The sequence below is a fragment of the Taurulus bubalis genome, assembly GCF_910589615.1.
Source record: "Taurulus bubalis genome assembly, chromosome: 21".
In the NCBI taxonomy this organism is placed as follows: domain Eukaryota; kingdom Metazoa; phylum Chordata; class Actinopteri; order Perciformes; family Cottidae; genus Taurulus; species Taurulus bubalis.
The window spans coordinates 5,019,684-5,163,862 of record NC_136609.1 but is presented as its reverse complement, the minus strand read 5'-3'; the positions used below and the strand labels follow the sequence as shown (position 1 = coordinate 5,163,862).

Here is a 144,179-nt window from a genome sequence, read left to right as displayed (position 1 = left end):
GATTCTATGATTTTCTGCATTTAATGCATCATAGAATACCAGACATTCAAGTTGTACTCTAGTGTAAGAGTACCTGATGCTCTCATCACGTTTTACTGCTTTAAGTTGCATTTCCAACTTTTATGCCCCGAAAAGACGTTTCAGCCTCAACAGAGTCCAAAAGTGCATTTTGTTGTCGAACACTTAGATTCTATGATTTCCTGCATTTAATGCATCATAGAATACCAGACATTCATGTTTCATTATAATATAAGAGTACCTGATGCTCTCATCACGTTTTTCTGCTTTAAGTTGCATTTCCAACTTGTATGCTCCGAAAAGACGTCTCAGCCTCAACAGAGTCCAAAAGTGCATTTTGTTGTCGAACACTTAGATTCTATGATTTCCTGCATTTAATGCATCATAGAATACCAGACATTCATGTTTCATTATAATATAAGAGTACCTGATGCTCTCATCACGTTTTACTGCTTTAAGTTGCATTTCCAACTTTTATGCCCCGAAAAGACGTTTCAGCCTCAACAGAGTCCAAAAGTGCATTTTGTTGTCGAACACTTAGATTCTATGATTTCCTGCATTTAATGCATCATAGAATACCAGACATTCATGTTTCATTATAATATAAGAGTACCTGATGCTCTCATCACGTTTTTCTGCTTTAAGTTGCATTTCCAACTTTTATGCTCCGAAAAGACGTCTCAGCCTCAACAGAGTCCAAAAGTGCATTTTGTTGTCGAACACTTAGATTCTATGATTTCCTGCATTTAATGCATCATAGAATACCAGACATTCAAGTTGTGCTCTAGTGTAAGAGTACCTGATGCTCTCATCACGTTTCACTGCTTTAAGTTGCATTTCCAACTTCTATGCTCCGAAAAGACGTTTCAGCCTCAACAGAGTCCAAAAGTGTATTTTGTTATCGAACACTTAGATTCTATGATTTCCTGCAATCAATGCATCATGTATGTTTTTCTGAAATCAAGTAAACTATGTATTTCCAAAAACATCCACTTTCGGCACTTTCCATGCATCTTGAAATGCATCTTGAAATGCATCTTAAGTCAATACAGTGATGAAAGCATCAGGTATTCGGACTATATAATGAAAGATTTTTGTTCATAATATAGCATACAATTATATGTATGTTTTTCTGAAACAAGTTATTGCAAGAAATCAAATAAATTCGGCACTTTCCAGCCTGTACACTTCTTATTCGAGCAATGCAAGATGGAAATGCATCTTAAGTCAATAAAGTGATGAAATCATCAGGTATTCGTACTATATAATAAAACGTTTTTGTTCATGCAATTGTATGTATGTTTTTCTGAAATCAAGTAAACTATGTATTTCCAAAAACATCCACTTTCGGCACTTTCCAGCCTGTACACGTCGTTTCGAGCATAAACGGTGGAAATGCGTCTTAAGTCAATAAAGTGATGAAAGCATCAGGTATTCGTACCATATAATGAAAGATTTTTTGTTCATAATTTAGCATGCAATTTTGTATGTATGTTTTTCTGAAACAGGTTATTGCAAGAAATCAAAAGTAAACTATGTATTTTAAAGAAAATCCAATTTCGGCACCATCCCAGCCTGTGCACGTCTTTTCGAGCATACAAGATGGAAATGCATCTTAAGGTAATAAAGTGATGAAAGCATCAGGTATTTGTACTACATAATGACACGTTTTTATTCATAATATAGCGTGCTCTCCAGCCTGTACTTTAAGGACAGGTAAATGGAACGCAAACAATATTTATCAGTAGTAAAGCGTAAAATGACATAATGTCCTACATAAATGTTCTACTACAGTTATCTTTGAAGAAACACTGATTTTTAAGAAGTATAATGCATCAATAGTGTATGCAAACAGGAAGATTGTTGTGATTCTACACTTTATTACTGTGACACCATTGATTACTGACACATACCGGGTGTGGTAGGACAGCGACTCCGGGTGGAAAGGAACACGACAGGAAGCACTTTGAGGAAATAAATCTGTCATGGGACAAGGGAAAGCATATATGAGATGGGACACAGGTGTAGGACATGAACAAGTAGGAGACACATTAGAGGTATGGGAGTGACTAAGGGCAGGTAAATGGAATGCAAACAATATTCAATAGCGTAACAGCAGTAAAGCGTACAATTACATAATGTCCTACATCAATGTTCTACAGCAGTTATCTTTGAAGAAGCGCTGATTTTTAAGAAGTATACTGCATCAATAGTGTATGCAAACAGTAATCAATGGTGTCACAGTAATAAAGTGTATAATGACAACAATATTCCTGACACATACCGGGTGTGGTTGGACAGCGACTCCGGGTGGAAAGGAACATGACAGGAAACCCTTTGAGGAAATAAATCTGGCATGGGACAAGGGAAAGCATATATGAGATGGGACACAGGTGTAGGGCATGAACAAGCAGGAGACACATTAGAGGTATGGGAGTGACCAAGGGCAGGTAAATGGAATGCAAACAATATTCAATAGTGTAACAGCAGTAAAGCGTAAAATGACATAATGTCCTACATCAATGTTCTACTACAGTTATCTTTGAAGAAACGCTGATTTTTAAGATGTACTTTGACACAGCAGTTTTACACTGAAAAGTTTAACTGTGATTGTAAATACACCAACACGGGCAAGACATTGGTAGTAATTACTCTTGGCTTTGTTGAAATAACTCTGGAAGAGTTCATATACTTGACAATGCATATTTAACACTGGAGAATTTACTGAGAAAATGTGGAACTTTCCAACGAATTTCCTGAAAACATGTTAAAGCTCAAATGCCTCGGCACCTGCCTGGTGAAAAACCTGGTAGTGTTTAAAAACAAGACACGCCCCTAAGAGGCTAATTGGTCGATATCTCCTTAACAAAATGAGACATCCAAGAAATTTCAATGCAGCATTGATGATCCAGTGCCATTGATGATACTTACCAAGTTTGGTATGAAAAGGACCAAGGTTTAGGAATAAACTACAATAATGTGTTTTTCACAAAATCCAAGATGGCGGAAAATATTCATAGGCGGACTTTATGGGTCTGAGAGGCTTTTTTGTAGAGCAGGTGGAGACGGACATGTGTGAATTTTTTCAAGTCAAAAAAACATTCTGGGCGAGGGGCGTCACCGGTCCAACTTGTAGGGGGCGCTAGAGAGTCATTTTTTGGAACTTTTTTCCCCGGCTTTAATAGATCTCTATTTTCACCAGACCTGACAAGTGTTCCAAATTTGGTGAGTTTTTGAATATGACAAGTCCCCCAAAAAGGCGCCCAATGTTAATAATAAGAACTCTTTGTATTTCAATAGGGTCCTCTCGGGACTGACTCTGTCAGTCGCTCGGACCCTAAAGAATACCAGCAATTTCAATAGTCGGACTGACTACGTCAGTCGCTCGGACCCTAATAATAAGAACCCTTTGTATTTCAATAGGGTCCTACTCGGACTGACTACGTCAGTCACTCGGACCCTAATAACAATCCTTTGTATTTCAATAGGGTCCTCTCGGGACTGACTCTGTCAGTCGCTCGGACCCTAATAAACGTCATTAAATACATCTGTATCAATTAACAAAGACACAAGTAAATGTAACTTCATGTATACTTGTATACTGCCATCTGCTGGTAGAAAGGTGAACCTGTACTCTGGTCTCCTCAGAGGCTCTGTTCTGTGTTCAAGAAACGGCACAATGAGGTGGAAATATAGATATGATGCTTACAGCAACAACTCTACACACACAAATGAGTTTGATTAAACTATATAACGAACTGTGTTGCATTAAACAATGCAACGATCAATTGAACAGTTGATTCGTGCTGTGTACGTAATATATACATGGATATTAAACTGCCTGTAGTCACGACTGTTGCATACATATCCAGGTTTATTGATTTATATTGATTAATTAATGTTCTTCAAACGTTACCTTTCTACGTGTTTGCATCATAGAAGACTGTAAATAAGAATATTTTGTCCATGCTTTTATTTTGACATGAAAAGAACCGGCTCGTATTGCGAGTTTTTTTTTTTTTTTTAACCAGGTGGTGAATAAGAAAACAGATCTAATATATAACTTGAGTTTAATCTGTGATCGTCTTCACTCTGGTATGAAACTCCAGTGATCAGTCCACTCAGCTGCAGCATCCAATAGGCTCGTTCGTTATAGCTGCGCCTCGCCTGGAATCCAGACGAGCGCAGGCGGCCGCAGCAGGAGGCGTTGACAAAAAACTGCAATCAAGTCGGACAGTTTTCAGCTGTCAGCTGTGTATACGCAGGAAGTCACAGAAAAAAGTAATTCCTGTTTGTTCCGAACTTTTGTTTACTTGTAGTTTACAGATCACGTTTGGATTTATTATATGTGTTTATAAATATATATTTATGTAAACATTAGTGTGTAGCTGCATCCATTGGTCTTTTGATGTCTGCCTGTGAAATACACTACTAGTAGTTTTGATGTGTGTTGTATAAATACGATTTTGTATTAACAACCACACAATAAATGTTTTTAGATGAGACTAATAGTCAATAATCCAGCGTTAAGTATTACAACTACACATAAAATACGAATTTTCTACAACACCTGGTGTTTGCTGTCAGATCTAAGAGCCAATCAGCTCTCTGATGTGGCGAGAGCCAGGCGTTTCCCATCATGCACTGGGCCAAGCAGTCGGGGGAGAGCCACTGCAGCGCCTGCCTCTGAAATCGACGGTCGGCTTAGTCTCGTGAGAGTATCGTTGACCACGTGTGCATGACGTCAGAGCAAGTCGGGAGCAAGTCGGACACAAATCTAACCGGCATGCATTGCAAGGAAAGGAGCTTGAATGCTTCCTAACTTAGCTCCTTTAGCATAGGAACCACTGAACCTGCCTTTACGAAAGGAAAGGAGATAATGCCGACCCACAATTTCTTGCAACATTTAAATTGACGTATCATTCGCCGTTCACAAGAACAAATGATCATGACCAAAAAACGCAGATCATGTAAATAACCGTTGCTATAACTTGGAAATACTTGCAATAATCTGTTAAACCTGATGGCAAACTACGAACGTTACGTTGCTGAAAACTGCTGTAAAGTGATCAAACTGCTGTATTGTTATTCTCTCTCTCGCCCTCATTCTTTTATTGTATTTGACTGCAGTTACAGAAGCTTTAAAGAGTTAAACTGGACAAGCTCTTGAGTCTGAGTCATGTTTTTTGATTATCATCTTTTTAGTCAACTATTTTGTCACATTACAATAAAACACTATCAAGTCAACACGAGTTGTGTGGTGTTTCATAAACTGTTGTCTGCATATTTTTATGATCAGATTAGAATCTGCATATAAACCATAACAACAAAAAGGGATATGAGACACACATCGTTAGTGTGATAACGTATTCAGTCTGTTTGAAACTGGACAAAGAGACAGTTTTTACGGAAGCGCATTGCATTCACTGGATTAAAAAAAAATAGACCCCTTTGCTCGTAATTACGACATCCTGATCTCGTAATTACGACATCCTGATCTGTAATTACGAAAGGTGCCATACTGGCCATTTTGTTTGTGTACAGGCGTGTACTTTTGTTTGTGTACAGGCGTGTACTTTTGTTTGTGTACAGGCGTCATTTTAGACGGTTTCGTTGCCTCAGCTGTACTCCTTGAGGATCTAGGAGAACAGGTGCCGCACAGTTCTTTGAGTCACTACCAAACCAGATTGGATGCATTTCAAATGCATGAATTTGTATCCATGAATGTTGGTTCAACTGCTCCTGCAGAAACAGAGCGACATCCAGCATGTCAGACTGGGCTTTCCGCCTAAACCGCCTTGAGATGCCTGCACAGTGTTGACATACTAAATTTAATACCATTTTTCAGAAACATCAGTATTTCCCAGTGTCTCAAACCAAGAAGGTAATAATAGCAGATTAACTGCGATAGCGCCATCATTGTCACTGAGAGAGGATTTACAGACGTTTCCTTTTTCTTTATCTTTTCTCGTAATTATGAGATCAGGATGTCGTAATTACCAGATCAGGATGTCGTAATTACGAGAAAAGGGGTCTATTTTTTCTTTTCTTCCAGTGAATGCAATGCGCTTCCGTACAGTTTAGTAGCTTTGTACTCTGTGAAAAATACGGTGGTTTCACTTTCATATTCCTTTGTTCATTTCTATTCCAACCTTGTTAATAAAGTAAAACTATGAACCGGGTTGTATATATCGTCTGCATGACACTGTAAGAAGACGGACAAAGTATTTAAGATGCGCTTTATTATGGTCTGAGATGGACTACAGCATTGTAGTATCAACGCTGCAGACAGACCGACGTCACTAACATGCGCCTGCCGTCGCGTCATAACTACGTCGTTTAGTGAAAGTGGAGTCGGATTTGCCAAACACCGCGGTTGTCTTTTCCTAACTCATCATGAATTTGTTTGTTCCTGTATTTATTTATTTATTTATACATTTATTTAATTATTGAAGGTCTTTTATTTTGTAATTAAACATCAACTTGTCTCTGGGTGACATCTTGAGGTAGTCTACTATTAACATGAAGTGGAATTAGTGTAATTTCCTTTCAAATAGCTTTTATTTTGATATTGCCTTCACCGGAAGTGTCCTCTTATTTTGAAGTCAGTTTTTACAAACGTTAGTACAAACGCGTCCCGAAAATCTACGTGCGGGCTGGCCCGACTGTGTTTTTCGAAGTGGAGGCTGGCCTTAACCCAGTCGTTAATAGGCTCGTTCGTTAGAGCTGCGCCTCGCCTGGAATCCAGACGAGAGCAGGCGGCCGCAGCAGGAGGCGTTGACAAAAAACTGCGATCAAGTCGGACAGTTGTCAGCTGTGTATACGCAGGAAGTCACAGAAAAAAGTACTTCCTGTTAGTTCCTAAGTTTTGTTTTCTTGTAGTTTACAGATCACGTTTGGATTTATTATATGTGTTATATGTGTTGTAGTCTGCCTGTGAAATACATTACTAGTAGTTTTGATGTGTGTTGTATAAATACGATTTTGTATTAACAACCACACAATAAATGTTTTTAGATCAAACATGCGACGAATAGTCAATAATCCAGCGTTAAGTATTACAACTACACATAAAATAAGAATTTTTTACAACACGTGGTGTTTGCTGTCAGATCTAAGAGCCAATCAGCTCTCTGATGTGGCGACAGCCAGGCGTTTCCCATCATGCACTGGGCCAAGCAGTCGGGGGAGAGCCACTGCAGCGCCTGCCTCTGAAATCGACGGTCGACTTAGTCTCGTGAGAGTATCGTTGACCACGTGTGCATGACGTCAGAGCAAGTCGGGAGCAAGTCGGACACAAATCTAACCGGCATGCATTGCAAGGAAAGGAGCTTGAATGCTTCCTAACTTAGCTCCTTTAGCATAGGAACCACTGAACCTGCCTTTACGAAAGGAAAGGAGATAATGCCGACCCACAATTTCTTGCAACATTTAAATTGACGTATCATTCGCCGTTCACAAGAACAAATGATCATGACCAAAAAACGCAGATCATGTAAATAACCGTTGCTATAACTTGGAAATACTTGCAATAATCTGTTAAACCTGAACCTAAACGAACGTTACGTTGCTGAAAACTGCTGTAAAGTGATCAAACTGCTGTATTGTTATTCTCTCTCTCGCCCTCATTCTTTTATTGTATTTGACTGCAGTTACAGAAGCTTTAAAGAGTTAAACTGGACAAGCTCTTGAGTCTGAGTCATGTTTTTTGATTATCATCTTTTTAGTCAACTATTTTGTCACATTACAATAACGTGGTGTTTGCTGTCAGATCTAAGAGCCAATCAGCTCTCTGATGTGGCGACAGCCAGGCGTTTCCCGTCATGCACTGGGCCACGCAGTCGTTGGAAAGCAACTGCGGCGGCTGACTGAAATCGACGGTGACTCGATCGCCGCCGATCGATTCTGCGCAGAACTGGCTCATCTCGAACGAGCCTATTGTCAGTTCGTGACGCGGTGACCCTTTCCTTATGATGTCATCCAACCCGGTAGTGTTTGCATGTCACGTGACTACAGTTCATCATGCTGGGGGTTTGTTTTCAGCTTGAAGTGAGGATGGCTTCTCTTACTAACAGTTGGTATTGTGTTGCAGCTGTAGCGTGATATGATGCGTTTAGTCTGAAAAGCACACCTCGTGCCCCGTCAGTGAGCCTTCAGACACAGACCTAGTCCCGTCAACAGACGGAGATGTCTGGGTTCAGCTCTGAGCTGATCGACTACCTGGAGGGTCGGATCACTTTTGAGGAGTTTGACCAGCGGAGGGATGAGCGCAAAGCCAAGGTAATCACACATTATGGATAAACCGTGCAAAACCCCACAGCCTTAGCATAGCTACGTTAGCATAGCTAAAGTATCAATCTATGGCGGCAGCTGTTAACACTACAACATCTTCAACTTGTTTATTACGTTTGTTAGACATTAACTACCACAATTATTACGGCAATTATCATTGAAGCGTTTTACTATTACACTTACGTTAACTTACACTATTAAATATGTATTATTTGATATTTTGGAGCTAGTTAACAGCTAGTTAGCTAAACCATAACTCAGAAGCAGAGCTAATTAGCATAGCTGACACAGGTGCATCACTTTACACCTGATGCTGTTACCGTCAGCTTCACTACGACAATGTCGCAACGCTACGGGCGTTTAGATTAAACGTCTGCTCTAAGATATGCATCGCTGTTTAAGTAACGCAACGTCCTTTCCTCTCAGGACTCAGCTGACGGTGTGGAGGATGACGCTCAGCCCTCTACGTCTGCACAACCCCCGGGGAACACCGGTAACACTGTCTTTTAATCAGGACGTAGCTTTGTGGAGGCACGCTGTGATCACTTGAAGTATTGGTTAGTTTCCTTGAGTGAGAACTGAAACGATGAAATTATTAGTTATTCCACTGAAAAGCAACTCATTTCTCTAATTATTTTAGTATTTTTTTCCCACTCGTTTCAATATATACAATCTGCATATTTGCTTTGTGATATGGTAAATGGACCCGTACTAGTATAGCGCTTTTCTAGTCTTCCGACCACTCAAAGCGCTTTAACCAGTGGTGTAGTGGTCCCTGGAGAAGTAGGTATACTCTTAATTTTGCAATTTTTTTTTTTTAAGCAGCCCATACAGCAAAGGATAAACGCCCTGTTTTATAAATAGTGACATACTCTATTTAGTTTACCCAAAAATGATTAACCTAGTATTATTTACACATTGCCACATGATTCCTGCTGCTTTATGGGGGCAAATTCATGTCAAAAGTAGAGAGCGCAAATGAGCTCCACGAGAGCGCGCAAATCAAACAGCCGCGCGCGTAATTTACTTTGACGAGCGCTTTTACATCACTACGAGAGCAAAATCCCCGCTCGCCCGAGCAAAAGTTGCTCTCGCGCGAGCGAAACTCGCTCTCGTGAAGCTTTAACCTGCTCGCTCGCGTGTCTGTTACCTCCCGCTCGAGTAGATTTTCTTTTTGACAGTAAGTGGGCGGATCCAGTCACCATCCATCTCTACATCTAATTGGTTACAATCCTCGTCTTCGGATTGGCTGGAATGCATTTTGCACCAGGAACAATGGCGGATGAGAAAGTTGACGTTGTCTGAATACTATTGAGACACAAAATGTAACAGGGCTCTCAAGTGTCACGCATTGAGCGTGACTGTCACGCATTTCGGTCTTAAGTCACGCCCTCCCGCCACACATCGTATTTCTCACGCTGAAAAAAAACTCTAGGCTATTTAATGTGCCGCAGCGCGCTAACATGACCTGGTCGCGCAGCCCTCACCATGGAGCTATCAAGCACGTCTCCCCCGAATCCCCAGCCAATCAATAAAAAGAGATGGGCGACACGAATAGCCAATCAGAAAAACGTATCTGTTGTATCTGGGTGAAATGTAATTCCCCCCCTCCCCCCCCCCCCCCCCCCCCCCCCCCCCCGCCGCCGCCGCCGCCGCCGCCGCGCCTCCGTCCGGGGGGAGAGAGAGAGAGATGTCACCCTTACCTGTCTTAAAAACTTGAGAGCCCTGATGTAATTTTAGGATGTTTTCAGGCGAGAAGTTAGTTGTTTAAGCATCAAATCTGTGGTCGGTTTGTCAAGAATCAGCCTACTTAAAAAGATATGCTGACGGTTTGAGTTCCTGCTTGCGGGACCTAGAGCCCCGCAGCACCGGGCCGTCAGCGCTCTGCTGCCCGCCGACAGCAGCCTGATCCCGGCAGGACTTTTTGAAATGATCCGCTGGCTCTGATGTCTCCGCAGCGGTTAAACATGAGATATAATTCAATTTTGAGGATCTAGCGAGCAATCTTTATTATTTTTTATTTATTCACAGTAACGTTACATCAGTTTGACTGAGGGAAAGTTTAAGATTTATAACTTAAGATTTTAATTTAACTTTTACTTTGAACTACAGTGGTGTTTTATTACTTTTAACCAAATTGATTGCAAGTATATATATATATCTGTTATATATATAAATAAATAAATAAATAACAGATACACATAATGTTATATATATATATATATATATATATATATATATATATATATATATATATATATATATATATATATATATATATTGTGTTTATTTATGTTACACCCCGTCCCATATAGCTATATGCTAGGTGTAGTAGTACTATGGGTGGGGTCCTGGGTACAGTTTTAAAAGTGATGGCAATATAATATAATGGTTCCTACAACCATTGCTCTTTTATTAAAAAAACTGAATTAACTGGCGTTGCCTCCAATAGAATAAAAGGTCTGTGCCTCTTATTTAGTCCTTTTATCTTGTGATGTAATTGTATTTTACCCTTTCTTAAACAGTTCTTTAACTTTGACACACCCAAGATACATTAACTGCCTTGAAACACAGTTTGGTATTTATTAGGCGTATGCAACAAACTAAATGGTATGCAGATCGCTTATTAAAGACAATATCAATAGAAATACTACGCAATATGAACAAACCCCAAAATATTTATGAATCCCTCTTTGGAACTTCAAGTCTTTTGCACATTTTCATTGGTTGCCTCTACTTAGGCTCTAATACAACTGAATAGCATCTTTAACATGTGAACATCATTGCTCTCTGCAACTGGGTGCTGAACTTCCTCTCAGGCAGACCCCAATCAGTCAGAGTTGGAACCGCACATCTGACACAAGAACTGTGAGCACAGGGACCCCCCAGGGCTGTGTACTGGGTCCCCTGCTGAACACCCTCTTCACATACGACTGTGTGGCCTCCCAGGAAAACACCAGCATCATCAAGTTTGCGGATGATACAACGGTCATTGGAATGATCAGCTGAGACGGCGTACAGAAGAGAGGTGGAGGAACTTGTGGCCTGGTGTCGGGATAATAATCTCTCCTTGAACGCAGACAAGACAAAGGAGATGATTATCCACCCAAGGAGGAAGAGGGTGCAGGAAGCACCACTTCACATAGGTGGGACAGAGGTGGAAAGGGTGAAAACCTGTAAATTCCAGCAGCGACTGTATTTCTTAAGAAGGCTGAGGAAATTTGGAATGCCACCCAAGATTCTCAGCAACTTCTACAGATGTACGGTCGAGAGCGTCCTTACAGCTCCATCACAGTGTGGTATGGAAGCTGCACTGCAGGACAGGAAGGCACTCTAGCGTGTGATTAAAAACTGCAGAGTACATCTCGGGAGCAGCCTTATTTTTTGCCTTAAGTTTATTGTAATTCTGTGTGTTAGGAGGACCCAGCAAAATAAGCTTTTCATTGGACAGAATAACTGCCTGTTATCTGTGCATATGAGAATAAAAATATCTTGAATCAATACACAGTAAACCCACACATACACACTCAAAATAACAGATACAGAAACACATACATTTTTATATATATATATATATATATATATATATATATATATATATATATATATATATATAAATAATGGCAAACACTTCGGTCAAAAGTAATAAGACACCGTTGTAGTTCAAAGTAAAAGTTAAATTAAAATCTTAAGTTATAAATCTTAAACTTTCCCTCAGTCAAACTGATGTAACGTTACTGTGAATAAATAATAAATATTGCTCGTTAGATCCTCAAAACTGAATTATATCTCATGTTTAACCGCTACGGAGACATCGGAGCCAGCGGATCATTTCAAAAAGTCCTGCCGGGATCAGGCTGCTGTCGGCGGGCAGCAGAGCGCTGACGGCCCGGTGCTGCGGGGCTGTAGGTCCCGCGAGCAGGAACTCAAACCGTCAGCGTATCTTTTTAAGTCGGCTGATTCTTGACAAACCGACCACAGATTTGATGCTTAAACAACTAACTTCTCGCCTGAAAACATCCTAAAATTACATTTTGTGACTCAATAACAGTAGTATTCAGAGAACGTCAACTTTCAGTTGTGTTTTCTCATCCGCCATTGTTCCTGGTGCAAAATGCATTCTAGCCAATCCAAAGACGAGGATTGTAACCAATTAGATGTAGAGATGGATGATGACTGGATCCGCCCACTTACTGTCAAAAAGAAAATCTACTCGAGCGCGAGCAGGTAGCGCGAGATCAACTTTTGCTCGGGCGAGCGGGGATTTTTACGGAAGCGCATTGCATTCACTGGATAAAAAAAAAAAATAGACCCCTTTTCTCGTAATTACGACATCCTGATCTCGTAATTGCGACATCCTGATCTCGTAATTGCGACATCCTGATCTCGTAATTGCGACATCCTGATCTCGTAATTGCGACATCCTGATCTCGTAATTGCGACATCCTGATCTCGTAATTACGACATCCTGATCTCGTAATTACGAGATCTTTTCTCGTAATTACGACATCCTGATCTCGTAATTACGAAAAAAGAAAAAGGAAACGTCTGTAAATTCTCTCTGTGGCAATTATGGCGCTATCGCAGTTAATCTGCTATTGTTACCTTCTCGGTTTGAGACACTGGGAAATACTGATGTTTCTAAAAAATGGGGATGGTATGGCGAGGTGGAGTACTGCAGAACCATGCCAGCCCAGAGCAGCAGCAAGGAGCACGGACAGGAGTGTTCAGGAGGGAGCCGGTTGGCTCGTCGACAGCCGTCGGCCAGCGAGAGACCACCGGCCAGCCAGCTAGTTGTCCAGGGAGTAGACTGTAGCCATGAACATATCCATGAATAACCACAGTGACTCTCAACCCAGTACTGGATTTCTAAATAAGTGCTCATATGAGCAATACATACAATACAGTATTACAACACATAGTAGTAGTAGTGCAACACATTTGTGCTATATGATTTTGTGCTATATGTATTGAAGTAGCCAACAGTTTTAACGTCTGAATATTGTCAACAAACGACTGTCAAATTCAATGAAGTTAAATTAATTAACATCTATAATATTTATTATTACAGATTTCCCATTTAACTGAAATAATTATAAATAATACATTATCTAATAATACTTACAGACTATATAAATTAATTCAATAAATAAAATAAAGTCGTTAATTTTAGAAATGAATTGTCATGCAGCTTCAAATTCCGTTTATTCTGGCGTCAAATGATGTCAATCAAAAGAGCCAAGATATTATATTCTTGTCATCTAAAAAGAGAAATATGTGTGCAGGGCCTTTACCTGGTTATTAAACCACTTGTTTCAGCTCATTTCTCCTCTGTAAACATTATTGTTGGTCAGTTAGTTCATGTATTAGGGTTCTGTGATCATATTAATTCATGTGTTAGGGTTCTGATCATATTGGGCTTTTAGGTTTATTTTTCTGTGCCTTAATTTCGGATGCGAGTCGGTCCGTGTGCTTTGTCTCATAGTGGTGCTTCACATCGCTGATTTTAATATCGCTGAACATGAGTCGTACTGCTCTTGAACTAATTGTCGGAATAATAAACTTATAACAGTCTCTCCATTCTTGGTTAAAGGCTCTGGTTAAGCGGCCCACATTTCTCTTTTTGGAGCGCCAAGTGAAATAACTTCTCTGATTCACGTACTTTTTTCAACTATCTGATCTCTCTCTCCTGTCGCTCCATGTGTGAATATGGCACAAGAGTCGAGGCTTAATGGAATACACACATGTGATTGGTCGAGTGTGTGAGAGGATTTACAAGGCGTGTGTTTCCTGGACCGCTGAATGAGAGCCGCAAAGGCAGGAAAAGCTGCGCCGGTGAAATAGAAGCGATCCATCAACAGTTAATAATTCGGAAATAATAATTAGATTTCGGTCCAGGTTCCACAGACAACGGCGACTGGGTCCGGACCCGGACCGCCTGTGAGTGACCCATGCACTACTAAATAATGCGCACCAGGCACCAGCGGTGATTGAGAAGTGGGTATACGCAATGCTGACTGAAAAATAAGTGGGTATACGCCGTATACCTGCGTATACCCTGGACTACACCACTGGCTTTAACACTACATGACATCATTCACCCATTCACACACTGATGAGAGGAGCTACTATGCAAGGTGCCACATCAGGACTATCTACCATTCACACACCGCCTACGGAGCAATTTAGGGTTAAATTGTGGTGGCTGTTTTTTAGAGCAAACGATTAAACAAGTAAAAACTAAAAATAATTAGATTAAATGATGACTGAAAATGATTGTTAGATGAGCCCTAATATAGCCCGAGAGGCAAAACCCTCCAAGGTGACTCCTCCCATCGGGTATTTGGCAGCTTGACCGTAAGAAGACAAGGTTTAGAGAATTGATGCAAAACGTATTATTATTATTATGATGTATTTTATTAGTGATGTTGACATCACTTTACAATACTCTACCCTCCTGTCAGAAGAGGGAGTCAGCCTGGGGGTCCAGCAGGCCTTTGCCTCCATGTTGGGAGAAAGGCCAGAACCACCATCTTCAGATGAGCATGAGGAGGGAGAGGACGAACACTTAAGCTATGTCGATGATGAAGATGATAAGGACTGCAGGGCGGAGGAAGAGAAGAAAGTGAGGATGGAGATGGAGGAGACAACAAAGAGGCAGAAGCGGCGGAGTAAAGGAGCAAGAGGACGGAGGGCCAGGAAAAAGAGAGAGTTGGAGGAAGAGGAGGAGGATGCAGAGGAGGATCCGACGGTGGGGGACGTGTTTGAGCTGGAGATGGAGCTGAACCGAGAAAACAAGAAGATGATGAGGGTGAGTAGGAGGGAGAGGAGGGGGAGGAGGAGGTGGCGGCAAGAGTGTGTCAATGGGTTTCTCAGCTCTTAATGTGTGTTAGTGTATGACTTTGTTTGTGTTTGTCCAGGAACGGCGTCATCGCAGCAAGCTGCCCCGAGCTCTGAGAGGCTTGATGGGAGAAGCCAACATCCGCTACGCCAGAGGAGAGAAAGAGGACGCCATCTTGATGTGTATGGAGATCATAAGACAGGGTATGAAACAAACTTGTGTGTGTTTTGGGATTTATCAATTCTTACCATTTATCACTTATCTAAATTAATCGTCTTCGCCTTGCCGGCCAGCTCCTTTGGCCTATGAGCCTTTCTCCACATTGGCCATGATCTACGAGGATGACGAAGACATGGACAAGGCGCTGCAGTTTGGTCTGATCGCCGCCCACCTGAACCCTTCAGACTGTGAGGAGTGGATCAGACTTGCAGAAATGTCTCTGGAGCAGGACAACATCCGACAGGCCATTGTCTGCTACTCAAAAGGTCAGATACTCAAAAGTCAAAGATTTTTATATATATATGACATTATTATGCAAACTACTATTTTCAAACTCAGTCCTGTGTGATCCTCTAGGAGAAAATAACATCAAAAATGATTAAATGATTTAACTGCGTTAATTTGACGTCAGACAGCCCTTTCCGCCGAGGAACCAGACTCCATTGACAAAAACAGTAATTTTCTCAATTTTGCCTCAATCTGTTAGTTTGCGTTATTGTGTGACGTTGGTGTTTTAAAAGAGTTTAAAACACCTTTTACGATGCAGAAAACAGACAGACTAATCCATGATGAAAATAGTTATTTGCATTATTCCCATTCCCTCTTGTACTCTACCGCAGCCATTAAGTACGACCCCACCAACGTGCGCTACGTGTGGGAGCGCTCAGGCCTCCACATGCGTCTGGGCGAGCACAAACAGTGCATGGATGGCTACCGCAGGATCCTGTCACTGCTGCCGATGGAAGACGGAGAGCACTTCATGCAGCTCTCCAAGGACATGGCCAAGTACAGTACACACAAAGCAGACCAGGTCCACACATACATCCACAGATGCCGGGGCCTAACACAGTAATTCATGAATACAATGTCAGGATTGTAGGTTGCCACAAACATCTATGTCTGTGTCCTGTCCAGGAGTTACTATGAGAGTAACGACTTACCCTCAGCTCTGGGTGTAATAGAGGAAGCTCTGGAGCGACACCCCAGCCTGGTCAGCGATGACTTCATTAACATGGCAGCTGAGCTCTACATCGCCAACCGCCAGTACAACAAGGCCCTGCAGGTAGACCTCTGTGGGTTTGTGGGCAGAGAAGCTTGTTCTTGTCTAATCGGCCGTGGTTACACACTTCAATGCGACCTGCTTAATCAGATAGTGATCCGATGTGAGGTCCCGGGACAGAGGATGTTGTATTTGTACAGATTGCAAAGCCCATTGAAGCAAATTTGTAATTAGTGATTTTGGGCTATACATAATTAATTTAATTATATTTCGTGGTCAAAGTAGCGGTTGTATAACGGTGGATATCACTTTCCCTTTCCTATAAATGTGTCGCATTAAAAGGTGCACCTCCATATTTGTATAACTTGATGTGACTGTCACAAATAATTCACTGATTTAAAAACACTATTTACATGTCTGGGGATTATACAAACAAGGCCAATTAATTTTTAAATGCTTTAGAGACAAGAGGTGTCCACACCTCGCCGTGGCTGATGGATCCCAATGCGAGCAAGATCTCTGAGCGTACAGACCTGACAGTTAATATGTCCTTCTCGTGTGATCGGATGACAAAAATCGCATTGAAAAGACAGGTGTAATTCCACTTTAAAGATGGAGCAAATTAAAAGTGTAGTTTTTATTACTGAATGAATATCATTTGTGTGTGTTTTCCCAGGTCTTGGTCAAGTTTGCAGGTATAGTTTTGGTAAAGGATGAATCCAAATTGGGGTGTGAGGAACCAAGACAAGAAGAGAGAGTGGCAGAGGAAACGGCTGTGGAGCAAGACGAGAAGAATGAGGAAGACACAAAGTCGACGACTAAGGAGGAAAAAGCTGTTGAAGACAATAGTGAGTAACTGTTTTGAAAAATGTAAACCTTGATGCAGATATTTCCCTTTTCTTTAACCTTACAGTGCAGTACAATATGATGTTCTTGGCACAGACTGAACTGATTAGATGTTGTTGGTCAAAGGTGTGGGCTCTAAAATACATGGGTTTTGGCCATAACTTGGCTAAATATGACAAATGTCTAATAGTTAAGCTATTCAAGATAAAATAAGGTGATGGCAGTACAAATCACCTGTTGTGAATTTAGTTGCGATGGTTTGTCATTTTTTTTTTAAAGTTGGCCCCCGGAAAATACAGTTTGGGAAACACTGGGTTAGCCAGACGTCTGCAGGTTCAACTTGTATTTTCTGGTATCACGGAGCTGCCCACTTTTAATCGGGGTAGTTCACTATGGTAAACGACTAAGCTGTTAGGGAGTGGGCTTAGGGTTCTGAAGATCACATCACAGGATATATAATGTATTTTGTGTAGCCCAAAATCACAAATTTCAAATTTCGCAAGTAAACCAGATTGCTCCATCAGACAAAAACAAATAACATGTGCAACCTGTGCAAAACAAAATGAGTGCAGATGTGTGAGCCATCAAGATGGATCGGTATTAGTGGTTGCATTGAGCTGCTTTCCTCTACAAATTTTTTTTTGTTTTTCTAACCGCAACGTCATCACGTGACGCGAGCAAAAGAGTGGAGAACTCGGCTGCATCAACTTTTCATGCGGCCTGTTAACCTGTTGCGCAATGGCTTCTGGCTCGACGGAACAGTCAGAAACTGACACAGCTGAGACTTTAGTCTCGAAGAGGAACAGCACGTCGGTGGTGTGGAACTATTTTGGTTTAAAAAAAGAAGATGCTGCGCAGCGTCAGGTGATGTGCAGAGCATGCCGTGCTCTTGTTGCTACTTCACGGGGTAGCACTACAAACTTGTTCCAGCACTTAACAAAATAATTAATTTAAAAACAAAGAAGGTACGGCCCATTTGGGGTGGGTCTTACAATGTTCCTATATCCTCAAAGGGGGGGCTTGACAGAAAGTTTGGAAACCACTGCAGTAGACCAAATTTAAAAAATCATTAATTAATATCATACTTACCAAATCTGCCTCAGGAGGTTTTGCCCTTGACGTTAGTGGTCACTGTCCCATCGCATGTGTCATGGTGGCTTGTTTATGTTGGCTGAAAATACTAGGTATAATAAATATGGTATTTCTATTACCTTGAGAGATGTGTATCAAAGTACTAAAATCACTGCTGCATCTTCATTAGATAATTGATAGGCACATTCCTTTTAGAAAGCTCAGGAAGGATAAGTTGACATTTTGAACAGAAGTCATCAGCAAAAAGAACATTTTTGTCTATGCTGCATTGTCTTATTGTCTTGAAATGTGTCAGCCTCATAACCCAGCCAAATACATCAAAGTGATTATTATTCATGAGGAAACAATTATTGTTATGTTCTTTCATCCATGAGGCAAAATTAGCTCACACCTTTCTCTAGTGTGCCCTCAAACATCAATGTGGATTACAGAAAAGTATTTATTTTCATGTCATATCTCTTTTTTATGTAGCAAGAAGATATGACTCATATTTGCCTCAATGTGAACATTTTAAGAACCATACAATCAAATACAGTTTTGCTTTTAACTTCTATTGACCCTTTGTTAAGCCCCGCCCCTCGCTGCCGTCAGTTACCATGAAGCCCACACTGTCACTCACTGCACGTCTCATAAAGATACACATGTTTAAAAACAAAACAGTATAGTTCTCTGATCATCTGATATCTAACAAACAAGATTAACAACTATTTCAATACTTTCTTCCCCATTGCATAGATATGCAAATGAGGTATATAATCATGATATATCCCTCTGTCTGGTATCATTGACCGTAGCTACAATAACTGTAGGTGGCTTGTTAATATTGGATGAAAAAAATCAACAAAGTGTAGAGCCTTTTTTTGTGATTGATTCTGTTTGAGTTATTGTATTATTGTGGAAATGTAGTCACGCCTTTGCAGTAAATCTTCTCACACTCCCCACACTCCACCTCCACCAAAGAAGCTGTCATCATAATTGTTGTTTTTTTGGAGCATAGGAACGCTGATTGTGTATGTATTGTGTGTGTGTGTGTGTGTGTGTGTGTGTGTGTGTGTGTGTGTGTGTGTGTGTGTGTGTGTGTGTGTGTGTGTGTGTGTGTGTGTGTGTGTGTGTGTGTGTGTGTGTGTGTGTGTGTGTGTGTCCAGATGAAATTAAAGATGTACATGTACCAGACAGTGTTCCAGTGGACCTTAGGTCCAAGCTAACTGTCTGCCTCATACACCTGCATGTCGACACACCCCTGGAGGTAAACATAACTTAAAATATTTTATTAGTATCACACTTGCATCATTTAGAAAATCTAATTTAAGCTTAAAATATTGATTTCTAGCAGTGAGTTTTAACTTTTTGAGGGAAATGGATATAAAACATCTGTCTCCATCGCTCTGTACACGCTCACTTACAGGGGCTAGTGTCATCGCTGATGGAGCAGAATCCAGAGGAGATTGGTGACTTGTACCTGGACGTAGGTGAAGCCTACCTGGAGGAGGGAAAGTACATGACCGCTCTGCCTCTGCTATCGGCCCTCGTCATATCCGAGAAGTACAATCTGGCTGTCGTCTGGCTCCGACACGCAGGTACGGCCAACATAAAGCATACGTTCACAAATGATGTAAATACGATGTATACACACAATCGAATATCTTCAAGGTGTAACACTGACATCTAGTGTTTCAAAAGGGAACTGCAGACAAATCTAAATATTGTTGAGAGGTGTCTCTTCCCCAGATTCAAAGTTCACACTGGTTGCTAGGTTGAGCACACTGAGACGACACCAGCGCAACATTATGCTTTTGAAATGGCGAGCGACAATGTCAATTGATCAGCTAATGTTCACAATGTTTTTTTGTTTAGTTTTTTTCAAATTATAAACCAGCTAATGTTTGCTTTTTCATAACTCTGTCTACTACTTTCCAGACCCTGTTCAAGGGATACTTTAACAGGGCCACTGTCCATAGCCACTTTCATACTAGTAACAGTGATAGATTAAGGTTTACTAACCTTAGCTGGAGCTCAATGATTACCTGTTCTGGACAAAATTATCAAACTCGCCACCGTCTTAAAATCCTTCTGGGCTCTAAACTGTCTCCATCCTTCAACTGCATCTCTCTTGATCCAGTTTTTTTTTTGCTCCCATGACTGATGCACGCTGCATTTGCCTGTCGGTGTGTTTCATGTCTGACATAAATGGGCAGTGGGCGGGATCACACGGGCCAAAATGAAAACGGAAGCCAGTATTTCAACGAGGCATGTTTCCTTAATCTCTGACATATTATATTCATTTTATGATCTAATACAGCACATATTGTTCCGTTTTTTCTTTTCTTTTTTTTAAATGAAGAATGATGGTCAAATTGAACATTTGATTTTCAGGATAGAGTCTAAGCTTCAAGCCTCTGGGTGTCTTTTGTTGATACAGTTCAACAGCACACAAATGTGAACATCCAAAATGATCATATAGTTGAATCAATTTCTTTCTCGCATTACAACCTTTATTTCAGAGGATTTATTGCAGGCCTGTTGTTTTAGACTGTATTAGTTTTAGATAGCTGGACCTAATAAACTGGCAACTGAATGTTTATTTAAATGCTCCAACTAGATGGTTTAAAAAAAAAAAAAAAAAATATATATATATATATATATATATATATATATATATATATATATATATATATATATATATATATATATATATATATATATATATATATATATATATATATATATATAAAAACTGTAATCCTGCGCAAACATATTTGGTAACTGAGGTTCTTTGGAAGCATGCGTTCCAAAACATTCTCCACTGTGTGAAACTTTAAAACTACGGTGCAAGACTGGATTTAAAATGACCTTCTCAATTTTGCTCTGATTAGAGAAAATGACATATAGACTGTTACACAAGCACCTTCATCACTTGTCCCACGCAGAGTGTCTGAAGGCGCTGGGCCACATGGAGGCGGCGGCACAGAGCTACACTAAGGTGGTGGACATGGCTCCGCAGCACCTGGAGGCTCGGCTCTCCCTGGCCACCCTGCAGCAGCAGCTGGGCCGGCCCGAGTGCGCCCTCAAGGCGCTGGAGTCCATGTACGACAGCGAGACGCTGGCACAGGACTCGTCAGCTGCACAAAAGGAAAGTTTTTTTTTTTTTATGAGCATCTTCCGATATCTCCTTCTGAAAAAACCTTGAATACTGCATTTGATCAGTTTTACGTTCACTCAAATACTATATGAAAGATTTACTAAAGCCCATCTCTGACAAGGGAAGAAAAAAACAAAGGCCTTGCTAAAAATATGAAGGCTCAAGGTAAACACAAATTATGACATACTAATAAAGATTTGTATTTACCAAACCTACAAATTAAGTCAGAAATGTGAATTTATATCTGTTTTATTTTTGTGATTCAGAACTTTTTACATGTTTTTCTTTTCCTGGCTTGGATGGGTTTCCATACATACTTAATAAATACTGAACAATTAAAAACCTGACTTTAGCTCTACTAGTGTATGGATTTGAAAAAGAGGGCCGATATTGTTTTATCTCTGTGTATCCTCATATCTCTATGTATGCTGTGGTTGTAGGAACTAAAGCTGCTGCTGCATCGGTCCACACTGCTGAAGACTCAGGGACAGACACAGGACTACCTGGATGCTATGATCACTATGATCTCAATGCTACTCAAGGTAACACACTCATAAACACACACATGCGTTTTATCTAGGAAGATTAAAGCTAATGTGTGATCATGTGAACGGAACAATTGCTTTTCCCCGTGTCTTAGGTGGCCATGCAGCGAGCTAAGGTGTGTGTGCGTTCTGTAACGGTGTCGGGCAAAACCCACCTGAGACTGGTGAAGGCCATCCTGCCAGAGATCGCTGACCACGAAGCTGCCTATCTGGATAACACTGGTAAGGATATACTATGTGCGTGTATTTGTTGGTTTGCTCCTTTTTAAAGTGTAATTTTTTTCACAGTGAAATGGAATATATCAGTGTTGTACAGTTACAAGAGGGATTTTAATCAAATCCTTCACGTTTGATTGGACCGCCACAAAGTGGAGCTATGGAGCTAAAGAGGACTGTCACCTCCCTCACCTGTCGCCTCCCTCAGCTGTGGTTGGAGGACAAGGGAGAGATGAAGGTTTTATGTTGTCAGAGGAAATTTTATGGTTTTCATGATTATTATTATTAACCAGATTATCTCAAAAGGCCTATAGCTAATGAACTTAAATATTTGTATTATCATCATTTGGTCTTTAACCTTTTTTAAAGTTATATAAGATGTGGACGTAGTCATGACGTCACCCGTTGGTTTGTGGGCTGCCGTTATGAAGCCTTGAGTTTGTGGATTGCGCCGTTGCCATCTTGGATTATGGCCGTTGCCACGTTAGTTTTCTTGCAACCGATAAATGAAAGTTACCATATTTTGAATGCGGAGGAGTGACATGAAAGACGCAGTATACGTCGGCGACCTGTCAATCGCAGTAAGCCGGCCCATACTACGCTTTGACTCAAATGGACATGGTGTAATGAAGAAGATTGAGACCATACAATCATTTTCACAATGTTTACTGAGGTAATGAATCAAGTGGGGTTATTTTCTCATAGACTTCTATACAATCAGACTTTTTTTTTCCCCTCAACCGGAGGAGTCACTCCCTGCTGGTCAGTAGACAGAATGCAGGTTTAAGACACTTCCGCATTGGCTTCACTCTTCTGAATCGGAGGTTGCCGACTAGTGTCATTACAATTCATACCGATGCTATGCTGATGGCATCATCTCATCCCTGTGCCCAGGTAAAACCAATGTTCTGTCCAAAGAAGACTGGTGGCAGCTGCTGGTGAGCTGCGTGCTGACACTTTCCGAGGTGCAGCGCTACGAGGAGGCCGAGCTGCTGGTCGAGTCCGCCATGGAGTTCTACTCTTTCTACGACAACAAGCCAAGGAGGAAGGAGATGGAGTGCTTTGGCCTGTCCGCCACCATTCTCGACCACAACTACTACAAGGCCTACAACTACATCAGGTAGACTCTCATGTCCAGCTCCATCAGGCACATAATCTGTGTTCACTTGTTTTGTGACAGTTGTTAAAAGTACAGTGTGAATTGTCCTGTCGGTTTTCCTCCTCGACAGATTGATGCTGATGGAAAATGTGGATCGCCCTCAGCTTTGGAATATTTTCAACCAGGTCTGGCTATGTGCTAAGATTTCTCTTTTCATAAACAAAACTCCCTTAGTGCACAATATTTCAATTTAAAAGGAAAGTTTGGTCGAATTACCATGTAGTCTTTAAACGTTTCCCTGTTCCCATGTATCGGTTCTCGTGGACGTAAAAAGCAAATGTCTGAAATGTTTTGTACTCCCTCAGCTGACCATAACCTCCCAACACCAGCGTCACCATCGCTTCTGTCTGCGTCTGCTGTTAAAACATCCCGACAACCACGCCTTGTGCGTCCTGTGCGGACACAATGCCATGGTGTCGGGGAGCTTCAAACACGCTCTGGGTAAAACGCGCGCACACACACACACACACACACACACACACACACACACACACACACACACTACTGACTGCACTCCTTGTTCTGCATGTTTTATATAATGGAATAGAATAAACATTCTAAGCTAATTATGTAAAAAATGGTTTGAAAACACCTGTTACAGCAGTACAACTACATGATTAAAATGTTATGTCTGTTTATAAACAGACTAACAGAACCACTGCAAGGGTGTCCAAGCTGCCCATTTTTTTTTATTGGCCTGCAGCACGTTTTTTATTTTTTTTATTTTGTGTTTTCATCACATCAGAGTCCTCCTTGACATCAAAATAAACAAACATGATAAAGCAGGTACCAAATGGTCTAAACGGTGGCGTTTAGTGTCGGTAGTCTAAATGCGAGTATAAATTCTAACTCTTACATACATGAACATCCACACTAACAGATGCCCATACACTTACGCAGCAGTCTACACACATACCCGTACAGCATACCCGTATGCTCCCTCCTCTATGTACTCACTTCAACATACACACTCCACCAGGAGGGCTCAGCAAGGAGGGGGGGAAGGACCGAAACGCCCAACCAAGTACAGATAAATGCAATTAAGTAATACATGCCGTAAGTACTAAAAATGAAGTAAATAACCAATGAAGAAAAAATAATAATAAAGCACGTTTTAAAAGTATAATGGAAAGAAAGTCAAGTAAATGGCAGCTAGCCTGCAAGCTCAACAATCATATTTTTGCCGTCTGAACAAAGTACGAGAAAATGCCACACGAGCAGCTGCGGGGTCGCTCCGCTCATAGCGCGACACGGGAAACCTCTCACGACTTCATTAAACAGAGCCTCACTAAAGTCACAGGAATATTGTGCCTGGAAAAGATCAGAACCAGAACCATTTATTTGCCATGTATGTTTTCACATGCAAGGAATTTGTCCTGGCGGGAGGTGCGTCACATTGAACATTTAACAATGAACAACAACAAAAAAACATTTAACAATAAACAGAGTGCAATAAATGGGAGCATGAATATTTACAATTGAGTCTAATTTAGAGAGATTTATATATGTTTAACTTAAAATTCTACTGTAAAGCTGCTCGCAGCTGTGACTGGGCCCTCGCTCCAGCACGTCGATGACACCTGCGGGTCGCCGGCTCTCCCGGCCGAGAACCTCCGCCTGGCAGGCAAACGTTCTCAGCCGGACGAGCCGGCGACCCTTCAGCTTACCCCGACGTGCTGGAGTGAGGGCTCAGTCACAGCTGCGAGCAGTTTTAATTTGTATGTACATACGTATGTATGTAAAGTGATCAAAAGCTTAAGGTTTCATGGTGTGGCAACTATTTCATATGGTTTTTGATCATACAGCAAGCTGTTGTAACTCAACTTTACTTTGTCAAAACTGTTCCAAAGTTAACGTGTGTGTGTGTGTGTGTGTGTGTGTGTGTGTGTGTGTGTGTGTGTGTGTGTGTGTGTGTGTGTGTGTGTGTGTGTGTGTGTGTGTGTGTGTGTGTGTGTGTGTGTGTGTGTGTGTGTGTGCGTGCGTGCGTGTGTTTTTTTAAATTTTTTTTGTTTTTCTTTCATTTTGCGATATACCTCACCGAGTGGCCCAGACTTTCATATATTTTTCTGTTTGTGGCCCTCAGTGGAAAAAGTTTGGACACCCCTGCACTAGTGTCTGTCAGGGTTTAAGGCCTTACAGGGAACACTGGGATTGGGCCAAAGTGTAAACACTTCACCTCTCTGCTTCTTCTTTAGTGTTTATTGTCTGTTGGTAAACTAGCTTAGAAGTGAGTTTCCACCACCAAGTGGACTGAAGTCGCTACACATGGGCTCTTTCAGTGTCATTATGTTTGACTCGGGAGCGACACCTAGTGGCTTCATATCAAACCAGTTTAAAACATTTTACACCAGCCCAGCGTTCATATACATGATTTGCATTGATAATTTAGAGCTAACATGGCTAATGCTAGGAAAAACCCTAGGAGTTGGTTCATTTGGATTGGAAATTCTATACAAATTGTGCTCAACAAATGTCATCCTAAAGGCTGATCGGGGTCAAAAACTACTACGTTGTATGTCAGCTTCACTTGACGCTTATTCACACAAATGTTCTGGTTTTTAGGAACATTTATTAAGTTTAACATTTTTTCTGCTCCTAATCATTAATTTTCTTCAGATCCTAACAAGACCACGCTTTTAAGAAGTTGCATAAAGCGTGTTTATATGCCATTCCCTTTTTAAGAGATATTGACATTTAATTAAATTCAGTTTATTTTGTATAGCCCAAAATTACAAATTTGTGATTTACAATCTGTACACAAACGACATCCCTGTCCCAGGACCTCACATCGATGTTTGCATTGCTGCTTTCAGCTATACTTACTATTTTATTTTTGCTTTAATTTTTCCATAGCAGTTTGCAAAAACATTTGTTGATAATTTTCCATCTGTATTAATCTAACACATTTTGTATCTTTTTTTTTTAGGCCAGTATGTTCAGGCCTTCCAGACTCACCCCAAAATCCCACTCCACAGCCTGTGTGTGGGTCTCACCTTTTTCCACATGGCATCTCAGAAGTATGTCGCCAAACGACATACACTGGTGCTACAGGTAGTGTGTGTGTGTGTGTGTGTGTGTGTGTGTGTGTGTGTGTGTGTGTGTGTGTGTGTGAAGCAGTAGCAATCCTGTCAAATTAAACCAGAAACATCTGTACTTCCTCTACTCCGATCTTCCTAAATATATTTGTGTTTTCAGGGTTTCTCCTTTCTTTGGCGATACGTGGACCTCCGTGGAGTGTGTCAGGAGAGCATGTACAACCTGGGCAGAGCACTGCACCAGATAGGCCTCACACATTTGGCCATACATTACTACCAGACGGCACTCACACTGCCTGCTCAGAAACTGGAGGTGTGTAGACATACTTAACCATTTCTTTCTTCACGTCATCCATTATACTGTGTTCATACCAAAGATTACATACGAAGTGTTTACAAAATGCTTGCATTGGCAAGGCGTTTTGTAAACACAAAATCGTGCCAAAAAAATACTGTAGCTGTAGGTGTTCCCCCTGAGCGCTACAATACCTCATATTATAGCACCAATCGATCCAAGCTCCATTTAGAAAACAAGCATTTTAAAAATGATTTGCTTTGTCGTCTTGCGTAGAGAACTAACCAAACATGAACTTTACAAATCTGCATCATTGTAGGTAGTTATTTTGGCATCCCTTTTTGTCCGTTTATTGCAAATGTCCCTCTGCCTCCTTTCACCACCGGTCCTACTTGCAGGGTATCCCTGATGATCAACTAGATTTGAGGAGGGAGATCGCCTTCAATCTCTCGCTCATCTACCAGGCTAGCGGGAACATGGAGATGGCCCACCAGCTCATCCAGACACACTGCATTGTTTGAAGCATGCACAAAAAAGCTTTGTCATCTCCGGCAGTATTTATTGAGACTCCATGCAAGAACTGCCTTGTAAAAATATGGAGGACTAAAAACTATGTATTCATGAATATGCGAATAAATGTTTAATGAACAAATAACATCTGGAATTCATACAAAAATAAGTAAATGCATCGATGCATATATGTTGATACAAATTCACAAATACATGTTTTTTCCATTTATTTCTACATCTATGTGATGTACATTTTGTATTTCTATAATTATATGTATTGATTTATGTGTGTTAAGGAGTTGGATGGTACTAATTTCACTGTAGCACGATTGGTCAAAGGATCCTTTCAGCTTCATGTAATGTATTTATTTCTGTATTGATTGATTTTATGAACAAGTAATGTTTTGTCCTCCGTACGAAATAGCTCTAGTTCAAATGTCTGTCTTATATAACATAGCAACATTTATGTTTTCATTTCAGTTGTGTTGAACATGTAAGGATAAGGGATTTAATAGGTTGTCATGGTGTTTATATTTTCCCAGCTTTTCATCAACATTTCATCTGTCATTATCAGTTTTACAGATAAATATTGGAGACTGGGGTAGTAATTAGTTTTTTTTCAGTGGACGTCAGATTTGAAAATAAGATTGTATTATATGTACATGTATTATCAAATTTTTTTTAAACCAGAATGCTGTTACAATCAATTTTGTGAAGATGGCACTATTTTTGTTAATTAAACACTGATTGAAAGAAATGCGCATAATGTTGCGTTGAGCACTCATGTGATTGTTTTGTTAGACTTTTCCTTTTTGTTGTTGTGAGGATTAAGGCGGTCGGATTAATTGACAAATCCCTCTTTTCTCCTAACCGTCTGCTTCCATCATGTCTCCTCACCGGATCACTGCACTCCATCTAGGTCTGGGACGGGACCAGCCTGGCTGTTCTTCAGTCACTGAATAATGGAAGCATCAGTAATATTGTACAAAAACAATATAATAGTATAGAAACGGCCAAAAAGTTGAACTACTGAATCCTAATAAGAATTACAACCTTTTAACCCTGTATAATATGACCTATAATAATTATGTAATGTCTGTGGATTTAGAGAACGTGGTAGAGTTTTTTTTATATGGGCTCCTAACTGGTCCTCCATGTGTGGGACCTTTGTCTAGCGGCCCTTTGAAGGAACCTTAGTTTGGGAAACCATGCCCCATAACGGGGGCAGTTATTTTAATTGTTGAGCTCGGTCAGTATGGACTCCAACAACAAGGCCTGACTCTTAAAGCGCTTCTAACGGAAATATCTGTTTTCTAACGGGAACGCGGTCGCTGTTTCTCTCGCATGGCAGCGCGCACGCAGAGCGGCACGGAGTGCAGCGGAAACGGGGAGGCGGATATGAAGCGGCCCAGACAAATAAATACGATATGAACGCGTCTTTCCACCCGGCCTGGCAACATTACGGACAAGTCAACGACGCAGTGGTGTGACAGACTTGGCAACCATGCTTCAAGAATAGGGATAATTCAATAAAACGACACAATTAACGGGAAGTTTGACTTTGCTTCGAGCTCGAGACTGGACACCGAGGAGCAGCTCCGCTGCGCCGGCTCTGGAGCACCGGGTCCCGGCTTGGATGAAGAGTCTGCTGGCCGGGCCGTGTGGAGGTCCGTCGTCCATAACTAAACGACTTCTTCGGGTATTTCTTTTTTCGTGCAAGTGTGGTGTTAAACGACGTTTAAACTCTTCTTGGCAAAGGTAAGCTGTCTCGGGTGGAATGCCAGATGATAGTGTATTGTTGAACACAGGGTGTTGCTATGATGTGGGAGCAGGACGTTGCCATCAAGCTTTTAATTGAATCCCCACGCGAGTGTATTTCATCACATTTTGTTTTTTTCACTCCTCAGTCCGCTGTCTGCTTTCATTTGGGCAGCTTGTGAGCTGATGAAGTCATGTTTGATGCAATAGCGAGCATGGGCACAAATAAGGCCTCATAGCACAACAACAACAACAAAGCCCCAAATAAATCCACAGCATTATGTGTTGCTGTCAAATTGCCAAAGAGGCCTTTTTTTAATGCAAGAAGCGACAAGTAAACAGTGATTTAACCTGCTCGCTTACTCTGTTAAAGAATGTGAGTCAGACCCGAGCTGTGGTCACACAATCAGATCAATAACGGGACAGCTCGTTTCCTCTTTCCTCTAATAGCTCCACGTAGGATCTGAACACTAAGTGTAATCCGCGTGTAATAAACCACAGTTAATTTGATCAGGAGAAGATAGGCAGGTCAACTGTGTTGTTGCTTCATTGTTGCTGTGATCTGTAGGCTTTATTTATGGTAAAGAAAAGTGTGTTTATCACCCAAATAAAGAATGGGATCCATTATTTTGGCTGAACAAAATTCCATTTGAGTGTGGATGTGTAGCTCAGTGCATGATAAAGATGCAGGATAAGAGTCATGAAGGGTTTTCCTCGTTGACATTTGAACATGTTCCTCTTAAGCCTAGTTCATGGTTCTCCGTCGCGTCGACGGCGTACCTACGCCGTCGACGCGACGCAGTCGTTGAGCATTCGAAGTTCTGCGTCGAGGGAACGCGTTGCCTGCAATTAACCGCCATGCCGCCAGGGGTGTGGCTGTGTGGTTTCAGGGGTTATATAGGGGCCGAATCCTTTTTCTTCCGGTCACAGTAAACAGTAAACAATGGCGTCCAAGTTGGAGCGGCTGCATTTGGAGTTGGAGCTCATCAATATTGAAGAGCAAATGCTTATATTGCAAATGTTGAAGCGCAGGCGACAGAGAAGACGTTTGCGGAGGTGGTCTGTACGGCCACTAAACCGGTCGAGGCTGGGAAAAAGCAACTGCCGGAAATTACGTTCTGAGCGGACCAATCACAGCGCTTGCGGTCCGCGTCGACGCGGCGCGTAGTTAGGATTTTTTGGAGGTGCGCGTCAGGCTATGGCGTAGGGGTCTGCGTCGACGGCGTAGGTACGCCGTCGACCTGACGGAGAAGCATAGATTAGGCTTTACTCCGGGTCACTTTAGTACAACATCTATGTTCACCAACATATTGCACTCAAGTATCCTATGTGTTACAGGTACCAGGATTGGTACCTGGGAAGCAGATAATATGTTCCTGCAAACAGGACACAGAGATTACACAACAACTTTTTCACGTCTGTTCACTGCTTCGGTGCTTTGCAGAATGAGGGAATTCGCGCCGTTGTGGTAGTAAACCAGCTGATTGCCGTAAAGCGTCTGACTGACGTAAAACGTCATAAACCACCACCCTGCCCCCTGCTGGCGACATGGTGGACTGCACTTCAGTACAGAATTCAGCATTTCAGTTCCTCTTTTAAACAGTATTAAACAGTATCATTTTGAATACACAAAGCTTACTTTAAACCACATATGTAAGCACATTGGTGGGCGTCACATATGCCTATTTTTGACAACGACGTCTATTGACCCAATATTTGATACAACTTTTATTGTCGGGTTGTCCTGCCCTGTGCTTTGCCCTGAATTAAACCACCTGATCTATAAATGAGAAAAGACCTTTTCTAGTTTTACATATTTTTAACTTTACTTTTTTTTTCTTCTTCTTCTGGTCAGAGAAATGTCTTTTTTTTTTTTCTACCCACAGGAATTGACAGACAAATCAAAATATATTGTCGCACTCCAGTGATTTTGTTGTTGCACTGACAGATAAAACATAAATATAATGGCCAAGACTGACGGAGGTTAACATATCCTGAAATTGAGTCTGGTTGAAGCCCCAAATTTCCTATAATGCAACCTAGTGGTCTTTTTCAGTAAATCCAAATGCCCACTTCTTTCAAAGGTCCCTGTTTGTTTAAAAACCCAACCGGTAGTTTTTGTTCGGGTAATGAAACGTCTTCAGCACCGTCATGTCTGTCACATTGGATCGAGCACTTTGTCCTGCACAAAGTTAGAGGCAAGAGTGCACTGAAACCACTGGTGCAGAGGAATGTGATGGGCGTGTTGGGGACAGGAAGCTGTCGCCTTCATTGTTCTCCAAGCACGCTACAGCTGTGTGTGTATGTGTGTGTGCGTGTGATAGTAGTCCTTTTTGTACAATGTCTTCTAGATTTATACCAGTAAATTTAATTTAAGAGACCTTTTTTTTGTTGTCTACATTGCACAACAACACCATGATCGCTATTTCGGGCAATTAGCACACATTTCTCGTCATCTCTTCAGGGAGTGGGTCAGCCGTCTCCACTGTAGCTTCACTTTGGGATTTAATGAGGCTGATACGACAATGTTTTATCTCATAACATCTTTCCAAGTGCAGCTTTAAGCTCTGATACTTAGATTATTCAGTCATGTAGCGTTGTCTGCACAGACTGCCCCACCTAGAAGAACTACAGCAGTGTTTTGGTTTCAGCGAGAGTTTTAGAGTTAGAGAGATGAAATGCTCCTCCTCTCCAATCCAGAAACAGTTAGGTTTTATAGGAAACACTTGTGCACGCTCTTCCTTTGTCTTAGCGTGGGATGAAAGTAATGCCAAATCAAACACAGGTTTTGGACATACGCAAATTACTTCAAGTGCGTACCACCACCACCTGCTGTGGTGTCTGATAGCAGCGTCAAATAAATACAAATTCTACCTTTGCCACCACCAATGCTACTATTGCTGCAATTCATAATAATAACAATAATAACGATAGTAATAACAACATCATGGAGAGTAATTGAAACAAACAAGTATTGCACTTCTTCTATAAAGTCAAGGAGTTTTAAACGTGACAGTCAGCAGTGAGCCGCCCCCCCCATCTGGGACATGATAACCTCTTAAGGGAGTGCACTTTTAAGCTAATGGTTCTCCATTAGCTGCCACTGCAGCAGCTCACACACCAGACCACGGGGGCAGTAGGGCAGTGATGAGTCAGCTCTGTGATCCAGTCTATGCGTGAATCAATCCATTGTGTAAAATGAAATGTGTGAGATTGGAGAGAATTTTACTTTAAAACATTCACAAAATGAACTAACATCATCAACAGAATGTGAAGAAGTTACAGTACTGGCAAAGACTTCTATGTATTGTGTTTCAGAGATATTGAATGTTGTGATATTGTAACCCTAGCTGGAGCACAGCTGGAGTTCACTACTGGACTCTATGTGGGATCACATACCGCTCCAAGCACGAGCATCGGTCCAACGGGTCATGGGTACCTAATACGTTTGAAGCCCACAGTATACAAGGCAGCACACATCGCTGCTCTACATCCGACACTCTCTCCAGCAAGCAATGTAGAAGCGGCAGTGTCTCCATAGAGGGCTTCGATTGTGCTTCTAGAACTAGGGCTATGTCCTTTACTGGACTCTATGGGTACTGTGGGTGGAGCTCGAGGTATGCATGTCCTGCCAAGACATAACATCAACTCAACCACGTGTCGCCATTTTCTGGTCACCAAAAATCCTAGAATCACCGTTTTTATCAATGGAGTCAAGTAGCTTTGACGAGCGTCAAATTCCTGATGATTTTGCCTCATCCCGCCTGCCTATAGGCTTGAGAACATATTAGGAGTAGATGTGGTCGTCATGACGCCACCCATTGGTTTGTGCACTGCTGTTTCGAAGCCTTGAGTTCGGCATTTTAGCCATTGACATCTTGGATTTTGGTCATCACCATCTTGTTTTTTTGCAACCAGTGAACGGAAGTGACCTTTTTGGACTGCAGAAGAGTGATGTAGAGCATTGAGAGCAGCGGCGACCTGTTAATCTCAAAGTAGCCAACCATAAAGCATATACTGCTTTATTTATTTGACTTTAATGGGGCCGTAATTTACAAAATGGTCATCGTGCTGTATTGATGAAGACTTCAAACTAGCAATTGAGTACATGTTTACAATGTTTCCTGAGTTAATAAATCAAGTGTAATTTTAAAAAGAGTAATTTTATCATAGATTAGACACACTAGTTGCCCCCGATGACCGGTAGAGAGAATGCAAGTTCAAGGCACTTCTTCACTGGCTTCACTTTTCAGAACCGGAGGTTGCCGCCCGCTTGGGAAATGCACTCACAAAGCCATTCTGCATGTTAAACCCTCCATAAAGTTGCCAATTGCATCTTGCAGCAGCAGAAGCTTTCATCGATCTGTGTCTTCATCACGGTTAAGATCGTTGGCTTGTGGAGTGTGTAAAAAAGGCTGAGCCGGTGAGGCGGCTTATGAATGCATATCAGCCTGCTTACAGGAAAACATGTTATTTAAAGCGGCAACCAAGGGTGAGGTGTCTTTTCTGACAAAACATGCTAAGTATAGCGTTTATGATTAGAGCTGACGCTGTGTCACCGACTCTAAATAGTTCAGGCTAGTATGATTGTCTCCGCTCGCTGCTTCCTTTACTGGAGGTGTGTTTGAGTGCTTTGACTGTGCAGCCATTGAAGATCATATTTGGTACAACTGAAATGAGCATGACGACAAGCTGTCTGTAGTAATCCAGTCTTTCCTCAGTCCAACATGAGTAGGCAAAGAAGTAGAGCTGCCCCGAGGGCTTGTCAATAATACATGCATAGTCTGTGTGCCTTTTTAATAGTTTGTTAATTGGATTAAATCCAAAGTGACAGAAACAAAAAAAAAAACTTCCACCGTCCAGTTGGCTCCTCGGCCCAGGGCACCACCCGACTCCCCCCCGGCTCAGCAAACCTGCTGTTGCTGCTGTTTCACAGGTTAAACCCAGTGCTCCACCAGCAACTTTTGACTTCCGGTGCTGGAGTGTAAACATTCCCGAGCAGCCTTGGAAGTAAAGGAGCAGATCAGGAGTCTTGAAGAGGTTTCAGATGAAGCTTCATTTATTTTTTTACAGTTTAACACTACAGGAAAGATTCGCCAACACTAACCAGTTCCCACCAGTCTCCCCCAACCTCCCGACACAAACAAAACAAGCTCCTTAGGTACACCCTCTAATTATCCCATACATACCATCAACAGGTAAGCATATATAAACAATATATGTACAAAACATATCTAAATGATTTCACCAACCCAAATATATCAATAATAATTTACAAACATTTACAATCCCTATAAATAGAATAAATTATCAACACCCAATTTATCTAAATAAACAGAGCAATATCCCGTTGCAACGGGCTATCCAGTCTCTGTGCAACTGCAATAGGACTTGTGTTCATATTCTCTGCATTAAGACAGACACCCAGTGGCGGTTCTACATGTAATTACGCCCTGGGCGAGACCCCCTCTGAGCGCCCCCCTCCCCCCTCCACCCCCGCCTAGAATTTTTTTTTTTTATTATAAACTTAAAATTTCTCAATTGCACAAATCCTTCAATAGAACATTTGAATAACACTCATCAGCCCTAGGGTCCCCTATAGGCAGTGTTGGGGTAGTTACTCAGAAAAAGTAACTAGTTACAAGTTACTAGTTACTTCTGAAAATTGTAACTAGATTACTTTACTAGTTACTGCATTTGAAAAGTAACTTCACTACTAGTTACTTTACTTTCCAATTGTTTAAGCAAATGTCCAAATTAACCGCAAAGATACATGGACAAACATCATGGCCCTTTCATCACTTTGTTTTCAATTTTCATTAAAGAGCATCTCTTAGCCTTTCCACATAGTGTATTGTAATTGTAAACATGTAAAACAAAATGGCATATAAAACTCAGCCATTAACTTGAACGAACATTAACCCTGTTCACACTGTGACCAAAGAAATATGCCTCACTTTAAAATCCACAAACAACAGGATACAAGAGGCTGTGTATGGTGCGGACATTCAGGTCAAACAGCAAAACACATTAACAACAGGCTTTTGGAAACATGAGACCCCACTAAACCAAATGGGGGCCGACTGCTAAGAACAAAACCAGCTTGTTATAGGAATCATTGTAGTGGTTTAAGAAAAATAGAAAAATTAATGGCACTTTTTCCCATAAAATAGAAACAGAAATGCACTTAATCCAAAAAATAGAAACAGAAAATGCAATTAAATAAACAGAAAATCCACTTCATCATTGCCTAAATAAACAGAAAGTGCACTATATCCTATGAAGTTTATCATTTTTCTCTATTCTTCAAAATAGCGATTGTATCGCATGAGTAGAATCTTTCATCCGACAGCCTGTTCCTCCTTGGGGTCAGAACAATACTGCCCAGGCTGAAAAGCCTTTTGACAGTGTTGTAACTTGTTTTATTACATGATTTACTCTTATTGTGAAGAGCATGTAAACAGGAAGTGTTTTTACTTTGAAGGCAGAAAGTACAATGATACGTGCTTGTTGACGCTAACTAATGTTGATGTTACGTGTGGAAAATATATACATATCTGGTGCAAGAGCGTGTTCTCGTTTGCTTTAACAGTTGTAATACTGCAGTTCACCAGTAAAGTGATTCCGTTCATACCAGACATGTCTTGTCCTCATTAGAAGCTCCACGTCATTACAGACAGGTGCACTTGATGGCATTGGAGTGTTGTATTGCTTTGCAATATCCTTAATCCTAGGGAACCTGGAGAGAACCTCCCAGTTGGATCCGGGCACTCCGTCTCCGTCTAATCCATTCCCCGCTTCCCTTCTACGCACCAGCAGCTACGTCACTCAAATCACTCAGATCGAGTTCTGTGATAGATTGTTCATGCAGGAAGTGTCGTGTGACTCGCGCGCCGCTAAAAGAGAACTTTTCGGACTGGTAAAAATGGCTTGAGTAACACAGGAAAGCGCGTTACTGAGGTCTAGTAAAGTAGTGTAGTTACCAATATTTTGAGTGTAATCCGTTACTTTACTTTGTTACCTATAATAGTAATATTGTTACTGTAATCCGTTACTTTGTAACTCGTTACCCCCAACACTGCCTATAGGGATACCGTAAGGGGCCGTTCACACCAGATGCGACTCAAAAACGCGTCGCTAGCCATTGTTTCCCTATGGTACGGCGCGCCTTTCATGCGTGCGACGCGTTTTTCTAGCGTTTTTTCGGCACGCTTAAAAGTTGCAATATTCTCAACTTTAAGCGCCTTGCGCGGAGTCGCACAGCTCATCAATGTCACACTCGGCCAGGGCAGCCAATCGGATGAAGCAAGAGGCGGACTTTATTACTTCACCACTTCCTTCCTGTTTTCGTGTGGTATGAACTCCGACGAGGCATTAATATTAGCGATCTTTAACTACCGCCTGGCAGTTAAAGATCGCCCGGCTACCGCCCGGCAGAAAGGTCCGGGCGGTAACCGGGCAAAAATCACCCGGCTGCCGCCCGGCAGTTAATTATTGCCCGGTTGCGCACGCAGACCCGCTCCACAGGCGCACCGGGCTGTTTTTTGGCCTCTTAAAGTTGAGAATATTTCAACTTTTAATCGCGCCGAAAAAACGCTAGAAAAACGCGTCTCATTTAAAAAGCACGCATGAAAAGTCTGATCAAAAAATTAGTCTTTGGTCGCTCCCCGAGTTTTTTGAATTGTATTTTTGGTGCCTTCCCATCATGCCCCAGAGTAATACTCTACCTCTTTAGAAAGATTAAGACCTAAAGCATCCACATCTACAATAATAATCACAATAACAGGGCTCTCAAGTTTTTAAGACAGGTAAGAGTGACATATCCTCCTCCTCCTCCCTGCGGCACATTAGATATCCTAGAGTTTTTTTTCAGCGTGAGAAATACAATGTGTGGTGGGAGGGCGTGACTTAAGACCAAAATGCGTGACAGTCACGCTCAATGCGTGACACTTGAGAGCCCTGCAATAAACACAAGCAATGACATGTTTTCAAGCTTTTCCAGTCCAAAAATCATGTTTTTTGGTTCAGAAATAAAGAAATGAGCAACTTTTACCTAAATCTTGGTCGCACCATGAACTAACTGCACTTAAAATGACCGTCTGCTTCCGCCTGTGTCATCTGACACGCTTTCAAATGCGTTTGAGGAACAATGGGACCGCAGCACCTCGAAACACGGAAAAAAAAATTCAGAAAAAACAGCCGTTGCTTTCTCGCAGCTCCCGACTTCAATACTTCACACACAGTGATCTACCCACTACTGGAAGATTCGTACAGTCTCTACGGTTACAGACGTGGTACTTTGAGCGATTGTTAGGGGTACTAAATTAGCTAGATAGTGAAACGTTATAATCGCTCAGTCATGTTGAGCTTTCGTAATTACGTAATTATAAAAATATAACAATTTTTTTTTTTAAATGTAGTCCATCTTTTCTCTTCTCACAAGAGTTTACAGTACTTTAGCCGTTTAAATTTATTAAATCGGACCTGTGGTTGATGATCTAGAAGCGTTTGAGTAAAAAACACTTCCTTATTATCGAAAATTCAGTAAAAAAAAGCTACGGGCGGATCAGATTAAGAGAATCAATGCACACAATTCTGCACAACACAGTATAAATTACAACATAAAAGTGGCAACAATATATACAATCAGATATAGAAATTTTTGCTCTATAGCCTACAGTGGATCCCCCCGTTCCCCTCCATGTCCGTTCCATTTGGGAGACCCAGAGGTGAACTTTTCCCCCTCGCCCACTCCCCTTCCCCCTTCTCACACATGATCTGTAGACGGCACCTTCTTAGCAAGCTGCAGGGGGCGCCAATTTGCCAATTCCCCACACAGTGATATGATAGATAATGGAAAACCGCTTCGCAGCCCAGATGATATATGAAAAAGTTTGCCCGTGCCCAAAACCACCCCTGCAGACACGTTCTCAGTGGGTGCTGCCCTTTATCACCGATCCTGTTCGTGACTTTCAAGGACAGGATATCGCGGTTCGGGGGTCTCGAGATCGGCTTTCTGCTGTTCGCAGATGATCTGGTCCTCCTCGGACCGTGTCCTCCAGCATTCTCTGGGGCATTTTGCAGCCGAATGTAAATTAGCACGGATGAGAGTTCTCACCTCCAGATCTAAGGCCATGGTGCTCTGCCATGGTGCTCTCGGTTGATTGCTCCCTCCAGGTGGGGATGGAGTGCCTACCGCAAGCGAAGGAGTTCACGAGTAAAACATCGGAACATCGACAGGCGGGTCGGTGCGGCTGCAGCAGTAAAACAGGCACTGCCGCAAGCGGACAAAATTAGTTTTCCCCATAGGGGGGCCGGGCTCAGCCTTAGAGGAGAGAACTTTGAGTTGAGGCGCTACTCCTTCATGTCGAAAGGAGTCCGCTGAGGTTGTTCGGACATCCAATTTGGATGCCTCCAGGACGTCTCCCACTGGAGGTTTTCCGGGCACGCCAAACTGGGAGGAGACCCCGGGAAGACCCAGAACAGGCTGGAGGGATTATATCTCCCAGCTGGCCTGGGAACGCCTCGGGATCCCCCAGAATGAGCTGGGAAATGTTACGGGTGGGAGGGAAGCCTGGGTCAGCCTGCTGGGCCTGCTGCCACTGCGACTTGTGCCCAGATAAGCGGATAAAAATTGATGAATGGATGGATTAAATGCCCCCCAAACCCTGAAACATGGCTGCGGAGGCAGCCACAGGTCCAGCTGCAGATTGAAGCTGTGTGGTAATGTAGCGGATTAGACAAGGCATTCTGACAACCATAAATCCCCTCCATTCTCTGTTTTAATTCTACTGCTATATCATGGAAACTCCTCGTGCGTGTATGTGCATTTCTGAATCGTTTTTTAAAGACAAGAGATAGCTGTGTGTTTTTGACAGCAATGTTTTCGTAAACTATTGTTTTTTGAGAAGTGACGTGAAGAGTGAAGGGGTGTGTCAGTGGGTTTACATTTTTTAGTACAAAGCATGCAGACATTTGTGTGTGTGTGTGTGTCAGCAGCTATTTAGGCGCAAGAGGCTTTAAACTCTGTCAGCAGCACTATGTTAAACACTAACCTCTCCCCTGAGCTGTTTATAAATCAGTCCAGATGTGTCCACAGTAAAAGCTAGAAATTTATTTTGGAAAAGTACCGTAATTTCCGGACTAGAGGGTTTTTACTATCTTTATTTGGGGGAGTTTTTCCTGATCCGATGTGAGGTCCCGTAACAGGGATGTTAGGTGTACAGATTGTAAAGCCCTCCGAGGCAAACTTGTATTTGTGATGTTGGGCTGTATAAAATAAACTGTATTGAATTGAAGTGTAGCATAGCTATACTTTCCATCGTTTGAGGCATCTAGGCATGCTGAATTGCCAACAACATCATGCTTGACTTCAGCCTACCACAGAATGTATGGTTGTAGCTGCTGCGGTAGTTGGCCAATCACATGTTGCATTAAATTAAATAAATGGTGACTGGCTGCGAGCACAACCATTTAAATAGTTATATATTTACTGCATCAGGTGGTATTAAGTCAGTGTTGTTTTTATAGTTTGTTGCTGTTCTCACACGTGGTGGCCAATGTTCCCTCTAATTTTTTTCAGCACTGAGCAAAAATGTTTTTTTCTGAGCGCACATTTCAGCACTGTGAGCAATTCGCAACCACGCGACCTGCCGAAAATGACCACAAGCCTGCGTTAGCCATAGGGGATTCAAAGAGATGACAGCAAATGCATCAATATGTATACAAGGTTGATATTTATTCAATATCCTTTTTAATGGCTGGACTTTGGGAACATTTTAATGATGGTGTCAGTTTAGTTGAACTTAAAGGATCTTTGTTGAACTTCAATAAGGGGAGGTTATGACTGGTTATGACTGATAATGATATATATATATATATATATATATATATATATATATATATATATATATATATATATATATATATATATATATATATATATATATATATATATATATATATATATATATATATATATAAAAAAATAAAAGTATCAAAGGTGTTTAGTCATTTCTTAGCAGGTACAACATTTAAGTGGAACTTCATTGAAAGAAAAATGCTAATGCAGTGCTTAACAATAATTATAGGCCTATTAAATTGACATGGTGTCATTTTTCTTAAAGGTAGCCTATATATAGCTTCACTCCTGGCGCCCGGAGGAGGACAGCGGGGGTGGGGGGTGCTAACAGAGGCAGAGCGCTAGCAGAGATACAGAGAGCGCATGTCGAGAAACGGGACGCTGATTGGCCAAGAAGACTCGATACGTCACATCAAAGATCGTATTATTGCGGAGTGTCTTACTCCTATCTCAGAAACACTGGCGCAAAAAATATTTTTAACCCCTGAAAAAAAATCGTTTGTGCCGTCAGAAAAATGTGCGCGGTCTGAAAAATCTATTGCGTGGCCACTTCGACTGGCCTGCGCGGCCGCGCACGCACACAGTTTAGAGGGAACACTGGTGGTGGCTAAACAATCAGTTATGCAGGTTTAACTAATTTTAATACTTCATGATATATATATATATACCCTGTGTCTCTTTTTTCTTTCCTTCTTCTTCTTCTTCTTCTTCTTCTTCTTCTTCTTCTTCTTGTTCTTCTTGTTCTTCTTGTTCTTCTTCTTCTTCTTCTTCTTCTTCTTCTTCAATCTATTATTTTAGTTTGTCTCTTTCTCCAACCTCCAGCTCTCTATAAGCATGCACAGCTAATTTAGGAGCTTCGGGGGATGGTAGTTTGTGTGTGAATGCACATACATTTAGTCTTCTAATGGCGAGAAGGATGGAGTGGAGAATGGTAAAGGATGGAGGGGAGTGGCCCCTCCATCCTCTGTAGGTCCTCTGTATCCATTCAGGAAGTGGAATTGAACCCGTTAACCTCTGATGTAGCTGTGTGGAAACATCTTTACAAACTCATTGTGTGGCTAACTTTGTTGTTAAAGTCATTGAAGGATGTATCAAAGTGATACAAAATTAGTATTAATATATACCTGTAATATATAATAGGTACAATTGTAATGATGTATTAATTAATGTTGTTTAAGAATTGTGTTCAAAATGATACATAATCCATCCAGAATATATCCTTTTGGAGTTTACAAAGTGCCTTTGGAGTTTTACAGTGGAAGCATTTTCGAGATTCAGGAGATTATTGAGTCAATGTGATATTGTTAGGGCTGCAACTAACGATTATTTTAATAATCGATTAATCGGTTGATTATTTTTTCGATGAATCGGATAAAAAAAGCAATAAAACATTAATTTCCAACCCTTCACGACTTCAGCGTTTCTCAGTCTCTCACTCCAATCTCAGACACGCTGGCGGCTCTGCGCCGCTCTTTTTTTTCTTCTCCGCGACTTTATGACTGCCGTAATAATCGCGCGACACAACGAATCGATAATGAAATTCGTTGCCAACACTTTTGCTAATCGAATTTTATCGATTCGTTGTTGCAGCCCTAGATATTGTAATTAACAGTTGTTTTTTTTGGAAATTAAAAGCATAAATTAGACATTTGGGGGGGAATTAGAGTTAGATTAGAAGATTCATTCTATTACTAAAGTAGGGAGTGAGCTCAAGAGCATGGAGGAGTTTCTCAACAGGAAAACTCTCATTTCTAGGTCGTCAAATAATGACGCTTTGTCACAGCCCTCGGCGTCTGATGCCAACGCACAAAGCACTTAGTTTGAGAGGCACCAGGCGTTCAACTAACTCTAATCTAAACAGTTCCACTGCAAGCGCTGTAAAAAAAATAATAATTGCGAAACTTTTAATATCAAGGCATGGTGCATAGAGATTTTTTTAAATTACTAAACCTTTGACGATGGTCTGAACTAAGATTTCCAAGTTTGTACAAAAAATTCTACCAAAATGTTCTTGTTCACAGAATTATGTTATTCCTGTGAGGCTAACAAAAAACTTCTTGTTTTCAATGTCATGTATTTCTGCCTTCAACAAACACAGATATACTAGTTAAAACATATCATTCTTGCTTCAGTGAGATATAACTTCTTGCCGTGGTAGTACTAGCATCTATTGCTCATCGGTATAACGAGATATCATTCTCATGGCAGCTTTATGATGTTTAGTTTAACAAATGGCCTTAATGTACTTCTTTCTCCATTGTTGTTTGGAGCTCGTACCTGATCTGCGGAGGCTCGCGCTACTGCATCAAGCGCGAGTATAAACAACACTTTACCATTTCACAACAAAATCGATACAGCATAGTATCGCGATATTTTGCGTGCCGATATTGTATCAATACACAGAGGCGTTTGATGTTCCGTCGTTTTTGGGATTCCCACAACAAGTATAAAGCAGAAAGAGTGGTTATTTCCATGGTGAATGGCGGAAATGAAAACTGCTTGCACGGAGATAAGCCCTGCAATAAAAAATATTGAAGTGAGATGAACAGACTGAAAACGTTATCTTTTTAGATACAATATGTTGACAAAGTTTTCCTTTGGGGACAATTTGCGTCGGAGAAAATGGAATAAATCGCAATACTTAATATACTGCAATGCTCAATATATCGCAGTATCGTGATAAAATCGAATCGTGGGGCCGCTGGTGATTCCCACCCCTAGTGAACACATTTAAACTAATGTAAACACAAATACACAACTTGGTGTTAAAAAAACACTTTCATGTGTCATAGGACAATACTGTGAGTGTTAGATATTTAACACTATGAAAGAACACTATCCAAAGTGTAAATTTATCTCTGAACCCGAGTGGATTATATAAACACCTGGCATAGTGTTGATTTTAACACTGCGAGTTAATTTCACACTTCCGATTTTGCTGTGTACGTCAACTTAATCACCATATTGGATCGGTGTTTAAAGTGATAGACAGTATTCGACACCACACAGGGGTGAAGACTGGCCTGTGTTAAATAAGTACAATTCAAGTAAATGGCAGTGGGTCTACTAGAGCCGTGCGTATTGCAGCAACTGCATGTCGCCATAAACTTATGGTGGGACATCATGGAAAATGTCCCACGTTTCCAGTGACTTAAATAATGAAGAGAAATGTAACAAACTGAAGTTATTAAAAAGAATAGTTCCTATTACAATTCTGTTTATCGAAGTAAAAGTTACAATTTGCCCTACTGCACACAAAGTACTACCACAGAATACTGACCATCATTCTTATTCTTGTCCCCCTTGTCCTCCTCTTTCCCCTTCTACCTTTCTTACTTTCTCTTTCTTTGTGTCTCTCTCACTCTCCATGTAGGTCTTCAATCTCCCTTCACGCCTCTCCTCCCCATGGATCATAGGAACACCCTGTCATCCTCCCATCCTCTCCAGACAGACCAGCATATGGATTCCCGGATCGCCTTTCATCCTTAATACCTTGTCTCTCTTTCTGCCCATCTCCCAACTCCATCACGTTCCTATGTCATAATGGATTCCTGGATGGTTTACAAAGTACTCTAGGGCCCTAGAGCAAGACATGTCTCTGCTGTTGACACTTTAGTGTTTGTCAGAATGGATATGGTGTCTTGGGGTGTTAAGAGAGATGAATCAGCATCAACATTCACAGTGGAAATGTGATATCCATGACGGATCTGAGAAAAAGAGAGATAGGTTCAACTATGGTTCAAACTGCCTCATAACACCTTGAATTGACGGGTAGTGGAATCTGGGAACTCTGAAGTGCCTTGCCTAAGGGAACGCCAACTGGGACAAAGGAATGTACTTTAAGACCCCAAACCCTTTTTTGTTTTGTTTCTTTGGACACTGCACTGCTCTTGTGATCACTCCATTCATCCTTCTGTACCTCCATACCTCCTAATTGTCTCCAGTCCTCTTCATATAACTTTCCAGCCATTCATTGCTTCTTAAGTTTGGTCTCGAGGTTCACTTTTAAGCTACGTGTCTCTTTCCTTTATTTCTTCCCTTTCCCTCTTTTTTTTTCTTTGGCTTGCCCATCTGACCTCCACCGGCTGTCCTTCCCCCTCGCCCTCGCCCCCAGTCATCGTCCACCTGCCTCTCTGACCCTCCCCCCTTGCACCACCACCACCATCCTCACCCTAAGCCCCGCTCACACCACCATCACCGTCACCAGCTCTCCTCCTCACTTCTTAACCTCTCCCTTCCTTGCCTCATCTTCCACGGAAACCATGGCGATGGCTGCCACTGCCTCCTCCTCTCCCTCATCCCCGTCATCCTCATCATCGGCCAACAGCAGCGCCCGGGAGCACCTCCTGGCGGTGCGTCGGCGCACCCCACACACCCGGCCGTACACGATTGGTCCAGATAACCTCCGCAGCTTGTCGGTGCAGGGCACAGCTGGGGAAGTCGGTGCCTCTGTGCCCTCCTCCCCCACTACATCAACAGGGAGCCAACCAGAAACAGTGGGAGTTGGGCTGCAGCGGGCTAATAGCGACACAGACCTGGTGACATCAGACAGCCGCTCATCACTTGCGGTGTCTACGTACCAGCTGACTCTCGGCCACAGCCACCTGGTAATCTCCTGGGACATCAAGGAGGAAGTGGATGCCACCGACTGGATCGGCTTGTACCACATCGGTGAGCAAACTTCCACAACACCAGTGGCGGTTCTACATGTAATTACGCCCCGGGCGAAAAAAAGTCGGAAAAATGTTTTATTTTGAAAAAAGACCGGATACATCCGTCTGTGCGTAGCCTCAAACGTAACCTTTTGAGACGTTACCCCAAAAGTGAAACTTAAAAAGTCCTACAACTCAGTGTTCTGGATTAAAATCAAGGCAGAGTATACTGAGATCTGAAACCCTGCCTCCATTTCAACATCCTGTCTTTGTGAAGCGGGTTTTAATGAAGTGACAGAGTGCACATAAAGGTTTAAGTTACGAAGTAGAGTCAGTAGACTGGACATAAACAACAGACGTCGGGGCTCGGTCTTTTTCTCCCGTCACCCCGAGACGGGACCGGCTCGTAGCAGAGAAACAAGCTCAGGGCTCCACTAATGCAGCGTCATGGTGAGTTTTATCTGTATGCACTTTATAATTGTAGTTTTTTTTTTTAAGTGGTTGTGCCGCCCCACTTGACATGAAAAAGTGCCGCCCCGGGCGCCTGCCCGGTTCGCCCGTGCCCAAAACCGCCCCTGCACAACACGGTGGCATTATTAACAGTAACCGCCAACAGTAACCGCCATATGATGCGGCAGAAATAAGCAACTAGTGGGAAACACAAATCCTTTAACATTATTTGTATCATATGAAGTACTCTATTAGTATCTGCATCACTCTAATGCTGCGTTCACATCAAACGCGACGCGATTTGTCTCGCCGCGCTTACCGATTCAGTTTACTCGCGCGAGTGAAACGAGGGTGTTCACACCAAATGCGACAAAGAAAAATCACGGCGAGACAAATCGCGTGGTTTATCGCCGCCACTTCTCTCGTTCTGCTTTATGTTTGTGGCAGTCCCAAAAATGTCGGAACATCAAACGCCCTCGCGTTTTGGTTCATAACACCATCCGTGTCCGCACACAGCTCGGTGAATTGACCTGTCTCGTCTATGCATTGACTTTGCATGTGATCTGGTTTTGCAAATTTGTGTCGCGTTCGGTGTGAACACAGCATAAGGGTACTAGTTTTGGTATTGTCATTGATTTCAACTGATTTTGTGCAGAATCCGACCTGTGGCATTAGGGATGGATATCGTTTTTTTTTTTTTTCGATACCGGTGCTAAAACAATACTTTTAAAACGATACCGGTGCCTAAACCAATACTTAAAAAATAAATAAAAATAGCACAAAACGACATTAAAGAAAGGCTTGATTGCAAATTGCTAATGTAAACACATACCGATAGTTAGCGTTACGTCTTACAAACACGTAACGAAGATCAGCACTAGTTGGTACTAAGTGATATTGACGATGCAGTCGGGTAATAAGCTAATACTACCTGCAGAGGTGTCCAGAGGTGTCAAGTAACGAAGTACAAATACTTCGTTACTTTACTTAAGTAGAAATGTTGGGTAGCTATACTTTACTGGAGTATTTATTTTTCAGATGACTTTTTACTTCTACTCCTTACATTTTCACGCAAATATCTGTACTTTCTACTCCCTACATGGAAAAATAGCCTTGTTACTATTTCATTTTGGTTTGTTTTATAGGCGACTAGTTATCATGTCTTCCACTCCATAAAACGCATGTTAATGCTCAGTAGTACACATATGGTACTTAACGTTCTGCCGTCCCGCGGGCAACCTTTACTGGACATTCTAGTGTACACTGTACCCCCTATTTATAGTTCGGTACAAGTGCCACATGTTTCTGGAAACCTACGATTCTTGTGATGCCATCTGTGCAATCCGTTTCAAGATCAGACCACCACAGCAGCTACAAACAAGACTTTTGTCAGACAACAACAAACAAACAAACGATAGCAAAATCCAGGCAACTCACCGATGACGCCTCATATTTATCCATAACATTCCAACAAAAACGGCGTTGTTACGTCGTAAAGGTCAAATAAAAAAAATCCCATAAAAGATTTAGTCCAAAACACGTGATTACATCCATAAATATCCACTAACTGGCGTTGCATCATTTCATATCAGCTGGAAGATATGAAAGAATAACATTTTGTTTTTAGAAAAAAAGCAAGTTTGCATGTGAGCACAGCTACAAACTCGGTATCAAAATAGGCTCGTTCTCAAGAGCTGCGCCTCGCCTGGAATCCAGACGAGAGCAGGCGGCCACAGCAGGCGGCATTGTCAATAAACTGCGATCAAGTCGCACAGTTTTAGGCTGCCTTCAAAGTATACACAGGAAGTCACAGAAAAAATGACTTCCTGTTAGTTCCGAACTTTTGTCTACTTGTAGTTTACAGATCACGTTTGGATTTATTCATATGTGTTTGTAAATATATATTTATGTAGAAATGTATGTGTAGCTGCATCCTTTGCTCTTTTTATGTCTGCCTGTGAAATACAGTACTACTTATTTAGATATGTTTTGTATTATCAACCACACAAGATATGTTTTAAGATTAAACATGAGACAAATAGTCAGCAATCCAGCGTTAAGTATTACAACTACACATAAAATAAGGATTTTCTCCAACACGTGGTGTTTGCTGTCAGATCTAAGAGCCAATCAGCTCTCTGATGTGGTGAGAGACAGGCGTTTCCCATCATGCACTGGGCCAAGCAGTTGTTGGATAGCAACTGCGGCGCCTGACTCTGAAATCGACAGCCGGCTTGGTCTCGTGAGAGTATCGTTGACCATGTGTGCATGACGTCAGAGCAAGTCGGGACCAAGTCGGACACAAATCTAACCGGCATGCATTGCGCGGCGATCGCAGCCGATCGATTCTGCGCAGAACTGGCTCATCTCGAATGAGCCTATTGACCGCCGAAATCTAACGTTTCCAATGAAACCCCACTTGAACCAATATGAGCTTCATGTCCTGACTGACAGCTACATTACCCAACCAGAAGCTACATTGAAGAACAGGCTCAGCCTCTATTTTCTTACGTGGATCAAGCCTGTTTGTGCATTTTCTGAAGATGTTTTGCACTGTCAGTTCTGTTTTTAAATAAAGGGTTGGAAATTAATGCTTTTTTGTTTTTTTATCCGATTCATCGATTAATAGAAAAAAATAATCAACCGATTAATCGATTATTAAAATAATCGTTAGTTGCAGCCCTAATCACAACAACAAAAAAACACAGCAAGGGATTTTTTTTTCTTCTTCTGTCCAGTAAGGTACTAATTGTGCACAGCTAGTTCTCAAATGGGGCTCCATTGTGGTGTGTTCATACCTGTCCTGCTAGTCTTCCTGTTTCCCGCCTCTCTGTCTCTCAGTTCCATGAGGTCTCTCAGTCCACCACCAGACAGCCAGGAGAGGTCTGTTCTCCTGGTTGTCTGGTGGTGAAATAAAAGTTGCTGAAGGATAGTGATATGATAGCGTTCCATCCTCCATCAGCCCCACTGCTGTGACGTTAACTGGTTAATGATTGTGTGTTTGTGTGTGAGAAAAAGATGGTGAGAGAAAGAGAGTAGGTCATCCTGATGAAGTGATGCTGACCAGCATCAATAGCATTTAAGAGCAGTAAGTTTCTTCTCATATTACATTCTCTCTCTTTCTTACACACAAACACACACATGAACACGCAAATTGTTTTCACCATAGGCCAGTGGTTCTCAAACTTTTTCTGTCACTCATTGGAGGAAGAAAAATGTTTGGGCCCCAACAAAATTGGAACAAAATGGTCCAACTTTTTGTAACTCCTCCATCTGTGCTTTTTCAAATAATGGAATACAGAAAATTGAAATCCCTTTCAAGTAAACCAGATTGTGCAATCACTTTGTCAGAACAATGCAAATACAATTTTATCTGTGCAAAACCCCCCGAATATTTGGCAGAATATTTGGCACCCCACAGTTTGCGAACCAATGCCCTAGACCAGCGGTTCCCAAACTTTTTAGGCCACGCACCCCCTTCTACATCCCGACCGGGTTCACGCACCCCCAATCCCCCACACCTTAAAAAAAAAACGCAACAGAGCCTATTTATAGCCGCATAAAATCGGACCAATGCGAGAACTGTTTGCTCGCACGTGGCGTTTGTTACAAGCTTTAGTCCACTGTATCCATTTCAGTTACACAAGGCGTCACTTTTAAAGAGCAATAAGGGGTCGTTCACACCAGACGCGACTCTCAAAAACGCGTCGTTAGCAAAACCATTGTTTTCCTATGGTAAGGCGCGCCTTTCATGCGCGCTTTTTAAATGCCGCGCGACGCGTTTTTCGAGCGTTTTTTCGGCGCGCTTAAAAGTTGAAATATTCTTAACTTTAAGCACCTTACGCGGAGTCGCACAGCTCAAACGCACAGCTCAGTTGCACAGCTCCCTGGATGGCGAGGACACATGCACAGGCTCAGAGGCAGATTGCATTTCACATGTATTTACTTAAACACAGTAAGCCACGTAAAGAACAAAGAGTGGCACATGCATAGGCTCAGAAACAGATATAAATAAAAAAGGAGGAGTCCATATGAGGATGTTCACATGCAACGCAGCCTGCAGCAAGAGAGATAGAGAGGGAGAAAGTGAGAGACGTGAGTCTCTCACTTTGAGAGACTCACGTGAATGAGACTGCAATTGTTTTTGGCTGTTTTGTAACTCTTCCAGTTTGGATCTAAAAAATGTAAGGGGCTTCTGACTTGCACTGGCATGCTTGGTTTTCAGGTGGCGACGCAAATAAGAGGCTTCAGACAGCTGTTAGCCAGAACCTCACTGCACAACACGCACTGTGGCTTCGGGCAATCTGCATTGCCAATCCAAGTGAAGCCCAGACCCAGATAATTGTCATCATGTTTCCTCTTTTTTTTCCCAGTTTGATGCTCACTCTCGTCTCCTCTTTCTCCGACTCCCGGTTGATTTCTTCTCCCGGTCTCTCCCCAACGAACCTCTCCGTTTCTCTCCCTCCGGTTCCTCCCTCTCTCTCTGTCCCTATCCTCTTTTATTACTGATAGCTTCAGATGTCCCACCTGACAGCTTCCCCGATTTCAGCCAGTTTAACATATTTTCATGGATGTTGCTGAATGAATGAAATGACGTTAGGTGCACAAGCTAGCTAGTGTGTATGTAAAAGACAGTCTGGCGGCCGGACCGGAAGTGCATCTATTTATTAAATTGTACGTTTTTAATTTTAAATTTAAATCTTACAAAGGGACATTTTATAATTAAAAAAATCCTACTTAATTTTTTTATTTTTATTATGTTTAATATTAATTATTACACCATTAGACCACCATTACATTTTTCCTCTCACGCACCCCCTAGAGGCAGCTCGCACCACACTTTGGGAATCCCTGGCCTAGACTGATGTACATGTACACTCAACCCAACATGTACACTCAACTCGACTGAGGGTGTTGAGTGTGACCAGTTCATCCCAAAACAATATTACAAAAACAAAATTCAAAGTAAATATATTTAAAAAAAGAAGGAAAAAAAAACTATATGGCTGCCGGCAGTGTTGGGGGTAACGAGTTACAGAGTAACGGATTACAGTAACGATATTACTATTATAGGTAACAAAGTAAAGTAACGCATTACACTGAAAATATTGGTAACTACACTACTTTACTAGACCTCAGTAACGCGCTTTCCTGCGTTACCCAAGCCATTTTTACAAGTCCGAAAAGTTCTCTTTTAGTGGCGCGCGAGTCACACGACACTTTCTGCATGAACAGTAGCAACAAGCTGCTAGCTAGCGCTGCTGCTGCTACTGCCCGCGACCCCTCTGCCCAAGTCGGGTGTCGAGCCTGGTCCCGCTACCTTCGGTGGTTTTCGGGGAGCTAGCGGAAGTTAACGGAGAGCTAGCGGAAGTTAGCAGGGAAGTGACGGAGCACTAAGGAGCCCCAGCCGGCTACAGCGGGGAGCTAACGGGGACTCTGACCGAAGGTAGTAGCGGCTCGTAACCCGACGTTTACGGTAGATTGTTCATGCAGGAAGTGTCGTGTGACTCGCGCGATTATTATTATTGGAAATTATATTAATTAATAATAATAAATTATTATTGAAAATTAAAAATAAATTGATGAAAGGGCCTTGATGTTTGTCCATGTATCTTTGCAGTTCATTTGGACATTTGCTTAAAAAAAGGAAAGTAAAGTAACTAGTAGTGAAGTTACTTTTCAAATGCAGTAACTAGTAAAGTAATCAAAAGTACTAGTAAAGTAATCAAAAGTAACTAGTAACATGTAACTAGTTACTTTTTCTGAGTAACTACCCCAACACTGGCTGCCGGTATATAGAAACATAAAGAAACGTTTCTTTTTTTATCTGGAGCATTCACTCCAGACACTTTTCTTGGACGCTGTAGCTTCTTGCCATGTGTGCAACAATGACATGATAATAAGAACTGGACATGGAATCAGCTCAAAGAGGCGTGTCATAGAGCTAAAATTGCAAGCGGAAATGTCATAACAAGACAAAGTGTTAATCAGACTAATAACCACATTTATTGATTATGGATGTCATTAATATTGAAGATGAGGAAATTGCAATGCATAAGGACAATGTTGGAAACCGTTGAGCAAATAACTGAAAATGTACAGAAAGTACAGCACAAGACAGTCAGAAAGCAACTGATGAAGTTAGTTTGGCTGAAAAATACTCACAGCTCCAGCTAACTAGTCGAGCTCTGCATGATGAGGTTAAGAGGCTGAATGACAGAGTGAGCAGGACAACTTCAAGAACAGGTCCATCTTCGCCAAATGTGTTATTTACACATTTGGCTTCACAAGAACCAGTCCCACACTGTAATAAGATAACTGTAGAATTTACAGTAACTTGCTGGCAGCAATTAGCAAGTAAGTAGCTGTAGTATATTCCATAGGTACTGTAAAGTTAATCCCAGTACCTATGGAATATTGTAGTCATTTTTACAGTAATACTCCCAGTACCGTCATTGTTATTACAAAAAAAATATATTTTTTAATGGTATTCTTGAACATACAACATTTTAAATGTTCCTCTTTCTTCAAGTTACTATGACAATTTAAACATGTTTTTGTAATTTGACAGTAAACAGTCAAATTCAAGCACTGGAAGCAATACAATATTCAGGTCAAGGGGGAAATGTAATTGTAGTGCAATAAAATGTCCATGACTGACTTAATTGTCACTGTATTGAACTCTTCCTAGGCAGGAGTCCTCTTCCCTGCAGTGGAAGGACAGAGAAAAATTGGTTACCGATTCCCATTAGAAATACCACAATATGTTTCTACTACTGACGATATCAGCCTATGTTGTGTTTTGTCTGGTACACCTGGGCCTCAACTTCAGGCCCAGGTTTCCTGCAACACAAAATAAACAGACAATAGTACCGTATGTATTAGGAGAGACATGAAAGAAACCCTTACTTTGATGTTCCCGGTGTATTTAGGGGGAAGTGAGAAGATAAGCACAGGGCTCTCAAGTTTTTAAGACAGGTAAGAGTGACCTCTCTCTCCCTCTCTCTCTCTCTCCCTCTCTCTCTCTCTCTCTCTCTCCCTCCCCCCCCCCGACGGAGGCGCGGCGGGGGGGGAAATTACATTTCACCCAGATACAACTGATACGTTTTTCTGATTGGCTATTCGTGTAGCCCATTTCTTTTTATTGATTGGCAGGGGATTTGGGGGAGACGTGCTTGATTCCTCCATGGTGAGGGCAGCGCGACCAGGTCATGTTTGCGCGCTGCGGCACATTAAATAGCCTACAGTTTTTTTTCAGCGTGAGAAATACGATGTGTGGCGGGAGGGCGTGACTTAAGACCGAAATGCGTGACAGTCACGCTCAATGCGTGACACTTGAGAGCCCTGTAAGCATAGGGCTGGAAGGTCTGGAAGGTGTGGTTCACGTCAGAGGATGGGCACCTGACGCAGGAAAGAGATGGGTTCTAATAACAAACACCTGCTTTTTTTGGTTTGAAATGTGTACAACTTTATCTATGGGGCTGCGAACAAGTGTGTGTGTGTGTGTGTGTGTGTGTGTGTGTGTGTGTGTGTGTTAGGGGGGAATGTGATGTTCAAATGCCTAGTGTGGAGCATATCATAAGGTCTTGAGGCAATACAATATACACAATATTTATGATTGATTAAAGTTGTAAATCGGTCAGATTAGACCCACGACACGACAGGAGGGTTGAGATAGCAGACTGTATAACGTATCCAACATAACGTTGGATACGTTATACAGTCTGCCCTGAGCGTTAGCTCAGAAAACACACGCCATGTTGTGCTGTCTGACCTGTTGTGGCGTTCTGGTTCACCTTCAGTGGTGCTCGGTAACGTTACTCGTGCCACATTGTGCCGCACGGTAGCTAGCAAGAGAGAAAAGAGTCAAAACTTGTCCAAACAGAGCTAGGCTTAGCAAACTAGCGCACCAACACACACACACACACACATACCACGGCGTCACACATAAACGATTCCAATTCATTTACAAGTTACACTAAACGCATGCCATTTATCAACTATATGAAGCCAAATGATTTATATCACAATTTAATGAGCAAATACTATATTTTGGTTATATTAGTAACACTCACGTCCAGGAAAGTGTGTCCCTACTTCCCTCTTAAAGTCACGTAGCGTTACATGGTAACTTTACTTGAGAAGACTGTGCTGTCTGTAATTAATGTACAGTTGCAAAATGCCTGGCAAAAAGGAACTATGAAGGAATAATAATGAGCTTCGTTACCTTGCTGTTGCTAAAGTTTAAGTGGACTCCGGTCAGAAATGTTGTAGCTCTTGCTCCAAAATTGTGTCGAGAGAAGCAAGTGTCCATCGACACACAACGTTATAGTCTGCTGTCATCTTTTATGTAACGCAGCAAAGGGTATAACAATGTTGTTTCCCCCTCTATATGATAGCTAAACCCAACATCTGTGTTGAAAATAATGTTAAAACGGATTATGGTGTATTCCCGCTCAAAATTACTGTATTGTGATTCACACCAACATGTATTAATGTAGTGTGATTCACAGCAACATTTATTTACAGCAAGATTCACCCAGGATTGAATTTTGACCATGATGCATTGCATATCTACAGCAACATGCTAGTTCTATAGTAAGAATATTGCCAGTATACAGTAATTTTACTGTGAAAACTACAGAAACTTGTTACAGTGCATTTAGTGACAAAACAATCCAAGAAAACTGCGGCACTAAAACACTGCACACAGAAAGAGCCATGATCAGAAGGAACGATATTAACTACCGTAAAAATTTGCCACCACGCTCAACTTAGGAGGCGCAATGGAAAACAGGCTGATGGCGAGGGAACCCCTGCCTCCCCCACCACCTCCACATTGTAGCCTCTCCGACGGGGAACCAAGCGGAGTGGCACCGTGGCGGGGTGAGAGGTGCCGCGGCACGAGTAGCAGCTGCTGCAGCCCGCTGCCCGATTTGAGCTCAAGTAAACAACACTGAAAATTCTGCATAAAAATAAAGTGTTGTCAGCTTTAGCTGCAGCAGCTAGCGGGACCAGCCCCGGCTCAACGCGGGCAGCAGTAGCAACAGCGCCGTGGCTTGTTTATGATTAAATACGACTGCAGATGTAAAAACATCACGGTCGGGATCGTGAGGTGAGGCGTGGGTGTACAGATCGAGACGACAAGCAGTGGGTTTCTTAACTCAAAAGTCTGTATTTCGGATGGGGCTAAGGCGGTGCTGAGAGGGAAATGTATTGAAATAGCCGTTAAATTAAATAAACAGAGACTTGAAAAGGAGAAACAATTAGAAAGTGATATAAAAAGATTGGGACATGAGCATAGAGTAACTGGGGACAAACATATATTGGAACAACTACAGGAGTGTAGAACTGCTCTGGATGAATTACTTACACGCAAAGCTGAGGGGGCGCTCAGATATACAAACCAAAGATATTATGAGATGGGGAATCGAGCAAGCCGGCTACTTGCCTTTCAGTTGAGAAAAGAGCAGTCAAATCGTATTGTTCCTAAAATAAGGCATCCAACATCCTTAGCTGAGGTTTCACATCCAGTTGAGGTGGCAGGGGCATTTCAAACTTTTTACAAGAATCTTTATGATGCACCAGAGGAAGCTCCAAGCATAGTGAAAATGGAGGGAATATTTAAGGATCTTAATTTAGTAAAGCTATCGGAAGCACAGGTGGAGGAGTTGACAGCCCCAATTTTAGAAAGTGAAATAGAAGGGATCATTGGATCTCTGAAAAATAATAAATCTCCGGGAACAGATGGTCTGCCTGGTGAATTTTACAAGACCTTTATGGAGGAGCTTGTGCCTAGGCTTTGTGGGGTCTTTAACTATGCTTTGCAGGAAAATGACCTACCCAAAAGTTGGTCAGAGGCCGTGCTAACAGTAATACACAAAGAGGGGAAGGATCCACTAGAGTGTGGCGCCAATAGGCCAATTAGTCTGCTTGGAAGTGATGTAAAGATTCTTAGTTCTATACTGGCGAATAGAATGCAGAAATACCTTGGGAAGTTTATCAATCCTGATCAGACGGGGTTTATACCGGATCGTCAAGGTGCAAATAATGTTAGAAGAGTTCTAAACTTACAATCAGTAGCAAGAGACTCGGCCTGTCCTTCAATGCTTCTCAGTCTGGACGCAGAGAAGGCGTTTGATAGGGTGGACTAGTCGTATTTAAATTATACTATGGAACGAATGGGATTTAATTGGACATTTATTAGATGGATTAACACTCTAAATAAAGACCCAATATCTAGAGTTAGGGTTAACGGACACTGCTCTCAATTTTTTAAATTTTAAGAAGGGGGTTCGGCAGGGAAATCCAGTGCAATTTTGTTTGCACTGAGTATTGAACCGCTGGCTGAGTTAATAAGGAGTAATGATCTAAATGATCTAGGCGCATTTTAATTTCACGGATGAGTTTTTTGTAGAGCAGTCCCACCCGGACATGTGTGTAAAAGTCAAAGTTCGGTCAAAGTTCGCAAAAACGGTGGGCTTTCACAACTAAAGAGGGTGCTATAGAGACATTTTCTCAGACTTTTGGTCGACACCCAAATTATATTAAAATTTTCGCCGAGTCGGATGGGTGTGCCAATTTTGAAGAATGTAGGTTTATCCCAAGCACCTCTTTTCCCTGCGCATAGGTCGACAATAATAAACAAACATTCGAATAACAATAGGTCCTCGACTCTGACTACGTCAGTGCTCGGGCCCTAATAATAATAATACTTAGCATTTCAATAGGTCCTCGATCTGACTACGTCAGTGCTCGGGCCCTAATAAATAAACATTAGCATTTCAATAGGTCCTCGACTCCGACTACGTCAGTGATCGGGCCCTAATAATAATAATAATAATAATAATACTTAGCATTTCAGTAGGTCCTCGATCTGACTACGTCAGTGCTCGGGCCCTAATAATAATAATACTTAGCATTTCAATAGGTCCTCGACTCTGACGTAGAATACATGTTACACACAACTCTGGCGTTGAACGGCGTCGCGTGGGAGCATCGCGGAAGTTCGATCCTTCGCCATGACCGAATAAACCGATGTAACTCGAGTCCACATGATAAGATCCTTTCTAGGTTTCACATGTTTGATCAGCCTCCAGGCCTGAAGACATGTGCAGTCTAATTTTTTATTAGAGTCATAGCGCCACCTAATGGTAACAGGAAGTAAATATTTCTATACTTTGGCTTGCTTCTCTTAGTAGGTCAGTCAGTAGATCAAATTACTTCTATACAAACATATGATTTTCATGACGCCAGCCCCCAAAGATTTTGATGTTTCGTGAAACGCTGTTGCCGTGGCGACCCATCCTTCGCGGTCAACAACAAAGTCACTTTTGAGGGACTAGGCATGCTCGACACGTAACTACACTTGGCACACACAATTAAAGGCAAAGATGTAGTTACCTGATGTGATTTGAATGACTCAAAATGGCACTTTGGCTCGATAGCGCCCCCTATAAATATTCAATTAAGCAGCCCCAGCGCTACGGTTGACCTACATGTATGAAACTTGCTCGGAATATGTAACACATGTAAACTTAAAAATAACTCTCTTAGGACCATGCTCTAAACTGTACAGGAAGTCAGATAGCGCCCCCTAAAAAAACGTGTTTTTTTTGACAACCTGTGAGTTGTGAAAGCCCACAGTTTTTGCCCCCTATCACCAATTGACCTGAAATTTAGCACACATGTCCGGTTGTGTCTGCTCTACAAAAACGTACGTGGTCACACTATAGTCCGCCGACTTAGAATTTCCACCATTTTGAATTTTGATGAAAACATATTTTTCCTCTTATCTTCCTAAACGCTGGCTTTGATTCGTACAAAATTCTCTGTGGATCATTAAGGGTTTAATTTCATGCAAATATATCAAAAGCGTGTTTGTATATCATTGTGTTCAAAAGAAAAGGACCCATTAACTTCTTAGGGGTAAATTCAACTAAATTCAACAAAGCAGCCCTTGCAGTACGTTCAACATAGATGTACAATATTTGATAGGCATATGTGCCACATATAAACTTAAAAATAACTCTCTTGGGACCATGCTCTAAACCGTACCAGAAGTCGGCCAACTTCGTTTTCGTCCTTCATTTCTAGTTCAAATTACCATAGTTTCCCAGTAGGTGGCGCTCTGACTATGAGTTAATATTGGCATGCAGAAGTCTTCAAGCCATGCCTCTCATAAAGCATGTTAACTTTGGAACAGTTTTGACAAAGTACAGTTGAGTTACAACAGCTTGCTCATACTCATGATATTAATACTTTCTGTCATATTCATGTAACGTGCTGGAACTCCGTTAAGTAATTCATTCTGGTCACATGACATCTATTGCTTCTGTCCATCTGGGAAGAGGGATCCTCCTCTGTTGCTCTCCCTCAGGTTTCTTTCCTTTGTTCACTGTGAAAGGGTTTTTGCTATCTTTATTTAGGGGAGTTTTTCCTGATCCCATGTGATGAGGTCCCTGGACAGGGATGTTATGTGTACAGATTGTAAAGCCCTTCGAGTCAAATTTGTATTTGTGATGTTGGGCTATATTAAATGAACTGACTTTAATTTAATTGTATGATCAAGAACCATATGAAATAGCCACCACACCACTTCCACGGCGTTCCATGAAACATCAATCTTTTCATCACTTTTGATACGTATTTGTATCTGTATATACATTTATATACATATTTACAAATAAAAATATATATACATATAACATCTATATACATATATATAATATACATATATATATATATATACAGTATGTATATATATTTGTGTGTATATATATATATATATGTGTGTATATATATATGTATATGTATATGTATATGTATATATATATATGTATATGTGTGTATATATGTATGTATATGTGTGTATATATGTATATATATATGTATATATATATATATATATATATATGTATATGTATGTATATATATATATGTATGTGTATATATGTATATATATGTATGTGTATATATGTGTATATATGTATATATATGTATGTGTATATATGTATGTATATGTATATATATATATATATATATATATATATATATATATATATATATATGTATATATATATATATATATATGTATATATATATATATATATGTATATATATATATATATATATATATGTATATATATATATATATATATATATGTATATATGTATATATATATATATATATGTATATATATATATATATATATATATACATATATATATATATATATGTATATATATATATATATATATATATGTGTATATATATATATATATATATATGTATGTGTATATATATATCTATCTATCTCCCTCTAAATTAAGCTAATTCAGCTGTGACTGGGCCCTCGCTTCAAGCACGTCGGGGTAAGCCGAAGGGTCGCCGGCTCGTCCGTCCGAGAACGTTCGCCTGCCAGGCGGATGTTCAAGGCCGGGAGAGCCGGCGACCCGCCGGCGTCCCCGACGTGCTTGAAGCGAGGGCCCAGTCACAGCTGCGAGCAGCTTTAATAATACTTAGCATTTCAATAGGTCCTCGACTCTGACTACGTCAGTGCTCGGGCCCTAATAATAATAATACTTAGCATTTCAATAGGTCCTCGACTCTGACTACGTCAGTGCTCAGGCCCTAATAATAATTAACTAACATTAGCATTTCAATAGGTCCTCGACTCTGACTACGTCAGTGCTCAGGCCCAATAATAATAAATGAACATTAGCTTTTCAATAGGTCCTGGGCCCTAATAATAATAAATAAACATTAGCATTTCAATAGGTCCTCGACTCTGACTACGTCAGTGCTCGGGCCCTAATAATAAATAAACATTAGCATTTCAATAGGTCCTCGACTCTGACTACGTCAGTGCTCGGGCCCTAATTAAAGCTGCTCGCAGCTGTGACTGGGCCCTCGCTTCCAGCACGTCGGGGACGCCGGCGGGTCGCCGGCTCTCCCGGCCTCGAACATCCGCCTGGCAGGCGAAGGTTCTCGGACGGACGAGCCGGCGACCCTTCGGCTTACCCCGACGCTAAATATAGCTGAACATAGCTGAACATAGCTGAATACAGCTGAATTTAGCTGAAAATAGCTGAATATAGCTTAAATAGCTGAAAAGAGAAACTACCTGGTGAAAAGTGTTGAAGCCCAAAAGCGTTGAACTGAACTGCTGAACATTCTTAATGTTTAAATGGAAAAGTTGGAAGCAAAACTGAAACAGTAGTAGTTGTAGTAGCAGAAATAACAGTAGCATGAGTGAAAGCAGTAGTTGTAGTCGCAGAAGTAGTAGTTATAGTAGTAGTATAAATAACAGTAGTATGAGTAGTAGTTGTAGTAGTATTTGAAATTACAGTAGTAGTAGTAGTTGAAATAACGGTAGTATGAGTAGTAGTAGTTGAAGTAACAGTAGTAGTAGTATAAGTAGTAGTTGAAATAACAGTAGTATGAGTAGAAGTAGTAGTAGTTGAAGTAACAGTAGTAGTAGTAGAAGTAGTTGAAATAACAGTAGTATGAGTAGAAGTAGTAGTAGTTGAAGTAACAGTAGTAGTAGTAGTTGAAGTAACAGTAGTATGAGTAGAAGTAGTAGTAGTTGAAGTAACAGTAGTAGTAGAAGTAGTTGAAATAACAGTAGTATGAGTAGAAGTAGTAGTAGTAGTATTCATAGTAATAGCAGTAGAAGTAGTCATATAGTAGTAGTAGTAGTAGCAGTAGTAGTAGTAGTATTAGTAGCAGGAGTAGCAGCAGTAGTAGTAATAGTCCAAATATTAGCAGCAGTAGTCAAAGTATTAGTCTGCGCATTAAGTATTTATTACAAAAATCCTCATTTGAGCTTTATGTTATGATACAGTTAATTCATGGGGCTTTTATTTTGAAAGGACAGACAGACAGACAGGAGGCTTTACAATGCCTTTGACTGAATATCTGCATGAATGTCACACACTCCAATGTGCGTGCAGATTGTGTACAAAACCATCATATTTGGAGGCAAAAACATACTCAAATCACCATTATAGTACATTCAACAGAGAGGAGAGGAGGAGACCATCGCACTGATATTGTTGACATTTTTATGGAGTTTAAATAGCTCCACTGAGGCTCACGTTCACACACACACGCGACAGTGCGCGCGACCATATTACCACGTGCACGCACGCGGCCATTCACGCGCACGTACACTCGCGGACATAGACACACAGTCAGTGAGCATAGCAAACTTCATGCCAGTGATCAAATTCCATTCCTTTCCAGCAACAGCCTGCTCCTGTGTTCTCTGTGTGTGTGTGTGTGTGTGTGTGTGTGTCCCCACAATGACGTTAAAATAATGAGTGTAAAGCGGTGATTAGTTCAAACTGAAAACACCTGTGACATGAGGGAGAGACTGAGTTGTATGATCTCCATAGACTCCAGTGCATTTTTTTTTCATAAAAAGCTTCATATCTCAAGAACTTCAAAAGTAAGATGCCAAAATAATAATATTTTCTGAGAGATAAGACTCTTGCGAACGCGTCTATGTCTAGGCTACACGATGTGTCTCTAGTCGCAATTTCTAAATCAGATACGGTCGTCGGAGAGAGACATTTTTGAGGAAGATTTAACATGGGAGGGAATGGAAGAAGAAGGAGGCCACCTCTCACATATCGTCTGATTTAAACATGTCTGAATCTGTTGGATTCAAATCGACCCAAGTTTACGAAGTAAGACAAGATTTCCTACGTTTTGATGTATAAATTATGCCCAAAGACCTAGTATTGTGGAGGAGATGGCAAAAAGCAAAGGAGGAGGAGATAAGGTGCAAAATACGTACGGAAGAAATAGAATAATAAAAAATAAAAAAAAGAAGTTGAATAAAGAAGACGATAACAATAGTTGGACTGCTGAAAGCATTCCAACTAATAAAAAAAAAGAAGTTGAATAAAGAAGACGATAACAATAGTTGGACTGCTGAAGCATTCCAGTTCAAACAGTACACCGGTTTCAAGCATAAACATTTCACATAACAGTCTCTGCTTTTGGCAGGTGACAAGATTGAACATTCACATTGATTGTTCACATTGATGTTATAGGTGCAGCGGACGCCGCTACTTACATCTCATGGTGACTAACTTGACTAATGGTGTTAAGAAAATGCCTGCTGAGTAAATTATTTCCCCAAAATGGCCGCATTTATGACCCAGTGCCATTGATGATAACTACCAAGTTTGGTATGGAAAGAACGTATTGTTTAGTAGAAAAGTGCAAAATCGTGTTTTTCACAAAATCCAAGATGGCGGAAAATATTCATAGGCGGACTTTATGGGTCTGAGAGGCTTTTTTTGTAGAGCAGGTGGAGATGGTCATGTGTGAATTTTTTCAAGTAAAAGAAACATTCTGGGCGAGGGGCGTCGCCGGTCCAACTTGTAGGGGGCGCTAGAGAGTCATTTTTGGGAACTTTTTCCCCCGGCTTTGATACATCCCTATTTTCACCAGGCCTGACAAGTGTTCCAAATTTGGTGAGTTTTGAATATGACAAGTCCCACAAAAAGCAGTCCAATGTACAAAAATAAAAAAACGGAATAATAATAATAATCCCAGCAATTTCAATAGGGTCCTACTCGGGGTCCGACTGCTGAAGCATTCCAACTAATAAGCCCGAGCAATACTATGAAGTGCGCTTTGCTGCAGGGGTCTATGACCCTACAGCTGAAGCCACACTTAATTACTGGAGGTACCATTTTACAAAAGTTTCTGGGTTTTTTTCTCCCCAGGTACTAGAACTGTTTCCAGGCCTGCTGTCAGCCATTGTCCCCTCGAGCCTGAGTTCCGTTACCTCACCCCGCTGTGTGTGTGTGTGTGTGTGTGTGTGTGTGTGTGTGTGTGTGTGTGTGTGTGTGTGTGTGTCTCAGACTGTGTTATCAGGTCAGACAGATGTGCATGTGTGAGGAATTTGCTGTCACCAACAAAGGCTCAGAGGTTATTGATGGTGACCTGGTGTGACAGAGGGCAAGGGGTGCCCAGGCCTGTGTGTGCGTGTGACAGACAGACATCAGCATTGATCCACTAGGACACTGGCCATTTGTCACAGGATGAATACATGAATGTTTGATCACTCTACACAGAACCAAGTTCAACCACTCTTCAGGAACCAATGACCAACCTGCTGGTTTGTGAATGGAACATGCTCCCTAACCTTTTTTTAAATTATTATTCTTGTGACACCTTGGAGGAAAGGAGTCTGTTTCTAGCTCCTTGACACATTTCAGATGTTACATATTTAAAAACAAAATAAATTAGGCAACGCTGTCATTTTAATCCCTTCCTAAGAATGCCGTCTCGACTTACTGTTGCCTAATTTACAAAAGCATTGGTTTAAAGCCATGGGTGGTATTGAAATAAAAGACAGAGGGAGACAATGGGAACAACTTGTGAATATAAATGTGTGCGTTTTACAGATGAGACGTGCGTGGCTAACGTGTGGGACTCCAAGAATCGTGGAGTGAATGGCACCCAGAGAGGACAGATTGTGTGGAGACTGGAGCCGGAACCCTACTTCATGGAGTGTGAGTGGATCTAACAATCTTTATCAGTTGTATAGTGGATATGGAGGAGCTTTGTCAGATCTGAGAAAATTACCTCGATAATGTCGTAGTAATGTCATCATTTCTGTCTTTCTTCTCTCCACAGCAGAGACAAAGATCTGCTTTAAGTACTATCATGGTGTAAGTGGAGCATTAAGAGCAACGACACCTTGTATCACCGTCAAGAACCCTGGAGTACCGGTATGTCAGTGTGTGGGTCGCATCAACGTCCCTCGTCATTCCTCCACCTCTTTCACCATCATCTCTTATTTCTTCTTTCTGGTCTCGTAAAAAACCATCACATCCTAAATCATCATGAGTCATCTGATTGGCCTCCAGTGGCAAATGATCAGTTGCCATATTTTTAAAGCATTGCAGACTAAACTTTTAATCCTGCTCCAGACACATAAGGCATGCACAGAAAATAAATTAAGTTAGTTTTTTATCACGACCTATTGTTTCAAATTACAACTGTCAGGAATGACAGGTTGCATGGGTGGATTTTGAGACACAGGACCCATGGGCCTCACCACTCCTCCTACATAAGAGCAAGATACACAGCCAGTATAGTTGTTTAGTCTTTCTGTGGTTTGCTTTTCTTTGTGGTTATTTTGTGTTTGTTCGTAGTTGTTTTGTGTCTCTTTGTAATTGTTTAATGTCACTTTTGAATTGTTTTGGTCTTTTTGTAGTTATCTTTTGTCCGTGGCTCTGCTTGTAGTTAGTTTGTGTCTCTTTGTGGTTATTTCTTATTTATTTTTCTTCATTTTGAGTCTCTTTCTGGTTCTTATGTGTCTCATTGAGTAACATTTTGTAGGTGAAGGCCAGGGGGGCCCTTGACACTTTAGACCCCATGTCGTGTGCCCAGTAGGTGCAATCAGTAATATATCCAAGCTGGCCATGGTATCTGCTTTGCGAGTATTGTAAAATAGCAGGGTAATGCTTTGTCACAAGTCAAGCCTTGATAATATATGTAAGTCCTACAATGAGGTAGATGTGTTTTAGTCTGAGGTTAACTTTCTGTGTGTTTCCAAAGGATTTAAAAAAAAATGGGGCCTATCTTCTTCAACTAAAAAGGTGACAAAAAGGATTACTTGAGGGTCCAGTTCAGAGAAGTTTTGAGAAGAAATCTTCTTAACTGCTGCCCCTTAACCCAGATCATTTATTGGGTAACATATTTTAGGTTACACTCAGCTTAGATAGAAACTGGAAACAAATTAAGAGATGGAAGGGATGCAGTCAGAGTGAATGGAAGGAAGTGAATGGAGTAAAGTGGACGTCATTGAGCTCTTGGCAGCATAATCTGAGGCTAAGAGACATTTGCTCCAGTTGAGTCAGTAAAATGTGAAGCAGAAAGCTTGAATCAGGGCTCACTCTCATTATTCCTCTCCGCTCCCTCGCTGATATGCCTCCTTTTAACTTGTCATCAATATCTAATGTTTTTGTTTCTCTAACAGTGAAGTTGGTTCTCTCTCAAAATGGGAAGGGTAAGTGGTCTGCTCATAATGCTCTCCTGTTGGTTGATTTCTCATCAGGTGGGCAGTGAAGGCCAAGTAGAGGACCAATCAGGGACTGAGCACTGTCGTAAACTAGTCAGCTTCACCCTATCTGGTATGAGGACTGATTCAGTGGAATTCTTGTGTACTATTGTGGTCCAGTAAAAGACACAAATGTTTCTCAATGTGTGTTTTCTACTCTAGGCATACGGGCGGTGGGCCTTAAGAAGGGCATGTTCTTCAACCCCGACCCCTACTTGAAGATGTCAATACAGCCCGGGAAGAGGAGCGGCCTACCTAAATTCACCCACCACGGCCAGGAGAGACGCTCCTCCATTATAGCCAACACAACCAACCCTGTGTGGCACGGGGAGGTCAGCGCAAACACACACACGCACCTTTACTTCTAAAAGTTATACAAAATATGTGTTGCACAGTGGTGCTTAGAATTTCACATTTTCAGTAAATTTCCGGAAAATTTCCAAGTTGTACAAAATTGAAATGGGGTCAGGGATTATATTGTCGGTGTTCTCTAGTTTCACTTAAAACAATTGCAACAAGGAGGAGCTCTAATGTGAGCTTTTGTTCAGCATCCTGTCGACACCAGAAGTGTCAATATTTCATGTTGTGTAAAAAGGAAATATAATGCTCATTTTAATAAATTGGATTACTAGAATATGCTTAAAAGGTTGCCACTGAAGGAAGTGCTTTAACACTGAATATCTTCTGTTTCACGCACTTGCATGTCGAGAATTTATATCTACGACGTCACGTGTACCTTGCATGACCCAGTCGGGTGTGAGTTCCAGTGTCATTCCCACAGAATCTTCAGGGTTTTTATGGGGATAGAGTGAAAAGGCACTGCTGTGACAACCTTATCTTCCTGTGTGTGTGCTACTTTTCTTTCAAGTGAGGCCATTCAGCTATCTAAGGGATCACTGATAACGATCAATTTGATCAGGCAGAAGGCTGGGGGCCAATGCCAGAATTGATGTATCCCAGGGCTAAAATGGAAACTACCCAGGGGTCTATAGTGTGAGATGCCCAGTAGTGAAGCTACTGTTGGGAATACAATCCTAAAGGCCCTTAGACCTCATGTCCTTGCCCCTGGCTTATGCCGGCTTTGGGGTGGTAATGCTAAAGCCAGTTGTTGCCTTAAGGACAAACAAGCAGGGTCGCGATTGCAATAAACTGGCCTCTCAGTGGAGAGCTAAGACCCAAGTGGCTACTGGAGTGAGATGGTGCCTGGGAGTGGCCCAAGAGGGCAGGCATAGAACTACTAGGCCTGCGGGATGGGGGCATGACCCTGTGAAGACATGAGAACTGCTACCTGGTCTGATTAGCTTGGGCAATCTATACAGTGAAAGGGAGCAGTAGCTGTCAATAGCGTTCCACCAAATTAGCCTGAGCAAAAGCACTCTGCTAACTGTGAAAACAGGCCAGAAAACAGGCCATGAGAGGGGAGTGAGGATACTCTTTTCAGTAGCACAGTAGATGTAAATATTATCTTCCCACCAAGTTAGGCCAAGCAAGAGCACTCCGCTAACTGCGAAAGCAGTAATTTACAGGAAACAATGCAAACAGTATCAACACCAGTATCCTACCAGGTTAGCCTAAGCAAGGGCAAACAGGATGTATAACTCTACCGTGAGAGGGGATTGGGGACACTCTTTACTGACACAGCTAAACAGCGTGCATCCACTCAGTGGATGCACGCTGTTTAGCACACTGCTAAATCAGCTCGAAAGAGCTTTGCTATCCATGAACAAAAAACAAAAAAAAGTTACGTTAACGTTATAGAAAAAACATTCTTAATTGATCTCATCGATAGATGTTTACAAGTGGTCCTTATCACCCTGGTGATGTCCGAGGATTAGAGGGTGATTTCAGATAGCATGCCAGCATTCCAAAAGCAAAACAGGCGAGTCTATGGCAACAGCAACATGTACATGCAGCATGGAGCTCCCATGAAATTTGCTAAATTTTTGTCTTAATTTGTTGGGTTTTTGTTTTATTATTGGAGCACTTATGGCTTAGGACATAAAAATATAATAATGCTCATAAACGGCAGAGAAAAAAGTGTGGGGATCGGATTCATTCGTGAGGAGCAGACCGTGAGCTGATAACCGCTAGCGACCAACCACCCAGCCAGACCAGATGGACCAAACGGCACTACAAGCAAAGTCAAGTGGGCAGAGAGCCGAGATGGAAGCTAAGCTAACCAAACTAGAACCTGATGCCATTCCACCACCCAATCTGATCCTGGCCAGTAGCAGGAAAATTCAGGCAGACCCAGAAACGGGAGGTCGGTGACTGTGCACACACTTTACAGAGACCTGGCTTCACATTGGCATCAAAGATCAAGCTGCACTTGACCACGGGCGGGTGCAGGACTAAATGGCACCGGACTAAATGCACAATGTAAATAAAAAGTAAATATACTAAATGTCCACATTATGTCAAAACTATACTTTTTACTATTTATCTTCCTGTAGAAATACACCTTTGTGGCTCTGATGACTGACGTGTTGGAGATCGAGGTGAAGGATAAGTTTGCCAAGAGCCGACCGATCATCAAGCGGTTTCTGGGTCAGCTGATCCTCCCTATACAGAGGCTTCTGGAGGGGCTGACCGCTGAGTGAGTCTCCACACACACAGCTCTATTCACTTTGGGTACATGTCTATGAAAGGTGCAGGTTTTCAGATAAGCACTCAGACAGAAAGCAGAAACTTCTGAAGAGGTTGACAGTTATCTGACCTTCAGCACTTAACCACAGTGACTCGCAATAGTGCAGTCAATACTGATCAATACGTCCTAATCAACTCATTGTTCAGGCATTGATTTGATATTGATCCACAACTGAAGACATTATGTACTCTAGTGAATCATGATGTATGCAAAGGTTGACAGTTTATAGTGGTAGGAGGTGGGGTAAACTCATTGCACATGAATGGCAATTTGTTTTAAATAAATAATAATGGGAATTTTCTGACAAAGTATGGCTGTCAGTAAGGACATAACTAATAAATAATGTGTGCGTGTGTGTGTAGTGATCAGCCAGTCAGCTACAGCCTGTGTCGTCGTCTTCCTACGGACCATGTGAGCGGGCAGCTTTCGTTCAGGGTGGTTGTCACCTCCACTGGACATGAAGGTGTGTGTGTATGTTTACATTATGCTGTTTTGTGGTAATGTAAATGAGCAACACACACATTAGTGTACAGTGTTTTTGCATGATCAAAAGTTTTTGACAGTCACATTCACGTCATTTATCAAATAATATATGTGGTAATCCATGTGAATGGATTAATACACTTTGAGGGGGTTTGTGATATGGCCCTCTGGATACAATAGATAGTTTGTATCCAGAGAGGTATAAATAAAAGTAATTTGTTATTTATACCCACTGGATTCATTCATTTGTGGGAAAATATAATACTATAAAATGTGTTCTCTGCTCAATGCTGTACATAGCAGACTGACCCCAGCAGTTTTCATTGTATTAAATACCACATAAGGGATATTATAGTATTTTTAAAATGTTACAGACACCCTAGTCCGTAATCTTATTTAGCTGGTATGACAGTTGAATACTACAACGTAAAGCTGTTAATGTTTATTTTTTATATCGAAGAGTTCCACACTTTTTTTCAGAATTCCAGATGCATATTCTCACAGTTTAACTTCACAAGTTCCTCGAAACCATTTCTTCGGTTTATCAATCCATCTGCACAGATTTCCATGGCCAACATTTGCTTATCCTCATTCTTCTTTTGTCATTCTCTCTTTCTCCTAGAAGCCTCCCCAGAGGCTGTGGGAGCTGTCTTAGGTGCAGTGAACGGTGACCCTGGAAGTCCCTCTGACGACGAAGACCTCCCTCACCAATCCTCCTCTTCACGAGCCAGATACAGACCTTCTCCCACAGGCCCTGACGAAGGCTCCATGTTAGTCAATGGTGCTTGTTACTATGGCGATCACAGTATTTGGCGGGAGCCTGGGCAGATGGGACAGGAGGATCTGCTCGCTGTCACTCTGAACTGTCACACCCACCGGCAGGTGTCGCTCAACGACTACCTAGACACCATCGAGGCGCCGAGAAGTCCCGGTGACCGACCTCTCGTAGGGCCCCCGCCGAAACTCCGCTCCAGCTTTCCAACAGACACACGGCTCAATGCCATGCTGCACATAGACTCAGATGAGGATGAGGAGACTGCGGTGCAGCACAGGGAGCAATCCCAGGAGACAAGGACACAGCAAAGCACAGACTTAGCCTTATCGAGGAGATGGGCTGAGTCTCAACAGGGGAACGAGGGTTCAAAAGTAGAGCCAGATGAGCAGACCGGAGCTGCAACTGGGTTCAATGCAGGTTCCTCTACCAGGACTCAGCCTGGAACTGAACCTGCAGGGCCCAAACCTGTAGATGAAGCTGGAGTAGCACAGGTAGGAACATCAACAGCTGCTGAGACTGCAGCTGGGGCCAGAGAGGTTGCTGGAGCGTCAGCAGAGGCTGCACATGTCACTGGAGAAACTTTGACAGCTTCCAGCTCATCTCAGGCATCAGGGAATGATGTACAATCAGTAGCTGGGCTGGGGGAGTCTGTGGGAGAATGTACCTGTCAGGAGCAGAGCAGCAGGATGGGGGCCAACCAGGAGGTACCCTGCAATCCCTCACTTGGTCCACTTTCACCCATTCAGGTGAGGAGTTGTAGTTCATGTCTTTCATATCAGCTGGACAGAGCTTTTTTCAAAATCTCATCTTTATTTATTTATTTTTTCCCTCTCCTGTCCACAGGAGGTGGAGACAAGAAAAGAAGTGGCTCCGAAGGCCGAGGAGGAAGGGGAGTCATCAAGCAGTGAGGCAAATGGACTAGTAGCAGCAGTTTCTCCTGTGAGCAGCATCATAGCGAACCAAGGAGGAGCCATTTCTGAAGTTGGTAGGTGGTAAATGTGTCTGTTTATGGGCAACAATATTTTTTTAAATGTTCTAAAAATACAATATAACAATGTGCTAAAGCTGCCACAAGGAACTTTCCTTTTATCTTGAGTTTGGCAGTTTCTGTGGACAGAAACAGTAGTTTCAGTCCAGTAGAGAAATAAGCTATAGAGAAAAAAAAAGTCGTACCATTTCTGCTGTAAAATTGGGCATTTTAACATAAGGGTCTATGGAGATTGAGGACATCCAGGGCGGAGCTCGTTCCTGGGTACTGCAGGTTCCAGGGGGATTCTTGTCTTGGATTTAAAAATTTAAATAAGCTGGCATCGCTTTGAGACAGGATGTTACGTAGGTGAAAAATGGCAGTCCTTGGGATTTGTTTTATGTGGGAGTGAAAAGACAGATCCTCACGGCATATATGCTTTTCATTGTCGACATCCACATGAATATTACAGACCTGGGTACTCAGTTAGGTTTTAGTTATACAAAATAAATCAATATGATTGTCTGAGATTAAATAATTTACTAATACAGCTTCAGATGACACCTGATATTTAAGAGTCCACATATCCTATTTGGTTGCACTGTTGCGTTGATGGTGTTAACTCTTCTTCTGGTTACTTTTTATTTAATTAATTTAAGTGGCCGTGGGGCAGACACAGTCTCTATAGAGTTTTGGGTGAGAAAGTGCTCTAATGGAAGTGCAGAGAAGGTTTTAAAACTGCAACTCTGCTTCCGCTTCCTGGTCTGAACTCTGGGTTGTCATGGATTACGTCCGCTAATAAAGTTGATCATATTTGTAGAAATTAGATCTCCTCCATCCAATGTGGGATCGATGCCGTTTCTCCTAATCAGACCAGGTTTTCCCGAGAAAGTCCGGCAATTATCTACAAAGCCCACATTGTTTCTTGGACACCACCTCGACAACCAGCGGTGGAATGATGACATGCGGCCATCATTACTGCCAACGTGTATTACAATCTTGCTGTATTTACAGTACGTTTATCTTTTAGCCCGCAGTTTTAAATAGGATTCAATGTCACCCGCTATGGCCCCGGGAATGCATGGGTTTCGCTATCTTCACGTTTCTCAGAATGGAGCAGCTGATAACCAGAGTTGGTTTTACAGCGGGTGTGCCGCTAAGTCGGGAGAACCAGTTAGAAACGTGAAGTGGTTGGTGGTGCACCATGTGCTTCTGCTATGACGATTATAGGATGCCTAGAATCAACACCAGCCAGACAGAGTGAACTATTCCTACAGTGTTTAGGAGCAATGTCCCAGCCAAGATGCTTGTACATTTGTGCAGAGACACATTATGAACTGCTGCAGTGAATAAAAGATACTAGGAGATGTTGGGTTCAGGGATCCTCATTCAATAAATGTTTTAGATTTTTTACTTATCCAATTTTACATAATTTTGGACTATAAAGACAAAGCTTGATGTAGTTAAATACATATTTTATTATTTACAGATCACATTCCAGCCTCAGCCTCAACATCCTTCTGGAAATGTTTGCCAATGAAGACAGCGATTCAGAAAACATATATATTGTTTAATTTATTAACAAATATATATATTATGACAAAATAGTTGATACATTATTTTACAAAAAGGACATAAACATTGTATCAGTAAACTAAAGTAGTCTTGCTCTCACTCTCCTTTCTCCCTCCTTTCTGTGTGTGTGTGTGTGTGTGTGTGTGTGTGTGTGTGTGTGTGTGTGTGTGTGTGCACGCGCGCACCCATACACACACACACACACACACACATCCTTACTTTGACTTCATTATTTAACACTAACAATATCATGCATTCACAGATGTAACGTTTATGTTGCTAAATTCAAAACATTTAAGCCCGGCAAAATAACCTGGCAATGTACTGGAGGTTACCATTTGGTTGCACTACACATAAAAAACATGTTAATTACAGGAGCGAGAGCCAGCGGTCTGGAGGAGCAGGAGGAGGGGGAGGTGTGGAGGAGGAGGCAGTCCATGCAGGCCTCCGGAGGCACAGCTCAGAACCAGGAGGTGTGTGGGGCCAGAGGCAGTCAGAACGGGACAGTGGGTGTGGAGAGAGAGACAGGTGAGATACACGATGTACATGGATTTTCTTTTGCTCTATTCCAGTTTAAATAGTTTGAATAAACATATTTATCATTTTATTTACAAGGGAAAAATATTGCAACACATTCTTACTTCTTGGATAGCTTTACTTCTCTATGAGGCGTGACTGAGCAGTAATAGTATAGTAGCCTCACTGGAGGTTTTCATAATAGTTTACATTTTTCACAATCTTTAACAGTCTCTGCTGCAGAATTACATTTTATTTATACGGGAGTAACGGACACTGGCATATGCGGAGAACAATCTGGCAATGAGTGTGTGCAGTGGCGGCCGGCCAATAGAGGCCACCCACCTTGAGCCACCAAGCTTTCCTGCTTGTCCTCTCTGCTAGTGCACCTTTTCAGCTACTGCCGTGCACGTCTCTGCTGCTAGTGCACGTCGTGGGGCTAGATCGATTTTGCCCCAGGAAGACGGGTCTAATATGCAGTTTAGACATACAATTTATTCAATCAGCACCCTAAAAAAGACTTCCGGGAGGGCTATTCTCATCTTGCCCCAGGCTGCGCGTTCCTGTGTCTCCTTCTCCTCAGGGCAGACGAGGCGCACGCCACTCATTATAACAACATTCAATTCAGTTTATTTTATATAGCCTAACATCACAAATACAAGTTTGCCTCGGAGAGCTTTACAATCTGTACACATGACATCCCTGTCCCGGGACCTCACATCAGATCAGGAAAAACTCCCCCAATAAAGATAGTAAAAACCCTTTCACAAGGAAAAAAAGGGGAAGAAACCTGAGGGAGAGCAACAGAGAAGGATCCCTCTTCCCAGATGGACAGAAGCAATAGATGTCATGTGGCCAGAATGAATAACGTAACAGAGTTACAGCACATATTGAATATTATAAATAAATTGTTCATATAATGAGTAGTAGGCATGGTCCATGATCCAGATAGCCACGATCCATTAAGTAGAAGGAGGTAGAGAGGAGGGGCATCAGCAGGGCCATGGCAGCTGGCAGGACCGGTTCCAGGCCAGTTGCATACGCAGGGCCATGGCAGCAGGCAGGACCGGTTCCAGTCAGCCACGATCCATGGAAAAAGAAAGTAGAGTTAGTAATGTGCATTGAAGAGACAATCATTTATCCAGAAGGAGAGAAAGAAGAGGTGAAGAGGAGAGGAGGAGCGAAAAAGGAAGAGAAGGAGAGAAGGAGCTCAGTGTATCCTAAGATGTCCCCCAGCAGTCTAGGCCTATAGCAGCATATCTAGGGGCTGGACCAGGGCAAACCTGAGCCAGCCCTAACTATAAGTCTGAAACAGCCCTAACTATAAGCGCTATCAAAGAGGAAAGTCTTAAGTCTACTCTGAAATGAGGTTACCGTGCCTGCCCCCTGGACTGAAAGTGGAAGCTGATTCCACAGAAGAGGAGCCTGATAACTAAAAACTCTAGCCCCCAACCTACTTTTTAACACTCTGGGAACCACAAGTAACCCTGCATTCAGTGAGCGTAATGCTCTAGTGGGGTAATATGGCACTATAAGGTCCTTAAGATATGATGGTGTATCACCAGTTAAGGCTTTGTAGCGATGCCATCAAGAGAAACCATATCATCAGATACTTGATTTCTGAGGTGTTCTGGGCCGAGTAAAATAACTTCAGTCTTGTCCGAGTTCAGCAGCAGGAAGTTGCAGGTCATCCAGGTTTTGATGTCTTTAAGACACACTTGAAGTTTAGCGACCTGGTGGGTTTCATCTGGCTTGATCGACAGATATAGTTGAGTATCATCGGCATAACAGTGAAAGTTTATGGAGTGTTTTCTGATAATACTGCTTAAAGGAAGCATATATAAGGTGAATAAAATTGGTCCAAGCACAGAACCTTGTGGAACTCCATGGCGAACGTCAGTGGTCATTGAGGCCTCATCGTTTACAAATACAAACTGAGATCGATCTGATAAATACGACTTAAACCAGCATAGGGCTGTACCTTTAATACCAATCAACTGGTCTAGTCTCTGTAATAAGATCTCATGGTCAATGGTGTCAAACGCTGCACTAAGGTCTAACAAGACCAGTACAGAGACAAGTCCCCTATCTGATGCAACTGGAAGGTCATTAGTCATTGTCAGTAGTGCCGTCTCTGTGCTATGATGCTTTCTAAATCCTGACTGAAACTTCTCCATTAAACTATTGTTATGTAAAAAGTCACACAACTGATTTGCGACTACCTTCTCCAGTATCTTATAGAGGAAGGGAAGGTTAGAGATAGGTCTGTAGTTAGCCAACACCTCTGGATCCAGAGTGGACTTCTTAAGAAGAGGTTTAATTACAGCTACTTTAAAAGACTGTGGTACATGACCCATTAGTAAAGACCCATTGATAATATCTAGTAGAGAGGCACTAACTAAAGGTAAAACTTCCTTAAACAGCTTAGTCGGAACAGGGTCCAGGAGACGGGTAGACGATTTAGAAGTAGAAACCATTGAAGACAGTTGGTCGAGGTTGATGGTAAAAAATCCATCCAGACACACAACAGGGCCCACAGCCTCCTCCATGGCCATCCCACCTGAGAATGGACCGGCAGTATTCGAGGGCAGGAGATCACTGATCCTGCCTCTAATAACCAGAATCTTACCATTGAAGAAGTTCATGAAGTCATTACTACTGAGGTCTATAGAAATACACGGATCCGCCAAGCTATGGTGCTCTCTATTAGTGATGAGTAGTAGGCTCCTCTGGCATTACGGAGGGCCTTCTTATATGTTCTCAGACTATCCCGCCAAACCAACCGGGACTCCTCCAGATCGTTGGAACGCCATATGCCCTCAAGCTTCCGTGATGCTTGCTTTAATATACGGGTCTGAGGTTATACCATGGAGCGAGCCTCCTTCGCTTCATGATCCTCTTTTTTAGAGGGGTTATCGAGTCCAGTGTCATTCTCAATGAGCCAGTAGCACTATCGACGAGCTGATCAATCTGGGAGGGAGTAAAGATAGCACAGGAGTCCTCTGTTATATTGAGACATGGTAATGAATCAAATACAGAAGGAATCGCTTCCTTAAATCTAGCAACAGCACCGTCAGTTAGACATCTGGTGTAAAAACTCTTGCCTAACGCTGTACAATCCGGTAGTATAAACTCAAAAGTTATAAGGCAATGGTCTGATAAAAGAGGGTTCTGAGGAAACACTACTAAATGCTCCACGTCAATGCCATATGTAAGAACTGTAATTAATGCTCTGTGAGGCGGAGCGGCTCGCGGCAGCACTCGCTGCTCGCTGAGGACAGAAACTACATAACAATACGTGCTTTGACGCTGAGGACAGAAACTACAGAACAAGACGCGCTTCAGTCTGATGGCAACAAGCCGGTCTGTGAGGCTGCGGAGGCGTGCACGCACATACGTAAATTGCCTTCAGAGTAAAAGCAGTGCCGTTGTATTGCATTTATGGCGTGCATCTTATTTATTTATTTTTCTTTTTTGATTGACCTCACGGGGCCGGACTGGGAGAGCCGTAAGATGCCCAGATCTGAACTACGCCGTCTGGGAGAGATTTAAAGTGCAGCACCTGTGTGGGCAGCATTAAGATATATATATATATATATAATTTGTGTGTGTGTGTGTGTACCAGACTGGGAGGCTCGTATCGACAGCCATGGTAGAATCTTTTACGTGGACCATGTGAACAGAACCACAACTTGGCAGCGTCCCACCGCTCCCCCCTCCACGCAGACCCTCCAGAGGTCCAACTCCATCCAGCAGATGGAGCAGCTGAACCGCAGGTCAAATCGCACACACAGATACTCTACTCCTCAAACTGTGAAAGCAAACGGCTAACTAAAATAAACCAATATTTGAATCTACCAATTTTGCCATTACCTTGATTACTAACACAAACACCTTTTCAGGTATCAGAGTATACGTAGGACAATAACCAATGACAGCAGACCAGAGGAGCAGCCAGCCAATGAGCTGCTGGCTGAGGAGACTGACACGCAACCTTCCATACCAGGTAATCCTCTCATGTACTACATGTATTATAGTCTGAGTATAATCTCAGGGGTCGGCAACCCGCGGCTCCGCAGCCGCATGCGGCGCTTTAGCCCCTCTGTTGTGGCTCCCTGAGGCTTTGACAAAAAAAAAATAGACTTATTTTATTCTTTTTTTGCCCACTGGAAAAACTTCCAAAGGGAATCCCTCTTATCTTGGAGTTTTAGGTGATATTGGATCACTGAAAATAAAAATTTTAATATTTGTTATTCTAAAATGTGCGTCACATCTTGTCACGTCGCTGTCAAGCCTCTTCCCCTGCAGGTGGTGTCATAACCCGGCTCTTAGACCATGACAAATACGGCACAGACCACAGTGGAGGGTAACGTAGGACGTTTATTCTTACAAAATAATAAAATATTTACCCTTAATGGCGTGTAAAAATGGAAGGTAGGCGTTGCCAGTGGAAGCGAACACAGGACAAGGCAAGACAAGGCAACACAAGGCAACACAACATAAGGCAACATAAGGCAACGCAACACAGGGCAACGCAACACAGGGCAACGCAACACAGGGCAACGCAGGCAAGCCGGCGCAACGACCTGGAGTCACTCAGCATACATCCGAGAGGAAAACCTCCCCGCGCCGTGAGCAACGCTACTGCAGGGCTTTTATGCCGTCCCCCTTCCCGCACCAGGTGCTCTGCATCGCGTCATCTGCTCTCCAGGGACAAAGGGAGAAAAGCACACCTGCAGTGATTAGGGACAGAGACAAGGACCGTCACAGTGGCTACTCGTGATTCAGAGCCCCAGAAGAGCGATTCCTCAACTGCTGCAGCAAACTGAGCAAAGTAGATATACTTTCAGGAAGTGGATCACGTTTTCCAAACTCCACTACTGCTGTTGGTTCTGTGGCAGCTCATGAGACACTCAGGCGTCCGTTAGTAAAAACGGATCCATCCTCCTCCGTTTGCGGTGCTTTAAAAGTCTGTAGTGAGGACGTTCAGTGTAAACGTAGCAAAATATATGAGTTTTAAAATGGAAAACTCACGTGAAGAGGACAGGGATTAAACCTGCTACCTTTTGGTTACAGGGTGAACACTCCAGCACATGAGCCACATATATAGACAATATTCAAGGTCTGCATAGTTGTGGTTTTAATTGACCTCAATTTAGTCAGCACATGACTATTTTTTGTCTCCTCTTCATAAGAGCTTGATAGTTATAAACAGGTAAAATAGCAATACAATGTCAAAAACTGTCTTTATTCTTGTTCTATAATTTCATAAATACAAACTATAGGTTTTTGTATATATATTATGAATATATGTAAAACTTCCGAAGCTGTGATATCAAATAGATTTTGTGGCTCCAGATGCATTTTTTTTTGTGGAAAAAAGGGCAAAATGGCTCTTTGGATAGGAAGGGTTGCTGACCCCTGGTCTATCTAGTCTGCAAAGCCTAGAGACAATGATTAATTAATTAGTAATGTGTGTGTGTGTGTGTGTGTGTGTGTGTGTGTGTGTGTGTGTGTGTGTGTGTGTGTGTGTGTGTCAGAGCTGCGCAGGGACAACAGTGTGGCTCAGTCCAGTCCCAGGTCTCGCCTCACTCTACTACTTCAGTCCCCCAGCGCGAAGTTCCTCACCAGCCCCGACTTCTTCACTGTGCTGCATTCCAACCCTGTACGGGCAGTCTTCTTCCTCTTTTCTCTCTTCTCAACAAATCAATCGCTCCTTTCCCCGACCTCCTTATAGGTCACACACTCTGTTGTTTGTTTCAGGAATAGAAAAGCCTTCTCGAGAGAACACACAGTCCCTAATGACACACTCATTAGGGAAAAAACTAGGGGAAAAAACAGCAACAACAATAGCTATTAAAAAATATGCCTTTTTTTTCGCACCACGTCATAAGATGTGTTATGCGTACAAAAATGGCTAATTTGCACCGAACACACACTACAACTGAGGCTGATGAAAAGGCAGGTATTTAGTAATAAACCGATTGTTGACCTGATGATTGACCTGATAAGGGAAACTTCAGGGTATCACCAACAATAATTCAATTAATTTTGATGGAAACACAAATGTCTGTACAGAATTGCGGGGGGATTGGTGGCAAGTCTTTTACTCATTGAAACCAAAACACAAATGTAAAAATGGTAAATAACTACATAGTTTCACAGTAGGATGACTTCACAAGAAAACTCTTCTGTCTTTTCTCCTACCTTTCCTCTATAATTTCTCCCCTGCTTCTCTTGTGTGCCTAGAGTGCCTACCGTATGTTCACCACCAACACGTGTCTGAAGCATATGATCAGTAAGGTTCGTCGGGATGCTCACCACTTTGAGCGCTACCAGCACAACAGAGACCTGGTGGCCTTCCTCATCATGTTCGCCAACAAACAGCTGGAGCTGCCGAGAGGCTGGGAGATGAAGCACGACCACACTGGCAAGGTGGGGCGACACCCATATCAATCAGTGTGTCTCAAAGTTTTATACCTCGAGGGCTTTAACCCTCGTAAAACCCTGGTTTGACTTATTTCAAGCATGAAGTATAAATTGTCAATCAATTCTGTTTTCCACCTTTAATCTCACCCATTGCCACACATTTTTCTCTTTGTTTTGGGAATTTAGGGCCAATAGACCTCGTTTATAAAAAAGTATACCCTGTTTTGGAGTGGAAATTAAACAAATTCATTATTTTGACTTTGTAGTAAGTCAAATAGTCAAAATAATATAGAGTGGTACATGTCAAAGTTTAGTGAGAATGCTGTTTTTGAATCATTTTGTCCACTGGGGTCAAAAATGACCCCGTGTGGTTTGGCTGTTATTTATAGAATATAAAGTGGATACTTCCCCCAATTCTGTGTTGCACCTTAATAACACCTTCATTCAAACACATTCAGAGCATTTCTTTATTTAAATGTAAGGTCATTAAAATCTCATTTACATGAACCGTTTTTGAATAAATTATGTATATTATTCTGACTATAGTTAACGTTCAGTTAACTGTTCTTGTGTGTTGATAGATCATCACAGACTGGTATGTCAAAGTTTAGTGAGGATGATGTTTTTAAAACACTTAAATTTCTTTAATGGCAGCAAATAATCCCACCTCTTGTCCACTGGGGTCAAAAATGACCCCATCTGGTTTGGTTGTTTATAAAGCATAAAGTATCAGCCACCTCTATGTTTCAACATTTTAGTCAACTCATTACCTGACATAAAACATGTCAATATTCTTTTCTAAAACATTTAACTTCTCAAAACAAAAAACGTCTAAATGTGCCATGAGTTGCATTCGAGACAGGTAGTAATGGTGTGATCTTTGCAGATTGTATTTTTGCCACATCTTCCATGTTTTGAAATCACTCTGGCGAGGGCAGAATTAGCACCTCCTCCTTTTGGGTGATGGGCATGGGGGCAGCTGGTCGAGGGGCAGCTGCTGTAGAAGTAGAGCTAGAGCAGAACTGCTGGATCTCCATAACCAATCTGGCAATCATCAGAAGAACACCTCTCTGTTTTTTGGGGTGATGGGACATCAGAGCATGGGTCTCGGTGAAGGCACTTACACTTGGATGAGAACCGAGCCCGGTCTGTTTTTGACACCAGTGCAGGGGGAAGCTCAGCTCAGTCCTCCGTACTGTCCCCACCATGTACAGCTTTCTTTTCAGCAGCTGCAGTCCGAGGGCATGGGAAGTAAAGAAGTTGTCACAAGTGATCGTTTTGCCCTGGAGACCTTCATGTCAAGGACAACTCGCATGCAATGATTGTTTTCTGACTGCGCACCAGCAGGTTGTCCAGTGTATACTTGCATGTTCCATGCATAGCTGGACCAGCAGGTTGTCCAGTGTATACTTGCATGTTCCATGCATAGCTGGACCTGGCATTGCATGCTGCACATTTTTTAGCCCATATTTCCTTGGTTTACTCAGGATGTACTGTTTGAATGGACGGCGACCTCTGAAGGGGACCAGCTGCTCATCCACTGTCACATCAGTGCTGGATCGAACATCCACGGCAGGAGAGACACTCACTTGTCCCAAACGTCTCCAGTGGGCGCACGTTTCTCTCATGCACGGCGACCTTCTCTTGTGTCTTTATCATCAAATCGCTCTTGGGATTATATGAAACACCTTTAGTGTCATGGTAGCACTCTGCATGCCATAAACTAGCTGTAGCTTCTGGATCGGTACAGGCCAGCGATAAATAACCAACCCACATATGCCTGCAGGTCCATTGGATCCATCTTTCTCCCCTCCTTGTTTTGTCATGTTCAACACCACCTCTTCAATAGGCGTTTGTCATGTTCAGCACCACCTCTTCAATAGATGTGGGCAGAAACAGGTCAATACGAGACCTTGGATATGCGGTTGTCAGGTGTGGGGCACCAGGCGGGCAGCAGCAGTCCGGGGGCATGGCCGGAGGGCGGCCACCAGGCGGGCAGAAATAGTCCGGAGGGCGTGCCAAAGGACGGCCACCAGGCGCACAGATGCGCTCTGGGGGGGCGGGCCGGAGGCTGCAGGGGCTCCGTAGAGCGGGACGGGTGCTCCGTAGAGCGAGACCAGGACTCTGAACCGGGGGGACTCTGATGGGGAAACCGGTGTCGGCAGCAGCGGGGACTGGGGACGGCTGCGAGGCGGCAGCGGGGATTGGGGACGGCTGCGAGGCGGCAGCGGGGATTGGGGACGGCTGCGAGGCAACAGCGGGGACTGGGGACGGCTGCGAGGCAACAGCGGGGACTGGGGACGGCTGCGAGGCAACAGCGGGGACTGGGGACGGCTGCGAGGCAACAGCGGGGACGGCTGCGAGGCAACAGCGGGGACTGGGGACGGCTGCGAGGCAACAGCGGAGACTGGGGACGGCTGCGAGGCAACAGCGGAGACTGGGGACGGCTGCGAGGCAACAGCGGAGACTGGGGACGGCTGCGAGGCAACAGCGGAGACTGGGGACGGCTGCGAGGCAACAGCGGAGACTGGGGACGGCTGCGAGGCAACAGCGAAGACTGGGGACGGCTGCGAGGCAACAGCGAAGACTGGGGACGGCTGCGAGGCAACAGCGAAGACTGGGGACGGCTGCGAGGCAACAGCGAAGACTGGGGACGGCTGCGAGGCGGCAGTGGGGATGGCTGCGAGGCGGCAGCGGGGGAACTGGACTCAGGGGCACTAGACTTGGGGGTACTAGGCTCGGGGAAACTAGCCTCGGGGGCACTAGCCTCGGGGGGGCCGGGAACAGGCCGGGGTCGACTGCGGCCACCAGGGGGCGGACACCAGGTGGGCTGAAACAGTCCGGGGGCATGGCCGGAGGGCGGCCACCACGCGGGCAGAAATAGTCCGGAGGGCGTGCCGAAGGACGGCCACCAGGCACACAGATGCGCTTTAGGGGGCGGGCCGGAGGCTGCGGAGGCTGCAGGGGGCTCCGTAGAGCGGGACGGGGGCTCCGTAGAGCGAGACCAGGACTCTGGACAGGAAGGGGAGCCGGGGGACTCTGAACTGGGGGACTCTGATGGGGAACTTTGATGGGGAACCGGGAGACTCAGGCGCCGGTGGGGAAACCGGTGTCGGCAACAGCTTGAAGGCGGCAGCGGGGACTAAGGACGACAGGGGTCAATAGGGGTCGACTGCGGCTCGGAGGCGGCGGCCGGGTCTGGCAGCAGAGCAGAGGCGGAGGCCAGGCGGGAACCCAACTATGGGTTGCACACAGGGTCCGTAACCTGGTCGACCTGACCCTTCTGGTGGCTATGGCGACCACCGAAGGCCTCACGGGGCTCATTAACCGCCTCAAAGTCAGCGTCCATAGTCTGGTCGTGGTAGCCCAGGCTACGGCCACGAGCGTCATAAAAATAAACGCGGACAGTGGCTGGCCGTGGACCTTCCATGGCAGGACAAAAAAGCGGTCGAAAAAATTAAATAAAAAGTTGCAGGCTAGGTCCAAATACTGGTCGGATTGTTCTGTCAGGTGTGGGGGAAGAGAGAGTGAACCCAAATGCCATTGCAACGATTAAAAAGTTAATTTAATATATAAACACAAACTCAGGTACTGGTTTTACACAGGCCGAGGAACGCACAAACAAAAACAGGAATCCAAACAGGGAGCAAAAACAGGGGGGCAAAACTGGAGCCAAAACAGGGAGCAGAAACAGGGACAAAACAGGCAGGAGAACGAACAGGCATAGCACTCACAGGACATCCAACAGGGGTAACAGAGGGGGAAAAAACAGTACAATCCGACAAGGGGACAGGAGACAAACAGGGTTTAAATACAAGAGGAAGGTAACGAGGAACAGGTAGAAAACACAACAAAACAAGACACCAAACAAACCAACATCATGACAGCGGTTGGTCCATGGTGGCTTGTCTCTCTCTTCGTCACTGGGAGGGATGGAAGACCACTTGAATGTTTCATCCTTTGACTGGAAATATTCTTCTATTGCGAGGTCCTCTTCCTTCAGTTTCTCCACATCAGTTGATTCTTCCTCTTCATAATAATAAGTGCAGTCTTTGACTTCTGACACTTCTTTCATTTCAGCTTCAGATTCTACCTCTTAAACATGTTCATCATGTTCCTTCACTACCTCATCACCATGTTCCTCATGTTCCTTCACTACCTCATCACCATGTTCCTCATGTTCCTTCACTACCTCATCACCATGTTGCTCATGTTCCTTCACTACCTCATCACCATGTTCCTAATGTTCCTTCACTACCTCATCACCATGTTCATCATGCTCCACTACCTCATCACCATGTTCCTCATGCTCCTGCACTTCATAGCTTCTTCCATTTGTGCAGCGGGTGATGTGGGGCTTCTTCAGAGGAAGAAGTAGCATGTGGTCTGGATGTTGGATCTATCACCTCATCATTATTTTCCTTATCTTCTGACCCTGAATCCTTCTCATCAGTTGATTCTTCCTCTTTATGATGTTCACCATTATCCTCCTGGTCATTGTTTTCCACAACATGGTTAAAAGTGAGCTCACAAGCCTCCTGTGAAGTATAGCGCTTCTGCCTCCTCATGGTGCTGCCTGTTTCTCTCTAATATATGACACCTGTGAGAAAAGACCTGTTTTTTGTTGTTGCTGTCATAACCATTGCTTGACCCCACACATCAAACATCCAAGACCAAAGATGTTTTGGAAAGCAGTAGGGGGGACAAGTTGCCCCATTGCACCACTTTGTGCTGCGGGGTCTTTTTGACCCCAGAGGACAACAGACGTTATTAAATTCAATAAATCACTCATAATTCAATCAAATTACTTCAAATGCATTGTAATCATGAAGAGCGTATGAAACAACCCCCATTATTTTCAGACATTTGATGAATACAAAACATATTTTGATAGCAAAAGATTTCATCTGGGGTCAGAATGAAGGCAGCTCGTAACAGTTGACAGAGCTAGCAGTGTTTAGAAAAAAAACACAGGTTGGGTGTTGCGCCATTGCAGATGCAATGACGCTTTCAATTGTGGAGTCTTTTACAGCTGTAATGGCCATATAAAAGTACTGCAGAACGACGACTACGAACACGCTCACATGCACAAACATGCAATAAAAGCACGGACGGCCAGCTCAGATTTGTCAACAAAGCAAGGAGAAGCTCGAGAGACGGCAACCTCATTCTCTGCTCATATATACATTACTTCACTATATTTAGCTCTAAACGCATATATTGTTCTTTTATAATATCCATAAAGGGAAAGGAATCCAGTACTCAAACGCCTCGCTGCCTCCTTTGGCCTGCAGTCAGAGCTGCAGCCGTTAATGTTTTTTTTGCATTTATTGTTAAATAGGTGTACAATATGACTGGGGATGTGATCTAAATGGGTTAAAAGGCTCATGTTCTGTGTACTTGCAGTCTTTCTTTGTGGACCATAACTGCCGTGCCACCACATTCATCGACCCCCGGCTTCCTCTCCAGAGCACTCGGCCCCCAAGTCTCCTGGCCCACCGCCAACACCTGACTCGTCAACGCAGCCACAGTGCCGGGGAGGTCAGCCCACGGCGACTGGTGAGACAAAAAAATAAAAAATCCAGCTGCATAAGGCGGTAGAAACTATAAAAATATAACGCCCTTCTCCCCTCCCTCTGTAGGCTGGTGAAGACCCCCGTCACGCCGGCCCACCCGTGCTGCCACGGCCTTCCAGCACCTTTACCTCTGCCAACAGGGTCCAGTGCCAAGACGTTGTGCCAGTGTGTGAGTACACCCACAGATGTTCTGTTATGTTGTTAATTCTGTACACATAACATACATTGCACTCCTGTCCATCTTAATAGAGGGATCCCTCCTCTGTTGCTCTCCGTTGAAAACTGTAGACCTCTTTTCCCCTGTGTTTGAGTCGTCGTAGCAATCCCAAATTAATTCCAATTAAGGTACAAAGTCTTGGGGAAAAAAAATTATATCTGCAAAAAATAAAGAGAAATAAGGAGTCCTTGAGAGTTCCCGAGTTAAAAAAAATGTATTGTTCTATAAAACAACTTCCCACAGACTAATAGTGCAACTTTTTAGAAAGATTAAGATCTAAAGAATCGACATCTGCAACAATAAACACAATCCAGGAAAGCATTGGCATGTTAGGAAGCATATTCAGTAAAAAAAAAATGTTTTTCGGTTCAAAAATGGAAAAATTACCCACTTTGTACCAAGACAGTGTCTAATTCAGTCGAGCCTACTGTCAAAATGATCAGCTGTTTCCGAATGTGCTGTATGACGCGGTCTAAGCTGCCGTAAATGGACCAATTAGACCGTAGGATTTTGAATCGCCCGGTGAGAAAAAAAACTAACTCTGGCCGTGTTTGTAAATGTAGCGATACTAATAGGGGGTTTGTAAGGATATGATTGCTTTGTTAGACTCCCACAGGACTGTACGGTTACAGAGTTGTGTATTTGACGGCAATCCGATGTTGTAAGACAGGGGTGTCAAACTAATTTTAGTTAAGGTGCCACATACTGCCCATTTTGATCTCAAGTGGGCCGGAGCAGTAAAATCATAGCATAATAACGCATACATGACGACAATACTTCTCTCCATTTAAATCATGGGTGACGGTTTTTGGATGTTAAACCCTATTGTAAGGTCTTTCTACAATAAACTAGAAACATAAAGACCAAAAATTCAGACATCAGACCACTGTCTGGGCTCTACTCTGCAGATTCCCTCGCTTTGTGATGCGTTTGTGACGCCACTTTCATGACGTGATCCATTTTTAACGACTTGCAACATAATGCCTGAAAAATACAGTGAAATGTCCCAAAACATTATCCTCCATTTACAGCTTGTACTTTCTCCCTGAATTTTGTCACAACGCCTGTTTTTTATCCCGATCATTGATGGTGCACCGTCTGTAGCCCCACTGACAGCACGGGTCCGGTCCACTCAGACCCGGTCCCGCGCTTCAACGAGAGCGCTAACAATGTAATTCGCTGTAGTGGTGTCTGTCATGGGTATCAACTCAAGGAACTCCTCGTGGACCGTTAAAGTCTCAGCAACACCACGAATGAATATGGCCAGTCTAGCAATATCTCTAGTAATATCAGTGCTCCCATCAATTACGACTGTTCTTGGCTCAGTGGTTAGCATGCCTGTCTTTGAATCAGAGATCAGTGGTTTGAGCCCCGTTCTGGTAGTTTTTTTTTGTGTAATTTTAACAGTTATCCGGCGGGCCGGACTCGACCCCCTGGCGGGCCGGATCCTGCCCGCGGGCCGTATGTTTGACACCCCTGTTGTAAGGGCTACTTATGAACGTTTTAGTGAAACGTTAAAATTGCCACAGCAAGTTAGGGAGTTTACGAAAATAATTCAACCTAACGTTCATTTAAAAATGTTTTAAAAACACAGCCCTCATCTCACAAGAGTTACGGTATTTTACCAATTTAATGAATTTAGTCGACCATGTGGTTGCGGAGATATGCAGGATGTGCCGTTTTTAAAAACACGCTTTTTCGTGGAAAAAGAGGCCAAACGGGGCAGTGTTGAACAGGTTACGGTTTCTTCCTTTTTTCTGCCCGTTAAAGATGAGTTTTTCTTCTTTTTTTCTTTTTCCGATGTGTTGTATACAGATTGTAAAACCCTCTGAGGCAAATTTGTGATTTTGGGCTATACAAAATAATTTGAATTGAATTACAAACACACACAATCCTTCAGAAATGATCAAAGATGACCAAAAAATGCATCTGCTTTTTTTCCAGCTTACAATGAGAAGATTGTTGCGTTTCTTCGACAACCAAACATCTTTGAGATTTTGCAGGAAAGACAGCCTGACTTCAACCGGAACCATTCACTCAGGTATATACACACGCTAACACAGGTAAACTCTGGGTTTTGGGGATACATTGCCTGTTAGGAACCATAATTATAGCTACAGTGCCTCCATAATTATTGGCACATTATGGCACATATGAGCACATTATGGCACATATGAGCGAAGCAGGCTCTGAAAAAAAGTATTTGCTGTTTATCCTCTTGGTCTTTCACTCAAAATGTTACCTTTTCATTAAATTAAAATTATTAAAGAAAAAAAATATGTTGAGAATAAATACATTTCTCCAAAACATGTGTGCACCCCTAGAAAATATCATGATTAAAATCTAACTAGTATATTTCTAGTCATATTTTACATTTTTAAGTTCAACTGTTTGAATAGGAACTCTTAAGTGCTCAACCGTGACTTCCTGTTTCACTGGCGTATAAATATGAGGTGACACAGGCCAAATTCCCTTTGCCTATGGGAAAGACCTAAGAACACAGTGACGATGTCAAAAACAAACTAAAGCGCCTATAGTTAGCCAAACGTTACTGGGACCGGATTATAGGGTCAGATGAGACCAAAATAGAGCTATCAAAGGTGGGTTTGAAAGAAACATAGCCTTACAGAGAGACACCCACTGTGAAGTATGGTGGCGGATCTTTAATGTTGTTTAATGTTAGGATACATGCCAGGAAGCTTAAAATGGCCGTGGTCAGGACAATGATCCGAAGCACACCTCAGAATCTACACAAAAATGGTTCAGCGACTATAGAATAAAAGTTTTGCCATGTCCATCACAGCCCCCCGACCAAAACCCCATAGAAAATCTGTGGGATGAGCTGAAGAAAAGCGTCGACCTCAGAATCTGAAGGAGGAATGGTCTCAGATCCAGTGCCATGTGTGCTCATTTTTACTAAAGGGTGCCATTAATTCTGTAGGGCACTGTATTTGTCTAGCTTCAATATGAAAAAAAGCTCAAGTCCTCAGCATCTGTTTCATTGTATTATTGCTGTGACATTAGAGAGAAGGTGCAACTCATACGCACAGATGGAGGGTCAGGATTGGCCAGGCTGTCAGGTGATGCTGATCTTGTCATGCTACTAAGGTGAGACCTGCTTCCTTCCATCAGTCTCTACATCCCTCCCCGATATTTGGTACCATATTCCATTGCTATTTTTTGTATCCTATGCTAGTCTTTCTATTTTTTCCATGTACTTCCTTGTCTATCTCCTTTACATGTCTAATTGTATCAACTGTGTATCACCTTCCCTCTTTACTTCCAGACTTCCCCCTTAATGTATTTCCTTCCTTTCTCTCTTTCAACTTTAGTCACTCTATTGAAGTCATTTAGTTTCTTCTTTGCTCCGTCTCTCCCCTCCGCAGTCTGTTTGAAGATGAAGTAATGTCCTATGTGCCTCCTCATGCCTTACTTCACCCAAGCTACTGCCAGTCACCTCGGGGATCCCCTGTCTCCTCACCACAGAACTCGCCTGGTAAGTGATTGAGAAACAAGTCACACACAGACGTTTTATTTTATCGGTATCAAGGCCAATAGCTATTCTTTAATAAATACAATTGGATTCACTCCCTGCGGAGACTCTCGGTTCTTGCACATCAACCTTCTAAAGTAGAGGTATCAAACACACGGCCCGCCAGGGGGTCCAGTCCGGCCCGCGCGATAATTGTTAAAATTGCAATTCCATTCTTTAATTCTAAAATTCCATTCGAGAATTCTAAAATTTCATTCTAAAATTCCATTCTAGAATTCTAAAATTCCATTCTAAAATTCCATTGTAAATGTCATTCTAGAATTCTAAAATTCCATTGTAAAATGTCATTCTAGAATTCTGAAATTCCATTCTGAAATTCCATTCTAGAATTCTGAAATTCCATTCTGAAATTCCATTCTAGAATTCTAAAATTCCATTCTAAAAATCCATTCTGAAATTCCATTCTAGAATTATAAAATTCCATTTTAGAATTATAGAATTCCATTTTAGAATTATAAAATTCTAGAATTGATTGGAGCACTGACATTACTAAAGATATTGTGCAACTGGCCGTATTCATTCGTGGTGTTGATGAGATTTTGGCGGTCCCCGAGGAGTTCCTTGAGTTGATACCCATGACAGACACCACTACAGCCAATTACATTTTTAGTGCTCTCGTTGAAGCGCTGGCAGTAGGAGCAAGCTCAAATCGTGGCACCGGCACCTCGTATAGGCACTTCCTGTGGCACCTCTAGTTGCCACTAGTTTTTGTGGCAAGCTGCCACATTTTTGTGGCAGCTGCCACAACAACTAGTGGCAACTAGAGGTGCCACTAGTTTTTGTGGCAAGCTGCCACAACAACTAGTGGCAACTAAAGGTGCCACTAGTTTTTGTGGCAAGCTGCCACAACAACTAGTGGCAACTAGAGGTGCCACTAGTTTTTGTGGCAAGCTGCCACAACAACTAGTGGTAACTAGAGGTGCCACTAGTTTTTGTGGCAGCTTGCCACAACCATGTACAATATTTTTACACTTGAATAAACAATAATCAAATACAAAGAAAAACAACTATTTGTGGCATCTGGTGAGATGCCCAGATGCATAGTTTAAGGATGTCAGTAGTCAATCTTGTACTCCCTGGAAGTAGCATTTCCATCAAGGGGTTTTTGCATTCATTTGCAAGGTTTCCTTCTGAACCCAGTATTTCTGCACATATTGAAGATGAGTGTTATTGACCCATTTGGCCACAAGAGGGAGTTTACCTTTGTGTGAGCGCTTTTGTCAGGAGTAAACACATGAGGCCTCTGTTTCTCTTTTAAAATGTTTTTTTTCTGAATTTATAATTCCACTTTGCAATGTAATTCGTTAGCATAGCCGTTCATATAGAAGATAAGAAAACTCACAAATTATGCCTATAGAGTGATATTAAACCAATAATACATTCAACTGGATTATAAAACAATGTCAATGTACTTGAAAAAGTACTGAATTGGACTCCAGTCTGCACGGGTTGTAGAGTCATCTTGACAGTATGGAAGCCCAGGTAGAACAGGTGTGAATCTATTATGATGGAAAATAACACCATTAAATGAAAGCTAATAACATGAATAATATTTAAACCTCACACAAATCTATTTAGATTAAATGCAGTCAGGTCGTAGTGCATCATTGGGATAAAACATCAGCCTTCGTGCTACTTCTGGCCCACAAAGGACTATGTCGTTCCTGCTCATCCTTGTCTGTCTCTGAGTCTGTCTGCTCATCTGAGCCTCCTGTATTTTCTTCCTCTTCTTCCTCACCAGACTCAAACTCATCCTCAGCTCTCTCATCATCTGAAAGCTCCAAATCTGATTCTCCCTCAACTATCTGGTACAGCATCCTTTATGCTTGAGTTCTGTCTCCGACAACAATGTTGAGTCATTAAATAAAGGACTATTATTTAAATAAACAAATAACAGAAATGCTTCAGAACTAAATATATAATTCCTGACATGTACTATGATATATGAATATCATAGTAAAAAAGACAATAAGTCAGCAATATTTGACTTACCCTTTGACTTTCCATAAAATGTGCTGGCTGATCTTGTGTCGAAAGAAAGAGGAAGTTCTCATCATCCCACCCCTACCCATGTGGTATCAATGGAAAGCCCAGGATGTGCTCTTTGGAGTACATCAGGAGTTGATAGGGTAACTCAAATGAGTAAAAGGAGAGATGCAAAACCCTTCTAATTGCTTATAAACCAAATTCTTTCTATCATAAAGTAGACTTGGGTCAATATAAAAATTAGTTATTGTTGCGTCGCAACAATATGTGTGACATGTAGGGTACAAATTACTTACTCTTTCCATGTCCAATTTTAATCAAGCCATTCATTTTTTTTAACTCCTTACTAAATCAGACCAACACAACTAATTGACTGTGCTGTAATTGAGAAATAAGACTGGTATACATTTACAAGTTATGTACAAAGTCTTTATCTGTCTTTAAATAATGCATTCATTAATTTAATCTATCTTTTTAATTTAATCTCTCTGGATCAGAAGAAATACACATTTTAGGTAGGTTTTTATTCATTGGTTTAAACTCAACAGACAGACTTTCAAGCTTGTTTTTATTATTATTATTATTATTATTAATACAATCCATAATATCCTACTGTAACAGAACTAATAATAATTAGTAGTAGTAATATTAATGATATGTGCACTGCCACCCTGTAAATTATATGAAATCAAACATTATTAGTTCATGTTCCACATTTGAATATGCTTATTTGTCATTGTCTTTTATGACTGAATGTACTGATAATGACATTTGTTTACATTTTTTTTAAATATTTACTGTAACAACAGTAAATATTTACTTTTATTTATTATATTTCTATAAGTTATTTTTTTAATTGGTCTTTCTTTTTAATCTTCTTAAGCATTACTACCAATGGGCTTCTAATGGGGCTCAGTGTCTCCCTCCAACACTCTCAACAGTACAGCGGACAGTAGGTGTGGATGGAATCACAACCTTGAGTTGCCCTGGTGAAAGAAATTGCCCGTACATAATATAACATCGCCTTGTTATGAATCATCTGATACAGTCTATGAAAGTGTATAGAGAGCTTGAATTATATGATATGTCCATGAGCTACGTTTTATGACAAACACTATTTACATAATCAATCAATATTTAAATTACCAGATTTGTCGTTGAACATTGATGTGTATATCTTCTGTAGTGTAGGTTTCCCTTCAAACCGGTAAAGGTAGGCGTTGGGCGCCCAGTCTCCACCCAGTCTTCAATATAAATGGTCAAATTATATTTGACCATTCCTAGATTGCCTCTTTGGCACCACCCTCTTTTCTCTGTCAGGGAGGGAAAGGGCTGTTCTGTGCTCTTAATTTTCCCTTTGTTACAAACTGTATTTATTTTCTTTTTATTTGTTCAAGAGGGACAATGTACAATGTACGTGTATTGGATGCCTTGTTAAAAATAATGATAAAGAACCTTGCAAATGAATGCAAAACGACTGACATCCTTAAACTGTGCATCTGTGCATCTCACCAGAAGCCACAAATAGTGGCAGGCAGTTGCCAAAACATCTTCTGAATCTATTCTGCAGCGATGACAGCTGTGGCCACAAATACCTGCCACAGCGGCCTTCTAGACTTGAGCTAAACATTCAACCAGAAAACAATTGTTGTGCCTCAATGACTGTCTATGTACCACAATATAGCCTAATTAATAGACCTGTGTTTAAGATTTGACCAAGGTAGGTTGATTGACATTTTGATTACAATGGTATTCAACTAATTCTTAACTGAAACCTAACCTATATTGTTAATACGTGTATTCTTAAGAGCACTTAGTGATTTATGTTCAGCAAAAAATGACACAATTAGATTAGTTAGGGAAAAATATTTTTCATTATCAAACAAAAAAGTGCAACAAATAAAGTGCTTGAACAGTAGCCTTTTAAAGCAAAACAATAGATCAACACATAAATAAAATAACAAAAAATTAGGTATTAGAAAAAGATCAAAAGCTGGGTAGAACGCGCGTCTGGAACGAACGCGTCTGGAACGAACGCGTCTGGAACGAACGCGTCTGGAACGAACGCGTCTGGAACGAGCTCATGCTGGAAGGAACGCGCGCTGGAAGGAACTGAGAAATTGGTTGTGTGGCGTGAGTGCGTGTGAAAACATGCAAAAGCATGTGTCACACGGCGAAACCGTGAGAGTTGGTAGCTCTGATAATATATACCTTCCAGGACCTTAAGCAAGTTGCGGCACCGCTCTCTCTAACACAGGCAGATGCCTCAAAAACTAGTGGCAACTCGTAAGTGCCCCGCCACCTGAGACGTGCCATCGGAAATGCTGCCTCTAAAGTAGTGGCAGCTCGCAGCGCACGAGACGTGCCATCGGAAATGCTGCCTCTAAAGTAGTGGCAGCTCGCAGCGCATGAGACGTGCCACCGGAAATGCTGCCTCTAAAGTAGTGGCAGCTCGCAGCGCATGAGACGTGCCACCGGAAATGCTGCCTCTAAAGTAGTGGCAGCTTCCGGAACAGTGGCATCTGCCTCCGGCACCGCGGCACCTCCCTCCAGCACCGCGGCAGGTGCCTCCAGCACTGTGGCAACTGAGCAGTGCCACAGGAAGTGCCTGTACAAGATGCCGGTGCCGCAATTTGAGCTTGCCCCCTCTCAGCGCTGGACCGGGTCTGAGTGGACTGGACCAGTGCTGTCAGTGGGGCTACAGACGGTGCACCATCAATGATCGGGAGAAAAACAGGCTTTGTGATGAAATTCAGGGAGAAAGTACAAGCTGCAAATGGAGGATAATGTTGTTGGGCATTTAACTGTATTTTGCACCAGGAGGCATTGTGTTGCAAGTCGTTAAAAATGGATCCCGTCTTGAAAGTGGCATCACAAACGCATCACAAAGCGAGGGAATCTGCAGAGGAGAGCCCAGGCAGATAAACAGTGGGCTGATGTCAGAATTTTTGGTCTTTATGTTTCTAGTTTATTGTAGAAAGACCTTAAAATAGGGTTTATCATCCAAAAACCTTCACCAATGATTTAGAAATATTGTCGTTATGTATGCATTATTATGCTGTGATTTTACTGGTCCGGCCCACTTGAAATCAACATGGGCAGTATGTGGCCCCTTAACTAAAATTAGTTTGACACCCCTGTTCTAAAGTCACTAAAGACATAATAAGCAACATAATATGCAACGTGTGGTTTTGTTCATGGAGAAAATTGAATTGTGTAGCAGAAAGGGCAAAAAGAAAGTAGATTACAGAATAAGCCCCTTCCCACCCTGACAGGAAAAGAAGGTGAGAAAGTGAAGAGATAAATGAGATTGGGAACCAACTAACTGAACAGCATAGAGGAGAACAGAGAGAGGAGTGAGAGTGGCTAAAGGAGGAGATCATTTGAAATTTAATTCAGTTTCTGGACATCTTCGCTCTTTAAAGAAAACGGTGAATAAAAAAGAGCAGCAAGTGATCCAAGAACCAGCTGGGTTTTGTAAACTTTCTTTGACGACAACGCACTGGTTGAGGTGTACTGGGAGCAGGTGGTTTTGAATATAATCTTGTTCAACTACAGCTTGAATGCATTACATTGGTTTCTCATACCATGCAGTGTTTCATACAAAGCTTTCTCTCTACCTGTAGGTACCCAGAGGGCTAACGCTAGAGCTCCAGCACCCTATAAGAGAGACTTTGAGGCCAAACTGCGCAACTTCTACAGGAAACTGGAAACTAAAGGCTACGGCCAAGGACCAGGGAAGCTAAAGTAGGTGGAATGAAGAGATCTGTGTCTTCTTCTCTTCTTTGTGCTTATTCTGTCTGTCCATTCATTGCTTGCTTGTGTTTGTGTCTCAGGTTGATCATCCGTCGTAACCATCTGCTGGAAGATGCCTTCAACCAGATCATGTGCTATTCCCGTAAAGACCTGCAGCGCAGCAAGCTCTACGTCAGCTTTGTTGGGGAGGAGGGGTGAGTATATGGGAGGAGAGGAATACAAGGGCATAATTCATTCAAAACATTTCCCACAAGTGTTCTAGTCGATTTCGAGAGTCAGGTTACAATATTCGGATGCGTTTCACCGAGCTGTATTCATTGTATATAGCAAGTCTTAGTTTGGCTGAATTATTCTGGGGTACTGCAACACATAAGCTTTTGCGACACAGCATGGTGTTAATTTCTTGCTTGACAAAATGTTTGCTTTGCGTTTGGTGTGAATGCAGCATTAGGCTGCATTCCCTGTTAGAATACATTATCAGGCTCTGGTCTGTATTGAACTTGTATTACCAGCTCAGCAAATAAAGCTCTCAATTATTTGAACACGTATGACAATTTATTTTATTTATCTGAATATGTGTTGTAGGTTGGACTACAGCGGGCCTTCCAGAGAGTTCTTCTTCTTGGTTTCCAGGGAGCTTTTCAACCCTTATTATGGTCTGTTTGAATACTCTGCAAACGACACTTACACCGTCCAGATCAGCCCAATGTCCGCTTTTGTAGACAATCACCACGAATGGTGAGGTTCACTGTACACACACACACACACACACACACACACACACACACACACACACACACACACACACACACACACACACACACACACACACATATATATATAAAACAGCCAATGAAAGATCCGATTTGATCTTTCGTATCCTGATTACTTTAACTTTGTTACTGTGTGTGGGTTTCAGGTTCCGGTTCAGTGGTCGTATTCTGGGTTTGGCTCTGATCCACCAATACCTGCTGGATGCCTTCTTCACCAGACCCTTCTATAAAGGCCTACTGCGCATGTATGTGTATTCAAAGCACAGATGCATATATGTATGCACAAACAGTGAATTATTTTTTTTCGACTGATTAGACTGATTTTAAAAACCCATCCACTTTTTGGCCCTTTCCTCGAAAATTGCATAATCAATAAAATTGCAAAGGTTGACTGATAAAGTGAAGCAGAACAAAGTTAGAGAGGGTTTAGTACAGAGAAAATTCAGATGAGGACTTTGCATTGGGGCACATTTGAATTTTTTCATGTACTATGGTTTGGTACATGAAAAAATTCAATTTCACTTGTATTACTTATGGTGTTCAATACACTCAAATACAACAGTTTGGGTCTTTTTTTCATAAAAGAAGCTATGATTTACAGTTTTATATAACAATCGCTCAGTCTTCCGCCGCTAGGGTGGGAATCTGATCTGTTTATAAAGTTAGATTTTAGGGCCTGTCTAAACCACTTCATCCCAGTGTTCCATTGAAAAAGTGCTCTGAGCGCTTTCTATGACAACAATATCTTGACAACATATCACCTCTCTAACCTTCATTGTGTGATAGATTGCTTTTTATTATCTTTATGTGCTACTATCTATGTTTTTGTTCACCATGAGCACCAGATACCATGCTAGCTGCATACATTCTGTTATCATTATTCATTTTTTTAAAGTCATTGGTGCTACATTCTCACCTGCATTTGTCCCCATGTAGTCCCTGTGACCTGAGTGACCTAGAGTACCTGGATGAGGAGTTTCACCAGTCCCTTCAGTGGATGAAGGACAACGACATAGAAGAAATGCTGGACCTTACCTTCACAGTCAATGAAGAGGTCTTCGGACAGGTTAGGTTCAGTTTATTTTATTTTTTATAGCACAAAATTACAAATTTGCCTCGGAGGGCTTTACAATCTGTACACATACGGCATCCCTGTCCTGGGACCTCACATCGGATCAGGAAAAACGAATGAAAACGAAATGAATGAACCATTACATCATGGTGTAAGCACGGTGTTAAGTTCAGAGGTGGTTTAAGAGAAAATGTTGCTATTTGGCTAAACTAAACTCACCGGACACTTTATTAGGTGGTGGTCCAACACCAGGTTGGACCACCTTTTGCCTTCAGAACTGCCATAATTCTTCGTAGCATAGATTCAACAAGGTCAACACACAGAGTGACAGAGAACGAAATTGTCTCTCTTTTCCGGGATTGTAATTCATCTCTTGGATTATTTAGATAAGGCAGTTTTGCTTTCATAGTTATACATTTGAACTGCAAGGATTTAGCATTTTCTAGTTAGTTGGAATGCTTCAGCAGTCCAATTATTGTTATCCATATTTTCAACTACAGAAACTGTTCAGCTATCAAAATGTTCAGGTCTTTAAGGACACGATGGCTAAGAGCTTTCATATTTCTAACTTTTTGAATTATTAAGCTGAAGTGATAACGAGTAAACAAAACCTGCTCGCCAGCGTTAGCTAACATGTGCAGAGAGTTATTCTGCTTACACCTATGATCATCCCACAACAATATGTCAGAATGGGGTCTATTTTGTGGCAAGAGATAAGAGGATGAACTGAGATTGTTTTTGCTGTCTTAAGGGAAAAACAATATTTCAGTTCTTTTGCTCGTGTGCTCTCTTCTCTTCAGATAACAGAAAGAGAACTGAAGCCCGGTGGAGCCAACATCCCAGTATCGGAGAAGAACAAAAAAGAATACATTGAGCGTATGGTGAAGTGGAGGATAGAGAGAGGAGTGGTGCAACAGACTGACAGCCTGGTCAGAGGTTTCTACGAGGTATCGAATTGGTTTGACATACTCTATTTTTAACAATCTGTCAAGTTCCTATAAGTATAACATTTATTTTTTCTTAGGCTAAATACTTAAAGAAACTATATCTTATACTCCAGTGACGTTTCGTTTCCTTTATTCTTGGCATTTTATACTTTATTCACCTCCTGTGTGTGTGTGTGTGTGTGTGTGTGTGTGTGTGTGTGTGTGTGTGTGTGTGTGTGCGCGCTAGGTGGTGGATGCCAGGCTAGTATCGGTGTTTGACGCAAGGGAACTGGAGTTGGTGATCGCCGGCACAGCTGAAATTGACTTATCAGATTGGAGGAACAACACAGAGTACAGGGGAGGTACGGAAGAAAAGATTCACTTTAAACCTTTAAGTTATTTTTGAACATTGGTATTATTAATACAGAACATAAGTCGTGAGCAAACATCCCCGTATGATTCAATGCAAAAAAAAGTACATAAGGACATCTCATTAATACAATTCATATATATATATATATATATATTCGTGATGTGTCATTGTTTTTTTCACCACATACATTCTTTTATGTACACCCAAATTAACCAAAGGCCCAACAAGCGCAAAACCAGATTATTACATCAAGGATATTCCCTACCCCTCTTTGATGTGCCTACTGTTCTCTCGGGGGAATATCTTCATTATGGTTAAAATTCAAGTTATTTTTTGTCATAGACACAGTCTTAAATCGTAATCCTGTGCTCATTCCACAATTCATTAAAAACAAGTGGATGATGATCTCAAAACTTAAAATAGTCAAATATAAATATATGGATACAATGTAAAGTATATAAAAAATGTAATACAATTATGATGTGGTATTGAGTAATTGCAAAATGAATAATCTTTAATGAAACGGGGATTGAGGAAGCTGTGCATGAGCCTGGTGGTGCAGAGGGGGTTGGATAGCCATCCAAGGCTTCTTAGGTTCTCAGGCTTTATACATTATGATCCATAGTCATAGTTACATGACATGCTGCGTTATTTGTAGGTTACCATGACAACCATATTGTGATCCGGTGGTTCTGGGCAGCAGTGGAGAGGTTCAACAATGAACAGAGACTACGGCTTCTGCAGGTAGGTGTGTGTGTGTGTTTGAAAGAAACAGAAAAAGGGTTGTGCAACAGCGATATTTCTATCTTACGCCTTCTTCATCTTGTTTTCCTTGTCTGTCCCTCTACCTTCCTATCTGCTTCTTCAGTTTGTGACCGGGACATCCAGCATTCCTTACGAGGGCTTTGCTTCTCTGCGAGGCAGCAATGGACCCCGCAGGTTTTGTGTGGAGAAGTGGGGGAAGGTCACCGCACTGCCCAGGTAAATACGGTTTACGCACGGTTTAATTTTGATCATAATTTCATGCCCTCATCATTTTTACTGTGATTTTGGAGTCTAATTGATTTGGAATTAATTTAATTAGGCTAGAGTGTCAAAGAAGGAAGTAGTCATCAGAATAATTACTTGAGTAAAACAGTAGAAAGAATGAGTAACAAGTGAACAGTCAGTTATGTATACACTGTATAACCAAGGAGGTTATGTTGGGCTTACGTTCGTGACATTTCTGCTTCGTTAGACTTTTCTAATGGAAGCATAAAGTAACATCATAGTGTTACTTTATCAGAATCAGAAGCCGTTTATTGCCAGGAATGTTTACACAAACGAGGAATTTTGCCAGGCGGAAGGTGCATACATGAAACGTTAGACAAGACAAACAACAAACAACAGTGCAATGATATTTAAATCAAGTGCTCAGACAAACATGAACATTAATGTAAGTGTATGTTAAAATGACATGTGTGTTTAAGTTAAAGTGTATGTTAAGTGGCATGAGTGTTTAAATATGAAGTGTGCAGGGGAGTGACCGGTAAGAAGAAAGAAAAGAAAGAAAAATAGTCCGAAAAATAGTCCTGGGGTGACAGAATCAGTCAGTGGGGGACCCGGGCTCTGTTTATGAGCCCAACTGCCGACGGGAAAAAACTGTTGGTGTGGCGTGAGGTCTTGGTCCTGATGGACCTCAACCTTCTGCCAGAAGGAAGGGACTCAAACAGTTTGAGGTTATGTTGGGTCATTAACAAGGTTGTTCATGACACGGACAAAGTATCTAATGCGCTTTTTTGTAGTCCATTGTTACGTCCCCTTTTCCGTCTAGGGGATAAGGGGGGAACGAACACAGGTCAGTCCAAAGAATAAAGGAAACAAAGTCAGAAAAATAGGAGTAACGAAAAAACAATATTTATTCGACGCTGGCGGTTCACAACACAAAAGAAAAGGTTCTGTCACGTGGGAGAGATTGGGGACAGCTTGTGGTCGTGCCAAACAAATAGAAATCAAGAAAACAAAACTAGGCCTAGCTCTCTACCTCAGGAAATAAACAAACAAAATGGCTTCTCTAACTTCTCTACAAAAGATTGATCAAAACATATAGAGGGAGCACCGACCAATAACTTAATGTTTCTAGACACAAAGTACCTACGTGTCTGCACCAGTGTCCAGGGTACCCCAAACTTACCTACTGCCCTCAACCTCTCACCACAAACCTTCCACCTAGCAGTGTCAGTGTGCATTCAAGAATGAACAAACAAAATCCGCCCCGAACTCTTCCGACCTCCTCCTTTTAAAATGGCCGACCGTCTCGCTGATTGGCCTTCACAGGTGGCAACCAATTAGCCAATAGGACCCTGTGGGGGAAAAGAAGAGGGGAGGGGAGAACACAACACTGACACGTAACATCAGCAAGAATATTTTCAGAGCCCTTTTTATGGCATATTTGTAGGTTGTAGTCCTGGACGATCAGGGACCAACGCATAAGGCGTTGATTGTGGTTTCGCATTCCGGAAAGAAAGACAAGCGGGTTATGATCGATGAAAACGTGAATCGGTTTCGCACTTAACCCAAGATAAACCTCAAAATGCTGTAGGGCAAACAACATTGCCAGAGCCTCTTTCTCTATGGTGGAGTATTTAAGCTGATGCTTGTTGAACTTCCGTGAGAAGTAACTCACAGGATGACCGATGCCCTGGTCATCCTCTTGCAGAAGAACTGCGCCAGCGCCGACCGCACCTGCTGACCAAGATAGAGAACAGTTCCTTTTCCAAACTCACATTTGGCAAGATTGAGTGTTAGGGATGCGGCAGAAAGACTGTTGAAAACCTCTCTCAACGTAGCCATTTGACCAATCCAATCATTAGTATAGACAACAATATCGTCTAAGTACGCTTTACAGTTCGGAACATCTCCTAGTACAGTATTTATTAGCCTTTGAAAAGTAGCAGGAGCGTTACACATACCAAATGGCATAACTGTGTACTGGAGGAAACTGTCAGGGGTTGCAAAGGCTGAAATTTGCGAAGCATGCGGCGTTGATTGTGGTTAAAGGAACTTGCCAATATCCCTTCAACATGTCAAGTTTGCTCACATATGTTGCAGGACCAATTAATACAGTCATCCATTAGGGGTAACGGAAGTGCATCTGGGACAGTTACAGCATTTACCTTGCGGAAGTCAGGACAAAACCTGAGGCTCCCATCAGACTTGGTATCCAGGAGACAGGGGGAGCTCCATGGACTGGAACTTGGCACTGCAAAGCCGTTCTGCAACAGATACTCAACCTCCTTTTTCATGACTTCCCTCTTAACCGGGTTGACCCTATAGGCATGCTGCTTGATTGGTATAGGGTTAGTCAAGACAATGTCATGTGATATGACAGACGTTTGGGAGGGAATGTCATTGAACAGACATGGAAACTCACAAATAAGTTCCATAACATCATTGCTCTGCTCTACAGGGAGATGAGACAAGTAGTGGGGCAATTGGGACAATACCTCAGTATTACTTAACCTTGCCCCCTGTGGGGTAGCATTACGCATCACCAACCCATCTTCATCACCATCAGCAGAAGAGTTCACCACTGAAATGGTTGCCACAGGTGAGACGGCTGTTAACTCCTGGGCCTCGGCTGACCCTGGGTCAACTTCTCGGTTGTGGTACCTTTTCATCATGTTCACATGGCATACTCTGTTTCTTCGCCTGCGGTCTGGAGTTTGAATCACATAATTTGTTTCACTGAGCTTCTTCTCTACAACATAAGGACCGGAAATCTTAGTCGAGAGTGCAGAACCAGGTACAGGCAAAAGAATCAAAACCCTGTCAACTAGCGTAAACAAATTTGTGACCGATCTCTGGTCATACCTCTTCTTCATCCGCGCCTGGGAAGAGGTCAGGGCCTCCCTAGCTAAAGAACAGGCTAGGTGGAGGCGATCCCTGAGTTTGTTGACGTAGTCGGGAATACTTCTGACTTTCTTCTCCGGTATGACCAGTTGTTCTTTAAGAACCTTCAAAGGACCCCTAACTTCATGTCCAAAAACCAATTCAGCAGGACTGAAACCTAGGGACTCCTGTACAGCCTTGCGGGTAGCGAACATAACTAGTGGCACACTGTCATCCCAATCCCTCTCTGATTCATGACAGTGTTTGCGTAATATTGACTTCATGGTCTGGTGAAACCTTTCCAGTGCACCTTGGCTTTCTGGATGGTAGGGACTAGACGTTAAATGTTTAATGTCTAACGTTCTGAGTGCGTGGGCAAAGGATTTTGATTTGAAGTTGGTGCCTTGATCCGTTTAAACTACTTTTGGCAGACCAAACAATGTAAAGAATTTTACCAGAGCCTTTGTGATAACTGGAGCAGTTATCTTTCGTAGTGGGATGGCCTCGGGAAACCTAGTGGAAGCACACATAATCGTTAGTAGAAACTGATTCCCAGTTTTTGTCTTTGGCAATGGCCCAATACAATCGACAATAATCCTTTCAAACGGCACACCCATTACTGGAATAAGGCAGAGGGGAGCAGGAGGAATCACTTGATTCGGTTTCCCAACAACTTGACACACACGGCAAGTACGACAATGACTTACAACTTCCGATTTTAGTCCCGGCCAAAAGAAGTGTCGGAGGACTCTTTCATAAGTTTTAGTGATCTCCATGTGTCCTGACCACGGGTGATCATGAGCTAAAGACAGTATCTGAGAACGAAAGGATGTAGGCACTACCACCTGGTAAGTCTCACTCCAAGCCATCTCTTCTGGGACTCCACTAGTCCAGCGACGCATTAACAGACCATCATCAAGAAAGTAGGACATTTGCTTTTTCTTGGCTTCTTCTTGACTAAGAACGGAGGAATGACATTTTACCAGGGTGGCATCTGCTTTTTGGGCTACAATGTACTCGTTCCTGGTAGCCGGCAGTCCCACACCTTCTGAACTGGTGAGAAAAGACCCAGTATCAGCAGGCTGGACCTCAGGCTGACTTTTGGACCTAGTCATATCAGCTTCAGAAACCTGCTCGGTGGCCAGAAAAGAGTCAGACAAGTCAAGGCCATATTTCCTTGTGTGATTACAAGGGTAATCACACAAGCTGGAAATATGTCTGGAGTTACTTCTGTCATGTTGTCAGACACTGAGCTCAAATCAGGGCTGTCTAGCACTTCAGGGACTGGCACAACTTGTCCCCCAGCTAAGTCATTTCCCAGGATGAAGTCTACCCCTCTAATGGGGAATGCTGGTAGTACAGTGACTTTAAATAATCCACGTACCAGAGGAGACTGAACATGAATTAAGTGCAAAGGGGCAGGTATGAAGCTCATACCAACACCTTGAACAACTGCACTAGAGTGACATGAGGATACAGATGACAAGGGCAAGATGCCTTCCCGAATAATCGATTGAGAACCTCTCGTGTCCCTCAGTATCTTTACTGGCCGTCGATCTTTAGGATCACCAGTATAGGAAACAAAGCCATCTGACAAAAAAGGTTTGAAACATTGATCAGGTTCATTCTCCTTAGGTGAGGACAGTTCAGCTTCTGGTGGCGACACACTTCTAATCAAAGTCATGCCTTTTGGCTGTCGTGAGCTAGGCGAAAACTGTTGCTTACTCTTCAGAGAAAAACAATCGGAAATGACATGTCCTTTCTTATGACAATAGAAGCATTCACGAACACCACGAGGTGGTGACGGTGGTCCCCTAGCCTTGTCGAAGGGAGGGTGGCCGAAACCTGGTCTCATGGAGCGCGATGCTGCCTCTCTGTCTGGGCGAAAGGAAGACACAAACACTTGCTTATGAGTGAGGACAAACTCATCGGCCAACACGGCTGCTTTAGACAATGACGTCACCTTTTGCTCATTTAAGAATACCACCACCTTCTCTGGTAAGGTACCCTTGAAATCCTCTAACAGCATTAACTGACGAAGGGACGCAAAACGATCTTTGACCTCACCTGGACACACCACTTGTCGAAGAGTACGCCTTTTTCTCGAGCAAACTCCACAAAAGTTTGCTCACCAGTCTTTTTATGGTTCCTGAACTTTTGTCTGTATGCCTCTGGCACAAGCTCATAGACACCCAAAATTGATTCTTTGAGCACATTATATCGTAAGCTTTCTTCTAAGGAAAGAGATGACACAACCTCCTGTGCTTTACCTACTAGCTTGCACTGAAGTAGGATTGGCCACATGTCCTTAGGACAAACTAGAGCAGTAGCAATCCTTTCAAATGCATTGAAGTATGAGTCAACTTCGGCCTCACGAAATGATGGCACTAAGGCAATGTTTTTGCTGACATCAAACCCTGGTTGGTTAGGAACTGTACGGGAAGGTGCAGAGAAGTCCGCCGGCCGCTGTCCAGCAGAGATTCTCATGGCCTTTATGTCAAGCTGCCGTAACTTTACTTCTTTCTCAGCCTCTATCTCTAGCTTGCGTATCTGTAATTTAAGATCTGCTGTACGCACCATCTCCTTTTCCTATAGCTGAAGGCGGGCAAGGCGAAGCTTCAACTTGGCATTCCCACTGGATAGAGGGGACTCTGGGAAAAAAGGGTCAAAAAGAGGCAAGGTTGCAGGAGGAGCATCACGTTCCGCAGCGTCACCCATAGGGGTAACAGAGGAAACTCCTGGTCCTGCAAAAGGAACACCGTCACAAACAGGACTTACTAGGACCTTTAATTCTACCAGTTTTTCTAACACCTGGTTTTTCATTTCCCGCTTAACAATGTACTTCTGTACAGATATGTTAAAATGAGCTGCAATACACAATAGATCATCTTTGCGGCATGAATCAACTTTTTCCAAACTCGGATTTACAATAAAATCCTCTAAGTCAAAACTCATGGTTACTCCTAGTACAACTACAAATGACTTTCCCCTTGACTGACTTTTTCTCTTTCAAGGGAAAGATCCCGGACGAGCCCCCAATTGTGTTACGTCCCCTTTTCCGTCTAGGGGATAAGGGGGGAACGAACACAGGTCAGTCCAAAGAATAAAGGAAACAAAGTCAGAAAATAGGAGTAACGAAGAAACAATATTTATTCGACGCTGGCGGTTCACAACACAAAAGAAAAGGTTCGGTCACGTGGGAGAGATTGGGGACAGCTTGTGGTCGTGCCAAACAAATAGAAATCAAGAAAACAAAACTAGGCCTAGCTCTCTACTTCAGGAAATAAACAAACAAAATGGCTTCTCTAACTTCTCTACAAAAGATTGATCAAAACATATACAGAGGGAGCACCGACCAATAACCTAGTGTTTCGAGACACAAAGTACCTAGGTGTCACCATCTTCGGAACATTGTAGTTTCACCGCTGCAGACCGACGACGTCACTAACATCCGCCTGCCGTCGCATTATAATACGTAGAAAGTAGAGTTGGATTTGCTTAACACCGCAGTTGTCTTTTCCTAACTAAATTCTCCTTCCCATCTTTCCTTGACCCGTGACGTTTTATAGAGGTCAAGAAAAAGTGGTTAGGGTTAGACGTTAGGAGGTAAATATTTTTGGACTATTCGACCGCAGCCTTAATCTAGTGGAAAATGGTAAACATTTTAAAATGTTGAAGCCAGGGCTCTACTTTTGATAATAAAATGTGTGTTTTTATGTTGTAATGGCTTTGGGATCAAAATTGTGGTTTTAATGTATTTTACCTTCCCACTGGATTATAAACCTATATGGGAGCTGAGGTTGAACTTTCAACATTTAAAAGAAATTCCAAAATTATAAAGAAAAAATGTAATAGACAAAGATTTAATTCAATTCACTTTATTTTATATAGCCCAACATCACAAATACAAGTTTGCCTCGAAGGGCTTTACAATCTGTACACATGACATCCCTATCCCGGGACCTCACATCGGATCAGGAAAAACTGCACAAGGATAACTCGTGTTTGCATATTATGATAATAATATGATAACAATATTTAGAGAATTCCTTAATCAAGTTGTTTTTTTAATATCATCAACATCTATTTTTGTGTTATATTGTTTGGCATAAAATACATCCTTGTATCACTACCCCAAAAATGGACATGGATGTATTCATGTTGGCCTTTGATTGGAAGCCAAAACTAGGGTTAGGCCTTGTGCTTGGTACATACCTGGCTTTTGAAAAAAAAAAACTCTTAATTTCTGCATATAGGAAAAGTTTTGGCAAGGGCATGATTTTTGCAAAAAGGACTCTAGTTACATTACATTTTCTGTTTAGACCAGTGTCCAATATCCCTGTGGTCTCTCTCCAGAGCCCATACCTGTTTCAATCGGCTGGACCTGCCATCATACCCGTCCTTCTCAATGCTGTATGAGAAGATGCTGACTGCTGTGGAGGAGACCAGCACATTTGGGCTGGAATGATTCTCATCTGTCCACCTACCCAAATTTCAGTTTACCTCAATCATCATGAAAAAAGAGGTAGCCATGAAAAAGCTGGAATTAAAGTCCAATTTCTGTGTTGTGTTTAATTTATAATGGGCTATCTTATAACAGATATAAGACCTTCGAAGCTGCACTCTGACCTTTTTGTACATGGGACATTTGTAAACACGTTTTTTGTTGCATCTGCACACATTTCCCACCTACTTAGTAACACCCTTTTCACCTCTGTGAATGAAGACCCTTTTCACCTCTGTGAATGAAAACTGCCTGATGATGAATGAAGACCCACACTGCCTTTGGGACCAGAATCATGACTGTTGGGATTCGGCCAATCGGAGACTGAGATTGTTATCAAAGAGAACGTGAAAAACAGAGTTCAAGTTTAAAATGTACACATCAAAGAAGAAGCAACCACTGCCTTCACTGCAAAAGCTCAGTGGACTCAGCTTTTTTTATTCTAGTGTGGTTGGACCTCAAACATATGGCAGAACTGTGTTCTTGTCGTACAGTGTCTCTTTTTGGCCTTTAGTATTGACCACTAATGCAATTAATTCTCTAAGTCATTCAAGGAATGCCTGATATAACTTTTGGTGAGGTTTTTGGAATTTTCCCCATAACTTTGACAGCAAATGTTGGTCTACAGACAAAGGTTTTGGCATTTTACAATATTTTCATCTTTAAAAAAAAAAGTGATTTTCTAATGACATCTTGTGATTTGAATGTAACCAACTTTATGATGCACATTGTGTGAGAAGTGATTTTGTATGATTTGGATCAACTGGCAAAACATATATATTTGTCCAACACTTAATAACAAAGATTACTACAAATTACTACAAAGACATTGTTTTGATGGTAAGAAAGTAACAGGCACTTTTGCAATCTTATCCGTTTATTTTGATTGTATAAACAAGTGACAGTTGTTGACAAGCAACAACCAGAGGTAAAGTGGTCCAACTGTTTTCTATTGCAGGTACGTTTTCGAGTGTCAATGAATCAAAATGATAAAAGAGGAAAAGAGGAATCTGATCTGGTGGACCAGGTCAGAAGACAAATATGTTATCCTACCTAATTTGGCTGTAAATCTAACTTTATTTCATTTGAATCCCAGTTACACAGTTGTTACATGCATGAAAAAGAAGTATTAACATAGTATATTGGAATACAATGTGTGCATATGTAAATCATTCTAATGTTGCAGTGAAGAGGGGACCATGTATCTAATTTTAGTCTGAATTACTTTATGTACTGCAATACTAACTGTATAATTACAGTTGGTATTGAAGGCTCCAGTTCCCCCAGTGACCCTTCTTAATGGGACAGTTACAGATGATGGATGGATATTTTGATATACTTTGTAAATACGCAAATTACTAGTAACTTACGTTTTACATACAATGGAGTAAAAGTAACAAGCATAAAGTAGCAGAAAATGTAAATACTCACGTACAACGTTAAATACCTACAATTGTATTTAAGTAAAAATACTTAGTAACTTTCCAATAGTTATTGAGATAGTTCAGACTGAACCAAAGTGGTTAACCAACAAACATTGCCCTCCCTTCATCCATGTCACTAGCATGGCTAAAATGAAGAGATGAATGTATCAGCTCAGTTGTAACTTTTTAGCTAACGTAAGAATAATGGACTGGCTCAGATTATTGGGCATTATCAGTTCTGGATTGTCTCCGTATTTCTTACCTGCTTCAGTTTGGACAAAGGAGGACATAGTAGTGAGAGAAAATTACATTATTTTATAATTGTGGACAATCCCCATTGCCCGACTACAGTACTGGTGTGAAAAATACAATAAGGTAATTAGATTTCAAGATTCAAGATTTTATTTTAAGTTAATGTATTATGTACTCACAGAAAATGACTGAGATATGAAAACGGATTATGATTAAATCAAGGACCTACTGTTTTTCTTGTTTACACATTTAAAGACGAAACCAGATTACAAAACATAATTATTTCCGGATCAAGTTTTGTGCAAATTCAGTTTAATTGAATAATGATGATCAAATATTCCATTCTTATAACACAATATATTATTTCCATCAATTTGTCAGTCTGACCAGAATGTACCAAAGTTTTGAGCCTGCCTCACATCTAACCCTAATCCAAACAACCACTCTTTCTGTATAGTCCACCTCACTTTTGAATATGAATGTTTGTCAGCACTGCTGCTAAAATAAAAGTATATCACTCTATGCAATGTTTCTTCTTTACTTTTTCATTTTTTGTCAAGCTTTTTCAAGTTGAACATAGTTTAAAACTAGATTTTCTTAAAGAATTCATAGTTTCTTGAGTTTCTTCAAGAAATTGTTTCTGAACACCAGCCTTACAAGTTTCATAGTATTTTCATGAATACCTGATGCTTTCTTCACTTTACTTCTTCAAAGCTTCATCTCTACCTTTTCAAGCTGAACACAGTTGAAAACTTGATTTTCTTAAAGAATTCATAAATTCATAGTTTCTTTAAGCAAGTGTCTTTAAGGCAGTGTCTCAGAACAACTGCCTTACAAGTTTCATGATATTTTCATTAATACCAGATGCTTTCTATACTTTACTTCTTCAAAGCTGCATTTCCACCTTTTCAAGCTGAACAGGGTTGAAAACTAGATTTTTTTTTTTAAAGAATTCCCAGTTTCTTGAGTTTCTTCAAGAAAGTGTCTCAGAACAACTGAGCTCAAGAAGAGAACCCCGCGATGGACATCCCACGGTTTCTCCGTGACTCCATCAATGATGGTACTTAATAGATGGGAGGAGGTTGTTCATCCGGGACAGTCTCAACATGTTGTCTCTACGATGCTTCCCTGTGGATGCGAGCAGATTCTGGAGCATGCGGTCCACTGTCAAATGTTACTCAACCCGAGCTAGTGAAACCAGACACCATTTAACCGGAAGTACCGGAACCGGAAGTGACTAAACAGGAAGTCCCGTCCAGGAAGTGAATAAACCGGAAGTGACGTCCTAACATGCCATGAACAGGAAAATCCAATAACTTACCAATAACTGTCTTGAAATAAACCCAATTATTTAAACAAAAATGAAATAGAAAATGCCGTAAAGGCAACACAGTATCCCTTGTACATCACATCAATAAAAAAAACAGTGACCGAACATTGCTTTCGTATATCTTTTATTTGTTATTCACATACATTACACAAATTGCCAGCCAGCTGGGTCATTAAGCCCTAGTAATAATTACACCGATCCCTTAGCCCTTGTGCAGTGTTCTTATTTATGTCATTCAGCCAGTGTTCGTGGGTCAGGGGGACCCCGTTGCATCTTTGTGTTTTTCATTTTAGATTCTCAACCGATGTTAACTTCATTCCAATTACAAAGCATATATATGTTTATTCGCCCTTTACCTTTGTTAGATCACATTTATGAATTACTGTGCTACTTGTTTTCTTAATTTTTGTTATAAAATGTAATAAAAACGGAAAATCTATTATATTCAAGATATGAGCGATGCTCCCGGCCACAGATTGTCCCATCCCTGCGAGTACCGTTAGGGAAAGAACGGCCTTCTCCGAGGCGAATTTCCTCTGCCGTGAGGTCCGTCAACTAAATGAGCCGAATCAATGGTCAGTTACAATAAATTGATTCATATAAAAAGTACAGCAAACACAATTACAAATTGAATCACACTATAACAGGTCCCACGCAACATCCGAACACCACACACAAGAGTTTTGACCCGAGGACAACGGTAGAGGGACCCTAAGCCTCGCCCGATTATTACGCACACGTCGGGCAGTATGCCAGCGCACAGCCCTTGTTTTACAGTCCTTCGATGGGCAGATCTGACGCCTCTTCCGCTTACTCACCACCCCGGTCACCCTGTCAAGATTGTCCACACCGCCTTTGTTGCGGTTGTAGTCCAGGATGATGACGGGCTTCGCGATCGCAAATGTCGCCTTCTGAATGGCGCATGCTCAGGAGCACCACGTTCTTGCTCTTCTTCGGGAGGTAGGGCATGAGCGTGGCGGTGGGCGTGAAGGCAAACTTTGACGAGAAGACGTCTCTCTGCTTGGACGCGAGCTCTTGCCTGTTCTTTCGAACCGTGCCGACCACGGTGTTGTTCCTGAGCAGGAGCTTCTTCACCTCCTACGAGTGAGAGTTCGTAGGAGGTGAAGAAATTGTCGCACGTGACGTTGCGCCCCCTCAGTCCCTCGGTCACATCGAGCACAACCCACATCCCCAGGTTCTTCTCTGGGCGTCCGCTGCTCGACTTTCCGGTGTAGACTTGCATCTTCCAAGCGTAGCTGGATCTGGCGTCGCAGGCCACTCACCACTTGATCCCGTATTTCGCCGGCTTGCTTGTCATGTACTGACGGAAAGGACAACAGCCTTGTTGTTTGCGGAGAGGTGATGAGAGGAGAGTCAGTGAGCGTTATCGTATATTATTACTATCATCACCATCACCTTCGTCATTCGTTGGAATTCTTCAGCAGTCCAACTATTGTTATCGTCTTCTTTATTCAACTTCTTTATATTCTTCTATTTCTTCCGTACGTATTTTGTTTATTTATTTTGTTTGTATTAAAATGTTCAGCTCCTTAAGGACACAATGGCAATGACCTTTTCATATTTCTGACTTGAAATATTAAGCTTTTTATGAAAATTAAAATGAATGTGATCAGATGGAGGAAATCTTCAAATCCTCTTCAGCTTCAAAAGCGTACAGGATCTGCATACCTTCAGCTACAGACACATTTTAAACGTTCAAATGTTGACAAAACCTTCAGCTATTATTCTATAATTTCATATTTCTTATATGTCTCTTTCTTCTTGTACTGAAGAAATGTACAAAAATCCTAGGAGGTGGTGTGGGGAATAATGCCCGGAGTCAAAAATGAGTTATACTAATAATTATGTAATAAAAGAATGATGACAGAACAGTTTATGCAATCCCGATCGGGGTCCCTCCTTCCTCAGCGAACTCTACCGACCCGCACGTTGGTTTCGCTCGCGTCACCGGAGAGAGAGAGCCCCTAAGTGACCTTAATATGCATACAATTACAAATCCTTCATAATAATATCCCTTATTAATTATCATATATCTTGTGCATTGTACTGTACACAAACAATTTCTTTCTTTTACACTGTGCAAGTCTAAATTTGACCAACTAAGCTTAATCAAACACTACAATATCAAACACTATAAAACCGAACTGGAATTATGAGACAGCATTCCAGTTGGGATTGTGGTCTGAGTTGTACCTTGGTGTGAAGTAATACTGATGTATATTTCACGAGAACCTTTTATTTTCAGGGTGATCTCAGGGGCCATACTGACATTTTTGTTTTATTATTGCTGAACTGAGTGCTCAGTTCTCTCTATCCTTCTCACGCGCACACACCTTCCAGGTCAGAGAGATGAAAGGCATCTGAAGCCTGTGGCAGATTGGGAAAGCTGTGCTGTGCCCGTGTCTGACAGAAAAATTAGGGCATACCATGTGGCATCTGAGAAATGCAGATGTACGTGCATATGAGTTAATACAGCTGCAATCACACACACACACACGCACGCACGCACGCACGCACGCACGCACACAATCAAAACTCCTGGCCCTATGGGTTTTTAGACATGCAGAGAGAAAGTTAGAATTCTGTCTTACAAAGAAACTTAACTGCACGCAAAAGCCTAATAAGACTCAAAATATATTTATATCGACTCGGAAGTAAAATAAATCTTAATAATACTGGTAGTTAGTTTTCTGTGATTGTGCATATGGCATGCTTATTTGCATTTAATTCAGTTTTTTATCTGCATATGTTTGTTGATTGCAGAGATCAGAGAAGACAGCCAAAATTATACTAGTTCGATGGATGATCAGAACCGTCATTTTAACTGGCTCCTCCTTATTTGGCTGTGGCAAGGATATGGAAGGGTTAAAAACAATCATTTAGAGGATCAGTTCTACGTCCAACACCTATGGAATTCAGCGTCTGCAGTAAAAAAAGAAAAGAAGAAGAAAACTCTGTGTGTATCATTCAGAAAAGCCTACCACTGATCTGCAGATACTCAGTAATATACAGTATATGAAGCTGTTTTGTGGATGTTGAAGTCCTTGAGCTTTAGTATTGCAGTCTAATGCTGAGAGGAAAGGAAGGAATGTTGCATAAAACCCCTTACCTGTTTTGTAGACTGGCTCTGAATTTAAGATCAAGCTTGTCGTTTGCAAATGTTAGACCGATGGTTGGTCCACTGGAGTTGTCTGCCAAAGTATCTACTATCTAAAGTAATCTACTCACCGAGCTTAATTGTAAAGAAGAGATCTGGACAAGATTGACTCTTTTTTTTTTTTTGGATAGCACCACTTGCATGGCTCAAATATGATAATCCAGGCTCGCTTTCTGATAATTTTTCAGGTTGTTTCGGGTTGCTTTCACCTCCGACCCATGATGTTGGAATATCTGTGTTGAGAAACATCCTCTATGAAGATGGAGACTAATAATGGGCTGAAAATGGAATCCTGAGGTACTGATTTATGGATCAGTCATGGTGACGAAAAAACATATATATACTGTATAGCAGTGATTCTTAACCATAGGGCCATAGCGCCACCTAGAGGGCCGCCAAAAACGTTCCGTTTTTCACCTGTGAGGGCCGTGGGAATGCAATACATTAACATCATACACAGGGGTCACCCAGGTTTAGAGTCGACCAAGCGCAGAGCCAGGAGCACAGTCTTTTGGCCGACAATGAACAATGACATTGCGGAGGAGCTGCTGTCATGCTCCGTCTGCAACAGCACCAGACCACACCAGCAAAAGGAACCTCTACAACTTCATCTGGTTCCAGTCTTGCCATGGTCCACAGTGGCTACTGATATGTTCGAGTGGCACAGACAACAATACCAGGTGCTGGTAGACTCTTACTCAGGATGGTATGAAATGGACCTCCTCCGTGACGCAACTTCAGCAGCTGTGGTCACAAAGCTGAAAAGACACTTTTCGGTTCACGGTGCGCTTCACACCCTCATCACAGACAATGCATGGCAGTACACAAGCCAACGTTTCAAAGATTTCGCCATACAGTGGGACTTTATCCATGTCACCAGCAGCCCGGAGTATCCACAGTCGAACGTATTGGCAGAAAGGGCGGTCCGCAGTGCCAAACAATTAATGGAGAAATCTCACAGAGACAGGACCGACATCTTCCTCAATCTGCTGAACATCAGAAATATTCCCCGCGACCAAGCATTGGGCTCACCCGCAGAACGTCTGATGTCACGACAAACGCGCTCAGCTCTTCCTGTCAGCACCAGACTGTTAGAGCCAGCCCCAAAAATCACAAAGCAGATTACTGTCCAACTCCAGAATAAAAGACTCACCCAAAAGCGATACTATGATGCGTCAAGCCACCCACTACAGCCACTCGCAGAGGGACAAGTCGTCAGGATGCCGACTACCAAGGGACACGACCGTCTGGGCGCTGTGAAAGGACGGTGCAAGGAACCACACTCCTACATCATCGAGAAAAAAAAAGCTGAATCCGCACTGTACTCTATGGGAGGTTGTATGTCTAGTTGAAGGGCGATGAATGCTGGAATGTCTTGCAATATGAATGTATAAGTTGGTTAATTACCGTTCAAGTATATTTAAAGATGGTTGTTTGAAACTGTTACTAATTTCTACTCTATATAACAATATCGCAAAATTAAAAACAACAGCTATGTTATTATCTTGTTGGTTAATGCCCAGCCTTCCATTTGTTCTCTATGAAAGGCACGAACTAAAGAAAGGGGATGTAGATCATTCTTATGAATGATTATGTTCGCGCTCTGTATGCACGCTACGGGACACCGTACTCGGGGAAGTGCACATGAGCAGTGGGGTTAGGGTGTAGGGCGTGCACCTCCCGTCAAGTTAGAATGTTAGCCTGTTGTATTCAGTTGTATTCAAGTTCCTATAGTTTCAACAAGTATACGAAATAAACAACCGGCTTGGATTTAAAGTAAGGACTCCTCACTCATTTCGACAAAGAGTGTGATCAATTAGTTAATAAACCAATACAGTGTTAATATTTGAATGTCAAAAAGGTTAAGAACCCCTGCTGTATAGGACTCCTCGAGTTATACCTTTTTGGCGTGAGCTTTACACAAAGTCCACAGTGCCTGTTTTAATTTCATCAATGCTTTTCTTGGTTCCAGGTTGTGCAAGACAATCCTGGCATCTTTTGGTTTGAAATGGACATTGCTGGTTGAAAATGCTGATACAGTATTACATTATTATTATCATTCACTGAAGGCAGGGCCTACCATGCAAGGTGCCACCTGCCCATCAGGACTCTAATTAACATACCCATTCATAAACCGCAGGGACAGCCTGTGGGAGCAATTTGGACTTAATTGTCTTACTCAAGGACACATCGACATAGACTTGTGGAGCCGGGAATCCAAACCGCCAATCTTCTGAGGACGACTCTGATCCACGCCTTCATCACCTCCAGAATTGACTATTGCAACAGTATTCTCTATCGCACATCATCCAAAATCCTCAATAAACTCCAGCATATCCAGAACTCTGCTGCTTGCCTGTTCACCCACACCCGCACATCAACCCTGTTCTCCAGAACCTCCACTGACACCCCGTCCCACAAAACGGATCCAATACAAAATCCTTCTCCTCACTCACAAAGCCCTCCATAATCAGGCCCCTCGTACCTCACCGACCAGCTCCACTATCACACTCCATCCCGTCAGCTCCTCTGATGCCAACCTCCTGTCCATCCCCCATAGGATCAAGCACCGGACATGGAGTGACAGAGCCTTCTCCATAGCTGCCCCTCCCTCTGGAACTCAGAGAGTTTTTATTGTATAACTTATATGATGATTTAAAAAAAAAAGTGTCTACCATTAAAAAGCGCTATATGAATTAAATGTATTATTATTAACCCCTCTGTTGCGGCTCCCTGAGGCTTTGACAAAAAAACCCATTTAAGTGAATGTTATTAAATGTTTTGCACAGTAGACAATATTTCAAACGGACCACCTCTTAGAATCTTGCAGTTTGAGGCGCTGAGGTGCTGTGTCACTGCAAATAAATAAAACATGTAATATTATTTTACTAAAATGTGTCTCATCCTATGTCAAGTGTCTTTCCAGGTGGCTAATCATGATTTGCAGAGCCCCACCCTCTGTAAACTATTAATGGATAAATCCCCAAAAAGAAAAGTCAGAGAAAAATAGAGCTTAATTCTGCGTGGACGTATTAATTTGCTTTCAAACGAATACGTATGCTTGACATGTTGCGAGCAATTAGCAAAAAAATAAAGATTTAATGTTGAAAGACACTTCCAGAACAAGCAAACAGCATTTACTGAAAAGTATCAAGCTGCAGATGAGCGAAGAAGAGCGACTTCTCAACTGCTGCAGCAAACTGAGCAAAGTAGATATACTTTCACGAAGTGGATCAAGTCTCCAAACTCAACTACTGCTGCTAGTTCTGTGGCAACTCATGAGATAGTGAGGCATCCGTTAGTGAAAACGTATCCGTCCTCGGGAGGAGTTTGCAAACTCCTCCGTTTTCAGTGCTCTAAAACTCCGACGTACTGAGGACGCTCAGTGTAAACGTAGCAAGAGATATGCATTTTAAAATGAAAACGTAGTAGTGTGGACATATATTTCAAATTATATTATGTTACAATTACGTTACATACTGTACATGCATACATACATGAAACGTGGCCTCTGCATTTACCGCATCCTTAGCATCTTAAAGAAACCAATCCCCCGAAGACTGAGCGATTGTTAAATACAACTGTAAATCATAGCTTGATTTGTGAAAAAATGCCCCAAACTGCTGTATTTCAATGTATTGAACACCATAAGTAATATACAAGTGAAATATTTGGTTTGGTATATAAAATTAAAATGACACAGATGCACGCAAATGTGCCCCAATGCGAATTTTGGAGTCCTCCTTCTTTGTACTAAACCCTCTTTAACTTTGTTCCGCTTCACTTTATCAAAGTCAACCTTTGCAGAGAGAATGTTCACATGTTGTGCTATGATTTGGGTTAGAGAATGTTCACATGTTGTGCTATGATTTGGGTTAGAGTTGAACCTTAAAGCTGCATCATTTCAAAGAAATAATCATCCTGAAAGTGCTTTTTTCTTAGGCGGACCTGAAACTTGTGAATTGTTACAAGTATCTCGGCATTTTAATTGATGATCGACTTTCTTTTAAACCACATGTAGAAAATCTGGTAAAAAAATTAAGAGTGAAACTGGAATTCTTTTTCCGTCACAAATCTTGTTTTTCTTTTTTTAACAGAAAAATGTTGGTTGCTACCACTTTCCTCCCTGTACTTGATTACAGTGATCTTATATATGAATGCCCCAGCAAACTGTCTGCGTTCTCTAGACACTGTATATCATGGTGCCTTAAGGTTTGTCACTGATTGTAAAGCCCTCACTCACCACTGCATCTTATATGCTCGAGTTGAGTGGCCATCTCTGGCAGCACACCGCCTTATACACTGGCATATTTTTATTTATAAAGCTATCTTGGGTCTGCTCCCCCACTATTTATGCAACTACATCTCTAAATCCCAGAGCAATTACTGCTTACGTTCCAATGAGTTTTATTTATTAATTATACCCAAAGTTCATTCTGAATTCAGTAAGCACTGTTTTAGTCCTGTCTTATCTTCTAATGTCTTTTATCTGTTTTATGTGTTTTCTGTGTGTCTTGTGTATGTTGAAACTTTGTCTATGCTGCTATCTTGGCCAGGCTTCCCTTGGAAAAGAGATCATTGTATCTCAACGGGACCGACCTGGTAAAATAAAGGCTAATAAATAAATAAAACCTTTTAATTTTTTTCTGTGTCATTCACTCTTAACCAGTAGCATATAGACTGATATTTACACATCTAAACAAAATCTCACATGTGTACCTTTTTTATTATAACACCCAATTTATTAAAAAGGCCCTGGTGGTTGCAGAGATACAGCCTTTTTAGTTTGGGTATGCAATTTTCAAGGAAAGGGCCTACAATTAGGGTGGTTTCCAAAAGGTTAAGAGCAGTGGGCTACTGTGAAGCCCCTGGGGTTCAGTATCTTGCTCACGGACACTTCGACATGCAAACTGTGGGGACCATGATATCCTTGTTGTTACAGGAGGACCACTCTACCCCATGAGGCACAAATATGGGGAGGGCTCAAGACCTGCATGTGTTTAATCGACCACAATGTAGGCCTACCCATGACAGTGTAGTTTTTTCTCCTCGTCATAAGAGTTTGATATTGTTATCACAGGTGAAATAGCAATACAATGTCAAGAATTGATTTTATTATTCTATAATTCCATAAATATTTTGTACAGAAAGGCTCCCACCCACGACCTGACCATTACCTTCAACAACTCTGTTGCCAGGAACCTCGGTGTGACACTCGACAGTCAACTCTCACTGACTGCCAACATTACTGCAACAACACGTTCCATAGGTTCATGCTGTTCGAAATCAGGAGAATACGTCCCCATCTCACTCAGAAGGGTCCAATCTACATCCAGGACATGGTAAAACCATCTCTTCCGACTATATCTTGGAAAAAAAAAAAAAAAAAAAATTAAATTGCATTAGTTATGGCACTTTGTAGTTTGGCTTTCTTGAAGAAATTGTACTTTCTTGATTCTTATTGTTCTGAGTTTGTACTCATGGTTGAATGCACTTATTGTAAGTCGCTTTAGATAAAAGCTTCAGCTAAATTAAATGTCATCTAATTGTGCGGAAAGGCAATGATTTTCAAAAAAAAGAATCCAGGGTTGGCAGGGTTTGTCGACGTCTCTGTTTCTTCTGTTTCTGAAGTGCTGCTCAACTCTAGGTTTCTGCATCCTGACCGACAGGACTGATGCTTGATGCCTTTTGGGATTGCTTAACAACACTGCTCCCTGCTGGTGATATTGCAGCATCCTCACATTTACCTCCCAAGACAAAGCTCCAAAGTAATGTATATAAAACACATAAACATTCACGAAACAGGTAATGCAATGTGAATGTATCTCTAACCCCTATTTTTTTTATTGCATAATTGGATTACACTGGTTACAGTTTTGCACTTTTACACTTGATGAGAGGGATTAACTAGAGAAGGCTAAGGCAGTGAGAGAAGAGCAGTGGAAAACAGAATAAAAGACCAATGCCAAATTTACGAGAACCCAAAAAACTGGGATTAAAGAACTGTAAGAAAGCCCAGAGCTCTCATTGTGGTGTCTAGCAATCCAACTGAATTCAGTTGAAGAATTAATACACAATATTAATTTATTCTAAATACAATATACAAAGTATGAACATTTACAATTCATAAAATTACAAATAAATTAAGTGAATCATCAATCACTGTTCAGTGTATGCATCCTGTACCTATAAAAAAAAGAAGGAAAAAAAAAGGCTTAATGTATGTTTCTGTCTAAAAACATGTTTAGTGTAAAGAGTTCATTATAGGTAACCAAGGAAGACTTTTGTCTGATCTAAATGCCATCACATCAACATACAAGTCATACTTTTAACTGGTAAACTTATTAAAAAAACAAAACAGGACAACAGATATTTTATTTGTATTTTTTGACTTGGGTGTCTATAAAATCATCCGTCTTCATTTATTTAGTGCATATGATGTTCAAATCTGATGTTTATGTTAAAGTATTTGTTTTTCTTTCTACATCATGAAGAAACTCTTTTGTACTGCTATGATGGCACTATTAACCTGTTTAAATGCTGCTTACTCATTTTTATCATGCACTCTGTGGGATTTAACAGATAAAACTAGGTTCCACAACTTCAGGTCACCTTTTTTTCTGACTCTTTCCCAGAAAATATTAAGTGTCTAGCAGAATTGGAACAAAAGGACATCCAAAACTTCCTCTAAAAAGATGACTCAATTCAAACTATCTCACTTTTCTTTGGACCAGATTCAGATATCTGCAACTGCATTATGACAAGTCCTAAATGTTTTGACTGGTCCTGAATAAACTGCACCTGTGTGACTCTTGTCAGGCTCATGGTAAAACTAGTTTGTGGCCTGGAGAACTGACTTGCAAACAGAGCTTAACAGAGGAGACCAACCTTATCACACTGACTTCCACAATCGTATGATCCACATGCTTTTTTGTTCCCAGTTCGGTTTAAAGCTCACACAGTTATTGCATCCATGTGTGCGACTGTGGTGAGCAGGGTCGTAGTTCAATCAGAGGATTGGCGGTTCGATTCCAGGCTCCGATAGCCTATAGCGATGTGTCCTTGGGCAAGACACTCAACCCCAAATTGCTCCCGTAGCTGTGCCTACGGTGTATGAATGTAGTCCAAAGAAAAAAGCGTGATACAAGTACAGGTCCATTTACTATGCACCTGTTCTCTGTTATTAAAGTGGGGAAGTTTTCCAAGATGCCGTTTCACGAAAGACCAACAAATGGATCTTGCTTGTTAAGATAAGTGCACCCTTGTAAAATATTGCTATTCATATGTCTTTATTTGGTTCACATGAACATTAAATGACCTCCTTTGTCCAGTTTTACAAATAACTTTGGCATAATAACTTTGTAAGTTATTTTCGGAGGATTGTTTTCTGGCACCCTGACGGAAGCCTGCAGTGGTCTGGTAAGGTTACATCTTTCTAACTCCAACCAGATTCCTTTTATTTTCAAGCTCTGACTTAAGTGTCATCACTTGATATATCAGACTTCACACCGAGCCCTTTTGAGACACTTCGTTCAACTTTTTTCACACGTGCACTAGTACACGTGGAAACAAACTTTGATGTGTAAAATGATGTCAGAAATAACCTAGAGCCTTAAGACCTTTTAGAAGCAGTTAAGCAATTAATTACAACACTTATAGAGACAGTGAGTTCCCAATCCAATGAAAGCCGGAACAATACCTCTTTTTACTCTGTTGTATCTATGGTGGTGAAAAGAGAGCTGGGAGACACGAGGCGAAACTTTCCATTTACCGGTTGCGTTTTGTTCCGATCCTCACCTGATTGTGAGTTGGTCACTGAGCAGAAACCAGGAGAGTGTGGAGCGGCTGCTCCTCTGCGCTGACTACTGTAAATGTAGGCCCCTTTTACGAGTACCTATACATCCCACATCACTTCTAATTGTAACATTGACCTCCAAAGATACTGACCTCACTGAGATTTGATCAGGGTGTTTTGAGCGTTCCTTGCTCCAGATGTAAAATAAATAAGAAGTCTCTCCCTGATTTATTGACACTATGGGTACTTTTAAAAAGCAGCTCAAACCTTCCTGTTAAGATTTGCTATTATTTGTTTTGTTTTTATGTCTTGTGTTTTACGTATTACAGTGTGTAATGTATGTTGTCATGGTGTACTCATAGTACTTCAGATTACATAATTCATGTAAAATGATAACCGAAGCTGTCTGTTGCTATCAGACAAACCCACTAGCAATAACTCACGTTTGACCTCCAAATAAAGTGCTTTAGATATTCTGGATATTCTGTTGGTGTGATAGAACCTGATGGATGATCTGACTATGTGACTTTGTTGTATGATGTCACAATGCTGCCCAGTGAGTGCAGTTTACTAGCATCACTTCATGTATTGTTCTGTCCACCAACCTACCCTGTTGCCCGTAGTGCTATTTTATTTAAAAGTGCCTCACACCAAATGGATCTTATCGACATGCGTCTGATGCCCGAGTCTTCTCTCAGGTCCATAGGTGTTCAATCTACCCAACCTGCAGGAGGCCTTCTTGCTGTGTTCTACAGCCTTTTGTGTTAGAGAAGGCTGACAATGGAATTCTTTGAAAAGGCTTTAAAAGAAGAAAAAGTCTTTAATGCAGCTGATAGTTCAGACGAGAGGGCAATGTTTTTAAGAGCTGTGTCCAGCAGAAACCTGTAGGGATGTGACTCGACTGCTCATGACAAAGCCTAATGGTTGAATTTGTGGCAGATGGGTAGAGGTGTAGTGAAGTGTGGACGGTCTATTATGTGAGCTGCAAGCTGTTAAGTGGTCAGCCTCGTTGCAGCACACTCATTCAGAAACCGATTCAGACACACATTCATGTTGTATTACAAAGAATCTTCCTTTAGCAGAAAGAACACTATGTTGAGCTTCAGCCCTTGGAGTTGTGATCTCAGACGGCAACATGTCATTCAGGATCTCAGATGTCTGCAACGTGACCATTTCATTAAAATGTTGTTGTGTTTTTTGTTACATTATTAGATGCAAACTGAAACTTAAATCGTCTTCGCTTACAAAGCTATAACTCTATAACCTTTGTTTCTATTTTTCAGAAGAGAAGATATATTTTTGGAGACGGTGTCTAAAGGCATATCAAAGGCAACATGATCTGAATGATCACATTCAAAATTCCTGTCGTCAAAAGGCAAGAATGGGGATAACATTCTCTCCTGAGGCATTCATGGTGCTGCATTCAGTTGAGCCCTCGCTTTGGATACACACACACACACTACTTGTTTCTACAGTCATTCCTTAAGACTGAGTCAGGACTTAAAGGGGGTAGCAGAATACATTTGCAGGATTTCTTTCATGCCTTGATAAAGCCTTAAGTAAAAATCATCAGGAACATTCCTTTATGCTCAAATTCACTCTTCTCGCAATTTATAGAAAAAGGCCTACTGTTGTACTAACAGTAAGAAGAAGAAGTCTAAAGATGGTGATTATAGCAACAACAATAGTATTAAGTGAGTAATTAAGATTAGGTACTAATAATAATAACAATAATGATGATCTTTGAGAGATCTGTCTGATTATGTGTGCAACTGCATGTCATATAAAAAGTAGGGATCACTGTTTAAATGATGATGTTGTGGTTGGTGGACGGACAAAGAGAGGCGTTCAGTGAAATCAGTGGGGAATTTAGGAATTAAGGGTTTTGATGAATGGATTATGTCAAAATCAGCTGTCAATAACTTTTACATTGATACATATTTGATAAGTATATGTGTAATATTAATTTGGTCTTGATTTCCAGTTCATGAGGATAGTTTTCTCGGTGATGATTACAGAGAGTAGTTTGTTGGATGGGTTGTTTAGGTTTAATTGGTGTGATCTGTGAAACCCATTTTGAACAGTTTTTCTCGTGTAGTGCACTCTTTGAATATATTTGTATTGAATGAGTGGTGAAGATAGAAAATATGTTTTTGCATATTTGGGGCCATAAGTCGTCACGTTGTATGATCAGTAGGTCTTGCTCCCATTTTTTTTAAAGGGATGATATTGGTAAATCAGATGCTGAGATTGTTTCATAGATATATAATGGAGCACCGTATTATCATCACCTGTAACATCATTTCAAATATTGTTAAAGAACTGCAGAACAGAGCGTCAGTAGTATAGTACATATATCACCAAGTACAATTTCAGTTTTTCATGAAGTTTTTGTGAGTAAAATCGCTGCAGTGAACATGACGTATTGATTGATTATAATATGTATTACATAGAAACAGATACAGCATACAGTACACATATTTAAAACTGCTATCTGATGTGAGAATAGGAGCTCACTGGTCACAATCCTACACTCTGCATTCTTCAGATCACTCACCTGGCAAACCGTGGCCACCTAAGAATTGTGTAAAGTAGCAAAGTCTAGAAATAAAACGAGTAACAGCTTTTGCACAAGCATTCCATATCCTCATGACCATAATGCCATAAGAAAACATTAATAACTAGTGTTCACCTATCAAACTTCCGTTTTTAAAATGATATCCCGGTTACCACTGATTGCCGCAATCATTTTAGAAGTAATCAGTCTGATTGCTGTAAACAAATCAATATTGTGATGCTGATGACACTATCGTATTGCTGCACGATGGAAGCACTGGAACTGTTAAGACTGCATAAACATAAGAATTAAGAGGGACCTAATGTTCAGGGGATGTCTTCATCCACAAGCACTTTAATGTAAAAATAATTCCTTTTCTTGGTCTTCCTCTCAAGAGCAGCCTTCTTTTAACGGCCTCTTTGGATATCAGTTCTTTGAGTGGAGGCTGCAGCCGATTGATCTGATCCATCTCAACATCACTGAAATTTTATCCCAGAGTGACGCTAGATCTCAGATTAAATTGAACTCCCAAGTTTGATCTTTTATTCATTTTCTGATTTACCTGCAGGACAAACAAAGAAAACAATTCCCTGATCTGTCATGTGAGGTTTATGTGAGGGATGCTAACTATGTCTTTATTCATATTAGTACGGTGCACGTGTGCATACAGCTGTTACAGCCCACAGCTGATCTAGCTGTGATCAGCTGATCTACCGTCATCAGAAACAGATGTCCCTTCACATGACGCTTCAGAGGAAAGGTCGGCCGTTTCTCAATACCCAAGTACACAAGTACGGACTTGGGAGTCCAGACTCTCAAAGACAGGAGAATGCAGGACGGTCTTTCTGCAATTGGAACAGCAGCTGACTTGATGACGTCACCACCTCAGCTGTTGTTGTCATGGTTACTCTGATTCTTCACTGTAAAGTATTTTTACAGTCAAACAAAATATGACAACCCTGCTTTTTTTGCACTGGTTTCACAGACATACACATATCATTGTGTGTGTATATATATATATATATATATATATATATATATATATATATATATATATATATATAGTGTTTATAAATATGTATTTTATATAAATACTTATATAGATACACATATAATTGTATGTATTATATATATATATATATATATATATATATATATATATATATATATATATATATATATATATATACACACACATATAATTGCAAACAATTCGGTCAAAAGTAATAAGACACCGCTGTAGTTCAAAGTAAAAGTTAAATTAAAATCTTAAATTATAAACCGCAACCTTTCCTTCAGTCAAACTGATTTAATGTGACTGTGAATAAATAATAATGATTACTTGTTAAATGCTCGAAACAGAAGTATATCTCATGTTTAATCGATACGGAGACATCGGAGCCAGCGGATCATTTCAAAAAGTCCAGTCGGGATCAGGCTGCTCTCGGCGGGCAGCAGAGCGCTGACGGCCCGGTGCTGCGGGGCTCACGGTCCCGCGAGCAGGACCTCAACCCGTCGGCGTATCTTTTTAAGTAGGCCGATTCTTGAGAAAGCGACCACAGATTTGATGCTTAAACAACTAAGTTCTCGCCTCAAAACATCCTAAAATTACATGTTGTGACTCAACAACGGTAGTATTCAGAGAATGTCAACTTTCAGTTGTGAGTTTTCTCATCCGTCATTGTTCCCCGTTTGCTGGTCAGAAATGCATTCTGGGATATTGGCTCTCTCAAGTACGCTCAAGTCTGCTCTGATGCATCCCCGGTAAAATGGGCGGATCAAGTCACATCCGGGCATTTTCACCGTTCTTGGCGAGAAGCGGACTTTTGAATTGGAACAGTACTTGGGCCGCGACTGATGACGTTTCACGAGTCCACGAGAACACGAGTACAGAGAAGAACGCTGATTGAGAAACGGCCGTCGTCTCGTTTCTCGAAAAAACACATTTCCTCTCTCCTCGCATGGTTTCCTTGCGTCTCTCTGATACGCGAGGAAAAGACGCAAGAGGGAAACGTGGATGCACATTATTTTGGATGAGCCCTTAGTATACAGGAAGAGAAGGTAAGTGTAAAACACCTGAGTTCCTTCTCCAATAAGTGACGTTAGAGGCGATCCGGTGGTTAAAGACGAGTCACAGCTCACAATGAGCGATAGTCTGTCTCTGTGTTTAAGTATGACATAGTCTTGATCACGGACTGTACAAACAAACAACAGGCTGTACAAACAACAGGCTCGTTCAAAGAGCTGCGCCTCGCCTGGAATCCAGAGAGAGCAGCGGCAGCAGCAGGAGGCGTTCACAAAAACCTTAGTCAATTCAGACAGTTTTAGGCTGCCTTCAAAGTAAACACAGGAAGTCACAGAAAAAACGAGAAAGACTTCCTGTTAGTTCCGATCTTTAGTCTACTTGTAGTTTACATATTACGTTTGGATTTATTCATATGGGTTTGTAAATATTGATTTATGTAGAAATGTGTGTGTTGCTGCATCCTTTGTTTTTTGTATGTCTACCTGTGAAATACATTACTACTGGTTTTGATGTGTGTTGTATGAATACGATTTTGTATTATCAACCACACAAGATATGTTTTTAGATTAAACCTGAGACTAATCGCTGTTATATTGTGTACGGGCTTTTATTGTGAAGGGGAAAACGGAGAGAGAGGAGATGTTCGAGTGAAGCGTGAGAGAAGAATAAAAGTGGTTGCCGTCTTATGCCAACTAACGGACCATCGTGTTATTTCATTATTATTGTACAGTATAGGCGCAAGATAAACCCTCGGCTACATTGGTAACAAGACGGCAACCACTTTTATTCTTCTCTCCTTCCGTTTTCCCCTTTACAATAAAAGCCTGTACACAATATAATAGCTTACATAAATAGTCGACAATCGAGCATTAAGTATTACAACTACACATAAAATAAAGATTTTCTACAATATGTGGTGTTTGCTGTCAGATCTAAGAGCCAATCAGCTCTCTGTGGCAACAGCCAGGCGTTTCCCATCATGCACTGGGCCACGCAGTCGGTGGGAGCTACTGCGGCGCCTGGCTAAAAAAATCGGTGGCTGCCTCGCTCTCATGAGATTATCGTTGACCACGTGTGCATGACGTCAGAGCAAGTTGGGAAAAAAAGGCATAACCCTCAGTTAAATAGGAACCGTGTGCTGACCTGAGGGCAGACACACCATCACATTCTACAAGCAACTCAAGCTCCTCTCGTTCAGAATGTTGGTCACAATAACTTTAAAGGCAGAAGATCGCTGTTCGATCACCATGTGAAACAAGATGTCAACGTTGATGCATTTTTAATATATATATATATATATATATATAATCATAATCAATCTTTATTTAAAAGGGACCACGTACAGTTAAAACTTAAATGTCACCATTTGATGCACTGTACCAGATTTTAGCTACAGCTAATTCGCATCTGTAGTCTCTTGACAGACCATAACAAACATAAAACAAGAGCAAACTGTACAGGATGAAATACACAATACAACATTATATGGGGGGAGAAGGGCACACAATACAAAGCTACAGTACAGCACATTACATTCACGTAACTTGCGTAATACCGTAGTTATTTCAACCCAAACGCCGATCCATTCCTAAACCTAACAAAGTAGTTTTGTTGGTTAAACCTAACTGAGTTTCCTGTGAAGACGGACGTTTTATTTTGAAAAGACCCAATGCATGTATCGAGCTGACACGTGCTGCTGGACTTTCGTCAGGAAAACACATGGAAAATGAGGAGTCATTTTTGTATCATACACACAGTTCTTGAGGCAGGATTAGTTCTGTCATATAGTTTTTGGAAGAAAAAAATATAGTTATGTAATTGTAAACATCTTTAAAAAATAGTCTGCATGGGCAACATAATAAGTACAACTGTATCCGCATTCGCTGTGATTTCTCCTCTAGTGTCTCTGCTCTGAGAACATGAAGTCCACATGGCTGCCGTCATCTCTGCTGCTGCTCTTCGAGTTGAGCTCTGTGTCTCTTCACAATAGCAGCAAGCCCAACTTTGTTCTGATCATGGTGGATGACCTGGGGATTGGAGACCTGGGCTGCTATGGCAATACAACTCTGAGGTGAAACATGTTGCTCTGTGGGGCTGGGCGGCAGAGTGTTTTAGAGCAACATGTAAACTGTCGACATTTGATTTCCTTTATTCATTTATTTATTTTCATCCAGTTCTCTTCCTAGTTTGGAGTGGCTATGTCTCTCTGACTGCAGTCTTGTCTGCACTAACTTCACTGTGGTCCCAAGGAGGGTGTAAACCTGATACTAACAGTATCCTAACTAATCAGTGGAACCGGTGTCCATTGATTACAGCTAGATAATGAGTGCTTTGTCCCTGTTGCTCACAAAAAAACCCTGTCAACAGTTTTTCACAAGGTCTTTTTCATGGTATATTCTGTGGATTGTCCAAAATAACTAGGAAACTGATTTTGGTTTCTGTACGGATAACTCAAAAATCAAATAAAAAGGTTTGAATCTAAATTATTTTATTTTACGAAACAAAAAGAAGTACCAAAAGCTCGCTGAGATTCATATTATACTTTTTTATCCCTGCTTTGCTGCCTTTTTATTTGATGGGGAAATTATTTGTAATGTTTGTATTTATTAAAATAAGGTATTGAGAAAGTATTGATTTGAAAGTGTTGTCTGTGTGTATTGTAGTGGTTTTGTAGTGACACTAGCACTACACTGTCTGAAACAGGTGAGATTGTTATCCTTTAATAAGAACAGAGCCTTAAACTAAAATTATTATCCCCTAATTTAGCACGATGAAATTTAAATTCCAAGCAGCATTACTTAAAAAAGAACTCTTACATGTGTCTGTCTGGATGCTTTAACCTTCTATGTGACTGATTTGCAGGACCCCCAATATTGACCAGCTGGCACAGGAGGGCGTGAAGCTGACCCACCACATCGCTGCAGCCAGCCTATGCACCCCCAGCAGGGCAGCATTTCTCACAGGACGATATCCGATACGATCAGGCCTGTTCATAGACACCAATGTGAAAAAAAGAGCCTTGACTGACTGACACAATGCCTAATGTTGGTCTGCAGGCTACATCCACAGACACAGAGCTGTTGAACACTGTCAAATCAAAAAGATATTTTCCACTTCCGCAGAAAGCCCATTTAATTAATGACTGAATTATTTACATGGAAGTATTCGATACGGTTCGTATATAGCAAACTGTAGTCCCCCACATCTCAAACAGGTTATCACAGATCTATATTTCCACGTTTCACATGGTATGTGATCTAAACTGTGTATGTTTCCTCTCCAACAGGTATAGCTGGTTATCACAGACCAGGTGTCTTTTTATTTAATGCAGCCTCTGGAGGTCTTCCCAGCCAAGAGGTTACCTTTGCTAATATTGCAAAACAACAGGGCTATGAGACGGCTCTTATTGGTAAATCATAGTTCTTCTTGAGAAGCTCTTGAATGTGGATCTCTGTTATATGCAAAAAGGTTTTCAAATACTTGTTTGACTGGGCTCTCATTGTTGTTTTTCTTCAGTGTGGTTGAATCCTGGGATTTCCATTAGGAACACTGCAATATTCTTCCTTCTGAAATTTAGGAGCAGGAACATATATTAATATTTTATTTTATAATGTGAGAACAATATATTGTTATGTCGTCAAGAGTTTAATAATAGTTTATAGCTAAAATAACCAGGAATGTCAGTTTTTGAATAATACGATACAAATACCATACATTTAAAGATAACTCATCACATATATGGAACAATCAGACTTATCAATAACAGGAGTTTGTTATGGTTAGGCTTGAGTGTACACATACAGCCGACTCGTCTGATCCAGCATTCGGAGCTATACCTATGAAAAATAACTAGAAGTTAATGTTGATGTTTTGTAACATAACTTGCATACTTTGACAATCTATTTCTAAATCTAACTAAGTATTTCACGATGGATAACTAAACCTAACCAAGTAGTTTTGTTTAAAACAGTAACATGCAAAGACGTAAGTTAATTTTGTAAAGGCAGTATGCAGATATAACAAGCGGAAAACGCACAAAAGTAACTTTTTGGAGGATATCCACTCGTGGTAAAAAAAAAAAAACACCACCGAAGGGATGCAGGTGTAGAAGTCTGCACCAAAAAAAAGAGTTGAATCTGCCTCTACTTTGGCTGCAACACAATACTACATCATCCAGCAACATGTTACGGTGGCCAATCCAATAAATGCATTTACACATTCCTGGTTAATTGCATTGTAATATGATCAACGTCCTGTAATTGTACTGTTTACCTCAGTGTCGAATGTGATTGACACTGCGATACCAATCACTACGCCGCACTCCAAATATGTTAACTTCTGTAAACCGGTTTGCAAAAAACCAAGGTGGTGACTGCCGTAATCCCAGATGGTGACGGCCAAATCAACGAATTAGGCTTCAAAACGGTAGTCCACCAACTAATGGTTGACGTCCCGATGACCACGTCCTTTTCTTATATGCACCCTCTGGTTTTGACCCACCCTGATCTCCAGAATTACTATCTAGCTTCACCGCTAACGACATTTCATATTCAAATTTGAATGCCAAACGAATGTAGGTCAGAATGTCTCTAGCCTGGTCATGCAGGACTTTGGCTCTTATAGCAGATGTAAAGTTAAATGTTCTTCCATTGTTATGGAACAGACATTCAGTTATCATGGGCCGTACTCTTTCAATACTTTTGTTTTAATTTCCTTTCTTGTTTTCAGGAAAATGGCACCTCGGACTTAACTGTAAGAGCAGTGATGATCACTGCCACCATCCCAGCATCCATGGCTTCAACTATTTCTTCGGTATCCCAGTAACCAACCTGCGAGACTGCCAGCCTGGACATGGCACAGTTTTTCAGATCCATAAATATGTACCATACAGGACACTAGGCATTGTCCTGGTCACTGCAGCCTCACTCCACTACATCGGCATCATCACCATGCGCAGAGGGCTGATCCTGAGCCTGCTGTCTCTGTTGGCCCTGGTCACAGGTCTGGCAGCAGGATCTATCATGATGATGCCATACCTCAACTGTATTCTCATGAGGAACCACAAAGTTGTGGAGCAGCCATTCACATCTGAAAACCTGACACAGAGGATGACTCATGAGGCAGTGGACTTCCTTGAGAGGTACATTTCAGTTGTATCTGAAAACTAGGTCAGTCTTGTTCATGGTCTTGTTTATTGATCAAAATTGCAATCTTTTTAACAAGGTTAGTTATGATATGCTACACTTAAGAGAGCATGAATCATTAAAAACTAGACAAAAACTGTTTATTTAAAGATAGAGCTGCATCAATTAGTCAATTTATCAATGGCTCAATTGACAGAATAAAAATTGGCAGCTATTTTAATAATAGATTAATTGTTGAAGACATTTTTCATGGAAAGATGGCATAACATGCTGTTTTCAGCCTCTCAAATGTGTAGAGTTCCTGCCTTTCTCTGTTTAATATCATAATATTAAACTGAATATATTTGGGTTTTGGACAAAACAAGAAATGTAAAGACAACACCTTGATTTATGGACTAAACAATTAATCGAATAATAGTATAATCGGTTAGTTGCAGCCCTATTCCAATATATTTATTTATATGCAAGTAATTAAATTGTTTCTGTAGGAACTCGGCCGGCCCTTTCCTCCTGTTTTTCTCTTTCATCCAAGTGCACACAGCCATGTTTGCTTCAGCAGCATTCAGAGGAACGAGCCGTCACGGCATCTATGGGGACGCTGTCCATGAAGTGGACTGGAGTGTAGGTAGGTCAGCAGAGTCTTTATTTAATGAATAATTCTGCTTTTATTTAATATATTTAAAAACTGTAAAATACACTGATTAGATGCGTTAGTTCCAGTTTTAACATCTGTAATATAATCATCAGCCTTCAGATTATGAGACTTGCTACAACACAGCAGAACATTAGCAAAGTAGAGAATACTAAAGTCAGCACAGACTCGGTACGCATCAATGACACAAGTGTGTGGAATTGACAAATGATTTGCTTGTTTGTGTATATGAAATATAAACTCACTTCAATTTAGACATCAGGTGGTTTCTCTCTGCTGTAATTGCTGTTCAGTCTCAAGGACTGCAAGACAAGAACCCACAATGGCCTAATAGTGGCGGCCTCCTTTTCATTGAAAGTGTAATTACCCCAATTATTTAAGCTTGGGGAGTATTTTGTCAGCACAAAGGGGAGGCCATTATTGCTTTGAGTTGCATGGGAGAAGAATTGTTTCTTATTTTTCTTTGCTCATTTCTTTTTACTTTCTTCACTCAGGGCAGCAGGCAGCTGTTATTAGTTGAAAAAGCTCCACCAGCAGCTAAAGATACATATATTGGTTCCCAATTATTTGAATAACCTTCAGGTTGCATAAAACTATTTTACGGTGTGACTCCAAAACAAACTAAAACTGTAACTGACTAGTTTTAAGATAGGTAAAACGCTGATATTCTAATGGAGAGTGTGAGAGACAGAGGGGTGAACAGTTGCTGTGTGTGTGTGTGTGTGTGTGTGTGTGTGTGTGTGTGTGTGTGTGTGTGTGTGTGTGTGTGTGTGTGTGTGTGTGTGTGTGTGTGTGTGTGTGTGTGAGAGAGAGAGACTGAAAAGAAGGGTAGAACCGCAGTTTGCAATAACTCTTTCAATGTACTGTGTACTGGGCTTGTGCTTTTTCAACTGCAGGCACAGCTTGCATTCCATCTATTCTATCTTATTTATATATTTTATTATCTTATTTCACACTTTTCCTATTTTTCTTTATTTTAAAGCTGCATTTCTTGTATGAAAGATTCCATACAAATAGTTTATTATTAGTAGTACATTTCACATAAATGTAGTCATACATAATGTACATGGGTACAAAACCAAACACATGGGTACAGAACCAAACACTAGCAGTGTATATTGTGTCTGTTCTCAGGTCAGATTATGCAGACTCTGGACCGCCTCAAGCTGAGAGAAACCACTCTGGTTTACCTGACTTCAGACCAGGGGGCTCACGTGGAGGAAATCTCTGCCACAGGGGAGGTCAACAGAGGATGGAATGGGATATATAAAGGTATTGCATGATGAGAAACAGAAACATTTTTTTGGGGAGATTTGAAGCTGAAAAGGATTTTTATATTTCAGTCAGGAAGCTAACAGCAAAGTTTTAACCATTCGTTGCAGCAATGCTGCAGTAAACGTCTCAATGTCAGAAATCAGGCAGTAAGGATGCAAAGCTCAGCGTTGTATGCAGACTGAATGAGCACCACTTATTGTGAGACAAACATAATTGGAACTTGTCAATATAAACTGAGCAGCTGAAGGCTCGGGCACCCATGGTACTGAGGTGTGGCTTGGGGATGGATAGCAGTCCAGAAGAAGATGAGCGGAGAGTGCGGGAGAGAGGGAGGGAGGGAGGGAGTGAGTGTATTCCTGAAGGCGGTTGTAAAGGTAAGTGGGGGCTAGACTGTGGAGAGCTTTATAGGTGAGGAGAAGGTTTTTGTAGTCGATGCGGTATTGTACAGGGAGCCAGTGAAGTTGGATGAGTACAGGAGTGATGTGGTCCGATGATTTGGTACAGGTGATCCGGGCGGCTGAGTTCTGAATGATTTGCAGTCTGTTGATGAGTTTGGTGGGGAGTCCGGTGAGGAGGGCATTGCAGTAGTCGATGCGGGATGTGACAAATGAGTGGACCAGGATTTCGGTGCTGGACTGGGTCAGCGATGGGCGGAGTCTGGAGATGTTGCGGAGGTGGAAAAATGCAGTCCGGGTGATGTTTTGAATATGGGGTGCGAATGAAAGGGTGCTGTCCAGAATGACGCCGAGGGTCTTGACTTGGGGGGGAGAAGGGTACAGGGAATCCGTCGATGATGATGGGTGGAGCTGGGGTGTGTAGGGATTTGGTGATGATGGATTTGGAGCCGATGAGCAGGGCCTCAGTTTTATTGCCGTTTAGCTTTAGGAAGTTCCTGCTCATCCAGCTCCGGATGTCATCAAGGCAGGTGATGAGGGAGGTAGGAGGGATGGCAGCTGTTGGTTTAGAGGAGATGTAGACCTGTGTGTCATCGGCGTAGCAGTGAAAATGGATCCCATGGTGACGGAGGAGTGTGCCCAGGGGGAGGAGGTAAATGGTGAAAAGAAGGGGACCCAAGACTGACCCCTGGGGCACTCCCAGTGAAACACCCGAACACCCAGACTTGTGGTTCCTTAGTTGCACGAATTGTTGGCGGTCAATGAGGTATGATTTGAACCAAGAAAGTGCAGCGCCAGTGATTCCAATGCCAGCCAGGCGGTCCAGAAGCAGAGGGTGCGAGATGGTGTCAAATGCTGCGCTGAGGATGAGAATTGTAAGGAGTCCGGAGTCTGCTGCACGGAGGAGGTCGTTGGTGATTTTGACCAGGGCTGTTTCAGTACTATGTTTTGGACGGAAGCCAGATTGGAATGGTTTATGGAGGTTGTTTATGTCAAAGTGGAACTGTATTTGTGCGGCAACCACCCTTTCAAGTGTTTTAGAGATGAAGGGGAGGTTGGAGATGGGCCGGTAATTGTTGAGGACAGCTGGGTCAGCACCGGGTTTTTTCAGGATAGGTGTGATGGCAGCCAGTTTGAGAGTGGGGGGTACAGTACCAGTGGTGAGAGAGGAGTTAATTATGTTGGTGATCATGGGGGAAATGGATGGCAGACAGGCTTTGACAAGGGAGGTGGAAGAGGATCGAGCTGACAGGTGGTGGTTTTGGCTTTATGGATGAGTTCCGAGATGGTGTGTTCTGATACTGGGGTGAAGTCGGAGAGGAAGCTGATGAGAGGTAGGCCAGTGGAGATCATCCAGGGTGGATTGTTTGAGGAGATACAAGATAAGGCCAGTTGTTGGTGAATGGTGTTGATTTTAGAGCTGAAAAAGTCCAGGAAGGCAGTGCACTGTTCAGTGGAGATATCTGGAGGGAGGGTTTTAGGAGGCTGAAGTAAGTGGCTGACTGTTGAGAAGAGGACTCTGCTGTTGCCTGTACCAGTGTTGATTAGGTTGGAATAGTGTGAAGATTTAGCAGTGGTGAGGGCTTTCTTGTAGTGATGAAGGTGGTCCAAGTACATTTGGCTGTGTACCGTGAGACCAGTCTTTTTGTAGAGTCGCTCCAGTCGACGGCCAGTAGCTTTGAGCTGGCGGAGCTACGGTGTGAACCAGGGAGCAGTGTGAGTAAATGAGACTGAGCGACTTTTCAGGGAGGCCAGGATGATGAGGGCAGAGGAGAGGAAATTATTGTAGTGAATTACAAGGTCAGCCAGGGAGGATGCTGGGGGAGGGCTGGGGTAAGAGCTGATAAGGGTGGAGAGATCTGTGGTGTCGATATGTTTAATGTTTCTGAAGGAGATGGTCCGTTGTTCTTTGGCTTTGTGTAGTTGGGTATGAATGTCAAAAAGTACAGCTTTGTGGTCTGAAATGGGGAAATCAATGACATCAATGTTAGTGGGAGTGATGTCAGTACAACAGACTAAGTCGAGTATATGACCTTTGTTATGGGTTGGGAGGTTGACATATTGTATAATACCGAGACAGTCCAGGAGTGATGTGAAGTCTTTAGCAAAGATACTAGATGGGTTATCAATGTGGATGTTGAAATCGCCGAGGAGGATAACCGTGGGGGACATTGCACATACAGATGTTAGTAGTGATGAGAATTCAAAAGAGGAGTGATGGGGGGTTGTGACAGCAGTGACTCTGATGTTATCACGGTGAAGGAGAGCGAGAACACCCCCCCTCCCAGTAGCACGGGATTTACTAATAAAAGAAAAACCCAGTGGGACAGCCTCATTAAACTGGGAGAAGTCATTTGGCTGTTATGAATGCGGCGTCACCATATTTTATATTATCTTGTTTATTTTATATTCACATGGAAAATACTTTATAAGTGAGATCAAATACAATGAATTTAGGGAGAGTTAACAGGCTATCTCATTCGTTTAACTTCCTCTCAGCCATATAAACGCTATGTATGCTAGCCTTTCATTTTAGACTCAGGCCCAATCCCAATCTCCACCCTTAAGGACTCACGGACCTTGAGGCGCGCTCCCGCTAAATCCTTGAAGGTTTAGTTCTGTCCCACTGTCACATCGTAGAGTGCTTGAGTCTCTCAGACATTTTGACACCGTTATGAATCCTTTCCGTAAGTCAGCATTAGATGCCGACTTTGCCTAAGGGAATTATCCACAATGCATAGCAATGTGACATTAAACACGCAGTTCCCAATGGAAGAATGGAGACGTTAAAAAAAGGTAAACAAAGAGGCACGTGGGCGTTCAGCCCGATAAAATACCTTTACACTATAACATTACGGATTAAAGATGGAACATAAAAACACGTGAATAATGCAAGCAGAAATTATATATATATATGTATATATATATATATATATATATATATATAATATTTCATTTCATTCATCAAACATTTCGTTTTGACAAAAACAAGTAAATAGATCATTTGAAATGATTTCTCATCTCGTGAGGAAAACGTTCAAATCAGTGAATAAAAAGTCTAAAATAAATACACAATTGTACACAATATATTTTTTATGTAATCACCTGATATGTTGCAGCAAAGTGCTGTCCCATTCATATATACACCATCAAGCCCTCACAGCCTCTCCCACTCAACCACTTAGCAGCTGACGTCAGTGAGTCCCTTAGGGTTCAGGGTTTGACAGTTTAGGGGGGACATTAGGATTGGGCCTCAGTTGGTAGTTAGGCTACAATTACCAGAACAATACAACAACTCTGGCTCCCTCATTTGGCTCAAAGGTGTACTACAGATATAAATGTTGAATAACAGACTATGAAATAAATGCTGGAAATTTTCTTGTCCACCCTCATAAATACAATCTCCAAATGTGGGTCCCTCCCTACCCAGTCTTTGGGCGAGGAAACCATTTTTACAAAGGCGCCAAATCATGGAATTACAACGAGGCCCCAATCAAAGACTTTTTCCTCATCGATTAAAATTGGGAGAGAGGCTACAAACCATTACTCTGTAATTAGTACCATATTGCATAATTCAAACCAGGCAACTTTCAAGAAAATTATTATTTGGACAGACCTCTAAAATACATTTTTACTATTCATAACAAATCTAGACTATGAATAAAGTATTGTAATCAAAATAAGAATAATTACATTCTTCAGGTGTCAGACTAGTGGTGAACTGGTTTGTCCTGAGAGACTCAGCAACCGACTTTAGCAGTAACAGTCAATGATTTAACATTGACTGTTACCCAAAGGGTCATCGTGTAGATTCAGATTGATGTTATCTTTCTGTTTGAACTGAGCAGACCTGATTGAAAGCGCAGTGAGAGTTTTGTAAGGCAGCCCCTGTCTGCTATGATTTTAATCCCGGCAAGTGACCAGTGTTACGAAGCAAGTTGTTCCTCAAGTTATCAACTCCACAGTGAGACCAGTGTTGCTGGATCACAACTGCTTTAATTACTTTGTGTTCTCTTATTCCCTCTGAGCAGCAGGGAAGTCCACAAATTGGGAGGGAGGGATCCGGGTCCCGGGAATTCTGCGTTGGCCAGGGAACCTCCCCAGTGGCCGACAGGTAGACGAGCCCACCAGCAACATGGACCTGTATCCTACGGTGGTGAAGCTGAGCGGCGTTTCAGTCCCAGAGGACCGGTGAGGCTGCACAGCAGTGAGGCAGCACCACTTCTTCATGCCAGTCAAAAGAAGTGCATCCTGAAATCTAGGTCACATTTAAAAAACAGAGAGGCAGGGGGAGCCCGAGTGATCCTCTGAGCTCACTGTGAAGGAGATCCAGGGAACATGCAGAGGGGGTATTTATGGAGATCCAGAGGCTTTGATCAGAGAGTTTCATCTGCTGTTGTGGTTCACATCAAAGAGACGTGTCCTAAATATGATTTAATGTTGACCTCCTGTCCTCTGGTCTTTAGGGAGATAGATGGTCATGACCTCATGGATTTGCTTCGCGGAAGAGTTGAAAGGTCGACCCACACATTTCTGTTCCATTATTGCAACATCTACTTGAACGCAGTCCGATGGCATCCCAAAAACAGTAAGTCCAAATAATCTCCCAATCAGAAGGTAACTTCACATACATGCTGAGACATCATAGAATTGTAATTTGAAAAGAGAGCATGCAACCGCAGTCATGTGTGAGAATTGATGAAAATGATTGTTCATATCAATCATTTTCAAGACACAATTTTTGTTTTATTTCTCCCAGTAGCTGTCGGTTTCAGTTCATTTCTGCACACAGTGAAATATAACTTGCTGATCCATTGTTCATCATATTTTATAGTAATTACAATACAATAGCATTACATTACAATAAACATCTGAGACATGCTTCGACGACAAGCAAGCAAACCAGAATCATTCAAAAGGTTTCTATTCAGGTTGATTATGTATCTGCAGAATATTTAACTCTGTGCAAGAAGTTTCATTTTGTGGTTTTATTTATATATCTTCAGGTAGCTCAGTGTGGAAAGCGTTTTACTTCACACCAAACTTCTACCCGGAGAATGAGACGGCCTGTTTCCACACACATGCCTGCTTCTGCTCATCGGACTATGTGACCTACCACAATCCTCCGCTGCTCTTTGATCTTACGAGGGACCCGTCAGAGACCACACCGCTGACTCCCGACACAGAGCCGGCCTTTCACTCCATCCTGGCTGTGATGGAGGAGGCTGTGGAGGCACATCAGAGGTCGGTGAAGCCTGTGGAGAGCCAGATGTCGACATGGAACCTGGTTTGGAAGCCCTGGCTGCAGCCCTGCTGTTCCACGCTCGCACAGCTCTGTCAGTGCCAGCAGGACGAAGAGGGCGTAGTGGGGGCTACAACAGAGGATCCCTTCAGCGGTTAACCAGCAATTTTTGTCACAACCTTGGGTCCCATTTATACAACTTTGGCCACATGTGCATACATATGGACAAAGTTATAGATTTTATTTTTGCTACCTAATTTGCATCCCATTTGGCTTAGGTTCGGATCGACATGTGGCACAAATTTCAACCAAATTTAGAAGGGGTGGGGTCATGTGCCATTACATATTTTGCAACAGAAGAGATGATGTAATTAAAAGCGCAGTTATTCTCAATTAACTGAATCACTAGAATCTGTTAATTAAAAGGACTTGTTAAAAATGATTCGTTCACAGAATCCGTCAGTGCTTGACTGAAGCTCCAACTGCAGGAAGGCAGACTCGCTGATCTGAAATGCGGCAGAACGTTCAGTTCACCTCACTAACTAGTGAACTCAAAACAGAGAATGTACTTGCATAAGGATACCATTTGCAAACTGGAAGCTGAAGTCCTTCCCTATTATGTTCAGCCTATATTTTTTCGACACCTAATTATTTGATAAAATATTTGGTACTACGTCCTACTTCAAGACATGGAAGGGAGGGTATGAGCGACTCACTCAGGGCTCACAATCACTGCTGTACTATGTTCAGTAAACAAGTCACTGTTCCCTTCCCTACCCCAAACAGTTAAAAGCAATGGTAAATGGGAGAAAAGTGTGCAAGAAAGGGTTTAGAGGTTGAGCCATTGTCTTCCAATCAGAAGATTGGAGGTTCGATCCCGGCTCCTCCAGTCCACATGTCGAAGAGTCCTTTGGCAAGACACTAGACCAAACATTACATTTACAATTGTAGTTATGTGGCACGTTCTCTAGTCTTGCATAGCCAGACCAACCTCCACCGCGCTGTGTCAGCACAGTCATTTGGGTATGGGGGGGAAAAAAACACTCTAGCTCAGCGGTTCCCAAACTTTTTAGGCCACGCACCCCCTTCTACATCCCGACCGGGTTCACGCACCCCCAATCCCCCACACCTTAAAAAAAAAACGCAACAGAGCCTATTTATAGCCGCATAAAATCGGACCAATGCAAGAACTGTTTGCTCGCGCGTGGCGTTTGTTACAAGATTTAGTCCGCTGTATACATTTCAGTTACACAAGGCGTCACTTTTAAAGAGCAATAAGGGGCCGTTTACACCAGACGCGACTCTCAAAAACGCGTCGCTAGCAAAACCATTGTTTTCCTATGGAAAGGCGCGCCTTTCATGCGCGCTTTTTAAATGCCGCGCGACGCGTTTTTCGAGCGTTTTTTCGGCGCGCTTAAAAGTTGAAATATTCTCAACTTTAAGCGCCTTCCGCGGAGTCGCACAGCTCAAACGCACAGCTCCCTGGATGGCGAGGACACAGGCTCAGAGGCAGATTGCATTTCACATTTATTTACTTAAACACAGTAAGCCACGTAAAGAACAAAGAGTGGCACATGCATAGGCTCAGAAACAGATATAAATAAAAAAGGAGGAGTCCATATGAGGATGTTCACATGCAGCGCAGCCTGCAGCAAGAGAGATAGAGGGAGAAAGTGAGAGACGTGAGTCTCTCACTTTGAGAGACTGAATGAGAACGTGAATGAGACTGCAATTGTTTTTGGCTGTTTTGTATCTCTTCCAATTTGGATCTAAAAAGTTTAAGGGGCTTCTGACTTGCACTGGCATGCTTGGTGTTCAGGTGGCGGCGCAAATAAGAGGCTTCAGACAGCTGCTAGCCAGAACCTCACTGCACAACACGCACTGTGGCTTCGGGCAATCTGCATTGCCAATCCAAGTGAAGCCCAGACCCAGATAATTGTCATCATGTTTCCTCTTTTTTCCCCAGTCTGATTCTCGCTCTCGTCTTCTCTTTCTCCGACTCCCGGTTGATTTCTTCTCCCGGTCTCTCCCCAACGAACCTCTCCGTTTCTCTCCCTCCGGTTCCTCCCTCTCTCTCTGTCCCTCTCCTCTTTTATTACTGATAGCTTCAGATGTCCCACCTGACAGCTTCCCCGATTTCAGCCAGTTTAACATATTTTCATGGATGTTGCTGAATGAATGAAATGACGTTAGGTGCACAAGCTAGCTAGTGTGTATGTAAAAGACAGTCTGGCGGCCGGACCGGAAGTGCATCTATTTATTAAATTGTACGTTTTTAATTTTAAATTTAAATCTTACAAAGGGACATTTTATAATTAAAAAATCCTACTTATTTTTTTTGTTTTTATTATGTTTAATATTAATTATTACACCATTAGACCACCAACATTTTTCCTCTCGCGCACCCCCTAGAGCAGGGGTCTCAGAGACGCGGCCCGCGGGCCAATTGCGGCCCTCGAGATGATATTTTGCGGCCCCCACCTTAATATGAAAGTATAATGTTAGTGCGGCCCGCGAGTTTTATATGAATGGCGCTTGACAGCGTTGTGTGCGGAGCTGAACGAACCTACCAATCACGGTGTGGTATATGGCTCTCGGGGGCCGGACATTGACCGTCACTTGCGTGATGCAAGCAGAGAAACGTTTATCAATGAGTGAAAGCGACAGAAACGTTGCCATGGAGACGAGAGTTTTCTTCCGTGCCTGGCTGCAGTCACACCGCGACACCTGTCCGTCAGTAATAACAGTCCCCGATAACCCGGACCAATTCACACCGTTATTTGGGGGTTATTATTGTTTTATTTGCATTTCCTCACACGATGAACACTACATATATTTCTATATGATGTATAATATACAGTTATCGGGGACTGTTATTACTGACGGACCGTCTGACGGACCATCAGTAATAACAGCGGAACGACAATAATAACAGCGGAACGACACACATTGCGGAAATAACATTATTCTCCGTGCGTCGGCTAAACACAAATATATTCCATAACCCCAAACATGTCTTTTTCAAAGCCTGCAGTGAAGAGAAAGGTTAATGATGAGCACCGGGTTGCAAATCTTAAAACCAGTTTACTGAGGCAACAAGATTTCTTCAAGAAAGCAACCAAAACGAACGATGCAGCAGTCAAAGCTAGCTACATGGTGAGTGAGATGGTTGCTAGGGCGGGAAAGCCATTCACAGAAGGTGAATTCATTAAAAAGTGCATGTTACAGGCTGCAAGTATAGTTTGTCCGGAAAAGAAAGATCAGTTTAGCAACATCAGCCTTTCTGCCAACACCGTGGCAGAGCGCATTTCTGACCTGTCAACTAACATTTATGATCAACTGTGCGAGAAAGCCAAATATTTCAGTTTATACTCGGTCGCTCTTGATGAGACCACAGACATCACAGACACTGCCCAGCTCGCAATATATGTCCGTGGTATTGATGACAATTTTGAAGTGATAGAGGAGTTGCTCACAGTAGTTTCAATGCATGGCCAGACCACCGCTCAGGAGATATTTCACCAGCTGTGTGATGCCATTGAGAATGCCGGTTTGCCATGGAAGAGGTTAGTTGGAATAACAACCGATGGAGCGCCATCAATGACAGGGAGGAAAAATGGACTAGTGACACTTGTTCAAAAAAAACTGAAAGAGGAGGGTGCAGAGGAGGCCATTGCTTTGCACTGCATTATCCATCAGCAGGCCCTTTGCAGCAAATGCCTGAAGTTTGACCATGTGATGTCTGTTGTTGTCAAATGCATCAACCAAATCAGATCCAGGGGATTAAAGCACCGAAGTTTCCGTGCTTTTTTAGAGGAAATGGAGTCTGAATATGGGGATGTGCTCTACTTCACTGAGGTACGTTGGCTCAGCAGGGGAAACGCGTTGAAGAGATTTTTTGAGTTGAGAGCAGAGGTGAAAGCCTTCATGGAGAAGGTTGGGGTGGCTGTTCCTGTGCTAAGTGATCCCAAATGGCTCATGGACTTAGCTTTTCTTGTTGACATCACACATGAGCTTAATGTACTGAACAAGAAGTTACAAGGCCAGGGGCAACTCGTCAGTGCTGCCTATGACAACGTGAGAGCGTTCTCCACAAAATGTCAGTTATGGAAAGCCCAGCTCTCTCAGACAAACCTTTGCCATTTCCCAGCATGCAAGGCACTCGTGGATGCAGGCACACCATTCAGTGCTGAGATGTATGTTGATGCCATTTTGAAGCTTCGGGAGGAATTTGATCACAGATTTGCAGACTTCAAGACACACAGAGCCACATTTCAAATTTTTGCAGACCCCTTCTCCATTGATGTGCAAGATGCCCCTCCTGCCTGTGCTTCAAATGGAGCTCATTGACCTGCAGTGCAACTCTGACCTCAAAGCCAAGTTCAGGGAGGTGAGTGGAAAAGCAGACAAACTTGGGCAATTTTTGAGAGAATTGCCTCCCAGCTTCCCTGAGCTTTCCCAAATGTTCAAGCGGACCATGTGCCTTTTTGGGAGCACATACTTGTGCGAAAAGCTCTTCTCCACCTTGAACTTCAATAAGTCCAAGTACAGGTCCAGACTTACTGATGATCATCTTCAAGCCATACTGAGGGTCTCAACTGCTTCCTTTCTCCAGCCAAACGTAGCTCAGCTATGCGAGAGGAAGCGCTGCCAGGTGTCTAGCAGCAAGAAGTAGGCAAGAGAAGCCATGTTCAAGCCATGTTCAGGTTCAAGGATTTATTTATTGTTACTTCTCACATAGTAAGTATGTGTATATAAGTATATAAGAGCAAAATTCTTTGGTTTAGAGCTCAACAACGTATCAGGAGAAACAGAAGACTGAAGAAACCACACATAGTTGCTGACTAGAGAAATCGAATTATTATTATTGTAATTATTTATGACTGATTTATTTACTTAATTCTCAATTTGTTTTCATTTTTTGATCTTATTTTGTGTTAAAAATAAAAACATTTTAAAAAATTGGAATTTTTTTAAGAAATCTTTTCTTGCGGCCCAGCCTCACCCAGACTCTGCATTCAGTGGCCCCCACGTAAATTGAGTTTGAGACCCCTGCCCTAGAGGCACCACACTTTGGGAATCCCTGCTCTAGCTCATTTGCATTTATTTAAACCAAAAAACAATCATCTTGGGCCAGCGCGAAGCACAGGAGGCCGCAGCAGTGCTCTTGCAAACCTATATATATATATATATATATATATATATATATATATATATATATATATATAAAATTGCAAAATATGAGTCATCAGTCTGACTTGTACCTCACTGGAGTTCTTCAGCAGAGATAAATGCCAGCCTGACTTTAAAGACTTTATAAACTCTTTAAAGCATCTATAGCTGATTCAGTAACAGTGGCAACACCTTGGTTTTCATTTATGATATTTGTGGTGGCACTGTGTGTTAGCAGTAACTAAGACCCCACAGAAGCCATAATTATGTGATAATTCTTTCTTAAATAATCAGCTTCAGAAATAGTCTGAATCGCTGTGTCCATAGACGTGTATAAGAAGTGGACGTAGTCGTCGTGACATCAACCATTGTTTTGTGAACTGCGGTTTGGAGTTCATTTTCGCCGCCATCTTGAATTTTGGCCTACACCATATTGTTTGTATTTTGCAACCAGTGAACAGCAGGGACCATATATAGGGACTGTGAAGTAATGTAGAGATGACGTAGACGTCTCTGGTAGCGACCTGTCAATCTCAAGGTACCCTGCTTTATGGTCTGTTTGGTGGACATTTGAGAAAATGCAGGTTTAAGGCACTTCTATGTTGGCTGCACTGTTCAGAACTGGAGGTTGCTGCCTGGCTGTGTCGCAGATTTATGAACAGTGATGCATAAACTCAGTGTTGTACGTTCTGAAGTTCATTTGAACGGTGATTCAACTGCTTAGCTACAACAAAAAAGAACTACAAAACAACTGCAAATCATTTATCTGAATGAAGTTATTTAAATCAGCAAAGTGATTTGGGAATTGCACCTCTTCTAAACACTGAATTTATTGAAAGAAAGAAGGTCTAGCTGAAGATCTGGATGGATGTGATCTGGAGCTGGATACCCCATGAGCTCATACAGCTGTTTCTGATAACACACTGCATGTGGAGTGTGAGTCACACAAATCATTTAAAGTCCTAACAGCAATAGATACATGAAATCTACCTGATGTGAATAAGGGGAACTCCCTCGTTTAACCTGAGGAAGTGGATAAGGGAAATACTGAATTGATGGAGAGAATGCATGCTTGAACTTTCAATGAACTTATAATGTACTAGCCTGTTGCACTGCACTGCTTACAGACTGGTAAGCCCTCCATATAGTATATACAGAGGGCTTACTTTACACATACATATATACCTAATACAGTATAAGTATTAAGTAACTGTTATATGATAGGGTTCTGCTTCAGAGTAATTTTCTTGCTGAGTGCTCAGGAAATACAGTGTGTGTTTGCAGTATGGGCGCTGCTTCAGAAAAGGATAGATTACCATGGCTCAGCAGGAACGTCTACTGTGGTTACAGGCTGCAATATCAATTCCCCAAAATGAGTTTATACACGAGTAGAAGTGCAACACATATAGACTAGACCAGAAAGGATATATTTTTTCCGTATACCCTCTCTGGACTGCTGTGGAATCACTTCATCCTGCATGAATTACAGCTAGTGGTAAAACTACTAGTACGAGTACTGTGTTTTACAGGGGGGGCATTTCAGACTGCAGATCACACTTGAGCTGTCATTCTCTGCTCTTCACTGGATTCAACAAGTGTATCAGAGTAGTACCATATTGCAGGTGTGTGCGGTTTTGCAGTACTGTAAGGTGAAGTCAGCAGCTGAATAATTACACTAATAAATGGCCGACTTTAGCTGGCCTATTTCCAACAAGACGAGCTGAAACAAAACATATATTAAAAAAAAAAAACACAAACTAGGGAATCTATCACCCCGGGTGGATTACTGTAATTTAAGGGAAGCCTTAATTGAGCCTCATTACCTAAACCAGCAGGTGGGCTTACATAATACCAGTGGGGAAACACTACTGGGTACATCTGTATGTGTGGGTGTGTATGTGTTCTTCTTGGTGCACATGTGAAAGCTATTTTAGATGTTGATATCTCTGTATTAATTTTGTGTTTTTATGATGCTTTGCTGCATGAATTGTGAGTCAAAAAAGACAGTTACATTTTAAATGTGTTGATACTAGTGCTGATACTATATACATTTTAGATTGTTAAACGCTAAATGTCTAAACAGGCATCCACACAAGCTGTTTACAAGCTTTTTCTGAGGTTTTCAGCAAAATCAGTTAATGACGCTTGGTCAGTTATCATGAAAATGTTATCTGTTAAAGGGAAGGTTTGGGTGTTTTTTTTAAGCCTACCTACATTAGATGGCGGCCGACAGCCCCAATTTGGAGAAACAGGCAAGAGTACCAGCACAGGAGCAAAGCAACATCATTTAGACACCTAAAAGAAAGGCCCACCTTAAAAAAAAAAAAAAATCAATAGCCGTTTCAGCTACGGTGTAGCCTATTTATTCCTGCATTTTCCCCACTAGGGACTAAAAGGATTATCTTATCTCTTATCTTTTTTAGAATGAAGGTCTAAACAAACAGGTTTAATCCATCATCTATTGACAGCTGCAGCACAACATAACAGAAACGGTCACATCAATTGTTGAGTTAATTCATGTGTGAATTTCATTTCAGGTTTTCAATTGAAACATAAACATAAACATTACTTTTGTAACTAAGTTCATGATAAAAGCATTATTATAAGAATTGCAAAACAATGCAACATTCAATAAAGCATGTCAGGGGCATTGTTGGTTCCTTCTACAGCTTCAGGAGCTCTGACCCAAGTCAACTGAGGAGGCGTCACTCTTAACTACCATCATTTCAGTTGTCTTCTGTTACAACGATGCAGAAAACACCTCTTTATCTTGAGAATATAGAGATTAATTATTAGTCAATTTAGTCGTAATATGCGTTTGGGAAACAACACCCTTGCCTGTTTTAGAAATACAGTAACCTTTAACCTTTTAAAAAACCATCTTATTAAAAATAGGTGCCCTTACCTCAAATGTCATACCCAAACTAAAAAGGGCGTATCTCTGCGACCACTAGGGCTATTTGAATAATTTTGGTGTTATAATAATAAAAGGTACACATGTACATGGAAAAAAAATGAAAAGGTTTTAGGTCCGCCTAGAAAAAAAGCACTTTCAGGATGATAATTTCTTTGAAATGATGCAGCTGTAAGGTCCAACTCTAACCCAAATCATAGCACTATATGTGAACATTCTCTAACCCAAATCATAGCACAATATGTGAACATTCTCTCTGCAAAGGATGCCTTTGATAAAGTGAAGCAAAGTTAGAGAGGGTTTAGTACAAAGAAAATTCAGGCGAGGACTCAAATTTGCATTGGGGTACATTTGCGCGCATCTGTGACATTTACATTTTTTCATGTACCAAACCATATATTTCACTTGTATATTACTTATGGTGTTCAATACATCAGTATTGGGGCTTTTTTTCATAAAGCAAGCTATGATTCACAATTGCTCAGTCTAGGGGGCGATTGGTTTCTAAAAGTTAAGGGTATTTCACAAACTGCAAAACAGTATTGATGCCCAATATTCAGCCCTAAAGTCATCCTACTTTACTGAAACATAGCCATAAATTAAAGAAAGGTCTTGTTTAATGTTCCAATTGGAGCCTTTCGGGCATTATTGGCCTGACTGTGTAGTAAAACATAATCAATTTGCCTCCTTCCTTGTGAAATGTCCTCTGTGAAGCAGCAGTCTCCTTAGAGAAGGTGACTGTCCTGAAGGAGCAGCGGTTCACACACACACCAGTTCAACTGGCTGACATCTGATAGAGAACCGGCTCA

The 144,179-nt window shown here is 41.8% G+C and overlaps 3 protein-coding genes across 3 annotated transcripts; all 3 read left to right on the top strand.

Moving 5' to 3' along the window:
• The first annotated feature begins 8,157 nt into the window (after positions 1-8,157).
• On the top strand, positions 8,158-27,991 carry gtf3c3 (general transcription factor IIIC, polypeptide 3). The gene is made up of 19 exons (XM_079236823.1): positions 8,158-8,298; positions 8,737-8,803; positions 14,775-15,121; positions 15,231-15,354; positions 15,445-15,636; positions 15,991-16,156; positions 16,286-16,433; positions 17,047-17,218; positions 19,454-19,554; positions 19,714-19,885; positions 21,236-21,438; positions 21,888-21,989; positions 22,088-22,214; positions 23,103-23,328; positions 23,438-23,492; positions 23,673-23,808; positions 26,294-26,418; positions 26,563-26,715; positions 27,096-27,991. Exons 1-19 carry the CDS (start codon positions 8,206-8,208, stop codon positions 27,216-27,218), a joined length of 2,832 nt encoding a protein of 943 aa, XP_079092949.1. The 5' UTR covers positions 8,158-8,205; the 3' UTR covers positions 27,219-27,991.
• Positions 27,992-44,088: 16,097 nt separating this feature from the next.
• LOC306752903 (E3 ubiquitin-protein ligase HECW2-like) lies at positions 44,089-106,202 on the top strand (the record flags this gene model as incomplete). Its single annotated transcript, XM_079236733.1, has 29 exons — positions 44,089-44,497; positions 62,356-62,463; positions 62,588-62,682; positions 64,014-64,089; positions 64,179-64,348; positions 66,470-66,612; positions 67,026-67,126; positions 67,769-68,667; positions 68,765-68,906; positions 70,839-70,991; positions 74,605-74,755; positions 74,882-74,985; positions 76,520-76,644; positions 77,229-77,414; positions 82,815-82,967; positions 83,051-83,153; positions 85,146-85,242; positions 86,226-86,309; positions 86,588-86,697; positions 92,367-92,487; positions 92,577-92,690; positions 93,082-93,234; positions 93,416-93,514; positions 94,206-94,335; positions 95,142-95,288; positions 95,515-95,629; positions 96,299-96,384; positions 96,509-96,621; positions 103,867-106,202. The coding sequence occupies 29 exons, from the start codon at positions 44,089-44,091 to the stop codon at positions 103,976-103,978; spliced, it is 4,599 nt and encodes a 1,532-aa protein (XP_079092859.1). The 3' UTR covers positions 103,979-106,202.
• An 18,293-nt stretch (positions 106,203-124,495) lies between these two features.
• Positions 124,496-135,659, top strand: sts (steroid sulfatase (microsomal), isozyme S; the record flags this gene model as incomplete). Its single annotated transcript, XM_079236959.1, has 9 exons — positions 124,496-124,647; positions 125,439-125,560; positions 125,863-125,985; positions 127,305-127,716; positions 128,209-128,345; positions 129,507-129,644; positions 134,074-134,233; positions 134,509-134,630; positions 135,049-135,659. The coding sequence occupies 9 exons, from the start codon at positions 124,496-124,498 to the stop codon at positions 135,441-135,443; spliced, it is 1,761 nt and encodes a 586-aa protein (XP_079093085.1). The 3' UTR covers positions 135,444-135,659.
• Positions 135,660-144,179: the final 8,520 nt, after the last annotated feature.

Excerpts from the sequence above, each read along its gene's own strand:
- gtf3c3 (XM_079236823.1), top strand. The coding sequence starts at position 8,206 with ATGTCTGGGTTCAGCTCTGAGCTGATCGACTACCTGGAGGGTCGGATC. Across the intron at positions 17,219-19,453 it reads AAAAGCTGTTGAAGACAATA|ATGAAATTAAAGATGTACAT; the intron begins GTGAGTAACTGT and ends GTGTGTGTCCAG. Across the intron at positions 22,215-23,102 it reads TGCCTATCTGGATAACACTG|GTAAAACCAATGTTCTGTCC; the intron begins GTAAGGATATAC and ends CCCTGTGCCCAG.